Source organism: Primulina tabacum, chromosome 4 (genome assembly GCF_025594145.1).
Source record: "Primulina tabacum isolate GXHZ01 chromosome 4, ASM2559414v2, whole genome shotgun sequence".
NCBI lineage: Eukaryota > Viridiplantae > Streptophyta > Magnoliopsida > Lamiales > Gesneriaceae > Primulina > Primulina tabacum.
In genome coordinates this window covers 211,768-327,461 of record NC_134553.1, presented here as the reverse complement: position 1 = coordinate 327,461, position 115,694 = coordinate 211,768, and the positions used below count along the sequence as shown (strand labels likewise).

General features: G+C 37.9%; 8 protein-coding genes, 3 long non-coding RNA genes and 1 pseudogene across 13 annotated transcripts; 5 read left to right on the top strand and 7 right to left on the bottom strand.

Annotated features, from left to right (window-relative positions):
- Positions 1 to 17,361: 17,361 nt before the first annotated feature.
- LOC142542109 (ethylene-responsive transcription factor ERF113-like) lies at positions 17,362 to 19,532 on the bottom strand. Its single transcript, XM_075648549.1, has 2 exons — positions 19,015 to 19,532; positions 17,362 to 18,195 (listed from the first exon to the last, which is right to left on the bottom strand). Exons 1-2 carry the CDS (start codon positions 19,100 to 19,102, stop codon positions 17,582 to 17,584), a joined length of 702 nt encoding a protein of 233 aa, XP_075504664.1. The 5' UTR covers positions 19,103 to 19,532; the 3' UTR covers positions 17,362 to 17,581.
- LOC142542110 (uncharacterized) lies at positions 19,156 to 22,248 on the top strand. Its single transcript, XR_012819471.1, has 3 exons — positions 19,156 to 19,289; positions 19,874 to 19,917; positions 21,895 to 22,248. It is a non-coding gene; the product is annotated as an uncharacterized LOC142542110 (long non-coding RNA).
- Positions 22,249 to 37,684: 15,436 nt separating this feature from the next.
- On the top strand, positions 37,685 to 40,738 carry LOC142542107 (uncharacterized). The gene is given in 8 exon segments (XM_075648547.1): positions 37,685 to 37,999; positions 38,295 to 38,466; positions 38,574 to 38,623; positions 39,012 to 39,312; positions 39,693 to 39,755; positions 39,758 to 39,895; positions 39,967 to 40,149; positions 40,237 to 40,738. Coding segments are annotated over 8 exon segments (1,332 nt in total). The 5' UTR covers positions 37,685 to 37,820; the 3' UTR covers positions 40,483 to 40,738.
- Positions 40,228 to 41,908, bottom strand: LOC142542108 (uncharacterized protein At4g14100-like). Its single transcript, XM_075648548.1, has 3 exons — positions 41,389 to 41,908; positions 41,141 to 41,305; positions 40,228 to 40,440 (listed from the first exon to the last, which is right to left on the bottom strand). The coding sequence occupies exons 1-3, from the start codon at positions 41,837 to 41,839 to the stop codon at positions 40,409 to 40,411; spliced, it is 648 nt and encodes a 215-aa protein (XP_075504663.1). The 5' UTR covers positions 41,840 to 41,908; the 3' UTR covers positions 40,228 to 40,408.
- A 644-nt stretch (positions 41,909 to 42,552) lies between these two features.
- On the bottom strand, positions 42,553 to 47,972 carry LOC142542106 (uncharacterized). 2 transcript variants are annotated; one of them, XM_075648546.1, is made up of 4 exons: positions 46,586 to 47,972; positions 44,841 to 45,412; positions 44,625 to 44,764; positions 42,553 to 43,993 (listed from the first exon to the last, which is right to left on the bottom strand). In XM_075648546.1, exons 1-4 carry the CDS (start codon positions 47,828 to 47,830, stop codon positions 42,672 to 42,674), a joined length of 3,279 nt encoding a protein of 1,092 aa, XP_075504661.1. In that variant the 5' UTR covers positions 47,831 to 47,972; the 3' UTR covers positions 42,553 to 42,671. The 2 variants fall into 2 exon arrangements, with proteins under 2 accessions (XP_075504661.1, XP_075504660.1); XM_075648545.1 differs by having other exon boundaries at positions 42,553 to 44,024; positions 44,545 to 44,764; positions 46,586 to 47,971.
- Positions 47,973 to 48,108: 136 nt separating this feature from the next.
- On the bottom strand, positions 48,109 to 51,507 carry LOC142541293 (putative glycosyltransferase At3g07620; annotated as a pseudogene).
- Positions 51,508 to 66,581: 15,074 nt separating this feature from the next.
- On the top strand, positions 66,582 to 68,776 carry LOC142542105 (uncharacterized). Its single transcript, XM_075648544.1, has 2 exons — positions 66,582 to 66,944; positions 67,877 to 68,776. The coding sequence occupies exons 1-2, from the start codon at positions 66,640 to 66,642 to the stop codon at positions 68,319 to 68,321; spliced, it is 750 nt and encodes a 249-aa protein (XP_075504659.1). The 5' UTR covers positions 66,582 to 66,639; the 3' UTR covers positions 68,322 to 68,776.
- A 13,852-nt stretch (positions 68,777 to 82,628) lies between these two features.
- Positions 82,629 to 85,110, top strand: LOC142542104 (xyloglucan endotransglucosylase protein 2). Its single transcript, XM_075648542.1, has 4 exons — positions 82,629 to 83,188; positions 83,264 to 83,364; positions 83,500 to 83,693; positions 84,533 to 85,110. Exons 1-4 carry the CDS (start codon positions 82,996 to 82,998, stop codon positions 84,930 to 84,932), a joined length of 888 nt encoding a protein of 295 aa, XP_075504657.1. The 5' UTR covers positions 82,629 to 82,995; the 3' UTR covers positions 84,933 to 85,110.
- Positions 85,111 to 88,437: 3,327 nt separating this feature from the next.
- LOC142541365 (uncharacterized) lies at positions 88,438 to 90,139 on the top strand. Of its 2 annotated transcripts, none has more exons than XR_012819317.1 (5): positions 88,438 to 88,641; positions 88,720 to 88,846; positions 89,677 to 89,753; positions 89,868 to 89,916; positions 89,998 to 90,139. It is a non-coding gene; the product is annotated as an uncharacterized LOC142541365 (long non-coding RNA). The 2 variants fall into 2 exon arrangements; XR_012819318.1 differs by having other exon boundaries at positions 88,720 to 88,915.
- Positions 90,140 to 96,008: 5,869 nt separating this feature from the next.
- LOC142541364 (uncharacterized) lies at positions 96,009 to 97,092 on the bottom strand. The gene is made up of 2 exons (XR_012819316.1): positions 96,866 to 97,092; positions 96,009 to 96,386 (listed from the first exon to the last, which is right to left on the bottom strand). It is a non-coding gene; the product is annotated as an uncharacterized LOC142541364 (long non-coding RNA).
- Positions 97,093 to 104,562: 7,470 nt separating this feature from the next.
- Positions 104,563 to 105,928, bottom strand: LOC142541292 (uncharacterized). The gene is made up of 2 exons (XM_075647851.1): positions 105,748 to 105,928; positions 104,563 to 105,647 (listed from the first exon to the last, which is right to left on the bottom strand). The coding sequence occupies exons 1-2, from the start codon at positions 105,926 to 105,928 to the stop codon at positions 104,563 to 104,565; spliced, it is 1,266 nt and encodes a 421-aa protein (XP_075503966.1).
- Positions 105,929 to 108,757: 2,829 nt separating this feature from the next.
- LOC142541291 (uncharacterized) lies at positions 108,758 to 112,283 on the bottom strand. The gene is made up of 2 exons (XM_075647850.1): positions 109,269 to 112,283; positions 108,758 to 109,081 (listed from the first exon to the last, which is right to left on the bottom strand). The coding sequence occupies exons 1-2, from the start codon at positions 112,281 to 112,283 to the stop codon at positions 108,758 to 108,760; spliced, it is 3,339 nt and encodes a 1,112-aa protein (XP_075503965.1).
- Between the last annotated feature and the right edge of the window lie 3,411 nt (positions 112,284 to 115,694).

The window sequence follows — 115,694 nt, the reverse complement described above, 5'->3', positions numbered from 1 at the left end:
TCTTAGCGACGACAACTTCAACTGGACGTAAGTTTTGTTACGTTTAGATACGATTTGAAATTATGATGTTGTCAGAATTGAATAGAAATCATATATGGTGTTTCTGATACAGTAGACATCGTATATTTGAAGTCAGATTAAATAACAGACTGGTTATGTAATTGTTATGATTTTTTGGAATTGATTAATTGAGATTCGATATCAGATTTATATCTCGTTGAGATTCTGATTTCCACCGATATTAATTATGAGTTCTGGTATTATATCTGTGATGTTGAAATTGACGGGGTTATCGAGATTGTATTATTATGCCGTCGAAACATTAGTTGATTGATATTGAGCAGATTCGGTATTGATTTAGATGGTATTGTCGTATCGTATGTCGATTGGCATTGATCCTATTATGTTTTGATTTGAGTATTGATCAGAACAGGTTTTGAACTGAGTTATGTACTGATATTGTATCTATTCGATTGTCATTATCAGATTTGATATGGACAGACTTGACTTCGATACTTCGTCTTCGTCGGACCGAGAAGATAAAGGTATAAATTAATGTTGAGTTGGGATTGCACAACTCGAGTGAGGTTTGGCTTGAGTTTCTCTAAATCACATATTTTACCTTATGGCATTGATTTGATTGATGTACTTGTTCTCTTGATTTATAGATAACAGGTATTAGACGAGTAATCTTGTGACAGAAGTGCCTGATAGTGGCGGGATCGCCACGGGCACATTGCACGATGTCACAAGATAGTGTATTGGCGATAGTGCCAAAGTCTGTCACCGGATGATGGCTATCGATGTGGATAGAATTGTAGCTTCTTCTATTACTGGTGATCGGTACCGTATCGATGTGGATAGAATCATAACTTCTTCTATTACTGATGATCGATATCATATTGATGTGGATAGAATTGGAGTTCCTTCTATTACTGGTGATCGATACTATACCGATGTGGATAGAATCCGAGCTTCTTCTATTACTGGTGATCGATATCATATCGACGTGGATAGAACTGGAGTCTTTTCTATTACTGTTGGTCGATATGTGAATAACCACATCTGAAACCGGGATCCCTAGACTAGGATTGAGTCTAGTCTTAAATGTGGAGTCATGAGTTTAATTGACAGTTTATATTGAGTTATGTTGATTATGTTCCTGAATATGGTACATGATGAATTATGTTCCTGATGATGGTACATGTTTAGAATAGGATTTATTCTTGATATGGATTTATATTCTGATTTGAATACATGTTAGACATATCTGTTATATGCTTTTATATTGTTTTTATGATTGCATGTATACATGATTTATACTGAGAATGTAATTCTCACCGGAGTTATCCGGCTGTTGTCTTGTTTGTATGTGTGCATGACAACAGGTGAGATAAGATCAGGGTCAAGGAAAGAACGAGGCTGGAATAGATAGCGTGGAGATCCGGGCTCTGAGGCAACTTAGGATTCAGCACTGTCATATAGTTGAACCTAGTTGAATTCTTGTAGACAATACAAGATTTGTATGTTTATGTTTAATATGTAATTTGAATTGAATTACAGTACGTTTCCGCTTTGTATTTTTAAAAAAAATTTAGACCCTGTTTATTATAATTGTTTGAATTATTCTTAAAGACGATTAAAGAATGAATTAGCGTCCGGGTCCCCACAACAGGTGGTATCACTGAGTTTTCTTGAGATTGAGATAGAAGAGAGTGAGCGGGGTAAACTGAGTTTTCTTTCCTGCATGTGATTGCTAGCATGTGATTTACTTATAATGTGGAATTACATTGTGTATGCTAGCATGCTATTATGTTTACTGCTTTTAAATACATGTTACCTGAATACCTGAGTTGATTTGGTATTGTGTTTGATTTGAAAATAAATCAGAACCAATTCTCGATCAGAGGTAAGCTGATCAGAAAAGGACTGAGATTGATTTATCTCATGTGATGGCTAACTCTTGTGGTAAGCAGACATACCTCCTCGAAGAATTCCTGAAAGGGGTAGTACTTCGATTGATCAGATGGATGTGACAGAAACTTTGATGGAAACACAGATGAAGATGTTTCAATCGTTTCAACCGCCGATTCTGAAGGGTAATGAGACGTCAGTGGAGTGTGAGAATTGGTTAGATGATATAGAGATACTGTTTGATTTACTTGATTATCCAAATGAACGGAGAATTAAACTGGTGCCCAATCAGTTACACGAGGTCGCTAGGAGTTGGTGGATTACAACCAAAAGAGTATTAGAACAGCGGGGTACGGTGATTACGTGGGAAGTCTTTAAAGCTGAATTTTATCGAAAATTCTTCTCAGGATCGTACCGAGAGGACAAGAGAGCAGAGTTTGAGAATTTGAAACATGGCCAACTGAATATTGAAGAATATGTTGCTAAATTCTCTACTTTACTGCGTTTTGTTCCTCAGATAGCTAGGAATGATGAAGCTGTAGCTGATCAGTTCATCAATGGATTGAATTCTGAGATAATTGCCTTGATAAAGGTAGAACGACCCCATCAGTTTGTTGATGCTTTGAATAAAGCAAAAAGAGCTGAGGCGAGTCTGATTAGACAACAAGAAAGGTTGTGTGCAATGCAACCCCAGACACAACAATTTCCTCTCCGATTGGATTGTGGCAGTACGAGTGGGAAGCAAGATTTGTTGAAAGCTCGAAAGAAACAGTTCAAGAAGTTAGGGAGCGGTTCATCTAGCTCCAGTGGTTCTAGCCCGAATTATACTGGAGTTTATTGCAGGACTTGCGGAGGGAGACATCCCATGGAGCAGTGCCAGGGAGTGACTGGTAGGTGCAATATCTGTAAACAGCAGGGACACTTTGCTAGAGTCTGTCCACAGAGAGGTTCCCGAAGATTTCAGGGAGCAAAATCATCTGGTGGTAGTGATCGAGGAACAGACCCAGGACACACGTGATGATATAGTGGCAGGTAATAATCTTTTATGATTATGTTGCATATGTATTGATATATACTAATGCATTCCCTACGATTATCTTTGACTGAGTTGTATTGATATATGTTGTACCTGCTGGGTCTGTATTACTGTAGTATTGATCTTTGTACCTTTTGGGGAGATGAATTGATATCAGTGAATTCTGTGATATATTGTGTACTGCAGTAAAAAGAGAATGAGATTGAATTAGATTGTATTATACTTGTGTTATCTGATTCTGACTACATTATTGATATTAATATGCTAACAAGTACAGAACTATTATAGATTCTTGCCAGGAGATGGTAAGATTCAGACCTGAAATGGTCGATGAACGAATGATATACGGTAAAGATTCTCGATTTTGAATTCCTTGATATCCGTATTATGTATGATTCGATGATTATCGAAAAGAAGGGAGTAATTCCTTATGTATTCAGTTGATTACTGAAGTTGAGCCTATCTGGAAATGATTTGTCAGTAGAAGGAGAGTTGCTATAGTCGTTCCAGATGAAATTCCGGGTTTGTCTTATATCAGGGAGAGCGACTTCAGCCTTGATTTGATATCAGGTATGGATTTCATTTTAGACTTCTGTACAGAATGATATTGATTGAATTGAAATGTCAGTTAGAAGATTTACTGCCTGAGAGTTAGAGTTACATCTGGTTATGTGTTCCTCTGGGAAATACTTCAGTTCTGTGTATGGGTTGATAAATCCTGTGTTCCGAAGTGTTCTGATGACCTTATGCTCGTTTTATCTATGATATTTTGATATATTCGCAGCGTATGATTGATTGAATCGAACAGTTGAAATTTGTATTGAATATTCTGGGAACTGAGATTGTTGTATACAGAATTGTTCGGCTATGAATCCAGATTGCAACAGATTGTATTCAGAGTCTGTGATATCTGAAAATAGTATACTGATTGATTGTAGCACAGTTGAGACAGTGATCAGTGGCTGAAAACGACATAAATAATGGCAGAACTTCAGAACGTTCAAGCCGGCTCAGAGCTGATGTTGAAAATTACAGCAGTTCCAAAATTTGATCAGATTGTTCAGAACTTGATTTTGATAGTCAGAACAGTGTGTCAATCATAATACAAGGTAGGTAATGCTTTATTTTATATAATTAACTGATTTGTTTGTGCCAGATATTTCGAATTTGAAATGACAGGTAGTGTCAGATGCGCACAGTAGTAGATTCAGTATTATTCTGGTAACAGGAAATGTGTGATAATTCGAACGGACAGTTTTGATGTAAATAAACGAAATCAGTTATGTCAGAATTTGTATTGAAATGTCTAAATCGCTGACAGATGAGGACAGGAAGATAGAAACCAGGAGATTGAATATACAAATTATCGATTCCTGAATAGAAATAGGAGTATAATTCTATGGATCTGGTGATACTTACCGAAATCGTGCCAAGAATGTACCAGGATGTGGTCATAATGGAACGATTGTTCAAATCTACATATGTATATTGTACAGGATGACGTACGGATATGACAAGACGACTGAGAGGTATGTCAGAAAAGGGGTCAGATGGTATTGAATGCCAGAGTTAATTATATCATACCGTGATTCTGGTTGATTTTGTACTTTTGGCAGAATGTATAGCATGATTTTTTATCTATGGTTTATAGATTGACGGATAGTCGGAGCGAACTATCTAGATACTGGAGGATATCCAGGAACTGTAGTGCTGGATTTTAGCACTAGTGACCTGAGGTCTTGTCACTTTATGAATTATTGTACAATAATAGCTATTAGATGAATATCGAAATAGTTTTAGTCGAGGTATTGTACAGTAAGAACTGCGGATTTCCTTCGTATGGGGATGATACTGCGGTGATGCCTGAGATTGGATTTAACGGGATCAAAGATCTGATAAAGAAAATGAAACTAATTCAGAAGCAAAGGAAGGTAGCTCGGAAGTTGATATGAACTATGCCAACGTCGGGGCGATGACTGTTGGTGTTTGAGGCCGGGATTGAGTTGTTAGGAGCTATTGATTGGTATATACGGATGTTGTACAGCCAGTATTTGCAATTAATTTTATCAGAATGGTTTGGTAGAATGAGTTTTCTGAAGTAACCTCTATTATACATTCCTTCTTTATCTGAATGAATTGTATGTGATTTCGAGGACGAAATCATATCTTAGAGGGGGAGAAATGTAAGGCCCGAGATTTTAATTACGGTAATATGAGATTAATCTGAAATGATTTATTGATTACTTGATGGGAGTTAGATGGGACACGTTGGAATTGGATTTTGTATTGTGAAGTGCGGGTTGTGCGTGACCAGAAGGTCTCGCGCGACCAGAAGGTCTCGCGCATATGCGCGGAAAGTGTGGGCGCATATGCGCGAGCCATGCGAGGAGCCGAGGGAGAAATCCAAAGAGTTCGGCGCATATGCGCGACATGGATGGACGCACATGAGCGAGGTAGGCAGAACATTGCGCGCACATGCGCGACTTGAAGGCGCGCACATGCGCAAGGAAGACAGAACCATGCGCGCACATGCGCGGCTTGAATGCGCGCACATGCACGGAACGTCCAGAGAGTGAAGGGATGTGCGAGACAGAGCATCTCGCGCATATGCGCGAGATATGTCGCGCATATGCGCGAGAAGATAAATGCGGAAGGTGCCGGGCCGAACCTCCGGCGCATATGCGCGGCTTTGTGCGCGCATATGCGCGCGACATGCAGAAGGAAAACAAGCCACTTGCCTCTTTTATGGGCGACGTGTATATATATCCAAGAAATATCCTTAGAATTAAGAAGGGAAGCACCGAGGAAGCTTTGCGTGAGATTTGAGATTTACGAGTGATCCGTCCTTCTGATTTTGAATCTAAGTACATCAACGAGTTCTTAGCGACGACAGCTTCAACTGGACGTAAGTTTTGTTACGTTTAGATACGATTTGAAATTATGATGTTGTCAGAATTGAATAGAAATCATATATGGTGTTTCTGATACAGTAGACATCGTATATTTGAAGTCAGATTAAATAACAGACTGGTTATGTAATTGTTATGATTTTTTGGAATTGATTAATTGAGATTCGATATCAGATTTATATCTCGTTGAGATTCTGATTTCCACCGATATTAATTATGAGTTCTGGTATTATATCTGTGATGTTGAAATTGACGGGGTTATCGAGATTGTATTATTATGCCGTCGAAACATTAGTTGATTGATATTGAGCAGATTCGGTATTGATTTAGATGGTATTGTCGTATCGTATGTCGATTGGCATTGATCCTATTATGTTTTGATTTGAGTATTGATCAGAACAGGTTTTGAACTGAGTTATGTACTGATATTGTATCTATTCGATTGTCATTATCAGATTTGATATGGACAGACTTGACTTCGATACTTCGTCTTCGTCGGACCGAGAAGATAAAGGTATAAATTAATGTTGAGTTGGGATTGCACAACTCGAGTGAGGTTTGGCTTGAGTTTCTCTAAATCACATATTTTACCTTATGGCATTGATTTGATTGATGTACTTGTTCTCTTGATTTATAGATAACAGGTATTAGACGAGTAATCTTGTGACAGAAGTGCCTGATAGTGGCGGGATCGCCACGGGCACATTGCACGATGTCACAAGATAGTGTATTGGCGATAGTGCCAAAGTCTGTCACCGGATGATGGCTATCGATGTGGATAGAATTGTAGCTTCTTCTATTACTGGTGATCGGTACCGTATCGATGTGGATAGAATCATAACTTCTTCTATTACTGATGATCGATATCATATTGATGTGGATAGAATTGGAGTTCCTTCTATTACTGGTGATCGATACTATACCGATGTGGATAGAATCCGAGCTTCTTCTATTACTGGTGATCGATATCATATCGACGTGGATAGAACTGGAGTCTTTTCTATTACTGTTGGTCGATATGTGAATAACCACATCTGAAACCGGGATTCCTAGACTAGGATTGAGTCTAGTCTTAAATGTGGAGTCATGAGTTTAATTGACAGGATTCAGCACTGTCATATAGTTGAACCTAGTTGAATTCTTGTAGACAATACAAGATTTGTATGTTTATGTTTAATATGTAATTTGAATTGAATTACAGTACATTTTCGCTTTGTATTTTAAAAAAAAAAATTTAGACCCTGTTTATTATAATTGTTTGAATTATTCCTAAAGACGATTAAGGAATGAATTAGCGTCCGGGTCCCACACATTGGCTACGAGAATCCAACAAGAACACTTAATCTCAACCAAAAAAAGTTCATTAAACTTTCAGAATGAGTCTGATGAGATCAGGCAAAATCATATGAGACATGCTTTCAGCAGAAAATAAAGAGTCGGTCATAGCAGGATAATCTCTTAATGAGATAGCTAGAAGAATGATTACCCTATTTGAAGCACAATTTATAGGTGTATACTTTTTTAACAGTCAAGACACATAGAAGAAAAAGAAATATACTCAAGCTCTGTATAGTCTTGAATTACATGAAATATATTTAGTAGATGGATATATTATGACATTCATTAAATATAGATGGAATTCAGAGGTCGAAAAAAATATAGTAATGCAACTCTTCTTCGCCAAAATACCAAGTCCTTGGAAAGAAATGTTAATTAGAGAATATGTCCTTAACAATCCATATACTTTGGCCCAAAGGACCTCTTTCCACAAAAGAAAATTGACATAATGTTGTCATATGACATCATTACAAAATAATTACAAACGATTAAACTGTATCAATAAATGTATTCATTTATGATGTTATGAAAACTATTTTTCAACAATAATCGGAAGTAAGTCACAAAAGCAAATTAGGAAGCGTTTTAGATCTCATCCTTATGCTATAAGTGGAAGAATTATAAGTACTTCTTGGGAACCAAGAACAATATGGTCTAAAAAAAGCCAAATCTTACAAATCTTGGCAAAGAAGATGATCATCAAATAGTAGGATGTTATCTCAAGCATCGAACTCATCTCGAAGTACGAGACAAACATCGACAAAGAAAACTTCCAGAAGAGCTCAAACTCGAGCATGTGAAAGTTTTAAAGATTCTAATTGCTGAACATGTGGAGCAAAAAGTCATATTTCGACCAACTGTCCAGAAAATATCAAAAAATGAATAAAACGCTTTGAACCAACTCCAGATATTGAAAAAGCTGTTTATTACCAAGATATAGTTCAAAAATAATAAAAAACACTCTATTAATATTTTATCTTTGGAAAAAATATTAAATTATAAGTGATATTCTGACGCAACAGACAAACACTGATAGTAATTAACAAGTCAAATAACAATATTTATTTAGGCTAATTTATTATTCACATGAAAAACTGAGTAACTGTAATATGTTTACCACCACAAGTGCATGTGTAATTATATTAAATATTGAAATTCCTTTGATCCGATCTATCACATATACAGAACATTTTATATTTCAAATAAACTAACCTATATAAAATATGTCACTTTGATGATATTTTATTTCAATCAATCAATTTTAAAATCTTATAAACTGAATTAAACATGATCCGTAAAAAATTATTGTTTGAGAGTTGGGGCGCCCTGTGCGCTTGTGTCTATATGGAAAGTCCGAGGTGCGTGGGTGCTCTCAAACTGGGCACCCCCGCATGCTCGTGGCTTCCTAGGTAGCCTATGGTGCGAGAGTACAACCAAAACGGGCGCCCCAACCCGATCACCTCTGTCCCAATCCAAAAAAATCTGATGACCAATGTAGGTGGCCGCCTTTTTAGTACGGGGGTGTTATAGAACCTATGCAGCGACTCTAACTGCATTTTCAAATTTCTGAACTTTTTTGAAAAACTGAAGCTATTTATTTTTCAAATCCGAAATACGAACAACATGCATAAACTTTAACAAAAGCTGTCAATGATTTAACATTAGTAGCTTTAATACCAATTGTTGGAGAATAACCATATGAAAACTCAGAATTCGTCATGTTATATCATCGAGAATTTAACCAATAAACCGTAGCGAAAACGTAACTAAATTCATAATCCTTACACATTTAAAACGAGTGCTTGATCTTCCAGAACTACACGTTTTTTCTTATAGAGAGTCATTTAGTTTCTCCTCGTTTTTAAATATGATAATGAGGTTCAAAGATAAGGAATGTGATAATATGTGATTTGATGACCATAATCATTATATAAATAATTTTTTTATCATTATTTTCTAATATTTCTGTTTTAGCTCATCATAAAAATAGAAATTATACTTTATTCTCTACATATTAAACGCTAAAAACCTATCGGATACATTAACGCTCATTAACAAAAACTTTAGTCAATTACTTTAATTAAGGTTTAACCTTAGTAGACAATCTACAACACATAATTATTCATACATAAGCTTATACAACATAAAATTGATTTAACATGTTCCACACTAATTTGCACTCAATTTTATCGAGAAACAGTAGAGGTATGTGATTTCCTTTTTCATGCTACAATTTTTTTCATACTAATAATCACTTATTATTCATCATGTGGTTAGAAACACGCATTAACAAACCTAGCTATTATGAAGCATATTTTGCGAGACAATGTGTGTAATAATTTTTAAGGAAAAAATAGTTTCAAGTCCAGTAACTTTATCATTTTCGAATTTCAATCCACTAACTTTTCTCCAATTTCTTTGCCCGCATATCATAGAGCCCTAGAAATCATGATTTGATCAAATGAAGCCACAAAATAAGTGAAATCAATGTAAGCCACAACAATAAAATTGAAACCCTACATTTGAAATACAGCCCTCTTTGCTCTGTCAAAAATTGGAACAAATTAAACGAGCGCAAACTAAAAAAAAAAATGGCAGCATTCACAATGTTTAAAAACAAATCTGTTTGAGACATTTAATGAAGAAAAATTAACTTCCAGCTCTAGCATCCATGAAACCTTCTTCTGGGGTTGTCATTTGTCCAAGAAGTACGAAAATGAGATCGTTCGAGTTACAATGCAACGAACCAAGACCAGAAATATAAGACATTTTCTTTGAGGTAAATGACACTTTCTTTTTCTATCTTTCGTCTATATATCTCCTCCATCCATCTGGTGTCTCCTTCTTCAGATTTGTGGGCCAAATAATAGGTGTTGATATTTAGAGGTTTGGTGGGGTAAGATTATTTTCCCCCTTTTTATTTTATTATTTGGAAATGTAAATGCAAATAAATATATAGTTAAATAATGACCCGAATTTTTGGTGGCATCTAGTGTGAAATAAATCAACCACAATCTAGTCAGACTTTTCCGAGAATAATTAACCACTCCGAGAACAAATGGACCAAAATAGTCAGAAATAAAAAGATAATGCACCGAGACTGATAAGTCCAAGTTTTGAACTTAAATTACTCAAGGAATTGACAAAAAGTATGCCATTATAGCGTATTTACGTGTTTTTAGATGTTGTTTATGTCGTTGCAGGAATCACGGGAGCATAACTTGTGACCAACAAGGAATAATTTAAATTTCAAAATGGAAGAATGAAGTGAACATGAAAGCAGAGGAAGCACGAGCAGAAAAAACAAATTTGGATGAACAGTAGCGCGCGCAGGCACAGAAAGAAGAAGCTCGAGCGTGGCTGCGTGAAATCCTACGCAACCGCGTGCACGAATTAATTCTTTGTTTATTTATATTTTTTGGATCTTATTGCTTTCACTTACTTGATCACTAATTAAATTGTCATATTTATTTGAGATCTATCACTCGAGTGATGGGATTTTAATTTAAATAGGACCGTAGGAAAATAAATTGTTGGTATTTATAGAGTTCAGAAAGCCTATAACTTCAAAGAATCCATTAAAATAATTATTTTAATGTTGAAATTATTTATGGTTTGATTGTTGATAGGGACAATGAAATCGATCTTAGATAATTGATTCATACGCACCACTTGAGAAACGGAGTAGGAATAGTTGATAATTATTGGGTCGTAAATGAGTTGAAATTATAAATATAAATATCACTAATAATTTAATATAGTGAACACCAAGTGAAATCGTACCTCTAAATTCTTATTCTCACTGATTTTAAATTGTTTATGTGCTTTCATTAAATTTATTTTATAATTAACAACAAACGTTTTACTAAATTTTCTAAATAAATTTTGATTATTATAATTGTGATAATTAATTTATAATTAAATTGCACTCTTTGTGGGATCAATATTTGTGCTATACCGAGTACTAAAACTTGATATCATACACTTCGGGTAGCAAATATTGCAACAGAGACCAAAATGAAAAGTTGACAGACTGAAACCAAAAATGATAAAGTTACTCACCCAAAAACAAGTACACGTATACCCCATGAGTGATTGAAATAATTATTTATTTTATTAATAATTCAGATGATACATGCTATGTATTAAATTATTTTAAAGGTAATTATATTTATTTTATTATGCAAATTAAAATAGTTTCTCAAGTTTTAGTTTTTAGGCGAATACTCGATGTCGAAACCGGAAAGTAGACCAGAGATGACTGAGGTGTTAAAATTTAAAGTTATATTTTTATTTTAAGCCAAGAGATTAGATATTTTAAAGGATTCATTAATTTTAGTGTTTAAGGGCTAAATTTAATTTTTCGAGGGAAATAAAGACATCAAGCCTTTTAATTAATAAATTTCTATTAGTAGGGGATTTAAAACCTTTCACTCGAAATAAAATATTTTAATAATTATTTTATGACTTAATTAATTAAATTAGTTAGTATCTAATTATGGGTAGAATTTAGGATTCGTAGGACTCTTGAATTTGTCAAATTTTAAAAAGTTTGAGGGCTTAATTAGTAATAAAAAACTTGAGTAATTAACCTAAACACCTAATAAATATTCTAAGCATTATATAGAAGAGTCCTAGTCCTAAATCTATACATCTCACGCCACACACACATAAACACAAAGAACACACACTATATCTCACACACTTCGGCCGAACTCAAGCTAGGGTTGGAGGATTTTTTTCAATCCTTCTTCCAACAACAACCTTAGTTGATCATCACACTACGTTTCCTGAATATTTTAGCAACTTTTAAAGCAATAAAACGTAGCAAACCATCTCTATTCGGCCTCCATTCTTCCTCGCGTTTGTTTTTGATATTTCGTGTGTTTTTAACGCAAAGGCATGCCTAAACCTTTCTTTTATACATGATCATATTATATACTGTATTTTGATACAAATTATGAATGAAAATTTGTTGGTTCAATTATATTAATGCTAGAATGTTATTAAAAATCGTTTCGATATATATTATGCATGAACTTCTACGTTTTCCTCGAGTTTTTGATCGTAGTATTCATTGGACAGAACCTAGGGCTTTCTGCTATGTATGGTTACATTATGGGATGTGTTTAGATGTTGTTAGGTGGTCCGAGATGGGGCAAGAGGCTGCTGGTGTAGCAGAAAGTGAAAAGTGAGCAGCTGCATGCATAAGGGGTGATCGCGGGTGTGTGCGGGTTTGGTGGTGTAGGCTGGACCTAGGCTCGTGGCTAGTGTCTAGTGTCTAGGTCGGTTCTTAGGGTCCTTGGTAGGCCTGGTGTGGGTTGTTTAGGGTCTGGTTGGCAATCATAAGGGCTGGACTCGTGATGGCCGTGAGTGCACCTGAGGGGCTCTCCAGTTAGGGCTTACGGGTTTGTGTAGTTTAAGGGATGTTCTTGCGTCATGGGTTGGAAAGGGTCAAACCAGGAGCTTAAGTGATGTCTAAGGATAGAGTATAGGGCTTGGTTTGGGTTGGTACGAGTTGGAATCAATAGGAAGTCGTACGGAACGCAAAAGTGCCATAATGTCGTTTTTTGGGCAGCTTGGGTCTTCATGGTTCGTGGTGCATGGTTCGGGGTTCAGACATGGTTCGGGGCTAGTTCAGGGCCTTGGGCAATATGTTTGGATGTGTTTTACATGTGGGTCGAGTCCCGAGTTGATAGGTACGTGCTAAGTGGTTTTATTTAATTCGAGAGTCATACGTGTTTGAATGCACTTTAGGATTGTTTTGGGTATGAATTTTAGGATGTTATGACAGCATGTCCGAGGACAATCCAACAGATTCATGATGTTCTTAAGTATGTATGACGTGCAAAATAATTATTTTTGAGGTATGCTGTTTGTCTTGTGACCAAATTATGCTACGGGTTTGAAAGCCAGAGAACGTGTCTAGGGACCTCTCCAACCTTTTCGGAGGAAATAGGTTATGTTAGAGAGTGGATATCCAGTCCAAAGGCTGTGGTGATCCTTGTCGGACCAATAATGTGGTTAGTTTTATCAAACTATTCATGTTATGGGCCACTTGTATTGAACATAACTCAAAGCAAAATGATTTACGATTACGATTAATATGATGAGCATGAAAATATGATTTTATAAAAATGTTTATGCAAGAAAGTCGCGTTATATATATTTATTCTTATATTATGCTATGTACTAGCTACATAAATTACATGAATTTTTATTACGCATTATTTTTTATTCAAGATTTATGCATGCTGAGTCGTTAGACTCACTAGACTTGATTGATGCAGGTGATGTTGTTGGGAAGACGGGTGGTGGTGATCAGTGAGCAGGCTCGAACCAGTGGCAGTGCAAACCCAAGGACATTTTAGTTCACAAGTTTTTATTATGAACGTTTAAAACTATTTACTTTAATTTTATTGCACTGGTTTTTGTGACTAGTAAGTGGAGAATTTTTATATTATGTTTGATTTTTCAAATTATTGTGGATGTTACTTGAGATTTTTATGGTTGTGATATTTAAAAATGATGGAATTTTAAATTTAACTTTATTTTAGTATTAGTAGTGATCGTTGATTTATTTTATGAGCTACGTTTATAATAAATTATTTAATAAAAAATTAAATTTTTCCACCAATATAAATATTACTATTTTAAGTTTCAGTTCGTCACATAATGATTGCAAACAATATATAGTTGTGATTGATTTCATTGAAGAGATAACATGCATTCTCCTGGAACTTACTATATAAATCTAAATTCATGACTTTATATGTAACGTAAATTGATTATCTTGGAAACGAATGCTACGAAATTATATAAATATTTAATATTTTTGTTTCAAAAAAAATGTTCAAGCTAATTAATAAATACATAATTGCAAGCTAGTTTGATTTTATAAAGCCACAAGGACAATGAGATATATATATTCATAGCTTTGTGCAATCTATGAAGCAAATGATGTTGGAATTTTTGAGGTCATAATTGTAATTATAAATGTTTTAATGTCTTCAGTTAAATAAATCATAAATTGATGTGGTTTAATTTAGAATGTAAGATTTTGTTTAAGGGCTTAATTGTCATTCCATTATTGTGTGAATATCACATATGCACTTTTCTGATTTGTCGAAGGGTAAAATTAGAAATAATCAATATTATGCAATTATAGAACACTGGTTATGGTCCCATTTTGCATAACGTTGTTTTTCAGTTTTGAATCTTGTTGGGACACCGTTTTCTCGCACCAAAGGCAAATAGTAAGTTTAAACTTTTATTTTGACGCTCGAAACTTTTCTTGGGCGTCGTATGTATTTAAACATCCATAGGAAGCTTAGAATCGTTTATTACCTATGCGTATATTACGCTGGACACCAAACCAGTACGAGATTAGCAGAGATAGTCCTTCTTGTATCTCCATTCGAACTGATCTCCTGCTTTTGATCCTCAAATCAAGTCCACAATCGAAGACTATTTTTTATGTTTGGATTGCACTAGAAATCGTAAACAATTTTGCATTGAGACTAGGACACGCAAATTTCAGAAATTCGGAGCCTGTGCGGCAACAACGGGCAGCGGAAGAGGAAGTTGTCTCAGGACTCTTAATTTTTATTAACTAAAATTCTCATATTAATATTATATCATGTATTAATCAGCTTTTGATAATGCATTACATTTCTATATGTATATATATTTTATATATACACCTTTATATATCCATATGAAATATATAAAAATATTAATATATCTACACATGCACATTTAATATATACGTAGACATATTATTTAACATTAATAACTATTATTTAATTTTCTTTAATTATCTTATCAGTTAATTAATTCTAGACCTCTCCATAATATTTTATGAGAATTATGTATATATTAGTAGTCAGTACTACTAGTACTACTATTTAATTAGTAAATTATAAATTTATTAAATAAATAATTGTGAACTCATTATAACAACGATCGATGATCCAACATCATCGATGTACCAAGAATACAAATCTTGTTCACATAATGAAAATTGAAAATTTCGAAGATCAAAATTTTAACTGTCCATATTTGATTGCTACTAGTTTTGTGAACTTCTTCACCCAAAACAGATAGTTTCACTCTCCTTCTTCAATTAACAATTAAGGTAACTTGCATTTCTTCCATCTTATGAAATTAACTTATAAACTCCTTTATAAGAAATCAGCTTGATCACCATCAAACTATAGTCGCAAAATTCAACTCCTTGAACTTTTAATAGCTCAACGGGAACACAAAATCTAATACTTGTGTGATCCTCAATGATTCAAGGATACAACTAGTTGTGTATTTTCATCTCCATGTGATTCATAATAATGTTTATTCTTATTCGGGCTTACCCTAATTAGTCACATTCTTTTCATCAACACTTTGATCAAGAATATCAGAACTCAATTTTGATTGCATTAATCGGATAATGATAAGAGCGTCTAGTAGCATCGTCCAATGATCCCCTAGGTATCGCTGATAGTGCCTGCAAAAATTTAAGTTATTGTTATCATACAGTATGGTCCCTTCAACTCATATATCCTGATCGAATCTACAATCATTGGCATATCGAAAGTTGCATATGAATTCGTTAACGATGTGATATATCTTTGAATAATAATAGTGACATCGTATGTGCAACTAGGAAAACATATTTCCCTAAAACATATTTCTTGCTCTGGCAAGATACTCCTTGTACTATTAACTCATTAGATCCAATATAATATCTTCACCCGTAGGCAAACGGTGAATCCCTGACTACAATGTATTTGATCCTATGTGTTCCAAAACTACATCCAACCTCACTACCTGAGACCCTCAATAGAGTCGGTAAACTGATCAAAGTGCATTCTAGTACATAGAGTCTCTACATTGTCTCGGCTCCTAGGTCAAAGGACTAATGTTGTACAACCATAATCGCAGACTATTCCTCTCGACAAATGATAGCCACTTGGACAATCTGAGGGAGGGTTGTTCAGTGCATCATCATATGATCATCCATTTGTATGAATAGACATCTTCATGCCTTTATCAATCAAACATGACGTTTTCATCACAGATGCTAGTCTTGACCTCAAGCGATCTTTATCCTTATTTTAGGAGGCTGATTCGACTAGGAACCTGTTTAGAATATATGATACACTTTTTAATGAGTTTAATGATATTATATTGAGAGACAGACCTCATGATACTTATTATATATTTAATGACTTTATCTATGCAGCTTCCATAAGTATACATATGAAGTCAAATGTCATAATGGATAAAAACGTAAAAATTATTAAAATAATATCGTTTTAAATTAGAGTCAATAAAGCTCAAGTCACAAGTTGGCTCGCTGAACATCTATTCTAACAAACTCAATACCCAAACTCTATGATTTATCTGCAAATTGAAGATTACTACCTAAAATTGAATACAAACTATATATTGATTAGCTTTCACAATTATTATTATTATTATTATTATGTGCGTTATAATTTTAATTTTATTTCTGACATGCTTTATTTCACATCTCAATGATATATTCTCCAAGCCCCACCAATATCCCTCTCCTTTTCTTTTCTATACACGCGTGAATTTATACAATGGTAAAATTTATAGTATAATTTTTGTCCATGTCTAATTCTTGCGTGGAGGGGCCAAGCCAATGGTTCGTTTTCTATGTTTGAATTAAATGATTCCCGAAAGTTGGAGTGTCCTTTGGATGGATGCAAATCTTTGTTATAGGATCTCACATGCTTCGACAATAGTAATGTTTCATTATATATCATTTGTAGGCCCGTTCGCCGTAACAATAACTAAAGCACATGTACCGCGCTCGCTCTCATCTCTTCCACAATTTGGCCAATCTTCTCGTATGATCCTGCTTTGGCTACGTCTGTCACTACTTGCATGCATTTTTTTTACGTAACACTTGCATGCATTTTAGAAGTAGCAAAGTTTGTGTTTATATCAAATACAAAAATGTATTTTTTTTTTTGGGTGTTTTTCGCTTCCAATATCAAAACCACTCTTGAAAATCATGGTTGCATACGTTGTACAACAGTATTTTTTTTTTTTTGGAAATATATACACTCATGCATTTATAATCTAGTGGAGAGAAAATGTCAATTATATACATGCGTTTATAATCTAGCGGAGAGAAAAATGTCAAAGACAAGGAGCTTCTACTTTCATTCACTTAACATAAAATTCACTGATGCGGGGTACGTCGTATAAGATACAAAGCTAGGCCACAGGATCGCTTTAAAGTTTTGATCAACCAACATACAAGTTGACCTTCCAAACGAATTCACAACATGCATATCCATTCATATAAAAATATGTGCATATATATATATATATATATATCGTGATCGATATATCATGTGTTGGGGCCACTAGAGTCGAAATCATCCTTGCCATAATTATGGCCCCCAAACTGACCGGAATAAATGTTATAAGCAAAATCTTGATCATCATACTGCTGTTGTAGTGGCGTTACCGAACTGCTCGACGTTGGGTGCTGTGAAGTGGAATAGTAATCATAAAATGACGACGACCCAACTTGATCACTCTTATTGTAAAGATCTGAAGCAAAGTAAGGGAACTGGGCATCATTGCTGGATAACAATTGTGCATATTGTTGAAGCCCTGGAAAAGTGTTGTGCGACAACGGATCAGAATAACTAGGTTCAGATTGAATATTAGTTGAATCATGATGACTTGATGACGACTGAGTAGCAGTAGTGGAGTTTGGATAGTACTGTTGAGCAGGAGGAGGAGCAGGTGCTTTGAGCTGAACACGCTCGGGGAAATTGAGTTTGGCTTTGGTTCCTTTGAACTTGAGGGCAGCATCATCGTATGCAAGAGCAGCATCTTCGGCTGTGTCAAATGTGCCTAACCATACACGGGCTGCCTTTTGTGGATCCCGTATTTCTGCAGCCCATTTGCCCCATGGCCTTTGCCTAACTCCTCTGTAGTGTTTCTTCAAATTTCCTTTCATTGACATAACATATATAAAATATTTTAGGACTTCGAATGATCGATCAAAAAGAAATTCAAAATGTATCAAGCTATTTGTGAGAGACTCGGCCGCATATATATGGATGCATGCCTTGACGTGGCAACTGGCACAATTTCAACAAATCAATCTCTTGTGAACGATATATTATGATCACATCAAAGGAAATAATCTATATATATGCATATGTACATTAAACATGGCAAATGAAATCAATTAGCCACGCAACTAGTTAGGCAGCTACACACACACACACATTCCATTATCATAGTCAATATGATCAAGTCAGATGTGATCCGTTAGTTGTATTATATTACAAGGACTTGATATTATGTAGTTAGTCATGCGTGTCTTATATTGTCCAAAACTTGGATCTAGAAATTAAAGAGTCGTGAGTGAGATGGTACTTTACGGAAAGAAACTCTATCCGCATACAATGAACTTGGCTTTAATTTCTTTCTTCAGTTCACACTACATGTATATACACACACACACACACACACAAATACACATGTGTATATATCTATATATCATTTAATTTTCCAGTCTATCGATCGATCGATCGATCTACGATACAAAGTATATGTATAAACTATGATCAAGAAGCTAGGTATTGAAAATGAAAGGAGCGAGAAATCATTTAATTTCCTGGGTTAGCACGTAATTAAATATTTCCCACAGATGTAATATATATATATATATATATATATATATATATCTTGAAAAGGCCAAAACGTACACTCCCCCGATTAAGTAGTTAGAAGCTAACGAGCCATATATATGTATATGTATACCTTGATGATCTTGGTTAGTTTGAGGAGTAGTGGTAGCTGCAGTTTTTTCAGCCGGTGCTTCCGTGTATAGGAAGTGGTCTCTTTCCATGTACAGATATCTAATTAATTCAACTCCGATCCTCCTTGTGCTCAAGCGTGGTTGATTGGGAGACAGAGAGAGAGTTGCGATGGGGATCGAGACATGGAATTTTATAAATGATGAAAAGCAGAAGCGCTAACCAGGTCTGGTGTGAAAATTAAAAGCAAAATGAAGAGATTTTTCGTTTCAGAAGCAGGTGCGTGGCTTTTCAATAGATTATATATATATATATATAGTTTCAGAAGCAGGTGCGTGGCTTTTCAATAGTTTTTATATATATATATATATATAATATATATATATATAGACACACACACTTGCTGATTGATTTACAATTAGAATTAGCTATCTAGAAACCGCAAACTAAATTGAGAAAAAAAAAAGAGAAATCAAGGAGGAGAGCTAATTCGCAGTTTTAGTTGAAAGTTTGGAAGATTGATGATATGGTAATTGAGCAATTATTTTCGTAATGTAACATATATAATAAGCAAGCAAGTCAATCCGTTTGAAGCGGGCCATAAATTATTAGATAACCATATTATTAATTGGACAAAAATAACATTCGAGATTATTTCTTTTAAGCCACATCCGTATGTTTTATGCGTGGTCACCATCTAGATTATTTAACCACCAACCCCTCTATATTTTCAATAAATTTTTTATGTTTAATTATTATTGTTTATAATAATAAAAATACAATACAAATTCTAAACCAATTTTCCTACCTCTATTTCTCATCTGTTTTTTCTCATTTTAATTTTATGTTTTCATCTTTTTAAGGTGACTTTTTTGCGATTGAAAAATGTTCCGTTGCATGTTGTCAGGTAATCAGTTTCTGGCATGCTATTTTATCCTGCTGCTAATTACTAGCTCGAAATACTTGATATCGCTGCATATGGTTGATTACGTAATCTTATAATTAATATCAATCACCATAAATAAATTTAAAAAGGCCTCTTCATCCACGTGCAATTAATTATATAAAAATGAACATTTTGGCTTTTCTCCGATATGTGTTCAATCAATCAATTATCGTCTAATAATAATATAATTGTGTGCTAGATAAACAAATATAATTTTGGACAGTATATATAAAGTAAATGATTGGATCGGAGAATTAAGGGAGGTGATCATATTGTCAAACATTCCAGCTCCTGCAGTGGCAATAATTGAAACGAACATGCCTTGACTTTGATGACCAGTTAATTGGGGAATCATATCCACTTTTCACATTCACTGAACTTACGTACAGTTGATCAAACTGACGAATCCAGCTGCATCATTACTCCAATCTCCATCCTCTGCTCGGCCTGCACCTACAATTTAACTACATATATCATATTTTATATATTAAAATTTGGACAAATTTCAAATAAATTCACAAATCTTATTTTCATTTATATTTTACACATCATCAGCTAATCACGTAGTCGCATCAGAAAGATCTTGACATGTATATCTTTCACAACACTTAACATAATTTTGTATCGTTTTCTATCTCAAGTGTATCGTAAAGAAATTTAATTTTGAAAATAATACATGAGATATACTGTAAGACTTAGTTCTTTTATTCAAACATACAACATATTATTACATAGTAACTTCCTGTAGCTATTTATCGTAGCTTGAATTACAACACATAAATTGAAGATATTACAAAGTTTATTTTGAAACAAAAATGAAAAAGTTGAATGATTTCTCCATCTTCTTTTTATCCTGATATATATAGAAGTCTTTGTGAATTTGAAATCCGAACTTCAGACTAGTAAATTGCTTTCCCAGTTGTGGCGATATCATCTTTTAGTTGGTGTACCACTATTTAGTGGTCTCTCATGTTGTGATAGTTGAGTGGTCCATCCTCAATTAATGAAGTGGTTGGATCATATGTTTTTTTTACCTTTGTAGGTGAATCTTTTACTTTTGTATAATCCCTGAGAAAATCGTGACTTGTGTGGTTCCTCACCACTTAGAATAATTGTCTCCGCACTATTTTTTCGGTCATATCTGAGCTGAAAATCCTTTCTGAATTCTGAATCTTTCTGGTTCGGACATTTTGTATAGATTTTCTGACCAATTTGTTACATGAGCCATGTTGCAGAATTTCCAGCAAGTTTTTTTACTCCCCGGTAGCTTGCTGTTCAATAGAAGATTTCTTTCCTTTTCAAATATCTTATGCAAAACTTTTAGTTTTTTCTATTATTATATTTAACAGAAAATATCCGTTTACATAATTTTGGTAAAACTTAAATGGAAACTTGACTTTTCCCATCTCTATGAGCATACACATAATCCACATGCTCTTCAAGTTGAGATTTCGTCTTTAGTAAATGATGAAACAAGATGTGTTTCATTCTCTCGAGGCTCCTTGATGAACTTGTGCATGTTAATGTTTGGTATCCTAAGTTTGAAAAATTAAAATTTTCGTGTGAGCCTTTCCCGGCTGGTTCTAAAGCTGCACTAAAAAGTAGAGCTCCATAATATCTCATATGTACAAATAATCATTGTTTGCCCAATTTCATGAACAACATCCTGAATCCATTTTGGTAGTTCTGATATCTTTGGGAAGCTGGCTGATGTAATATAAACTGAGGCAAGAGTCCCAAATTCATACTATGTCTTTACCTCATTGGGATAGTAATTTGGTTTCATCCATATCCTAGTATACTTTCTTGCTATATCAACTAGGATTATGGTTGTTTTGATACATATTATTTTTTTCAATTTCTTCCAATTATGTTGGTATACTTGAAATGGAGAAACTATAAGTTCGTTAGTACTAACCATAGATTTTATCTTGCTAGTTTGAGGTCTAAGATCGATCTCTGCCTTTTCGATCCCCGAGGTGAAAGGTTGACTTGAAGGAATTGAGATAAAGATCTAGAGCTTCAATTTTTGCTTTGACGATTCATCTAAGGATGATCCAGACTTAACACTTGTGCTAGAGGTACTTGAATCTACTGCTTCAAATATCGAGCCATGTACACAAAAATCTCCATCTGGGTAACCAATGGCTTCTCAGTAGCTTGGAGGATCGGTTTTTGCAATACGACTCATAGCTGAGTATAAATCTATAAAGAACCTATTATTCAATAAGAGACAATGCTCTTGTCAAATTGTTGCAGCCAGCCGCAACATCTGTATGTAAGACAAGCCTATTAAACTTAGTTTGAAGCATTTCAAGGTGTTCTTTCAAATATATCTGCATGTTCATGATGACATCCACATTAGAGTTGTCCATCTTTTGTTAAGAAATCTGTGATGAAATTGTTGGAATATGGCCCAAGAATATCTCTCATTTTATAGAGTTATGACACCATTTCATCTAGAGTGTTACGTTAGAGGAATCTAATGGGTTAAGTGGCATAATTAAGTTTAACATACAATTAAATAATTGTAAAATTTATTGAACAATAGATGTGGTGAATTGGCCACATACGGAACGGATGAAATCTCGGAACCGTTCATTCTCTCACTTGGTCAATATATCAAATCCAAATGACATTCAAAGAATATCAAACTTTATTTAAGAAACAATGACATGAATCATGGTGATATGTCTTTTTTACGTGAGTATTACTTACAAATATTATAGTGTTTTTGCCTCTTAACACCCGTCTTAAGTGAATTTTCTCAAAAAAAAAAAAAAAATGCTAAATGTATACTCTATATATGAGAAAATCAAAGATGATAAAGAATTTCATTAATATCAAATTATGGAACCAAGTCTTATTTGAACTACAAGATCCTTAAAACCCTTATGATGCATCACTTTAATTAAATGATCATCTATCATCAATTCAGTGTTAATGCGTTCATTGACCACTTTTTTCTTTAACACGTTCTCTTATGTCTAAAATTCTTAATGTCGATATGTTTATTTCAACTATCTCTTTTATTGTTTTTAGTCTAAATACATAAGTTGAATTGTCACCTAACATTTTTAGTGGCCTAGAAATTGAATCTACAATTTTAAGCCCGAAATAAAACTCTTCAACCATACACCATATGAAGTAACCTCAAAACAAAAGACAAACTCGGCCTCTAAAGAGGAAATAGCAACCAATGTTTGTTTTCCACTCCTCCAAGATACAAACCCACCAGCAAGCATAAATACGTAACCAGATGTCGATTTACGTGATTCAATGCAGCCATAAAATTCTTAATATGAGTACCCAATTACCTCTGAGTTATCTGTTCATTTGTATATAAGTATGTAATCTTTAGTCCCTTGAAAATATCTCATCATTTTTTTGCAGCTCTCCAGTTACCAATGCCTAGGTTACTCTGATATCTACCTAACATTCCCACAATAAACTATATGTCAGGTCTTGTACAAATTTGAGCATACATTAAGCCTCCATCTGTTGAATCATATGAGATGTTGTTCATTTGTTCCCGCTAAAAATCATTTTTTGGGAACTGGTTTGAATACATCACCCTACTATAGATGCTAAATTCAGTGAACAATTTTTCATGTTAAACCTATCCAAAACTTTGTGCATATAAGCTTCTTGAGACAATCCTAAGATGCCCTTGGCTATATCCCTTTGGATCTTAATGCCAATTACATAAGATGCCTCACTCATATCCTTCATATCAAAGTTTTTATTAAAAAAAACGTTTCACCTTATGTAGCAATCCTATGTCATTAGTTGCAAGTAGAATATCATCCATATATAACACAAGAAAACAAATTTTGCTCTCATTAATCTTCTGATATATATGTTAATCAATGATGTTTTCTACAAAGCAAAAAGAAGAGATGACATCATGGAACTTTAAATACAGCTGATGGGAGGCTTGTTTCAGTCCGTTATGGATTTATTTATCTTGCAAACAAAATGCTTACTATCCTCAGAGAATAATCATTTTGGTTGTTTCATATAAACAATCTCATCTAAATCACCATTTAAGAATGTCATTTTCACACATATTTGATGTAATTCTAAATCAAAATGAGCGAATAATGTCATAATAACATGAATATAATCTTTTTTTAGATACATGAGAAAATGTTTGTGTTTAATCAATTCTATCCTTATGAGTGAAGCTTTTAGCAACAAGTCGTGCCTTGTATCTCTCAATGTTGCCTAATGAATCTTTCTTTATCTTAAAAATTCACTTACATCCAATGAATTTTACACCATTAGGCAACTCAACAAGATCCCAAAATCTATTATATGTCATATAATTAATCTATTCTTTCATATTATTATACCATAAGTATAATGTATGGTTACTGAAAACGTTTCATAATCATTTTCAGCTCCAATATTATAGTCAGAATCTTGCATATATACAACATAATCACTAAGAATTGATGATCTATTTATTATAGTGGATCTTCTTAATGTTGAATCAACATTCTTGTAAGTTAGGATTGTATTGCTTAGCTTGATGTTGCATAGTTTCAAGTATCTGTTTACCATTAAGATCTACATGATAATGTTCAACTTCTAGTGGAATCTTAACATTAATTTGTACAACATTTGTTTGAATTGTAGGAATATTATGTACAATAGTCAATATATCATTTGATATATATAAAATGTCTGAAGGATCTTTTTTCATGATAATATTCCAAGATCTATTTTTCTCACTAATCAAGTCATTTGCAAGAAAATTTTCATTTCTTGATTCCAAAAAATATTCGACAATCATGTTTCATGTGTCATTTCTTTTTATAGAAAAACATTTAGACACTTTCTTGATGCAGATTGAATGGGCATTTTTTATTTTCTCTTATGTTTGGCTCGACTCTTAGTTTTTTCTTGAGTTTACACATGCACATTCTCTCCTTCTATTGTCATTCTACTTTCCTCTTGTACATACATGGTGATAAGTTCATTATAGACCATTTTTATTTATGTGTGTTGTAACATATTTTAAAATTCAGATACTGATGTGAGTGCGTAGTCAAAATTTAGTGCACAAGAAAAACTCATACATTTCAATCTTGAGATTACTTAAAAGGGAATGCAATAACCCTCATTTGCATAATGTGCTCACGCACACCTCGAATACTGGTAAGCTTCATGGATGAAAACTTCATAATTAGGGTGCTAGACGATGCATTATTTGAGGATTCAAACGGATCATAAGTGGCCTTCAATAGAGCTCTAACATTGTTATGATGCTCAACAGAACCACAAATACCACCAACAAAGATATTTTTCTTTATGAACATCAGACTGAGGCGATTATTTCACTCCCATTTTTCATAAAGATCGTTCTCATCAAGAATGTTGATTTCAGTAATGGCAGATAATTCGTCTTTTTGTATGGTATAATCAATATTCATCGACCCAAATGAAGAAGAATTATCTCCCTCCAAACCTTGTAGTTATCACCCTTCAATTCAAGAATATTAAATTTGAAATAATAATAATTTACAGGTTGTATAACTACATGAAGTAAAACATACATGCTTATTAAATTTGAGAGTATTAATCAAAATTCATGTTCACCAATGTAAAGCATGCTATAATATATGAATCAATTACATAAAAGCTGCATGTGTGCTAAATTTTTAATTCAAATAGGTTCATAACTTGATGATAACATTATCAAATTATATTTCATTTCTTGATTAATTTGGGTAAACTAAGAAAAATAATTTGATATATCTTCCTAATTAACCTTATAAGTATAGTAAAAATTCATGTGGGATAAAAATTCATCATATTAAAGTTTTGTAAAAAAAAGGAACTAGATTAAAAAAGATCGAATTATTAAAAAAAGAGCGTCGGAAAAAAATAGAAAGATTTGCGAAAAACAAGAGAGATATTGTGTTTCAAATTTTTAGTGCTACTATTTTAGCATTGAAAGTTGTCTCTCATTGTGTGTCGAGTGTATTTAAGTTTGTGGGAGAAATCTTCAAAGTCATTGGTTTTGTGCAGTCCAAGTGAGTTAATCGCAAGTGTCTACAAAATTGAACTTGAAAGTTTGACACACTGCCACAAAATCTTAAGTGTTCCCCTCGAAGAATTAAGATACCTGAGTGAAATACTTGAGCGCAGTGTTCTTCCTTGGAATGACATGTGAGGTATTTGTAGTAAAGACAAAAAGAAAAAAAAGAACGAATGATTTTTTTTTGAGTTGCTGTGAGTATTTGGGTGAGATACATATTATTGTTATTAGATTTTTTTACTAACTTTATTGCACGTACAACTGTACGACAGAAAGGAAAATTGAGAAGGAAGTAGGGGATGACTTGAACCAAGGACTTCCAAAGTTCAAATGGTGGCGTTGCAAATTGGAGCTATTACACGAGAGGATGAGTAGACTTGAGGTTAGTACTAGTGAGAGTAAGTATAAATCTTAAAATTCGGGTAGAGACGAAGACAAGGAAGAGTATTATTTGGGAGGCGACGATAGAGCCAAAATGAGAATTGGAGAAGGAACATATGTGATAGAGGATTCAGTAGAGGTAAAAGAGAGACCATACAGGGAAGGTGCAACGATGAGGGTAGAGAAGATGGTAATATGAGTAGCATTAAGATGAAGATCCCGTCGTTCCATGGTAAATCAGACTCATATGCATATTTAGAATGTGAAAAGAGGGTATAATTTGTATTCGATTGTAACTACTACTCCGAATTTAAAAGTTAGGTTGACGGTGGTTGAATTTCTAGATTACAGCTTTATTTGGTGGGATCAACTTGTGACCACCAGGAGAAATTACAATAACTGATACCAATTCTTGGATCGAGATAATCCTCTAAAAACGTTGATGAGCTGCAATAGCTCGTGTTCTAAGAATGTATACATCGATGAATTAGATCAACTTTGGTATTAAACCAGACGGAAAACACTCGAAATAATTCTTCGTTAAGAAACACTGATATATTTATATCTTGTGTAACTGAATGACTGGAAATAACTAGGGATCAGTTCTGGCTTATATCGGTTCAGTTATGGACAGAACTGAACTAATCAAATCAGTTAAGAACAAAGACAAGCAGTTAAACAGAAAAAACACAAGATATGTTTATGGATGTTCGGAGACTTCAACTGCTCCTACGTCACCCCTTCTACCACCTCGGGTAGGATTCACTAGAAGACTTTGATTGATTACATCAACTGTAATAACCCACCCAGCTTAGGACTTACCCACTGCCTAACTGAACTCCTAGACTAGACTGAAGACAGCACCTTCCAGTCAATACTTCTTTAATGTCTATGTGAGAAAGACTACATACACATGTTTTACGTCATTGTGCAAGGCGGAATTTGAGTGGTGGTGTGTGTGTGTGAGAACTGATCTCTGTGAACTACCCAAAAGTGTTCTCACACACTGAGGGAAATATGCTTCTAATATAAGCTGATAACACGTTGAAGTGTTCCGTCAGAAACTGGGCTGATTGCTTCTTCAAAGCTGATATGCAACAAGCGTGCCCACTCTGTATTTTCCATCAACTCTCATCATCGTCTTCACTGAACTTCGGCTTCTATTTATAGGCGCTTGGCTGAACGTACAGTGAGACTCATTGAATGAATCCGTTGCAGTTTGAATTTGTTCCCCCAAATAGATATCTGGAACATTTGGCTTTAAGTGCTGCTGCAACGTCTCTTATTGTACTATGATCGTACAATAGCTTTTGTACCTTTGTGCACAGCTGGATTAACCTTGTCGTATCTGCAAACTGGTTCGTTCCTAACTGATGTTCTGAACTTGTCTTGAATTGGTGAGGTGAAATCAGTTGACTTGTCAGCTGAACTGATTTCACTGATTCAGTTGAACTGGTCAGTTGGACTCTTCATCAGTTGATCACTTCATCAGCTGTCCGGGCTTTAGAAGGTCTTCTTCTGAACCACCTATCAACTGGAAAATCAATTGAACTGCTCTTGATACTTCAGTTGTAGTGGTTCAGTTCGATTAATCAGTTGTCACTTTTCAGTTTACGCCTTTGATAGCTTCAGTTTAGGCTCGGTAACTGATCAGTTCGATCAGTTACAACATCTGCACACTCGGTAAATTATTAGAAACAAAATAACAAGTTTTATTAACATCAAAACAAGATTGCGAACATGAAATTTTCCAACTACTCACATCTTTGATTTCATCATGGATCCCAAAAATTTCACGGAGTTCGTCATATGAAATAGAAGGTTCAAAGGTAGAAACCAAAAGAGCACCTAGATTTATATCTTGTTATGATGGATTATCCTGACAAAAATATAAAGCAAAACAATAGTCCAGACAATAAAATTTGTAGGTAAGATGAATAACAGAAAAACTCAAAAAGCGGAAAAACCTGAAACAAGTGTTAGGTGGTGAAACATAGCAATATATCACCTTTGGATATGAGAAATGTATATCAAGTTTCCTACGCTGCAATGATTTATCCTGCAGAGCTTCAAATGCATTGAGAGCTGCTCTTATATCAAAATATGAGACCATGACAAAACCTCATGACAAATCCCCGATCCTTGCATGCTGTATACAGAGAGCGGATGTCTCCATATTGCTAGAAATACCACATTTGACAATATAAATTTTTGCTTCAGTAAGAATGCTATCAAAATAAATGCTTGAACTGGTACTTTAAGTCTTGCACTTTGAAAGAATGAACGGTTCTGACCTCAAAAATCATTCGTAATTCAGAGTCTTCAGCATTCCTGCTTATATTTCTCACAAGAAGTGTTCTAGAATGGTGCTCCTCAAAAGGGTGTTCCTTGCAAGTGGGTACCCCCGAAATCCTGGTCTTGTTTTTAGAACTTACGTAGATGAAGTATTCTGTGATGTTGTGCCAATGCATGTTTGCTATATCTTGTTGGGAATGCCATGGTAATACGATAATAAAGTGACACATGATGGTTTCAAAAATAGGTACTCTTTTGTTCTAAAAAAATAACATATTGTATTTTTTTTTCCCAAAACAAATATTGGAAGACCAATTAAAGTAAAATAAAAAGAGAGAAGGCCGGAAAAAATAGCGAAAAAATGTGAGATGACCTTAGAGAAAAAAAAAGAGATGTCCGGAAAAAAAAAGAATGATCAAAAGAGTGAGATGACCATAGAAAAGAAAAAAAATGAAAAAAAAGAGAGGAAAGTGGCCAAGAAAAATACATATATGACTCAAAAGAATGAGTTGAAATAAATTTTGTACACCCACGAACCACTTGTGTTAATTTTGTATAAGAAGGTTCGTGACGTCCTTTAGAGACGAGTTATAGAAATAACTATCTCGATTGTTTTCAAAACCACAGCCGCAACCACGACCACTTACACGTCCACGTCCACGCCCGCGACTACAACCACGACTCGATTTTGACCTCGACCAAAACCTTGTCTTTGAATTTGATTTTGGTTTCGGTTTAAATTCATTTTTACTTACATCATTTACTTCTGGAAATGTTGTTGATCCTGTAAGTCGGGACTGATGATTTCTCATTAGGAGCTCGTTTTTCTTTTCCACCACAAGAGACATGCGATAAGTTCAGAATATCTCGCAAATCCACGCTTTTTATATTATTGTTGTAGAGTTATATTTGATGCGTGAAAAGTGGAAAATATTTTTTTAAGCATTTTCGATTCCGTAATCTCATGTTCACAAAATTTTAATTGCGAGATTATTCGATGCATCGCCGAGTTGTAATCACTAACTTTCTTAAAATATTGGAATCTTAACGTATTCCATTCATCACGGGCGATCGGAAGTATAACTTCCCTTATATGTTCAAATTTTTCCTTTAATAATTTCCATAAAGCCATGAGATCTTTTTCAATGAGATATTCACATTTTAATCCTTCATCAAGATGTCGACACAAAAATATCATAACTTTTGCTTTTTCTTGTGATGATGAGATATCATTTTCTTTAATGGTCTTATTTAGACCAAGTGACTCAATATGCATTTTTACATCGGAAGTCCATGACATATAATTGTTTCTCGTAATGTCGAGTGCAACAAATTTGAGAAAGCTCAAATTTGACATTGTGGTACTATAAAAATAACAATGCATTTTATTAGTTAAGTTCTAAATCTATTAATATGATAATACAAAGTAACAGATAAATTATAAGTACAAGTATTCTTAAAAATAAAGAAAAAACGCGAGAAGATATTCTTTTATAAATACAAGACTAGTGAAGATAATAACCAAAATAATTATACAAAATAACCTTGAAAGAACCATCTTCTTCTTCTTTGAAAATTTTGATGAAGAAAATTTTTAGGGAGAAAGAGTAAGTTTGGAGTGATTGAATGTGTTTGTAAAATAATATTTATAGGGTAAAAACTAGTCGTTTATGACCATTTATGACCATTACAAAATCTTAAAAAATTAAATGTTAAATGTATGTATATGTAAATTTTATTGTAATAATATGATGTATATATTGTTAATCATGTTTAAATAATTATGTATATCACATCACATTATCATAATGAGGTGTCAGAGATTTCTTTTATATAATACTGTAACATTATACAATACAAATTAGTAAAATATGCACACGCGTTGCATGCGTTATTATTATTTTAAATTTGATCAAATAATATTAAACAATTAACGCGAAACTTGAGAAGGTTTTTAGTAGAGTAAGAAGGGTAATTATTGAATTAAATATTTTGGTGTCTTCTAAGGTAGTTACTCTAAGGGTCTTACACTTAATAATATAGTATATAAGTATAGATATATATATATATATAATTAATTAATTAATTAATATATAGCACAATAAAAATATATAAACAGTTAAATAATCACATCACATTATTATAATGAGTTGTCATATAATCCTTTTATATAATAACATTATATTATTCAAATATATATATACAATAAATAAACAGTAACACAATAAAAATATATAAGTATAATAATATAATCACATCACGTTATTATAATGAGGTGTCATAGACTTCTTTTATATAATAACATGATATTATATATTAAATATATATACAAAAAAATAAATAAACAGTAAAATAAATATTATTACTTTTGAATATTGTTATCTTTTTATTGTGTTTTGGAGCTTAAAAAATATGGAGAACCGAACCTTCGAGTATCGTGCTGATAACGTGTTAAAAGTAAACATTTACAGTAAAAAATAAAAATCTAAAAAACTCACAAATATATTAAACTACACACTTTATAAAATTTTCCTCAATCAATTGTTTTTCTTCACAAATTGAAAGACTTATTAATAGAATTTCTTTGAAAATAACCAAAAAATTAATATATCATTGTATATATCATCACACGTTAATTTTCAATATTCACAATTTTTATTTTAAAATTAATACTGTTGAAAAATATATTTAAAATGTGAGTATTGAATATTTGAATGTTGAATATTTGAATGTTGAAAATAAGAGTTGTAAATATTGAAAATTAGTGTGTGATGATGTAGGTAATGATGTATTTTATTTTTGGATTATTTGTAAAGATTTCCTATAAATAGATCTCTCATTTGTGAAGAAAATCACAATTGAGTAGAGAGAAAAATATTATAAAGTGTGTAGTTTGGTAAATTTTGAGAGTTTGAGATTTTTACTTTTTACCATAAATTTTTACTTTTTCACAACACGTTATCAGCACGAAGCTCTAAAAGTCCTACATACTTTTTCAAGCTCCAAACAGAAGAAAAAGGTAACAAAAATAATTATATTTATTTTACTGTTATTTATTTATTGTGTATTTATTTAATATACAATATAATGTTATTATTAGAAATAATAAAAATAAATTTTTCATAAACTTGTTATAAATCCTGGGAGGATGTTAAGACGACATCCCACACTCCCGGTAAGGGATACGACAAGTATAAAAGCCTATAAGGTTTTTAAACAAAATAAATTATGACACTCATTATAATATTATGATATGATATACATAATTATTTAAACATGTCTAATATTATATATATCATATTATTACCATAAAATTATACAAATACATACCTTTATTTTTTTTGTACCCCAACGGTCATAAATGGTAAAAAACGGCTAGTTTTTGCCCTATAAATATGATCTCACAAACACATTCCATCACTCCAACTTTCTCTTCTTCTCTAAAAATTATTCATCATCAAATTTTTCGAAGAAAAAAGAAGATGGCTTTCTCAAGGTTATTTTAATTATTTTGGTTATCATACTCACGAGTCTTTTATTTATCGGAGAATATCCTCCTCGTGTGTTTTCTTTATTTTTACAAATGCTTTTACTTGTTGTTTATCCTTTACTTTGTATTGCAATATTCATTAACTAATAAAATGCATCGTAATTTTTTTTTAGTACCACCATGTCAAATTTAACAAAGCTCGAATTTGTTGCGCTCGACATCACGGGAAAGAATTATATGCCATGGACTCTAGATGTAGAAATGCATCTTGAGTCATTGGGTCTAAGCGAGACCATTAAAGAAAATGGCATATGCACGTCACAAGAAAAGGCAAGAGCCATGATATTTTTGCGTCGACATCTCGACGATGGATTGAAATGTGAATATCTGACTGAAAAAAATCCCATGGCTTTGTGGAAGGGATTAAAAGAAAGATTCGAACATATAAGAGAAGTTATACTTCCGACCGCCCGGGATGAATGGAATACATTGAGATTCCAAGACTTTAAAAAAGTCAGTGATTACAATTCGGCGATGTATAGAATAATCTCGCAATTAAAATTTTGTGGACATGAGGTCACAGAATCTGAGATGCTTGAAAAAACATTTTCCACGTTTCATGCATCAAATATTACTCTACAGCAACAATATAGAGTACGTGGATTCGCGAGATATTCTGAACTCATCGCCTGTCTTCTTGTGGCGGAAAAAAACAACGAGCTATTAATGAGAAATCATCAGTCCCGACCCACTGGATCAACAGCATTTCCAGAAGTAAATGCTGTAAATAAAAATGAATTTAAACCTGGAAACCAAAATCAAATTCAAAGACAAGGTTTTGGTCGAGGTCGAGGTCGTGGACGCGGACGTGGACGTGGACGTGGAATTGGCCGTGGTCGTGGTCAAGGCCGTGGTTTTGAAAATAATCGAGATAGTTATTTTTATAACTCATCTCAAAAGAACGTCCCAAACCATCCACAGAAAAGGCATCATGAGAATACAAGTGTTAATGAGAAGCACTCAAAAAGATATGAAAGTTCTTGTTACAGATGTGGTACTCCAGGACATTGGTCCAAAGTTTGTCGAGCCCCTGAGCACCTTTGTAAACTTTATAAAGAATCATTAAAGGGGAAAGAAAAGGAGACCAACTTCACTGAACGCAGTGACCGTTTGAGTGATTCAACTCATTTTGATGCTGGTGATTTTATGAATGATTTCTCTGGAAATGATCAATATGTTGGTGGGATAGAAATGAACAATATTGATGCTGCGGATTTTCTCAACGATTTCTCTGAAAATGAACAATATAATGGTAGAATATAAATGTACAAAAATCTATTTTTCATGTATTCATAGAATAATGTTTTATTGTATAATTATGATTTGTGTTATATTTAAATATATATTGCAAGTAATTTATTTCATTGCATATTTTTTTGAAGTTCAAATATGGAAAATGCTATGAGCAAAGCTGAAGTTTGCATACCCGATAGTGGTACAACGCACACTATCCTCCGAGATAAAAGATATTTCTTGGAACTAAAACCAACAAAAACAACGGTGAATACAATATCAGGTCCTGTAGACTTGATTAAAGGATGTGGTAAAGCACAATTTTTGTTACCTAATGGTACAAAATTTTTGATCAATGATGCTTTATATTCACCACAATCGAAAAGAAATTTGTTGAGTTTTAATGATATATATTCCCATGGGTATGATACTCAAACAATGAATGAAGGGAATGAGAAATATATGTGTCTTATCACATATAAATCAGGAAAGAAATATGTGATTGAAAAACTACCAATGCTCCCTACTGGATTGCATTATACACATATAAGTTCCATTGAATCAAACATGGTAGTTGATAATTCTTCGATATTAACCAATTGGCATGATCGATTGGGACATCCTGGTTCAACAATGATGCGAAGAATTATAGAAAATACACATGGTCATCCACTGAAAGACCAGAAGATCTTTCAGAATAATAAGTTTCAATGTAAAGCATGTTCTCTTGGAAAACTTATTATAAGACCATCACCAGTCAAAATCCAAACTGAATCACCAATGTTTCTTGAACGTATTCAGGGTGATATTTGTGGACCAATCCATCCACCATGTGGACCATTCAGATACTTTATGGTATTGATTGATGCCTCCAGCAGATGGTCACATGTATGTTTATTATCAACTCGAAATGTTGCATTTGCAAGATTACTTGCTCAAATAATAAAATTGAGGAATCAATTTCCCGATTATACAATCAAGAAAATTAGACTTGATAATGCTGGTGAATTTACTTCCCAAACTTTCAATGATTATTGTATGTCTATGGGAATCATTGTTGAGCATCCTGTTGCTCATGTACATACACAGAATGGATTGGCTGAATCATTGATTAAACGTCTGCAAATGATTGCTAGACCAATGATTATGAAAACAAAGCTCCCTATTTCTATATGGGGACATGCAATTTTACACGCTGCTTCATTAATTCGCATCAGACCAAGTGCATATCATAAATACTCCCCATTGCAGCTTGCATTTGGTAAAGAACCAGACATTTCTCATATGAGAATTTTTGGATGTATGGTGTATGTGCCTATTGCACCACCGCAACGAAAGAAAATGGGACCTCAAAGAAAGGTTGGAATTTATATCGGTTATGATAGTCCATCAATCATTCGATATCTTGAACCTCAGACAGGCGACGTGTTCACAGCACGTTTTGCTGATTGTCATTTTAATGAGGAAATCTTCCCAATGTTAGGGGGAGAACAGAAACATACCGAAAAGGAAATTACATGGTATGTATCATCATTGTTACATCTGGATCCAAGAACAAAACAATGTGAAAAAGATGTACAACAAATTGTACACTTGCAAAGAATAGCAAATCAAATACCAGATGCATTTGCAGACACAAAAGGGGTAACTAAATCATATATACATGCTGCAAATGCCCCTGCTCGAATTGAAATTCCAAAGAAACAAATGGAAGATACTCATGATGTCATTAAACGCCTGAAGCGTGGAAGGCCAGTCGGTTCCAAGGATAAAAATCCTCGAAAAAGAAAATTCATAGAGAAACACGATGATCACAAAATAAAGAATGACGTTTCTGAAGAAACACATGAGGATCACAAAATAGAGAATGGTGTTCCTGAAGAAACACATGATGATGAAAATGTTCTGTCAGAACCACAAACTGACGAGAATCATGAAATCTCTATCAATTATATTAATACTGGAAAAATATGGAACCGAAAAGATATAGATGAAATTGATGATATATTTTCTTATAATGTGGCAATCGACATCATAAATGATAACGAAGATCATGAACCAAAATCTTTTGGTGAATGTAAAAATCGGCAGGATTGGATAAAATGGAAAGATGCCATCCAGGTTGAATTAAATTCGCTAAATAAACGTAATGTTTTTGGACCTATAGTCCTTACACCTGAAGGTGTAAAACCTGTTGGATACAAATGGGTTTTTATTCGAAAGCGAAATGAGAAAAATGAAATAGTAAGATATAAAGCTCGACTTGTTGCACAAGGTTTTTCTCAAAGGCCTGGAATTGATTATGAAGAAACGTATTCTCCTGTGATGGATGCAATTACGTTTCGGTATTTGATTAGCTTGGCGGTATCTGAAAATTTAGAAATGCGTCTTATGGATGTTGTTACAGCTTATTTATATGGATCACTTGATAGTAATATATATATGAAAATCCCTGAAGGATTTAAGATGCCTGAAGCACAAAGTTCAAAACCCAGGGAATGTTATTCTGTGAAATTACAAAGATCATTATATGGGTTAAAGCAATCAGGTCGAATGTGGTATAATCGACTAAGTGATCACTTGATGAAAAAGGGATATGTAAATAATTCAATATGCCCTTGTGTTTTCATTAAGAAAACAACATCCGGATGCGTAATTATTGCTGTATATGTTGATGATTTAAACATCATTGGAACGAATAAAGAAATTCAAGAAGTTGTGTCATACTTGAAGGAAGAATTTGAAATGAAGGATCTTGGAAAAACCAAGTATTGTCTGGGTTTACAAATTGAACAAAAAGAATGTGGAATGTTTGTTCACCAGACAAATTATACAGAAAAGATCCTTAAACGTTTTAATATGGATAAAGCAAATCTTTTAAGTACTCCAATGGTTGTTAGATCATTAAACATAGAAAAGGATCCATTCCGTCCATGTGAAGATGATGAAGATATTCTTGGTCCAGAAGTACCATATCTAAGTGCCATCGGTGCCCTTATGTACCTTACAAATTGTACAAGGCCTGATATATCTTTTGCCGTGAATCTGTTGGCAAGATTTAGCACATATCCAACAAAGAGACACTGGAACGGAATTAAACATATATTCCGTTATCTACGAGGAACGACAGACTTGGGACTTTTGTATTCAAAAGATGCTAATCCAAGTATAATTGGTTATGCTGATGCTGGATACTTATCTGATCCACACAAGGCACGTTCCCAAACTGGATATGTATTTACTCGTGGAGGCACTGCAATATCTTGGCGTTCTCAGAAACAAACGCTCGTAACAACTTCATCAAATCATGCCGAGATTATTGCACTACATGAAGCAAGTCGTGAATGTGTGTGGTTAAAATCAATGACCCAACATATTCAAATTTCATGCGGATTATCATCTGATGAGAAGCCTGTGATACTATATGAAGATAATGCTGCATGTGTTGCTCAAATGAAAGAAGGATACATAAAAAGCGACAGAACTAAACATATTCCTGCTAAGTTCTTCGCATTCACTAAGGAGCTAGAGAAGAATAAATATATTGATGTTCGTCACATTCAATCAAGTGAAAACTCATCAGATCTCTTCACAAAGGCACTTCCTACGTCAATATTCAGAAAGCACATATATAATATTGGGATGCGCAATCTACGAAATTTGTGAAGAATTGTTCGTGTCAACATGAGGGGGAGTTTACGTGACTGCACTCTTTTTCCCTTACTATGGTTTTTATCCCAATGGGTTTTTCCTAGTAAGGTTTTTAACGAGGCAGTATAAAAACACGTAATGAAGACAATCATTATGATCATCATCACAAGGGGGAGTGTTGAAAAATATATTTAAAATGTGAGTATTGAATATTTGAATGTTGAATATTTGAATGTTGAAAATAAGAGTTGTAAATATTGAAAATTAGTGTGTGATGATGTAGGTAATGATGTATTTTATTTTTGGATTATTTGTAAAGATTTCCTATAAATAGATCTCTCATTTGTGAAGAAAATCACAATTGAGTAGAGAGAAAAATATTATAAAGTGTGTAGTTTGGTAAATTTTAAGAGTTTGAGATTTTTACTTTTTACCATAAATTTTTACTTTTTCACAACAAATACTACATATATAAAGTTGTTATTGTTATTTTATAAGTACCAGGAGTAGTTATTATTATTTTACAAGTACCAGGACTCCGAACTGTTGCAATCTACCAACGGACAAAAGTAAAAATCATCCCCACCCAGAGCCAGAGTCAAATATTCAACAACCCCTCGTCTCTTGGTTAATTATTAAGAAAGATTTTAGGTTAGGTTAAATAAAGGAAGAAAACATTTGATCACTGTTCACTACAATCCATCGGCAATGGCTTCCATTTCCAACCTCAAATCGACCGCAGCTTCCCCAGCCCATGATTTTATTCGCAACAGCAGATCTTCACAGCACCCCATCATTTGCTCTGTGCATTTCCGCAACCGAACTTCTGATATCGTGTTTTCATCTTCGAACTTCAGTATGCGGCCCCTTCAAGGCCCCTCTTCGATGTAAGCTTTTTATTGTCGTGATTCATTTTTATTAATGGTTCCGAGGAGCTTTGTTTTTTGTATGCGCCTAAATGCCTGATCTTTAATATGTTGATTCAACGAATTAGCTGTTTTTTCATTTTACTTGATATAATTATTTTTGGTAAATCTGTATCTAGTTATGGACTTTGAAGGAATGTGTTAACTTTTACGATGATATCGATGTATGCTCTCTGGGATTGAACTCCATAAAATAGGTCTTTGTCTGCAGTTGCATATCAATTTGTTCGTTTCTGATTTACTACTTATGAGTCAGCGTCAAATGCTCAAGAATTTGTGGGAATGGAAGCAGTGCCGAGAAAACCAGTCTTCATGCTCTTTATGAGAAGGAAGGGCAGAGCCCATGGTATGATAATCTATGCCGTCCTGTTACCGATCTTATCCCATTGATCCAAAGTGGTGTCAGGGGCGTAACAAGCAATCCGGCGGTAAATTACACCCCTTCCCCTTTCAGTGCTGCCTTCTTCTTCTTCTCGTTTTTTTTCATCTTCTTGCTTTTTATTAACAGAACAATTTTTATAATGTATAATGGCAGATTTTCCAGAAAGCAATATCAACTTCAAGTGCATATAACGATCAATTCAGGTAATTTTGGCCATTTAATTTTTGCCTTTTCAAGTACTGCAAAATTGGCTGAGTACCTAGAATGTTTGTTTTGGCTTGTTATTCAGTTTTGTTGTCTTGACATGGTGCCTACTCTGAATAGTGGTAGTTGTATTGTGGAATAAAACTTCAGGTTCTAATAGTTATTTTCAAATTTAAACTCTAGCTTAAAAGCATAAACGTAATGACATTTAGTGGGAGTTACTGGGAAACACCTAATCAAACTTCAATAAGTAACCCAACACAGTTAACTGTAATTATTGGAGCTTTTTGATAATTCCATGATGATTCTCCTATGTTGAAGTTACCTGGGAGTTTTTTATTATGATTGAGAGACTAAGCTCACATAATTAATGAGTTTGATTTTCAGGGAGCTTGTTCAGTCTGGAAAATACATTGAAAGTGCATACTGGGAACTTGTAGTGAAAGATATCCAAGATGCATGCAAACTGTTTGAGTCAATTTATGATCAAACAGATGGGGGTGATGGATATGTCTCTGTTGAAGTTTCACCCAGACTTGCTGACGATTCTGAGAACACTATAGATGCTGCTAAATGGCTTCATCAATGGGTTGATCGTCCTAATGTCTACATAAAAATTCCTGCTACAGCTGCGTGTATCCCTTCCATCAAGGAAGTCATTGCACAAGGAATAAGTGTTAATGTGACGGTAAGATCATTCTTTGCATCCCTTTATTGGACTAAATTATTGATAAAATTTGAGGTGGTCATGTTTTTAAGGTGTCTACAAACCTTTGCGAGTAGTAACCCCGAGCAAATATTTAATTGGTCTATGCAATCTATGGGTCGTGAATCAGTTATAGAAAGTCAGAATTACGGGGCCTTTTGGGGGACTTTTTGCATGATAAATGAAGGTTTTGGGAAACTAACATGCTGCGAGATGATGTAGCATTCATATGTTGTGCTGCTGCTGCACATGCAGACACATTTAGTTGGTCTCATTCCTTTCATGAAGCTAATTTTTTTGCCTTCATATGAAAAAATGAAACAAATGTTAGATACTGATATTGCTCATGTCGACGTGTGCAGCTGATATTCTCGCTTGCTAGATATGAAGCAGTGATTGATGCTTACCTGGACGGTCTTGAGGCAACGGTCTTGAGGCATCTGGGCTTAGCGATCTCTCCCGAGTCACAGGTGTCGCTTCTTTCTTTGTTAGTCGAGTCGATACCCTGGTTGACAAGATACTGGAGAAAACTGGAACACCGGAAGCACTTGATCTTAGGGGGAAGGTAATGCATAATAATAAAAGTACGGAATCACTTGGAACCTGTTTCATGGAGTACAGTATTTTATCTGACAGGCTGCGAATGCTCAAGCAACTCTTGCTTACCAGCTGTACCAAAAAAAATTCTCTGGTCCAAGATGGGACTCTCTGGTAAAGAAAGGAGCCAAAAAACAGAGGCTTCTGTGGGCCTCAACTAGTGTTAAGAATCCAGCTTACTCAGACACACTATATGTGGCTCCTCTCATTGGGCCAGACACAGTTAGCCATCTTATCCTTATATTCTGTTTGCTAGAAAGAGGGTATATTTTTTGTCTTCATTCAATATTGAGTACTTATTGGTTATAGGTGTCCACCATGCCTGATCAAGCACTCGAAGCATTTATTGATCATGGTTCTGTGGCAAGAACAATTGACACTAACGTGTCGGAAGCTGAAGGTATATACAGTGCCCTCGAGAAGTTGGGAATGAACTGGGGTTATGTTGGTTCGCAGCTTGAGCTGGAAGGAGTGGACGCCTTTAAGAAGAGCTTCGATAGCTTGCTCGACAGCCTGCAAGAGAAAGCAAATTCACTAAAACTAGTCAGTCTCTGAACCCGTTTGGTTTCTGAATAGTTATGTACTGAATAAATGAGGCTTCCAGCCTTGGTTGGAATTATTGTTAGTGTTTTGTGTAAACGACTGTTCCGGAGTGTGATTGGTGCAGCTTATTTTGATATTAGGTAATTATTTTACCAAATGTCAAAAATATTTGTAGAATGGTATGTATCTCTGGATTGATAATAAAATTAATGATCAGTTTTTGAAGTTTCTGATTATAATTGTAATGAAAAAATCCTCCCTTCTGATATTTCCATGCACGAAATTACTTAATATCATCAGTTTCTCTCGTACATGAAAAAAAAAATCAACTCCAACTCTTTGTTATTTATATCATTAAAAAGTAATAAAAATTAAACTCCTCTTTGGGTCAAAATACAAGCGCACGGATCTCTATAAAGCTTTGGATCCGCAGTTGGGAAACATGTAATTTCACCATAGACTCGACCTTTCGTAATATCATCAAAGATAAAGCACTAAACTAAAATGGGCACGGCAATGATATTCATCACAGCCAACTTCAATATTATTGTAAACGAATCATTACTCCATTGAATGAGTATCATCAAACAAACATCCTAAAAAATCCAACACAACGATTGCTCAATTAAAACCTGCTTATTCACAATCATACGCTATGGATGCTAATAACCTTGGCTCAGCCCTTGTGGTTGAGGATTCCAAAACCGGCGACCAACATCTTGTTTGAGATGAGAATGAGATCCACCCATATCCTCAAAACAGTAAACAGGGGCCTGCCATTCACTGTCTTCGAGCACAGCTCCAACTTCAAACGTCATCACATGGATCGACCTCCCTGCAACAATCCAAGGCAACAAAATTCATGTATGAATATAAATTTTTACTGAGTCGGGTTTTTATACTACAGAGACAGAGTACCCGTGTAAAAGACCCAATGGACGGGCCTCTTAGTGACGACATCCTCATAGTACCATATAAAAGAAATCTTTTGCCACACATTGCAGAGGAAGCCGTCCACCTGCTGCTGGCCGAGATACACGGCTCCATCGAGCCAATTGGGGCGGAGAATTCCGACTTCAAGCTGAGCCGAGCGGCACTCTTTGGTGGAATTCCTAGTGTAGAGGAATGAGGTGCCGTTATTCCACTCTAGGTCGTATAAGAGCTGGCCTAACTGATCCTGAATAATGTTGAAGTTGCGGCCGTTGGGCCAGTCGTACCAGAGGTCGATGATGCTGAGTGAGCCGCTGTAATTGACGAAGAGAATGGAGTGGAATTGGAGTGGCCATGGAGTGGGCTTTGGAGATTCCGCTGCTAAAACTGAATTGGTGACCAGCAGGAGGAGATGATAGATGAGAAAGGAAGAACCCATTGGTGATGGTAACACGAACGCGATGCTATCTATATCCACAGTTGATGTCAAAGTGTTGTTTGGTTGACAAAAGTTTAACTTTATTTATTTTAATTAAATAGTATTCACTGCATTCTATTGAATAATCCAAAAAATTCACCGCATAATTTGAATACAAAGTGTTGTTTGGAAATGTGTTGGCCGACGTCCCGAACCGAGTTTTCAAGAGACCAAGGTTATAGACGGGCTTATGCCTATGAGAGCTCTTACTTAAACATTAACGGGTAACACACATAAATCAAACCCAAAAAGATAAAACGCATTAAAATTTAACCTAATTTTGTACAAGATACTGAGAATCTAAATTTACCAAATCAATATTCTATTCTCCTCCTATAAATATCAAGTTTCATTCATTTTTTATTTATTTATATACTCACTCTACACACAATACTCTCTGTGTTTTCTATTCTCGGACCTGAGCGTCGAATAGACTACGTCGGAACAACCTTCCGACCTCTTTCTAACGTTCTTATTTGTGCTTCCAGATTTCGAAAATCCAATCCAGAGTTTCCTAAGTGAAAATCCGACCTCCCAACTACCATTCCGGATTTTAACATCAAATACCATAAAAAATTCTTAAAATCATACTCGACAATGGCTTCGCATCTAAAAGGTTTTCAGAAAGAAAGAAGCATTGTTTGTGGTCGGACAAGAAAGACGGTCAGTCAGCATTCACGAATTCGCGTCTAATAAATTGAACATAACAGAAGTATAGTCTCAAACTTGCAAATCTCACACTTCAATTTTTTTGTACCATATTGTACACAAAGGAAAATTATGTATAGGCACTCTATATATATTTCAACCCCGAGACACACTGTCGTTTGGATATTAGATATTGGGATACGGAATATATCACTCCCAGAAGCCCCAAAATTTTAATCTTCATAACATCCGTTATTATGACCGATGGAAGGTTGAGTGGTATCGTAAGCAGTGGCTTTGCATCAGCCTGCTTTGTGTAGCTCCAAACAAAACGATTGAAAAGGATGTGACTAGGGAATGTTAAAATAAGTAGAGCCATATTCTTGACTGCAAAAATCCAATCCGGTCCCCCGATATTAACACCCCATTCTGCATTTCCATGCCACACATCTTCCCATATGCTGTACAGTGAAGTCAAGACCAAGTATGCCGAGATGACCACTGTAACAGGGAAGTACCTCTGCTTGTCCCCAAATCCCGCAAAAAAATCCGAATCCTGGTTAAGCAGCAGCAAGATCGGTGCCAAGAAGAATATAGCCCGATTTGAGCCACCTGAGAGTTGTACGTTCAAGATCAGGCATATAGCAAAGCACATTATAGTAGCAACATTACCGACTGCAGGCATCCAGGCCCCTTCTGCAGCCATCCTGTTAATGGTAAAGATTGGCACAGTAGAAGCTCTTCGTTGCTGCATAAATCTCAATTTTGGAGGAACATTAGCAGAACTACTTTGGCCAGACTGGCTATGCCCAAGTCCACCCTTTTTGGTGATCTTCTCCCGCATAAGAAAAGCAAGCTCAAACTTTATTTCAAGTGCTATAAGCATGAAGATGGTTGCATATAGACCAAGTAGAGAGGTCCTTGCACCCTCAACAGCCAGCAACATAGCAACATTGTTGTCTTCCTCTGTCATGTCTACAATTTCATTCTCTCCGAGGATGATCTTGCTGATTCTAACCTGGCCCTCCAACAGATATGTCACTGGAAAAAGGGCAACAATAAATGCAAATACCCAAGGCAGAAGATTTGTGCTTGAGGCAGAAGGTAAATGAGTGAAGACCACAAATACAGAAGTGCATATCATCGTAATGATTATAAGGGCATGTAACATAGCCGCTTGCAGGAAGTACTCAGCAGATATGTATATTCCGAGAGCAATTCCCACAGCTATGGAGTAAAATGTCCTAAACTCAACAATGTACTTGATGGGAATAATGGAGGTGATGGCTGCAAGAGTCAGGACAATTGCAGCAATTAGCAACCATGATGGCCAGGTACGCTTCAAGGCCATGAAACCATATATAGAGATATCATCACCAGACTGACGAGCAGCTCCAATTAAGTCTGAGTGATAAGTCCAGGACACCGGGATCGGAGGTTGCATCAGTATAAACAAGAGACCAGTCGCTACAATCAACACCAAGCATCTCTTAGCCGACTTCAAGAAAAGGGAGAAAAATATACAGTTAACATCTAGTAATGATAAAAGTCAATGTGAACTCGCATAAATAAGCAGTGAATGCCACGATTAGATGTAACAAGAGCAATATAATCTAATATTCAATTTATAACAAAGCCATTACTTAGGGCAACCACTGAGAGGCAATGTGATGCTAAGCATTGATAGCGAAATAAAATGTATCTGAGCACATAATTCAAAGGAGAAAAATAAAAAATTAAATCTTCCCATGCAATATCAGTCAAGTCAAGTGACCTGTTCGCAAAACCACCACATAAAATTAAAGTCACCAAAGTTCAAATCATTTTCAGAGGGTTGTCCTGATATTGATACTTATTTCTGTTGTTAAATCTCACGGTGATATCCCCTTTATGGGCATAAATGAAGAGATAAAACGATATTTAAGAAAACACCTCAACAATTAAGTAAATAATAAGTGTAAATGATTATCAATGTCGAGCAATACAGCACAAGAGGAATTACAAGTAACGAATGATACCATGACATGGGAAAAGTGCAGAGCAACAATCGGCACACAAGTTAATCCAGTCAAAAGAATGCAAGAGCCTATAAGCAAACCATCAGTTGGAGGCCTCCCGTTCCAACACTGAAGGGCTTCAAAGATTGTTTCACGACAGAACCAGACAGATAAAGAAACAACGCCTGCATGAGCATAACCCTGCCAAGGTTTCATCTTTGATATAGCTTTCGATTTCTCCCTGAAAAATAATGAGACAAATGAAGTTGAAGACACTAAAAGGCAACATCTAAATTTAAAATATGAATGGCCTTTACTTATAAAGCAGCAGTGGAGGAGTGATTGCTAATAAAAGAACAGCTGAGACCCAAATAACATTCCTTGAGGCCATAAAAAGCATAGATAGCTTGGAGGAATATAAGCAAATAAGAATCCAAACTGCCTTCGATCTGACTCTGCCATCCATAAAAAGTCTCCTCACAATTGCTAAACCCACACAAGTAGTCATGGCAACCATATAACTTGGATACATAACATCGTCATCCATCCCATAGTAGTACACATTTGAGTAGTTAAAAAATTTATTTTCAATATGACACAGTAAAACTGCGTGGCTGATCAGTCCAGCTTCAGTCAGGAAATGAAGTTTTGATGGAAGCACGGCTAAACCAGGAACAACCATTGCCAGGATTACACTGCCAACAATAAGCTTACAGAAGGATTTCAATGACATGCCTGCTATCCAAATATTGAGGTCCCAATAGTTATGAATAACAAACCACATCACCATCAAGCTCCCCAGAACAACAAAAGCAGTGTAGGATGACAATCTTTTCTTTGTGAAAAAGTGAGCCAGATAAAATCCAGCGACCGATGGAAGTGGGATGAACTGCAAGAGAGAGGGTATTAAAATTCACACTATTATTTCTCTTCAGTTTACAATAAACTTTCACTATGCATATAAAAGTCTTACCCACGGAAATTAAAACTTCAAGTAGACAAAGCAAGAAATAGATGGATTATACACCGGGTGGATTGACAACAATTCAGTATCAGAATAAGATTATCTTCTTCAGGAAATATTGTAGCCTAAACAGTCAATCAGTATAAGTCAAAATATTGTTTTGGTCAAGTTTGAAATTTTTTCGAATTGGATTGTTGTATCATAAAGCTGAAACAGAAATGGATCATGCAAAAATTAACACCAGCCAGTATTAATCGTGAGGATCAAGTTCTGGATATTACAAACAGTAGAACTGTGTTGGATAACAGATGGAATTACACAATCTTCGCGAACCCAAAGAAAAAGAATTTTGGAAGATATTGTGTACAGAAACTAAAAGTAATATAAAATAAACCAAAATATGTTCTCTTGCTTGAGTAACACGACACATGATCACCAACTACAGTACAGCCTAGTGTAAATTAAAATGCAAACATTTGCAGGTAAAATCGTATGAACAATCCCAACCTAATCCACACTTTTGAAAACACAGATTATCAAGACCTCTGCTTCACCTTGTAATTCTAAAACAGCACAAGCTGTATCTTCAAATGCTAACACTAGAAATCTCAGAAATGAAAACTCAGAACACTAAAAAAGTAAGCTTACCAGTTCTTAGAGGATTGGCTAATAGTAACTAGAACAGATATTCGTTTTGAAGGTAATCAATCTAAAACACCTTATCACCATATTTAAAAGAAACTAACAGTCCCAAAACATTGTCAACGTTACCACGAGGCATGAATGCAAAGAACCTGTTACGCTAACATTCAAACACGTTGACATAGTCTGTTGAATGCAGATACTCATTCCAATTTCCAAAAACATCAAAATTAAAATTGCACAACATGGTTTTTCAATAGTTGGAAATAAATTAGTATAGATTCAAGGAACAAGACTTTTCTTAAAGGATTGAGAAGTGGGATATACTTGCAGCATATGATTACACAGAACTAAATGAAAACAAAATACATAAAAGCACCGCATCAAGGGAAAATTTCATATTCCTAAAAAATAAAGGAGGTCCGTTGGAAGCAAGTGAATATGGATAGGGCGTACCAGAATAGGAAATCCCACAACTACAGCCCCCGAAGCACTGACAATTATGGCCAAAGCAGTAAAAAGCAGTGAGCTGAAAGCATCTGAAATCATACCAACAGCATATGCAGCAGCAGCACCTGCTCCCCCAAGCGTTGTAATGGTTACCAAGAGATAATTCAGTGGTGGTGGGACATTAATATAACGCCCAAATGAAGGGAAAACAACCCTAACCTCCAAACAAACAACCACAATGACCAACGCCAACGCACCATTGACAAACCTAATACTGTGCAATTGGCTCTCTTTCTTAGTAACCCACCAAAGCGCCCCTCTTGTGGAGGCGTAAAGCTGAAACAGAAAAGGAATGAAGAAAAGAAGAAAAGCATCGCAAACAGCTGCACTGGAAGAAAAAATTACAGAATAGTGGGATGCTAGTTGAAACAGTGACGGGAAGAACAAAAGATTCAAAGTGTGCACGCAACTCTCTAGCTGCCCAAGAATAAAAATGTCATCGGGCACCTCACCGCCATGGTAACTGACTTGTTCCTTAAATTTGAAGGAAGATACCCGAGGAATTGAGTAAAGCCAATAGAAAATGCAATTAAAAACCATAAGATAATACGCGGCATTAATAACACCCACGGCGGAAACGGTTGCCCACGTGAACAGGACGGAGGCAATGAGTGGAGCACAGGCAAATAACAGGCGTTCAAGAGCGAGCACAATGGTGGGATATTCAATTTGAATCCACTTGAACTGAAGTGAAACCCAAACACCGATTAAGAAATTAGCCAACGCACAAGTAATGGCAGCGAGGAGAGCGAGAGGAACGTGGCTGAAGGAGTAATAGAGAGCTGAGCTGAAGAAGAAAGCTATCTGAGCTGCGATGAGGGAGAACCAGACGGTAAAGAAGGAACCTGATTTGAAGTTTAGAGAATCAAGAATGTAGGCAATCATTAACCCCAGCAAGAGGATAGCAACCACTGGTGCGCCACCAAGGTCGAGGAGAAAGGTGGCTGAGGGAACCAGGGAAACGGCGATCCTAGCGTTGTGGAAAAAGGAAGAGGAGAATCTGGACATGCTGGAGGAGGAACTGGCGCGGCGGCTGCTGGAACTACCGGCATAGTAGGAGTTGGAACCAGGACTAGAGTTAGGGTTTAGATCGGAGTTGTAGGACGATGAAGAAGTGGGGAAAGAGGGAGCGCTGGCGGAGGAGTATATATAAGGGCGAAGGGACCGCGGCTGGAGCTCAGGCGGCAGCATATCCGCAGGTGCGGTGTTTGATTTCCGAGATTGGAATCGATGTGAGCAATGAGTCAAAGGAGAGCTGGTGCTTCCAATAGAGGCGTGCAAGTGCGTAGGGATTTGGAGCGAGCTTGAACTTATTTTTATTTATATTTTTTCATGTACAGCGCTAGGATTTTTCGTTTTTTCCCTTATTTTATTAAGAAGAAAATAAAAATGTTATCTACTGATGCCTACAAATGAGATCTGAATCCAAACAAATCCCAAGATCATTCACTCTTGTTGTAAAAAATTATAATAATTAATGTCTTTAACTATTTGCTAACTATAATTGAAAAGTTACTTCAATCCAAGGCATTCGCAAAAGGAGATCATAATGATAAGATATAGAACTGGGATACAACCGTATGTACAGAAAAACTAACAATTGTCGTATTTACCTTGTAACCCTTAACATGCAGGTTGTATTTGCTTTTCCTGAACCTTTTCTCATACAGAAAAGATGGATGCCCTGAGAATATAGTAAAAGAAGTATCATTTGCCCAAAAACTTAATATCTCTCTTCGTATGCGAGAGTTCTGCACTGGACCGGCGAAAAACACAAGTTTGTTTCTGCAATTACACCCCCATAACTATGTTACCTTTTCATGCATTCGATTTTTCACTCCATTAGTGCATGAGCCTTTAATAAATCACATTAACATAGCTCCTAAGATTTTGAGCCATCTAGTTTGCTTGATATATATACATTTTTTTCTTTGAAACATATATATCCATTTTCTTTTACAAAATTGTATGAGAAACAGTTATACTCGGATGCACAACTTATCATTAAAATCTGGTAGACCCCAAATTTTTGTGAGGCAAATTAAGAAAAACGCAAAAAGGTAAGGTGAAACTCAGAACTGTTAGTATCATTCTTAATTTATGCCATAACATGCTATGCTAGTACCGTATATAATGCTGGGAAACAAAGGATAATTTGCATACTAGAATTCCCAATTCCCTCAATGCAACCAGGATTTGCTATAGAAAATGATTTTCCACCTTTAACTTTAGATCTCTCCGAACAATCTTGTTAAGGTTTAACAGCCACAAACACACACAATAACGCAAATAACCGGCAGCATTTTTAGGCGGAATTATGAATCTATTACTTGAGTCGGTATTTGTAAATAAGGATCTTTTCTATGTAAATAATTTCTAAGAACCCAACCAGGCAATGCGATGATGAATCAGATTTTTCTACGAATCTAAAGAAAGAATACCTAGCATTTAGAGGATTCAAGAATTGATGGTGAACAGGTGGCCAAACTTGAGGCAATGCATTATCTTTGTGAGCAGAGTAGAGCCTTTGAAAATAGCTGGATGAGCAAGTAATTTGGATGGCATTATTAAGCAAAGCAAAATTGTTGAATGTTGCCTCCCGCCCAACTGAATGACAGCAGATAAAGAAGTGATTGGAACCTTCAGAAGCATTCCAAAACTCAAACTCGGAGTTAATCCTCAATATATATTGTTGATGACTCTAAATGCAGAATGGGGTGATTACGCATGGCATTGAAGGAAAAGGGCATGAAGAAGAAGTGAGCTTCCTCATAACGTTGAGTAATGAGTGAACTCTTGAGAAGAGCCAGCTCAAAAGCTTGTTCATTGAAATAATTCCCAAGTTTTGGATTCATGGGGTTTGGATGGGGAAGTAAAACACGGGCAGAAATGGATGAATCCTTGTTTATGAATGCATATGGATACACAAAAATCTTGAGCGTTCGTAACATCTCCTGATAATCTGCATTGAAAAGTGGCCAATTGTGATAAGGGTTGGCCTTGCTCTCTATATAAATTGGATGTGGAGTTAAAATAGGGCATCGACACGTGCTGTTGCTATGACAAATCAGATTCAAGAGAAGAACATGGTAGACGGCATTGGTTACACTCGAGGTTGTCCTTATGTGGATTTTGAAGCTGAAAAACAATGGATGAGTTTGCTACATTGCGTGCGAACCATAAAACTTATGGTAGCAAGGATAAAATTTCAAGGTGGTAAACAAGAGGACAACAAATGTTGGGAGTAACAGGAAATATAGGTTCCAACTGGTTCGATAGATAGCTCCTCCTCGCTGCTTTACTCTGCCTAAGAATTTCCGGCAGAGGAGCCTCTGTTGTACTTTTTTATATTTTATTTTTGAAGCATTTGGCAGTGATGTTAAAAATAAGAAGTGACAAAGAAATCTATTTTACTATTTTTCATATGAAAGCTAAACATATTTGGGTATACGCATGTGCTTCCACCATACCAGATGATATAATCCGGGTGAATCGGATACGATATAAGTGGGCAATCTACCGGATAATGAAGATAATTTAATTTTAGGAGATTTGAGTAAGGATAATGGCTTCAATAACACCTGCAAACAAAAGAGAAACTCGTGAATGGGTGCCGGAGAAGTATTCGACATAGTCACTCCGATGCTAAAGTCAGCATGTTGAAAAATGAAGAACACAAGCAATATATGTGAGAATATATGTGTATGCTTGAGAGTTCAAAAATTCAGGATCTGTAAATGAGAAATGTACCTGCTATTTATAGTAGTAAATCTCATCATTAACTTGTTTTCAGTGTCACCTGCTAAGTATGCTAAGACGGATGTCATACTTTCTGATGACTTATATAACACGTCAAATACATATTGTTCTGATAGATAAGATCGTCCATATCCATATACTCGAGTGTGGTGCAATTCTCGAGGTAGCCCGGGTGGTAAGGTACCCGAGCGGTTGTATGAGAGCCCGGGCTCTTGATTGCCCAGGAAGAGGATAAACGCCCGGTTGATGAAGATAGTACCCAGCACATTGGCTCTTATTTGGGCTATCCACTTAATACTCTGGGTCGTCCATGACCCGGATGCTTATGGGGGTCTCACCACCCATCCCTAAAATAGTCAGGCTAGACTCTTACTCGCTGTCCCGATCAGTCATACTTGTGCTTCCATAAAAAAGTAATTTAGAATTTGTAAAAGCATCGGGGATTTCAAATATCTCATAGATGGGATGAGACGCCGGGGCCTAATATCTCCCGGGCTCTGAATAAGATGTCGGGGCCTCATGTCTCCCGGACTTTAAATAAGATACCGGGGCCTAATATCTCCCGAATTTTGAATATTCTTGTCCTTTAATATTCTCGGATAATAGGGCTGATGTCATGATGACGTATGCCCTAGCATCTATACCGCCGAAAAACGTTCCGTATTCCAAGATAATAATGAGCCTGACGCCTCGATAACTGTGCACGTCCTTTCATATGCCTGCACAATTTCCAAAATACTCCTAGCCGTACAACTTTTTTTAGATCAACGGTGGATATTAACTCACACCCCTTATACATAGTAGCTCACTAGTTTTTTCAAATTACTTTGCAAATTCAAAATTTGGCCAAACTCTTTCAAATTTTCTGTCAACTCTCTAACGTGCAAACTCCTCTAACTCCGGCGATCTTCCACCACCGCAGCCTCTTCAGTCGCAAAGTCTGCACGCACAGCCACCACTTTCTTTCCCGAAACTCGTAAGTTTTCTCATTTACTCCTTAAATCATGTCTGATTCCACCACCTCTACTTCAGGGGCCAATGCGCGAGGCTCGCCTAGTGACGAGTCCATCGCGCTGCGCTCCGATTTACCCCCCTCTCCTCCTCGCCATCGCATTTCTACCCAAGCTTCCAAAAACCCACAGCCCATTAGTCAAAACCCTCTTCTTCAAAACCTTCTTCCTCTGGCCCGAGCTCTAAAAAAGAGCAAGGGTAAAGGTAAAGCCCGTGCCTCTGACCCTCTTTCCACCAAGACCCCGAGAGTTCCTTGGTTCTCCTAAATGAGCAGCACTCTGCGCTCGGGGGCAGACGAGGAACTCCGAGTTCTGGGCTCGATTCCTTCCACTTTTTCCATTTTGATCCCCGGTCCTTCCGATAGGGCTGATCAGCCTCCTCTTGGTTTCACCACTTTCTTCTGGGACCAAGTTAGAAATGGTCTCTGGTTTCCTATCCCTCCTTTCTATATCGAGGTCGCCAAGTTTTTTGGTGTACCTATTAACAAAATTCACCCTAATTCCTTCCGTATCATGGCCTCGGCCTATGTCTTATTTAAAATGCACAATCTTGTTATCAACCCCCTCGTTCTCCACTATTTTTTTGTTTGTAGACTGGAAGATAATGCCTTCTCCCTGTCTTCCCGCCTGAATGTCAGGTTCCTTGATGACATCCTTTCTTCCCAGAAGGGATGGAAAGGACGATTTTTCTATATCCAACTCTCGGCCCCTCTCTCTTGTCTGACCGGGTTTCTCCCTTCTCTCCCCTCAACTTGCCCTTCCCAGGGCTTACAAATTTGAGGAATTTTACACCCGAAACCAAGACTTGGTGGAGGGTCAAAAATTCTCCTCCTCCACCCTTATCTCCCAGAAGAATCTAGTTTCCTACAGGTTGAGTGCTCGATCTGAAGATCCACTTGACCGGGTGATTGATGAGGTTGCTGGCTCGGGTGCTCAACCCGGTAATTTTCCTCTTCCTCCCGATTTCTTACTTTTACTTTGCACACTAACTTTTAATAACTTTGTATCTTCTCCTATTTTGCAGATAATACTGAAATGCAAGAGGCATTTGCTAGAAAGAGGGCGGCCGAGAAGGCAGCCAAGGAGAAAAAAATGGCAGCTCGGCGAGCAGCTGTCGAGGAAAAGCAAAGACTGGCCGAGGACGAGGTGGCCCGGAGAGAGGAGGTGGCTCGGCTGGAGGAGGCGGCTCGACGGGAGGAATCAACTCGGCTGGAATCCCTACCAGAGCAGCGGGCCTTCCAGGAGGAATCCCAGGACTCTGAAGATCATATTCCTCTCCGCCAGAGGAAGCGAAAGGCTGTTACAAGCCCCGAGCTAATTCTGGTTGGAAGTAACCAGGAGGGAGATCAGGGCACTTCCCAGGTGAATCAATCGGCCACTCCTCCCCGCCAACAACCTACCCAAGAACCCCTTCTTCCCGAACAGCCTACCCGTGCTAATATTTTTATGAAGGGAGCTACTCCAACCGAGCTAAGGCTCTTTAAACAGATGTTAATTCCGTATGAGGAGTCACATCTGAAGAGCTCCCGTCCTTCTCCAAAACTTTTTGAAGGCTGCAACCGAGTTTTCTTCGTAAGCTCCTTACCCCTCTACATTTCTCTCTCCTTTTTTTTTACTGACTCCTCTTATACAGGGTGTTCAATTGCTGATTTCGGCCTTTGAAGAGGTGGCCACTGCAGACACTATTGCGAACAACCGAGCCCGGTCCTTCCAAGATATGCAAGAGTGATTATAAGCAGAAGTATCTCGGGTTCGATCTGTTTATGAGGACGAAATGGCCAGCCTTCGCGCTATCCTAGAGAAGGCCAATCAGCAGGCGGACACAGCTAATCAACAACTGGTCCAGGCCAAGGAAAATCTGGAAAAGGCCCAAGATGAAGTCAATGAGGGCCTCATTCGCGAGGAGACTTTGCAGGGTACTATATCTGGCTTGGAGTCGAGGAATCGTTCTCTATCCGAGCAGGTAGATGTACAAAAATTTTGAGCGGAGCGAGCTGAAAATGCCTTGGCCCTGGCTGAGTACAATAAAGATAAGTGGCATGCTTCCTTCCTCCAGTCTCCCGAATTCAAAGCTGCTGTTGAAGACAAGTCTTATAATTATTTCAAGGTCGGCTTTGCAAAATTCCGGGAGCAGTTTGAGGAAGAGGGCCTTCTTCCTGCTGATAAGGAATATTTCCCGGATATTGATAAAGCCATCGACTCCCTTCCTAAGGACGATGTAGCGAATGTGGAGACCGGGACTCCAGATGGAGAGGCCGGGGAGCAGCCTCCTTTAATAGATATAGTGTTGGGTTGTAATTTTTCTTCTTTTTTATCATTGTAATCTCTAACCTTCGGGCTTCTTGTTAATGAAAATTTTTAAGGCTTTCTATATACCGGACTTTTCGCAATAATCTCACCCCTTGTAAATAAGAAATAAAAAAACTTCTGTTGTAAACGAAACGGGAATCTTTAGCAAGTATCCAGGATGTTAAACCTTGAACCTGAATAAACACCCTTGCTCTTTAATAAACATTTAAGGTGTAGACCTAATAAGTCTGGGTACAGAGCCCGAATTGTTTAAATAGTCAAAGTACGGAACCCTGGGCTTATTAAATAACCAAGGTACGGAGCCTTGGGCCGGAGATCATGTCCCGAGACTTGGGAATGGTCGAGGTGTGGTTCTCCGAGCCAGGGTGTAGTGCCCTGGGTTTATTAAATAACCAAGGTAAGGAGCCTTGGGCCGGGGATCATGTCCTGGGACTTGTGAATGGTCGAGGTGTGGTTTCCCGAGCCAGGGTGTAATGCACTGGGCTTATTAAATAACCAATGTACGGAGGCTTGGGCCGGGGATCATGTCACGGGATTTGGGAGTGGTCGAGGTGTGGTTCCCCGAGCCAGGGTGTAATGCTCTGGGTTTATTCATTAATCGGGGCCTTGTACCTCCCGGGTTTAGATATAAATTTCATACTCATACATTTTTTGAGAAGAACAGATCTCTCATTATATCTTCAAACAAATAATTACATCTTTCAAGCAAAATACTTCTTTAAATTAAATAAATTCCGGGGTATTTTGAGAGAATGTCCTTGAGCATCTTCCAGATAAAAAGCTCCCGAATTACTTTGAAAGGTCCTTCCCAACGAGCTTCCAACTTTCTCACATCTCCAGCTGGGTTAACATTTTTCATGACCAAATCTCCTACTTGAAAGTCCCGGATTCAGTGTGGGGCCCTTAGCTCCTAATCGTTATTACAATGCAATTTGATTAGGGTTTAATTAATCACAGCGGAAAACGGGTTTAAAATTTCTTTTACGACGAGCCCAAAACATCTCTTCTAGATTTATAATACTAAAAATAGTATTTAATCTTAAATCATAAAACACGCCCACACGTAATCACAACCAATCACATACAAACATCTCATATCCTTGGGACATGCCCCGGTATATAGATACATATACATATATAATGGGAACAAGACATAACCAAAAACCTCAGCCCAAGCTGTGGCTCCCTCCAGAAGTACCCTCTCTGGTCTCCTGAAATCCTGGAGTAACTGTCATTGTCCACACACAAAGACAACAACAGCCCCCCTTGGGGGTGAGCAAAGCTCCGTTTGGAACAACCAATCATATATACCACAGATATCTAAACAATGATATATGGTATGCCATGCATGTATGTCGTGGAGGTATCGGGTCAAATGCCCATCCACTGAGCACATGTCAGAACCAATCGAATCGCTATCAAATCAATGCTCGAGCTGGCACACCGGCCAATATGGGATACTCGTATGATAGCGTCGGCAAAGCGCCATCAAATCCCAAATCTCATATCCAATCATATGGGGCCACAATTGTCTATACTTTACGGGTCATATAATACCGACATAGCGATTGTGTTCACAAACCCCGGAATCCAATCCAATCATATCAGGGTATCCAAGGATCATAGCTCAACGTGCATGTCATGTATCGATGTATGCATAAAATGATGTGTGTTAAAAAAAATTTATTTTATACATCGATATCTCAATCTCAATGTCATGTATGCCACGTCAATCAACAAATAAGGCATATAGACACATAATCTTATTCCAATCAATCAAATCAATCCGACATATATCATATAATACAGATACCTGTCGTATGTTACCCGGTCGCAACATACCTCAATTCTTCGTTCCAGTTGATGTAGCTTGAAGATATCAGTATAATACTTTATCTACATCAATAACATACTCATTCCAATCTGATACCATACTGTGTGGGGCCCTTAGCTCCTAATCGTTATTACAATGCACTTTGATTAGGGTTAACTAATTACAGCGGAAAACAAGCTTAAAATTTCTTTACAATGAGCCCAGAATATCCCTTCTATAATTTGAATACTGAAAATAGTATTTAATCTCAAATCATAAAACATGCCCACACGTAATCAAAACCAATCATACATAAACAACTCATATCCTCGGGACATGTCCCCGGTATATAGATACATATACATATATACTGGGAACAAGACATAACATAAAACCTCAGCCCAAACTGTGGCTCCCTCCAGAAGTACCCTCTCCGGTCTCCTGATATCCTGGAGTACTTGCCATTGTCCACTCACAAAGACAACAACAGCCCCCCTTGGGGGTGAGCAAAGCTCCGTATGGAACAACCAATCATATATACCACAGATATCTAAACAATGATATATGGTATGAAATGCATGTATGTCGTGGAGGTATCGGGTCAAATGCCCATCCACTGAGCACATGTCAGAATCAATCGAATCGCTATCAAATCAATGCTCGAGCTGGCACACCGGCCAATATGGGATACACGTATGATAGCGTCGGCAAAGCGCCATCAAGTCCCAAATCTCATATCCAATCATATGGGGCCACAATTGTCTATGTTTTACGGGTCATATAATACCGACATAGCGATTGTGTTCACAAACCCCAGAATCCAATCAAATCATATCAGGGTATCCAAGGATCATAGCTCAACGTGCATGTCATGTATCGATGTATGCATAAAATGATGTGTGTTAAAAAAACATTTATTTTATACATCGATATCTCAATCTCAATGTCATGTATGCCACATCAATCAACAAATAAGGCATATAGACACATAATCTCGTTCCAATCAATCCAATCAATCCGACATATATCATATAATACAGATACCTGTCGTATGTTACCCGGTCGCAACATACCTCAATTCTTCGTTCCAGTTGATGTAGATTGAAGATATTGATATTACACTTTATCTACATCAATAACATACTCATTCCAATCAATAACATAATCCAAAATCATTAATATGAGTTTCAAATATCATTTGAAACTTCAAAAATTCATATCAAATCAAATTCATATCATAATTCAATTCCGACTTCAAATACAAGTTTCTTGTCGGTTATTCTACTACATATCAGAAATTCAACTTCAAATACATGCTATTCCAGCACTTTGATATTTCGAGCTGCTGGAACTAGAAGAAAATTACCTCAGTCAGAAGCTCTCGACGCGACGATCACAAATATATAATTTGTTTCGCGTTTAGACAGCGTTTTGAAATCGATTTGGACGAAAGAATTTGAAATCTCGAACTTAACTCTCGAATTTACTGAAATCGACTGACGGAGGAAAGAAAAGAAGAATGTATGCTTATCCCACCGCCTCTCGCGCTCGGGCGGTAGAATTCTCGCGCCCGAGCGCGAGGCATTCTGCCCCCGACTCAAATATGTACCGCGCTCGGGCGGTCACAAACTACCGCTCGAGCGCGGCATGTTCTGTCCAAATGCCACTTGCTCCGCGCTCGGGCGGTCACAAACTACCGCTCGGACGCGAAGTGTTCTGCCTGAACACTCAAAATTTCTACCTTGGCGCTCGGGCGGTCATTTTCTAGCCCCCGGGCGCCACTCGTTCTGTACAATTATTTATGTTTGTACTATTGGCGTCCGGATTCTCCAATCGAGCTCTTACAACGTCAATTCATATTCAATATTCATTTCTCAATTCCATTGTCATAATAACATCAAATGTATAATCACATATCAAATTCATGAATTATCGATAATCATATAGGATTTACGATAATACGGTACACGGTACTTACATTCAGACTCTCTTGTTATATGATTTCATGACCCGGCCTCGGTAAGCTTCCATTCGATCAGAGCCCGCTCTCTCTTCTCTTCCACTAAATCCAATTCCATTGCCCGACATTGATCATTATCACCCAGGTAAGATTCTACCTGGGCAGAAGTTTGTCCAATCTCGACTGGAAAAACTGCTTCAGACCCATATACCATATTAAAAGGAGTCTCTTTAAGTGCCCGGAGAGTAGTTCTATATGCCCAGAGAACACTAGGCAATTCCTTCACCCAGTCTTTTCCCTTACCTTGTAGCCTGGTTTTCAAGGCTTGCATAATAATTCTATTCACCACCTCTGTCTGACAATTGGCCTGAGGATAAGCAACCGGGTGAAAGACTAGGTGATTTGCATTTCTTGGCACCAAGCCGTGATCTTCTTTCCCCGAAACTGTCTCCCATTGTCTGAGATTAGTCTCCTGGGGACTTCGAATCGGCATACAATATTCTTCCATAGAAACTTTAAAACTTCATGCTCAGTGATCTTGGCCAAGGGCTCGGCTTCTACCCACTTAGAAAAATAATTCACAGCCACCAAAAGAAACTTCTTCTGAGCTCGGGCAACTGGAAAGGGATCCACAATGTCCATACCCCATTGATCAAAAGGGCAAGAGGTGATAGTGGTCCTTGGGGAAAGCTTTATTGAGGTCTCAAAAGTCCACGCACATTCTCCACTTCCCGGTGGACTTTGGCACCGGTACAACATTCGAGAGCCATGTAGGAAATTGTATTTCCCGAATGTGGCCGGCTTGCAGCAGATATTTCACCTGTACATCAATAAATTTGTGCTTTTCAGGACCAAAGTGTCTCTTCTTTTGCTTCACCGGGTGGGATCTCGGGAGGATATTCAAGTGATGCTCAGCTATCAGGGGTGAGATCCCTGTTAATTCCTGCTGAGACGAGGCAAAAACATGAACATTAGTTTTTAAACAATTGATTAAACTGACCCGGGTGGATGAATTGAGGTCCCGAGCCACCCGGATCTGCTGGCCTTGTCCGATCTCTATAATCTCTTGCTCCTCCTCAGCTACAAAATGCACCTCCCCCTTCTCTACTATTCTCCCTCCTTCCTCATCAAGTCTCGCCTTTTTCCCCTCTTTCCTGGCTTTACTCTGGTCCACCCAGACTGCCTCCACATAACATTTCTGGGAAGAAGGTTGATCTCCCCAGACTTAACGGTAAGTTGATGCTACGGCCCTCAGCTCATTCATGGCAGACCGTCCCAAAATGATGTTATATGATGATGGAGAATCCACCACAGTGAAAGTGGTCATCACTGTTTTCTTAAGATCTTGGGAGTCTAAAGTCAAAGGCAGGACAATCTCTCCTTTCGGATAAACAACATGGCCAGCAAAGCCAAAAAGCACAGTCTCCACAGTTTCCAACTGAAAACCTTGCAAAACCATTTGCACCAGGGCATCCTTAAAAATAAAATTAACAGAACTACCCGAATCAACGAAAACCCTCAGAATATCATAATTTGCCACCCGGGCTTGAATGACCAGGACATTATTATGGGGTAGATTGACACCTTTCAATCTTTCGTGCCAAAGCTAATCACTGCATCCTCTTTACCCCTTCCACCTCCATGCAATCTCGCCTACTTCTCGTCTTCCTAGCCCGATTAGAATCTTCATCAGTGAAGTCTCCTGATATCATCTTGATTACCCCCATGACAGGGGGTGAGGTCCTTTTCTTCTCGGGCTCCGGATCTCTTCTTCTACTCAGATCACTTCTCGGGGCATTCCTGGAATCTCCCCTGGCACTGGGTCCTGAGTGAATGCAGTTGTCTTTGTTTCGGTGGCACAAGTGGGAACATCCAGAGCAACTCTATTAAATCTACTGATGTAAGCCCTCAAACTCTCCTCTGGGCTTTGCTTGACTTCAAAAAGACTAAATGTAGTCTTTTTTTATTTTTTGATGCTGCTGAAATGGTGTAAAAACACCTTCTGAAATTCCTTGAAAGAATGAATATTCTGAGGGGCCAACCCCTCAAACCACCTCTGGGCAGAATCTACCAAAGTTGTCAAGAACACCTTGCACTTAATTTGATCAGTGTAAAAGTGCAACATGGCCATATTCTCGAATCTGGCCAGATGTTGCTCAGGGTCTGCATTGCCATCGTAATCTTTAACTTTTGGCAGATTTGAAGTTCTCGGGAAGAGGTTCCCGGACAATAATTTCAGCAAATGTGCATCCTCTGACAATTGCCCGAGAAAGACTACGACCTTCCAACTGTCCCTCCAAGACCTTCATCTTTTGCCGCAACTCCAACAACTCCTCCGCCACAGTAGGGGATTTAGACCCGGCACTAAACTCCACATCTTCTCTTCTCACTTCCTCCTCCTCTCCCCCTTCCTGCTCCATCTTCATCTCCCGCTCCCTTCCGGGTGGGGTAACATGATGAGAAGACTTTCTCATGGTTACTACCTTATCCACTTCTTTAGCTACAATCCTAGCCAAATCATCCGGGGACATAGTAATAAGATTTGGTCCAGTGGGAGGAACACCCCCTTGTCCCGAAGTATGCGCACCATCTCCAGGAGCCCAGGAAGTGTCCTAGTTAGTTCTTCTTGTTGGAGCCATATCAACGTCTCAGACTCAATTTCCCAAAGACGGCGTCAATGATATAATCCGGGTGAATCAGATACGATATAAGTGGGCAATCCACCGGATAATGAAGATAATTTAATTTTTAGGAGATTTGAGTAAGGATAATGGCTTCAATAACACCTGCAAACAAGAGAGGAACTCGTGAATTGGCGTCGAAGGAGTATCCTGCGTAGCCACTCCGATGCTAAAGTCAGCAGGTTGAAAAATGAAGAATGCAAGCAATATACGTGAGAATATATGTGTATGCTTGAGAGTTCAAAAATTCAGGATCTATAAATGAGAAATGTACCTGCTATTAGTAGTAGATCTCATTATTATCTTGTTTTTAGTGCCACCTGCTAAGTATGGTAAGGCGGATGCCTATACTTTCTAATGACTTATATAACACGCCAAATACATGTTGTTCTGATAGATAAGATTGCTCATATCCATATACTCGAGTGTGGTGCAATTCTCGAGGTAGTCCGGGTGGTAAGGTACCCGAGCGCTTGTATGATAGCCCGGGCTCTTGATTGCCTTGGAAGAGGATAAACGCTCGGTTGATGAAGATAGTACCCGACACATTGGCTCTGATTTGGGCTATCCACTTAATACTCCGGGTCGTCCATGACCCGGATCCTTATGGGGATATCACCAGACCAATCAACTACACTACACAACCCCTGTACCGTAAAACCTGGATAACAATTTTTTTAAAAAAAAGAATAGATCTCACTCAACTGCAAAATATTCTAGAAAATGGACCGGTAATCTGACAGAGGGAGATATTAAAATTCCATGAGTTGAACATGGACTGAAAAATCAAATAAATTTCCATAGCAATGAACACAATAATTCAATCAATTCTGGGTGGCTCTTCACTTACATGAGTATGGAAAAACCAGCAGTGGTGGAGAAGGTGCAGCGGGAGCCGGTGGAGGCCACTACAGACGGATATTCCCAAAACCAAAGTTCCTATTCGGTACTTTTTAACTTTCATTTAAATTTTAAAATTGTTGTGAAAAAGTAAAAATTTATGGTAAAAATTAAAAATCTCAAATTCTCAAAATTTACCAAACTACACACTTTATAAAATTTTTCTCTCTACTCACTTGTGAATTTCTTCACAAATGGTGAGCCTATTTATAGAATTTCTTTACAAATAATCCAAAAATAAAATACATCATTACCTACATCATCACACACTAATTTTCAATATTTACAACTCTTATTTTCAACATTCAAATATTCAATACACACATTTTAAATATTAATTTTCAACACTCCCCCTTGTGATGATGATCATAATGATTGTCTTCATTACGTGTTTTTATACTGCCTCGTTAAAAACCTTACTAGGAAAAACCCATTGGGATAAAATCCATAGTAAGGAAAAAAGAGTGCAGTCACGTAAACTCCCCCTCATGTTGACACGAACAATTCTTCACAAATTTCGTAGATTGCACATCCCAATATTATATATATGCTTTCCGAATATTGTCGTAGGAAGTGCCTTTGTGAAGAGATCTGATGAGTTTTCACTTGATTGAATGTGACGAACATCAATACATTTATTCTTCTCAAGCCCCTTGGTGAATGCGAAGAACTTAGGAGGAATATGTTTAGTTCTGTGTCTCTTTGTTGGAAATGTGCTAAATCTTGCCAACAAATTTACGGCAAAAGATATATCAGGCCTTGTACAATTTGTAAGATATATAAGGGCACCGATAGCACTTAGATATGATACTTCTGGACCAAGAATATCTTCATCATCTTCACATGGACGGAATGGATCCTTTTCTATGTTTAATGATCTAACAACCATTGGAGTACTTAAAGGATTTGATTTATCCATATTAAAACGTTTAAGGATCTTTTCTGTATAATTTGTCTGGTGAACAAACATTCCACATTCTTTTTGTTCAATTTGTAAACCCAGACAATACTTGGTTTTTCCAAGATCCTTCATTTCAAATTCTTCCTTCAAGTATGACACAACTTCTTGAATTTCCTTATTCGTACCAATGATGTTTAAATCATCAACATATACAGCAATAATTACGCATCCGGATGTTGTTTTCTTAATGAAAACACAAGGGCATATTGAATTATTTACATATCCCTTTTTCATCAAGTGATCACTTAGTCGATTATACCACATTCGACCGGATTGCTTTAACCCATATAATGATCTTTGTAATTTCACAAAATAACATTCTCTGGGTTTTGAACTTCGTGCTTCAGGCATCTTAAATCCTTCAGGGATTTTCATATATATATTACTATCAAGTGATCCATATAAGTAAGCTGTAACAACATCCATAAGACGCATTTCTAAATTTTCAGATACCGCCAAGCTAATCAAATACCGAAACGTAATTGCATCCATCACGGGAGAATACGTTTCTTCATAATCAATTTCAGGCCTTTGAGAAAAAGCTTGTGCAACAAGTCGAGCTTTATATCTTACTATTTCATTTTTCTCATTTCGCTTTCGAATAAAAACCCATTTGTATCCAACAGGTTTTACACCTTCAGGTGTAAGGACTATAGGTCCAAAAATATTACGTTTATTTAGCGAATCAAATTCAACCTGGATGACTTCTTTCCATTTTATCCAATCCTGCCGATTTTTACATTCACCAAAAGATTTTGGTTCATGATCTTCATTATCATTTATGATGTCGATTGCCACATTATAAGAAAATATATCATCAATTTCTTCTATATCTTTTCGGTTCCATATTTTTCCAGTATTAATGTAATTGATAGAGATTTCATGATTCTCGTCAGTTTGTGGTTCTAACAAAACATTTTCATCATCATGTGTTTCTTCAGGAACACCATTCTCTATTTTGTGATCATCAAGTGTTTCTTCAGGAACATCATTCTTTATTTTGTGATCATCGTGTTTCTCTATGAATTTTCTTTTTCGATGATTTTTATCCTTGGAAGCGACTGGCCTTCCACGCTTCAGGCGTTTAATGACATCATGAGTATTTTCAATTTGTTTCTTCGGAATTTCAATTCGAGCAGGAGCATTTGCAGCATGTATATATGATTTAGTTACCCCTTTTGTGTCTGCAAATACATCTGGTATTTGATTTGCTATTCTTTGCAAGTGCACAATTTGCTGTACATCTTTTTCACATTGTTTTGTTCTTGGATTCAGATGTAACAATGATGATACATACCATGTAATTTCCTTTTCGGTATGTTTTTGTTCTCCCCCTAACATTGGGAAGATTTCCTCATTAAAATGGCAATCAGCAAAACGTGTTGTGAACACGTCGCCTGTCTGAGGTTCAACATATCGAATGATTGATGGACTAATATAACCGATATAAATTCCAACCTTTCTTTGAGGTCCCATTTTCTTTCGTTGCGGTGGTGCAATAGGCACATACACCATACATCCAAAAATTCTCAGATGAGAAATGTCTGGTTCTTTACCAAATGCAAGCTGCAATGGGGAGTATTTATGATATGCACTTGGTCTGATGCGAATTAATGAAGCAGCGTGTAAAATTGCATGTCCCCATATAGAAATAGGGAGCTTTGTTTTCATAATCATTGGTCTAGCAATCATTTGCAGACGTTTAATCAATGATTCAGCCAATCCATTCTGTGTATGTACATGAGCCAGGATGTCCCAATCGATCATGCCAATTGGTTAATATTGAAGAATTATCAACTACCATGTTTGATTCAATCGGACTTATATGTGTATAATGCAATCCAGTAGGGAGCATTGGTAGTTTTTCAATCACATATTTATTTCCTGATTTATATGTGATAAGACACATATATTTCTTATTCCCTTCATTCATTGTTTGAGTATCATACCCATGGGAATATATATCATTAAAACTCAACAAATTTTTTTCGATTGTGGTGAATATAAAGCATCATTGATCAAAAATTTTGTACCATTAGGTAACAAAAATTGTGCTTTACCACATCCTTTAATCAAGTCTACATGACCTGATATTGTATTCACCGTTGTTTTTGTTGGTTTTAGTTCCAAGAAATATCTTTTATCTCGGAGGATAGTGTGCATTGTACCACTATCGGGTATGCAAACTTCAGCTTTGCTCATAGCATTTTCTATTTTTGAACTTCAAAAAAATATGCAATGAAATAAGATTACTGACAATACATATGTAAATATAACACATATCATAATAAAACATTATTATATGAATACATGAAAAATAAATTATTGTACATTTATATTCTACCATTATATTGTTCATTCTCAGAGAAATCATTGAGAAAATCTGCAGCATCAATATTGTTCATTTGTATCCCACCAACATATTGATCATTTCCAGAAAAATCATTCATAAAATCACCAGCATCAAAATGAGTTGAATCACTCAAACGGTCACTGCGTTCAGTGAAGTTGGTCTCCTTTTCTTTCCCCTTTAATGATTATTTATAAAGTTTACAAAGGTGTTCAGGAGCTCGAAAAATTTTGGACCAGTGTCCTGGAGTACCACATCTGAAACAAGAACTTTCATATCTTTTTGAGTGATTCTCATTAACACTTGTATTCTCATGATGCCTTTTCTGTGGATGGTTTGGGACGCTCTTTTGAGATGAGTTATAAAAATAACTATCTCTATTGTTTTCAAAATCACGGCCTCTACCACGACCACGGCCAATTCCACGTCCACGTCCACGACCTCGACCTCGTCCTCGACCAAAACCTTGTATTTGAATTTGATTTTGGTTTCCAGGTTTAAATTCATTTTTACTTACAACATTTACTTCTGGAAATGCTGTTGATCCAGTGGGTCGGGACTGATGATTTCTCATTAATAGCTCGTTGTTTTTTTCCGCCACAAGAAGACAGGCGATGAGTTCAGAATATCTCGCAAATCCATGTACTTTATATTGTTGATGTAGAGTAATATTTGATGCATGAAACGTGGAAAATGTTTTTTCAAGCATTTCCGATTCTGTGACCTCATGTCCACAAAATTTTAGCTGCGAGATTATTCGATACATCGCTGAATTATAATCGCTGACTTTCTTAAAATCTTGGAATCTTAACATATTCCATTCATCACGGGCGGTCGGAAGTATAACTTCCCTTATATGTTCAAATCTTTCTTTCAATCCTTTCCACAAAACCATGAGATCTTTTTCAATTAAATATTCACATTTCAATCCCTCGTCGAGATGTCGACGCAAAAATATAATGGCTTTTGCCTTTTCTTGTGATGTCGATATGCCATTTTCTTTTATTGTCTCACTTAGACCCAATGACTCAAGATGCATTTCTACATCGAGAGTCCATGGCATATAATTTTTTCCCGTGATGTCGAGCGCAACAAATTCGAGCTTTGTCAAATTTGACATGGTGGTACTAAAAAATTACGATGCATTTTATTAGTTTATGAATATTGCAATACAAAGTAATGGATAAACAACAATTACAAGCATTTGTAAAAATAAAGAAAACACACGAGGAGGATATTCTCCGATAAATAAAAGACTCGTGAGTATGATAACCAAAATAATTAAAAATAACCTTGAGAAAGCCATCTTCTTTTTTCTTCGAAAATTTAGTGAAGAATAACTTTTAGAGAAGAAGAGAAAGTTGGAGTGATTGAATGTGTTTATGAGATCATATTTATAAGACAAAAACTAGCCGTTTTGTTACCGTTTATGACCGTTGGTGTATAAAAAATAAAGGTATGTATTTGTATAATTTTATGGTAATAATATGGTGTATATAATATTAGACATATTTAAATAATTATGTATATCATATCATATTATTATAATGATGTGTCATAATTTATTTTGTTTAAAAACCTTATAGGCTTTTATACTTGTCGTATCCCTTACCAGGAGTGTGGGATGTCGTCTTAACATCCTCACAGGATTTATAACAAGTTTTCGAAAAATTTATTTTTATTATTACTAATAATAACATTATATTATATATTAAATATATACACAATAAATAAATAACAGTAAAATAAATATTATTACTTTTGTTACATTTTTCTTCTGTTTGGAGCTTGGAAAAGTATGGAGGACTTTTAGAGCTTCGTGCTGATAACGTGTTGTGAAAAAGTAAAAATTTATGGTTAAAATTAAAAATCTCAAATTCTCAAAATTTACCAAACTACACACTTTATAAAATTTTTCTCTCTATTCACTTGTGAATTTCTTCACAAATGGTGAGCCTATTTATAGAATTTCTTTACAAATAATCCAAAATAAAATACATCATTACCTACATCATCACACACTAATTTTCAATATTTACAACTCTTATTTTCAACATTCAAATATTCAACATTCAAATATTCAATACACACATTTTAAATATTAATTTTCAACAAAAATATTGAATTATTTGCATATTAGTTAAGGATAATAAAACGGGTTTCCGATGCGAAGCGGGGTTTAAAACCCGACCCATCGTCTGTTACACCAAAGAGGATACCATCCGAGACAAGGTTGTTGAACTGAAGAAAAAAGAGATGGGGCGATGGGGGACTATGGCAGTAGCGATAGCGGTGGTTGGATTTGTCATCACGAAGAGTCCGACTCAGCTGTTGGGTGATCGAGGGAAGGTAATGCAGTGGTTGATGGACACGTCCGATCGATTGGGGTATTGGGCCATCCCTGCCTATGTCGGACTCCACACCCTAAGTTTGGCTCTTTGCCTGCCCTGCGCCGTCTTTTTCGAGGCAGGGGCATCTATGCTCTTTCGGTTCTTGCCTGCCTTGTTTTGTGTCTTCTCCGCAAAGGTCCTCGGAGCCTCTCTCTCCTTCTGGATCGGCAGGTTTTGCTTCTTTGTAACCCGTTTCTCTGCTTCCTTTTAATTTTGCTGTCTTTCGGCGAAATCATCTTTCGAATCTGGAAGTAATTTTACGAGAGTTGGTGATGTTTATGAGATGTTGAAACAATGTTTAACTGATTCGTAACGAGAATTCACCAATTTGGAGCCCAACTCGTACGGTAAATGGAAAAAATTACATGGCGTCATAATTATTAGGTTTTATAGAGCGTTCAACTTTTTATGTGGACGCAGCTTCTCCTTTCTGTCAGCTAGTTTTCATGAAATGCATTCGGTTGTGCTAAGAAGTTTTCTTTTTTCTATTTTTGCCTTTCCCTAGAAATGTTATTGTATACTTGAAAATGGGGCAAGAATTCTGATGCTACCAAAAAAAATAGCATCCAATAAAATAAATCGATAATCACGAACCAATTTCTTCGATAAAACCGAATGGAACCTCCCGGAAAAAAATTGTATATAAAAAAAGGGGTGAGATGACTCATGGACGTGTTAGCTTTAACATAGATATACCACTCTATAATACTTCTAATTTCCCCCCTGTTCTGCAATGGATGATATTCTTCGTTCGCAGCATCACTGTTTTTTGTTTATCTTGAAGTGATAAACAAGGTTTATTTTTCAACTGCTCTTTGTGCATGGCGAATTCGGGAGCTGAATGTTTACCAATTTGTGACAATTTTATTTTATCTTCATGTCACTAGATCTAAGAAATATCTTGGAGGTGAATTAATGAATGGAAGGGATTTTTTGTGAAATATGTTACCTTCTATATATTGCCAATCTCATTGCTATTTTTGTCTGATACATGAAATACAACTGGCTATCCATAAACTGTCCGATTTGATTTAGTTGCTGTGTGGTAGGCATGAAAACTTAATTTACCTGTGATTTAAAATTAATTCGTGTTTATATGGAAGGCTTGTCTTCAAAAATTCTGGCTCTGCAGTTCAGTGGGTACAGCGAAACAAGTACTTTCACCTGCTTTCAAGGGGAGTTGAGCAAGATGGGTGGAGATTTGTTCTTCTTGCCCGCTTCTCACCTGTACCATCCTATGTCATAAATTATGCACTGGCTGCTACAAAAGTCGGGTTTCTTGTGGACTTCTTGCTTCCAACAGTAATTGGCTGCCTGCCCATGATCTTGCAGAACACTTCCATTGGCAGCCTTGCAAGTGCTGCTGTAGCTTCAGCATCTGGGTCTCAGAGATCTCAGGTTTGGTCATATATCTTTCCTCTTCTCGGAATCTTATCAAGCATTCTTATATCCCTGAGAATCAAAAAATATTCTTCTGCCTTTGCAATTTCTGATCTTCAACCTGCTGAGATCTCTCATGTCACTCCTGATGCGGTTAAAGCAAGGTAAGGTCTCATGAAAAAATAATTTCAAATATGTTAACTGGAATTCCTATTTACTTAAATCACCAAAAGACAAGATTCTGTTTACTGGAGTTATCTGTGGTATGACATTGTTTTCCCTTGGTCAATCTCTTAATAGCTTACGTCACTATTAACGAAACCTTAGACACAGTCCGAAGACAGTGAACTAGTAGTAGACATGAAGATTCAGAGTGCAGTGAACTGAGTTAACAGACATGAAGTGCTTCATTATATCTCCTTTGTTTTTCCCATCAAGCACTGAATGTCTCCTGGGGCACACAGTGATAAATTTGTTACTTGTCCTTGCTGATGTTTTTTCTTCAAAAACTGTGGGATCGGGTGTCATGTTTAGTTCCATGGAGAGTTATTTCAAATCCATCAATTTGTTACTTTATGCAAATCTGATGGTATTTGTGATGAATATGATTGTCATATCAAGTCTCTCCTGAAATCAAATCTCTTTCATTCAAGCTCAACATCATGTATTAAACTAGCTGCATGTGACTCATTGTGTACAAGCTAGGTTCAATTCACTCGCATCTAGTGATGATCCACCCACGTAAAACATAAATGAGGAGTGAAGGAGAAGATTTTGATTAGTCAATATTAGCCTTTTGAACAATTTATTAATTTTTTAATAAGTTAATATTTAAGAAATAATAAAAATATTATATTTAATAAAAATATTATTTTAATTTGTATCCGTCGTTTGTGCCGTGGGATAGATGGATTCATTTTCTTATGAATAAAAATAATAAATCTGCATGACTGACAGTTGAAAATTATTATTTTAATGCAAATAATACATAACTTTTTAAAAAATCTCGTGTGTCTGAAAATGAAGTGTAAAAATTCCGGCTAATGGTTAAATGTTCATATGATTAAAAATAAAAAGGTTATGGAGTTTAATTTTTTACCTCCACATACGTTCACATGAGCGCGGCATCCTAGAGCGGATGATGTCGCTGCAGATTTAAAATTTAATAGAACATTATTGAAGACCCTTGGATTATGGCCGATATTAACTCAGTCTAATAAATGACCTTTCCTTCCCAGCAATAAATTGGTAAATTGGCGGCCGCAGTGGTTGCCTTTATTCTTTTGTCATCACGGTACGTATTATTAAATAATTTATATCATCGTCAACCACAAAATTTATTTTAATACCAATTGTACGTTAAAATAATACGATTTTTACACCAAATACAACATCTATCTTCAATCTATTTACTTCAATTATTAAACCAAAAAAAATATTCTCGAAATATTTTTTTTATTTTACATATATTAATTATTATATTTTATTTAATATATTTTTAATTATAACTAATGTTTATATTATATAATTAATGTTATATTATTAATAAATTTAAATAATAATATTTAACTTTATAATTAAATTATATAATATAAATTAAATTATACATAATATGAATTAATATACGAAAATTATTTAAATTGAAAATTGCTAATATAAATTCAAACATGATACAGATACAACTTCAAATATATTAAGAATACAACTTCAAACATTTGAATGACTATATTAATTTTTTGCATTTGTATTAAATTATATTATTTATAAATCATTAAAGCACCCCTTTTGGGGGTGAGAAATGCTACGCTAAAATGGTAGCACAGCATTGGAGATGACCTCAGTATGCATGCTTTTATTACTGATGAAATTAACAAGGATAATGTAGGATATTTAACGATTTTTAATTATTTTTATAGATTTTAAAAGTCTTTTGACTTTTGTATATTTTATAGAAGTCTATTGATATTTAAAATAAACTCTCATAGAGTTTTAAAAATTCAAGTTATATTCAATATTGATTTTTAAAAATTCTATAAAAGTCTAGATGTATTCAAATTTTCAATAGATTTTTAAATGTTCCGTGAAATTCATTAGCATACAAACATTAAAGCATGATATACAACTATAAATTGTCAAAAAAATTCTTTGATTCAACCCAAAGATTTCAATGAATTTTTAAAAATTCTAACTCATACGCAAGTTATTTCTTGTGATATGGTTTCTTTGATTTTTATCCGTGATACGAGTCAACTTGCCCGTATTTCAATAATAAGTAATTTTTTGACATAAAAAATATCAAATTTTCATAGGTGATCCAAATCAGAGCTGTTCTTGTGTTGAATGAGGCCTGAAATGAAAATTGAAAAACGGACTCTCTTGTTGAGATAATAGATATAAAATTCAATTTTGCAAATAACAGATATGCTAATAAATACATAAATATACCAAAATCAATATATTGCATTAATAAGAACTCAATAAATATTTAAAATAAATAGAGTGTTTTAGAGGAGAAAATATTTATCAAATCTGTGTAATCCAATTGTCAGGCCATTTCTTTCTCAATCGACAATATAGCTAACATATTTAATATATCTTGCGACATTGTTGATTGAAGATAATTTTGTAGAAACTACAATTTTAGTGTCTATAACTGTAGAAACTACAAAATCAAAGAATTCCTTGAATCGAAATGACAAACTACAAAATCGAAGAACAAAGAAATCCCAAAAACAATTAATTTCATCTTTCAACGGTCGACAAATTCAAGCTCTATTCACAATTTATTTTACTTCCTTATATTATCGGATTATTAATTACACAAGTCGCGCATAAAAACTATATAAAACTCATAATTCAATTATAACTCATTAAAAAATTAAAATCATGTGCTGCATGCTTTAGATATATATATAAATAACACGATCTCTAAGCACATTACAATGTGTTAGAGTAGGTGTCCGTCGAGCCAAATGTTGGCCGAGTGTTCACAATGAAACTCTATGTATGAACAGTCTTTATTTTAATAATATTTGAAATTATTATTTTGTCACATCTTTATCTGTATACTCATGCTAGTTGCATAGATAAAGCCCTTGAATATACAAATAGTAGAAAGAATATGAGATGCTCATATGATGAGTATCATGAAACTCATATTTGGAATACTGTATATTCTAAACAGTTCCTAGTCGATTCAGCCGCCACTAAGAAGGATATAGGCCGCTCGAGTTCGAGACTAGTATCTGCGATGTGAGTACCATGTTTCATTGGTAGGGGACATTGTGATGTCCGAGCATGCAGATAGGTGCTCCTGGTAGAGTGCACCGAACAACCCTCCATAAAGGACTTTCCAAGTGGTTCTCACTTATCGAGTGGAAAAGTCCTAGTTTATGGTTGTACACCATTAGTCCTCATGACCCGGGACAACATTGAGACTCTATGTGCTAGAATTACACTTTGACTTGTTTACCAACTCTCATGGGGTCATCAGGTGGCAAGGTTGGGTGTTCTGTCGAAACATATATGAGTCGATGCATTGTAGTCGGGGATTCACCGCTTACCTTCGGGTATGGATATCCTATGTGTTCTCATGTGTATGTAGGTTGAAATCTCTGATCAGAGTATGGTGGTAATTATGAAAGGGGTTTCATAGATTACACCATCGATGCAACTACGACATGACACATAGTATCGATTCATTGACAACTCTTGATAAACCAATGGTTGTCGAATCGGTCGGGATATATGAGTTGAAGGGACCGTACTGTACGCTAACCATAATTGAATGGTTCTTGCAGGCACTATCATTTGATACCTAGGGAATCATGTAAGCGATGCTGCTAGGCGTTTAACATGGTTGGTTGGGTACTATCAGACTTGAGTTCTGACGTTCTTGTTATCAAGGAGATGATAAGTAAGAATGTAGCAATTAGGATATGCTCATATAAGGACATGTTTAGTCCGAATCACATGGAGATGTGAACCCAGGCCTAGTTGTATCAATGAACCATTGAGGGCCACACAAGTACTAGCTTTCTAGATCCCGTTGAGCAGTAAAATAGTTCAATGTGTTGAACGGCTTATAAATGAGTTTATAAGCGTAAGGAAAAAATTAGAAGTATGACTTCTATGAGAGAAATATAACTTTTAATTTGTGGAAGTATTCCTAGGCCAAGTGAATAATGTATTTGAAAATTGTGATTTTCATAAACATTATTATGGACTAAATTAAATTAATTCAAGTGTTGAATTAATTAAACACTAGTGGGCCTAGTAGAGTCCAAATAATTAAATTAGTTCAAGTGTTGAATTAATTAAATAACATTAGGCCTTGTAGAGCCCAATTGAAAATAATTATTTAACTAGTGGACTTGAGTAAAATCAAGTAAAGTTTAATTGGGCTCAAATATGTTTGAGACAATTTAATTAAAGTCCACGGGTCTTGTAATTGTTACAAGCCCACTCAAAAATGCATGCATGAGAGGTGAAGAGTTGGGAGACAACTTTTTGAATAACCAAGGCATGACATGCACATGCTCAACTCAACTTTTTCAAGGACTAAGAAAAGTCTTCCAACCTCTTTCCCTCCCTCACATTGGCCGAAAATTCCTCTCCTAATTCTCTCCATTTTTCTCTTCATTTTGGTTGAGAAATTCTTACACTTCTCTTTGAAAAATCCTCTTATTTTTCTAGTGCAAAATAAGAGGGGTTCTAGCTAGTTGGTGGTGGGCCTAATTTTGGAGCAAGGAGAGCTTGAAGATTGTCTTGCCTTCAAGAGTTTAGTTGTATATCAACTAAGTTGGATCCAACATCAATTTATTGTGATTGATAGGTATAATTTCTTAACACCCTATGTATGACAAAGGTGTTTAGTATATGTTACACACTAGTACTAAGGTGCTCGATTTTTCTCTTGCAAAAACCGAAAATTTTGTACCTTCCATTGCGCATTCGGGCACCTAAAATCGATCTCTTTCAAGTGGTATCATGAGCTAAGGGTACTAGTTTTTGTAGCATATACATAATATTATATTGAGGTCGATTTCTAATCGCATGAGATGAAATTTTTGCAACAAAATCAAGGCAAATTTGTGGCATATTTCGGGCCGCAAGTTGCTGCCCATTTCGGGCAGCTTGGGCTGCCCTAGGGGCTGCCCGAAACGGGCAGCAAGGGCAGCCCGAGGGGCTGCCCGAACAGCCCCATCTTTTAAAATAATTTTTTTTTGGCATGTTGGCCTGAATCCGGCGATGGAGCTCCGGCGACGGCGATGACGGCTAGGGTTTTCAAAAGGTGTTTTGAAATATCAAAGTGTCATGGGCCTTGAGTTGTTGGACCATTGGATGACTAACATATTTGTGAATTTTAAATGGGGAAAAAATGTTTGAAAAATGAATTTTTTGGGCCCTTAAGTTTAAAATTACAAAAGTTGTAAATATTTTCTCATAAAATAAATAATTGAAGTTGGACTTTAATTATTTATAGTAAATTGTGATTTACAAGAAATTCGGTTATAAATAAATTAATTGGAAAGTAGACAAATGTGTTTGTATACTTTGTTAATTTAGTTTATAATCGTGGCGATTAGTGATTGGTTCAAGATATATAATATTGGATCAATTAATTATTGTGATAATTAATTGATGGTGTATGATATGTGATATTATGCATGAAGGATGATCAAAAGCCCAAGCCCAATTTGCTAGGTGTATGCTAGGATATTTTGTGTTGAATGATTGTAATAATTATCAAATTTAAAGTGGGCTTGGTTTATGTCCCGTTCCCACCCCTATGAGAAGTATCCCTATTTGCCATGGATATTTATTTGTAAATATTAGTATAGTGGATGATCAAGATTGGAAGATGGTGGCCATGATGATTATGAAGATCGAAGACATGTAAATATTGGAAGCTAATGTAATAGTTGCATTTGCATCCCTTACATTACCCTAGGATTGGACCTAGGCCCGTGTTTAGCTCACACGGGCCATTAGTATTGGGGCGATTGATCATCCTTGTTTTGTTTACTGTTTATAATATATGCATGATATGTTATAAATTATGAGTATGTGCGTTATTATTATGATAATAACAAAGTTGCATGAATCCGGTAAACATACGATCAAACATGGCAAGCTTTTAAATAAAATTAATGATGAGACCTTTCAAAATTAAAAACCCTCATTTTGAATAAGATTCAAAATTGATATCAAGCCCGAAAAGGGGAATTATAAATTTGTTTATAATTTCCATGTCTTCCATCGACAATGGGTGCATGATGAACGCTAGCCATGCTTGGGGCTCGGCTCATATTATTGGGGGGCCCTGGGTGCCAGAAAGCTGTGACATCCATTGACATGGTGATGTGAACTACGTGGAACTCCCATGATTTCGGCTCATATTATTGGGGGAACTCATGGCGACTGTCCATTAAGGTTCAACATCGGTGGGTAAGGCTTGACACGTAAAGATGAACGACGTCATATTATTGGGTCCTAATCAAACGTGAGACAAAAGTTTACGTAGAGGGTTGCATTGAGATGCAATTGGAAACTACCTTTTAGGAATTGTGGTTGGCTGATATTATTCGGGATCATGATTCGCTAATTGGACCTTGCGTACCTACTGAGGAAAGGAGTTTCCCATTTTCACTAGAGGGTAGTGAAAGATGTCAAAACAGTGGGAGTAAACATTTATAAAGTAAAAGTCCATATTTTATATCTTACTAAATATTTTAAAATAGTCATTAACATTTATCTGTTATACTTTTCAGTACAAAATTTGACAATGTCTTCGATTCGCAATCCGCTATCTACAATACTCGACAAACACGTATTAACCGGACCTAATTACCTCACTTGGCTAAGAAACCTAAAAATTCTCTTGAATTCGGAAAGGATAGCATATACACTGACTGAGTCGCCCCCTGTTGAGGCTCCGACTGACTGCACTCCTGAGGAATTGCAGACTTACAAGGAATGGTGTGACCATGACTTGAAAACCAGGTGTTATATGCAGCCTTCTATGAATGATGAGCTGCAGAGGCATTTTGAGGATGCAAAGAGTGCTGCTGACATTCATTTGCATCTCAAGGAGCTCTTTGGTGAGCAAACACGGCCTCTTAGGCATGCTACCATCAAGGAGCTGATCACTTTGCGCATGCGAGATGGGGCCTCGGTCCATGAGCATGGCCTGAAGTTGATTGGGCTCGTGGACAAGCTCGTTGGCATGGATCTGATGTTGCCTTCGGAGTTGACCACCGATGTGTTGCTGTTATCGCTGCCTAGATCATTTGATCCTTTGTGGTGAACTTCAACATGAACAAGATGGAGCCGACCCTTGAGGAGTTGGTGAACATGCTTGTGACCTTTGAGTCCACCATCAAGAAAGAGAAGCCGGTTCTTTTTGTGGGCTCTTCATCTGGTACGAAGACCGGTCCACTTGGGAAAGGAAAGAAGCGTTCTTTCCAACGTCCCAAGAAGAACGTGCCCTTGAAGAAGCAGACTCTAGGTCCCGTTGTGGCAGCCACACCAGTGAAGGCTGACAAGACTGTTGACATCTGTCATCACTGCAAGAAGCCTGGACATTGGAGACGTAATTGCAGGGAATATCTGGCCCAGAAGAGTTCTGGAAACGGTATGTTCTATATTGAAGTAAACATTTCAATTAACTCTACTTCTTGGGTATTGGATACCGGATGTGGCTTACATCTCTAACTTAAAATTGAAAGATATTCCACTGAACAATGTACAAGCAATAACAACAACAAATAAGCGAAAACAAGATACTCTAAATTCGGCGCAATTATGGCATGCTCGATTAGGACATATTTCCCTAAGAAGGATGAACAAGTTAGTGGGAGTGGGCATGTTTGATATGTCTGATATTAATGCTCTCACGACTTGTGAATCCTGTCTGAAAGGAAAGATGACCAAAATTCCCTTTAAGAGCCATGTGGAGCGAGCCAAAGGGTTATTGGATTTGATCCATACCGATGTGTGCGGTCCGCTTAGCATCACCACTAAGCATGGACATGCCTACTTCATCACCTTTACCGATGACTTTTCGAGGTATGGGTACGTGTATTTGATGAAATACAAGTCTGAAGCCTTTGAAAGGTTCAAAGAATTCAGAAGTGAAGTAGAGAAACAATTGGGACGAAGTATCAAGACACTTCGATCGGATCGAGGTGGTGAGTACTTGATTGCCTAGTTCCAAGAGTATCTTAGGGAGAATGAGATTCTCTCGCAATGGACTCCACCCGCTACACCACAGTTGAATGGTGTTTCGGAGCGTCGTAACCGGACTTTGATGGACATGGTTCGGTCTATGATGGGGTTCACGGAGTTGCCGCCATCCTTTTGGGGATATGCGATTGAGACAGCGGCACTGTTGTTGAACAATGTCCATTCAAAGGCAGTTGATAAGACTCCATATGAGATATTGATGGGTAAGCAACCCAAATATTCTTATCTTAGAATATGGGGGTGCCCTGCTTATGTGAAGCAGGTAGTGGGAGACAAATTGGATAGTCGATCCATTTTATGTTACTTTGTGGGATATCCAAAGAATTCTGTTGGATATTACTTCTATCATCCCCAAGAAACAAAGGTGTTTGTTTCTAGGAATGCAACCTTTTTGGAAAAGAAATTTCTATTGGATAGAAAAGGGGAGATGATAGAACTCGAAGAGGTTCGAGAGACACCCACAATTATAGAACCCACACCCGAAGAGCCAAGAGAGGAGATACAAGCTCCTAGAAGATCCGAGAGAGTCTCGAGACCACCTATGAGGTATGGTCTGCTTTTTGAGGGCCATGATGAGCCTATCCATAGATGTGATCCAAGGACCTTCAAGGAAGCGTTATCTGATGCCGATTCATCCAAGTGGCTTGAAGCGATGGAATCTGAGATGAATTCCATGCATTCGAACCAAGTGTGGAATCTCGTGGATCCACCTGAGGGAATTGTTCCCATAGGATGTAAATGGATTTACAAAAGGAAACTTGGGGTGGATGGGAAGGTATTGACCTTCAAGGCGCGATTGGTGGCAAAAGGATATACTCAAAGACAAGGAGTTGACTTTGAGGAAACCTTTTCTCCAGTTGCAATGTTCAAGTCCATAAGGATTTTGCTAGCCATAGCTGCATGGTATGACTATGAGATATGTCAGATGGATGTTAAGATAGCCTTTCTTAATGGGGATATTAAGGAAAAGATTTACATGTCTCAACCCGAAGGGTTTACATCTATCGGAAGTGAACATATGGTATGCAAACTTCAAAGATCTATTTATGGTCTAAAGCAGACATCTAGGAGTTGGAACCTCAGATTCGATAGTACAATCGAAGAGTTTGGTTTTGCTAAGAATCCTGAGGAACCCTGTGTGTATAAGAAGGTCAGTGGGAGTGCTGTGACATTCTTTGTGCTTTATGTTGATGACATTCTACTCATTGGGAATGATGTAGGGATGTTGCAATCAACTAAGATATGGTTAGCGAGTAAGTTCTCGATGCAGGACTTGGGTGAAGCATCTTTTGTATTGGGAATACAGATCTATAGAGATAGATAAAAAAGATTGCTTGTTCTCATCCAATCCACATACATTGATACCATCAGGAAGCGGTTCTCGATGGATGAGTCCAAGAGAGGACATCTACCAATGTGTCATGGCGTGTCCCTATCCAAGTCTATGTCTCCCAAGACTGATGCAGAGATAGCGGCGATGACAAGCATTCCTTATGCATCTGCGATTGGTAGCATCATGTATGGGATGATATCTACACGTCCTGACGTGGCTTTTGCACTAAGTGTAGTGAGTAGATATCAATCCAACCCTGGTTTTCCACACTGGAAAGCTGTGAAAGACATCCTCAAGTATTTGAGAAGGACCAATAAGTTGTTCTTGGTCTATGGGGGTCGAGAACTGAAATTGGAGGGCCATACCGACTCTAGCTTCCAAAGCGATATCGATGACTCGAAGTCAACCTCTGGGTTCATATTCATGCTGAATGGTGCCGCTGTCTCTTGGAAGAGTTTCAAGCAAGACAGTACTATGGATTCCACCACTGAGGCAGAATATATTGCTGCATCAGCTGCAACAAAGGAGGTTGTTTGGATAAGGAATTTCGTCCAAGAGTTGGGCATCATTCCTAATGGAGTTGCTCCTGTCCCGGTGTTTTGTGACAACACGGGAGCCATTGCTCAAGCAAAGGATCCGAGGTCTCATCAGAAGTCCAAACACGTATTGAGAAAGTACCACATCCTCAGAGAGATCGTGGAAAGAGGAGATGTCACGATTGACAAAGTCGGCTCCGCAGATAATGTTGCTGATCCATTAACTAAGCCTTTACCTGGACCATTATTCGAAAAGCATTGCGAATCAATGGGTTTGAAGCATATGGGTAGTTGGCTCTAGTGCAAGTGGGAGATTGTTAGAGTAGGTGCCCGTCGAGCCAAGTGTTGGCCGAGTGTTCACAATGAAACTCTATGTATGAACAGTCTTTAGTTTAATAATATTTGAAATTATTATTTTGGCACATCTTTATCTGTATACCCATGTTAGTTGCATAGATAAAGCCATTGAATATACAAATAGTAGAAAGAATATGAGATGCTCATATGATGAGTATCATGAAACTCATATTTGGAATACTGTATATTCTAAACAGTTCCTAGTCGATTCAGCCGCCACTAAGAAGGATATAGGCCGCTCGAGTTCGAGACTAGTATCTGCGATGTGAGTACCATGTTTCATTGGTAGGGGACATTGTGATGTCCGAACATGCAGATAGGTGCTCCTGGTAGAGTGCACTGAACAACCCTCCATAAAGGACTTTCCAAGTGGTTCTCACTTATCGACTGGAAAAGTCCTAGTTTATGGTTGTACACCATTAGTCCTTATGACCCGGGACAACATTGAGACTCTATGTGCTAGAATTACACTTTGACTTGTTTACCGACTCTCATGGGGTCATCAGGTGGCAAGGTTGGGTGTTATGTCGAAACATATAGGAGTCGATGCATTGTAGTCGGGGATTCACCGCTTACCTTCGGGTATGGATATCCTATGTGTTCTCATGTGTATGTAGGTTGAAATCTCTGATCAGAGTATGGTGGTAATTATGAAAGGGGTTTCATAGATTACACCATCGATGCAACTACGACATGACACATAGTATCGATTCATTGACAACTCTCGATAAACCAATGGTTGTCGAATCGGTCGGGATATATGAGTTGAAGGGACCGTACTGTACGCTAACCATAATTGAATGGTTCTTGCAGGCACTATCATTTGATACCTAGGGAATCATGTAAGCGATGCTGCTAGGCGTTTAACATGGTTCGTTGGGTACTATCAGACTTGAGTTCTGACGTTCTTGTTATCAGGGAGTTGATAAGTAAGAATGGAGCAATTAGGGTATGCTCATATAAAGACATGTTTAGTCCGAATCACATGGAGATGTGAACCCACGGCTAGTTGTACCAATGAACCATTGAAGGCCACACAAGTACTATCTTTCTAGATCCCGTTGAGAAGTAAAATAGTTCAATGTGTTGAACGGCTTATAAATGAGTTTATAAGTGTAAGGAAAAAATTAGAAGTATGACTTCTTTGAGAGAAATATAACTTTTAATTTGTGCAAGTGTTCCTAGATTAAAAGTAGGCCAAGTGGATAATGTATTTGAAAATTTTGATTTTCATAAACATTATTATGGACTAAATTAAATTAATTCAAGTGTTGAATTAATTAAACACTAGTGGGCCTAGTAGAGTCCAAATAATTAAATTAGTTCAAGTGTTGAATTAATTAAATAACATTGGGCCTTGTAGAGCCCAATTGAAAATAATTATTTAACTAGTGGACTTGAGTAAAATCAAGTAAAGTTTAATTGGGCTCAAATATGTTTGAGACAATTAAATTAAAGTCCATGGGCCTTGTAATTGTTACAAGCCCACTCAAAAATGCATGCATGAGAGGTGAAGAGTTGGGAGACAACTTTTTGAATAACCAAGGCATGGCATGCACATGCTTAACTCAACTTTTTCAATGACCAAGAAAAGTCTTCCAACCTCTTTCCCTCCCTCACTTTGGCCGAAAGTTCCTCTCCTAATTCTCTCCATTTTTCTCTTCATTTTGGTTGGGGAATTCTTACACTTCTCTTTGAAAAATCCTCTTATTTTTCTAGTGCAAAATAAGAGGGGTTCTAGCTAGTTGGTGGTGAGCCTAATTTTAGAGCAAGCAGAGCTTGAAGATTGTCTTGCCATCAAAAGCTTAGTTGTATATCAACTAAGTTGGAGCCAACATCAATCCATTGTGATTGATATGTATAATTTCTCAACACCCTATGTATGACAAAGGTGTTTAGTATATGTTACACACTAGTACTAAGGTGCTCGATTTTTCTCTTGCAAAAACCGAAAATTTTGTACTTTCCGTTGCGCATTCGGGCACCTAAAATCGACCCCTTTCACAATGCCCATATTGCAAGTAAATTTCATTTTCAGTAAGGATCCATTGATAAATTAATCTACAAATATAAATATAAATGTGTGTGTGTGTGTGTGTATATATATATATATAAATTTGGGCCCCTTATTGGGTCGGGCCATGAGGCAACCGCTTGGTTGGCCTCGTAGGAAGTCCGACTCTGATCAAAATAGGAGATCCGTCTCACAAAATTGACATGTGAGACCGTCTCATAAAATTTTGTTTTAAAAAATTTAAAAACATACATACAATCCCACATATATACACATATACATGTATGGATTAATAATTTAACTTTTAAATAATTAAATTTATATACCAATATAAATTTTTAAAAACTATTTTAAACTTAATATGATCTATATCAATTAATTATTAGTTCAAATATATTAATAAATAATATATTATAATTAGGTACAAAATTATCGAATTCTGTACAAAAAATTTACATAAGTTCTATAAAAATTTTGCAAAAAAGCCTACAGTAATCCAAAGAAATCTTTTTGTAAATATGTAAGATTCTGAAAAAATCAATAAAAATATATCAAATCAACAAAAGTCTATTATTTAAAAAAGTTATCAAAACTCTAGATTGAATACACCTTACTAAATATAGTTAAACACACGTGTATATATATACATACTTAAAAATTAGATATGAAAAATAGTAATTTAATATTATTTTAAAAGGAAATTTATCATAACTTCATATATTCATGAAGAGATTAGGATACTTGAGTTTAACATAAGATCACATTTGAGCAACCCGAAGCCAAATTCATGTTTGATGATAAGATAAAGACTTGTGGCAACTTGATATACTTGGCTAGGATTCAAGTTTGCAGAAATTAAGGTTGTGTTCCATTGCTTTATGAAGACATTATTTTGAAGATGTCATTGAAACTAGAGCCAATGTAAGTAATGTAGGGGATACCTCATGCCAAAAAAAACTCGCAGAATAAAACAATCCACAAGAACACAAAGATTTACATTATTCATCAAATATAGACTACGTTCATGGAGCTACTACAAATCTTTTTAACATGAAGAAATATTACATGTGTTTACAACAAAATGTTCAAACTTTCACACTCCCGACCCCGAGTATTATTGAGAAAACAATTTCTCTAGCTTACCAATAAAACACTCAATACTCAATTGTCAATTTTTGGTATAAGCTTTCAACTTACCTTCGCCCACCCTCCATACTAACAAGTAATGGTAGTGAAAGTTTTAAACTGAATTAAGTTTAAAGTAACAACCCAATTTGGTTTTAACTAGGTTGAATATTTTGAAATATGCTGCGCTACATAACTTTATTTATTTAAATGGCTTGTCGGATTAAATAAACAGTTTATAGATTAATATTTAGAAAATGACTTGGTTAAAAGAAGAACATGGATAGATGGACAAGATATTTAGTTACACGTGATTAGTGTTTGTTTGTGTAGAAAAGAGCAGCCAATTTACGTCGAATTGTGTGAATGAATGCTGAACTAGATAAAGAAAATAAATGAAAACGGTGAAGCAAGCAGGCCATGTGCTAGAGACTCAGATTTGCAGCACGCGCATGCCATGAGGCGCCACTTATTTATCAATATTCTCAGTATCCGCATCGTGCACCACATATTTTATATGTACCAGTAAGATGCACATGCATTGTATGTGCTATTATTATTTTTAATTTAATTAAATAATACTAAATAATTAACACGAAATTATTTTCGATTTAGAAAATTGTTCGATTTAAAACGGAAATTTTGTTTTGATTTTTTTATATTTAAAATATGGAGTGATTTGAAAAGGTTTTTAGTAGAGTAAGAAGGGTAATTATGAAATTAAATATTTTGGTGTCTAATTATTCTAAGAGCCTGACACTTAATATAATAGTATAGAAGTATAGATGTACAAGAGGAAAACTCTCTTCTTTCCTTCGGCGGTGGCAGCTTAGAGTAATTGGAAAACCAACTACCCGATTTGTTAGTATAGGTTGTAACGTGATTTGCGCAAGAATTTGTCATGACAGCACAAGACCCAATCTTCTTTTCCTCATAAAAAAGAAAAAAAAAACTTTTGCAGTCAATGATGGTGGGGCCGCAGGAAGAACGTGGTGGTTGAGGGCATAACTTTTGTTGCATAGGCCATTAATTGATAGTGTGCATTTTTAATTTCACTCTTGTATTTACGAAGAGAGAAGCAAAAAATTGCACATCGTGCCCCGTCTATATACGTAAGTAGCTAGACAGATTCAGCCTCTACAAGTATCTGCGTCTTCTTCATTTTGCCATATTGATTGCCTTGGTTTAAATTAAATCGGTCACGTTTCTCTCTCCTATTTTTCTCCAACGATGGCTTGCCATCAATACTTGTGTTGCATGTCATATGGTTTGTTTATGTTGATATCAGTGGCATTCGGGGCTTCACCGAGAAAACCAGTTGATGTGCCCTTTGGCAGGAACTACATTCCCACATGGGCTTTAGATCACATCAAGTACTTTAATGGTGGTTCGCAGATTCAGCTCCATCTTGACAAGTACACCGGTATGTTCATTAACCTGACGATGGCCAGCAATATATTTTCATTAGAAATGATCTTATCCGAGTTTTTTGGTGCAGGCACTGGATTCCAGTCAAAGGGTTCTTACCTTTTTGGGCACTTCAGTATGCACATTAAGATGGTACCTGGGGATTCTGCTGGCACAGTCACTGCCTTTTACGTAAGTAACGATCAACCGTTAAAGTTTTAGTTGAAACCATTTTCAGGCCGCCCTTTTATACCCATTGTAGCAGGATTGTCATTTTTCTCGTATCTGCCAATCAATGTTCTGTTTCTTCTTAATTGTACTGGGCAGCTATCTTCTCAAAGTTCCGAGCATGATGAAATAGACTTTGAGTTCTTGGGGAACAGAACTGGTCAACCATATATATTACAGACCAATGTCTACACAGGGGGTAAGGGAGACAGAGAACAAAGAATATTTCTTTGGTTTGATCCTACACAAAATTACCACGCCTACTCTATCTTATGGAATCTCTACCAGATTGTGTAAGAAATCTATTTTATATATTTCGATTGCAAACACAATTATGATTTTGAATTTTACAAGTAAAGGAAAATTATTAAAAACTAAAAAAATATAGACTCGTACTTATTTTTAAACACTGAGCCACACCACAATATATATATATATATATATATATATATATATATATATAGACACACACACAAAACACATACATACAGAGTTATTTGTTAAATTTAATGTAATGCATTAAATGTTTAATAATAAATATATAATGCATATATTATTATATCAATTTTCGATTGATATTGATGGCAATACATGAAATTCATTCTTGAAAATATAAATTACATTCACATTTTGTATCGTTTATGTATTTTATTTAATTGCAGTTAGGATTTTGTGCCATATTTATATGTGTAATAATGCATTACTGATTAAATTAATATTTTTGTTTTGTAATTCTACAATTTATAAAATACCTCATTTTTAATCGATGATCTTTTACCTAGTGACAAATGTGAGTCTCCAACACCCAGCGGTCGTATGTTGAATTCACATTAATTATATGTGATAGTTAATGATGTTGGATTGATAGATAAATCATTACCCAAGTACGTACCATATTATTATTGGTTAAATAAACTCATTATTTTTAAACTTTTAAAGAAATACAAATTAATATTATTTTTTCAATTTAAAAATAAAATTTAAAAATTAAAAAATAAATAATTTATTCACGCGAAATTTCGCTTGGAATAGTAGTTTAATATATGATAGGCTTATGAGATTTAAAAATAAATTTTTATTTTTATAAATTATTATTATATGTCATATTTATTGAAAATATTTTCCAAAGCAGATTCCTAGTAGACGACGTTCCAATCAGGGTGTTCAAGAACAGCAGAGATTTGGGAGTGAAGTTTCCATTCGATCAGCCCATGAAATTATACTCAAGCTTGTGGAACGCAGATGACTGGGCGACAAGGGGAGGACTCGAGAAAACTGACTGGTCCAAGGCACCATTTGTTGCCTCATACAAGGGCTTCCACATCGATGGTTGTGAGGCTTCTGTGCAAGCCAAATTTTGTGACACGCAGGGCAAGCGTTGGTGGGATCAAAAGGAATTCCAAGACCTCGATTCCTACCAATGGCGGCGCCTTCGTTGGGTTCAGAATAAGTACACAATTTATAACTACTGTAACGATCGGACCAGATACCCCGTTACTCCTCTGGAATGCAAGCGAGACAGAGACATATAGTGTGTGTGTACTTGTGTTTTCTATTTGTTTTCCAAACCACCCTCTCCCCCTTCCCCAGAAAGGAATAGTTGTTATGTGAAATACGTCTCTTACATTACAATGGAGGGCTTCGGTCTGTTCGATATGCTTTATTTTTCTGTATGTTGCAAAATCATGTTAAGTTGACTTGTTCTCACTTATTTCAGAAACCAGTGAATACCACGTGTATTATGTACAAATTCGAGTGCATATATACAAGGAGAAAGTACGCATAGACACCAATTACATGTAATAAAAACTTAAAATTTCGAAGATAAACACATAATTCTACACTATAATCGTATCATGGTTAATCATAAATACTTGTTTGTGATAATAAAAATTGGAAGTTATTGTAGTCCAATGAGCTGGATAAAAAATTTGAAGTCATAGGATTTGAATAGACACGTAACACTTATCTGATATCAAAAAATCCTCATCGGAAAAATTGGAGAACATCGATAATTTTGCCTCCTGCTCTATCGTATCTACTCTTTTACCCTTGTTTTCTCCTCTGTTTAACATCTATTGTCTGCTCTATCAAGGAAATCGCACATCCAAAAAAATTTATATTTGCACTGGTTTCACTTCAATTTGTCTCACTTTTTGCTGAGGTTTTTCTTCAACTTATCACTAGTTTTGTTCAATGTTTGAATGGTTTTGTTCTATTTGTCTGGGGTTTTGATTCAATTTTTTGGTTGTTGCCATAAGAAGCGTGTGATGATCGATTTGCCGCCAAAAGTTATAATTCATAGTAACAGTACAATTCAAATATGGTATTATTATTATTATTTTATGAATAAATGTGAAAATATCATAATTAAATTTTTATTTTTTAAAAGATGAATTATTTTGGAAAAAAAATTGAAAAATATATAGCTCCGTCCCCAGAAGTAGACGTTGCCCCTGTGTTCTTTAATGGATACAACAAGTCATGCAGGTTTATTGCAGCACGGATGCCCACAATTGTAGAATAGCTAGGGACTTTTATATATATATTTTTTGAAATTTTAACCTTTGAATTATCAACAAATAATATTCACTTCCATAGTTAATTAAGATCAAACTAACCCTTCATATTTTTAATGAATCTACAAGGACATGCACACTGGTTGCGCTTATGGCGATGATTTGCATATGTTGGGATAGGGAAAATCCACTAGGATTGAACCATTAATTATAGGGTTTTTTAAAACTCTCTAATTATATATCAAAACTTAAAGTTCAGTCTCTATATATATTAATAAAGTTTATTCTACACTCTCGGGTACCCAAAATTTTTTATTTCAACTCCCTAATTTACTTGTTGTATAATAATATCGGATGGAAAAAGAGTCCATATCATACCGCTACAGTTATAGTAATACTAATGATATCATTGGCAGGAATCGTATCAATTTAAATAATAATAATAGCAAATCCGCGAGGGGAACGAGGAGGATCAGCTGGGTCTGCAAGTCCAACTGTAAACACAGACGTGACCCCTTCAAATCTGTGGGGACTCGGACGCTAATCATCTTCTTAATCATCTTTGGGATTTAATTATCAATTAGGATAAACAGGGTCTAAAAATTTTTCTTTTTAAAAATGTAAGTGCGGAACGTAATGGAATTTAACTAATATACATTTCAGTATAAAAGTACAATAATGTACAACAATTATTCAAACTAGTCTAAGGTTCAACAACTAAATTTCAAGTATTAAATCAAGTCTACAATAAGTCCGAAATCACCACTCTAACTCATCTTCTCTCATCATCTTCTTGACCCCGATCCTGTCCCACCTGTTGTCATGCACACATACAAAACAAGACAACAGCCGGATACTCCGGTAAGAATAAATCCCAGTATAAAACATGTATACATGCATATACACAGTATAAATCATAAAGCATATTATCATGCATAAAATCCATAACAATAGGTTTCATAGTCTATGAAACTAAATCAAAATAAGCATGCAGTAACAATGAGTTCCATAATCTCTGAAACCAAAATAAAATAAGCACGCGACTCAATTCAAGTCATATCTTGACTCAACTCAACTCTAACTCTAGGGATCCCGGTGTGAATAAGACGTCACTGTCTGTCACCTACCCTCCCAATCGGGGTGACTGTACGTCTTATTTCTAGACTTCGGCCCTGTCTGTATCGAATATCTACAATCGGAGTGACTCTGATCCGAAGCGTCGATACCACCGAACATCTAGTAATTTGGCGAATCTACCAAATGATTTTCCTATCTCAAATGCTTGAATATAAATCTATAAACAAAGCATAATCATATAAAAAGATAAACAACAATTCCAGTATGTGATTTTGTTGGGAAACTCAAATTGAATCTCATTTGAGTTGTGTTTTCTCCAAACAAAACATGAATTATACCTTTGTCTTCCCGGTCTGACGAAGAAGAAGTCTTGTATCCCAATCTGTCCATACCCAGTCTGGCAATGACAATCACATAAATACAATATCAGTATATAATTCGATTCAAAACCTGTTCTGATCAATACTCAAATCAGTATATAATCTGATCCATCTCTGAACAAGGTACAATCTAATTCATATCAACGATATCATCGAAATCATTACTGAATCTGATCACTCTAAATCAACTGATGTTTCGACGGCATAACAATACAGTTTCGATATCCCCGTCAATCTCAACATCGCAAATATAATATAAGAATTCATAATCAGTATCAGTACAATTCATAATCTCAATATCTGTACACTTAAGATCAGTAACAACACAACTCTGATATCAAGTCTCAATCAATTCAACTCTGAAAATCATAACAATTGTATAACCAGTCTATTCTTTAATCTGACTTCAATTATACAATGCCTACTGTAGCAGAAACATCATATCTGATTCATATTCAATTCTGACAATATCATAATTTCAAATCATGTCTAAACGTAACAAAACTTACGTCCAGTTGTAGCCTGCGTTGATAGGAACACAGTACTGAAGTCGGATTTAAAATCGAACGGACGGATTCTTTGCAAATTGAATTCTAAAATCACGAAGTAACACTTCTCCCCAAACTCTCGATTTTCTTCTGAATAATCTGAAGGATAAACGAGTTTTATATATATATATACACATACCATGCATGCAGCAAGGCAAGTGGCGTCGTGCATGTTCTGCATGTCGCGCATATGCGCCGGTAGTTCGAACCAGCATTCTGTCAGCTCGCGCATATGCGCCATCTACGTCGCGCATATGCGCCGAACATTCTGCCCATCCCGCACATGTGCGCCATCTACGTCGCGCAAAGGTTCTGCCTTCCTCGCGCATGTGCGCCCAACACGTCGCGCATGTGCGCGAGGACTTTTCCTTACATCTCATGTCAAATCTTCTTTCGGCTCTCCCGGTCTGATCCGTTCCGTTTATAATCATCTCGATTAATAAATAAATCATTTCAGATTAATCTCAGATTACAGTAATAAAATCTCGGGCCTTAGCAAAATCTATATTGAACTTTCCCACGCACCACCTACCACCGTCTCTCTTTCAATCGGCCATGGATTCCACGTTGAGTCTATTACCACTCCCCTCTAAAGTTGGCAAGATCTCCCAATTGAATACTCTCATCCTCGGCGAGGCGCTTGCTTCCGAAGAGGATAATCTAATCATCCCCAGCCACGATTTCTCTTCTCAAGCTCATGTCTCTTCCCCCGGCCAGGTTTTTTTTAAGTCGTTTTGATCTTTGCTTCATGCCTCCCTCCTTTTTTTTTTAAATCGTGGTGAGGTGTTGCTGCAGTATTTGGAGATGTATAGCAAGTCTATTGAGGACCCTGCTGGATTCTGGTCCGACTTTGCATCCCATTTTTACTGGAAACAAAAATGGGAACAACCTGTCTACTTTGAGAATGCCGGCATTCGAAAGGGTCTAATCAACATTGATTTTTTTGTTCTAGTGGTATTTTTTTCAATGTGGAGATAATTTGTCTTTGAAGGTTCATGTCAACTATTGTTCTCATCAGCTTGCTTTTTAGATTGAGCTCTTCATTTCAGTTATTTTTCTGCTCTAATTTTACTCTTCTTTTTTTCAAAAAAAGATTGCTCGCGTTTTTAGCATCCAACAGTAGCTAACATGATAATATTGCAATTATTGCTTGATGAGTTAGATTACATTAGACAATTTGTTTGTTCTCCTAATAGTGTGGCAGAATCTCATCGAATTGTATTGCTCGAATGGTTTTTTATTTTTTTACTTTTGACCATAGAAGCTGCATTTCACGGTAGTGTTCTTTATGATGCTTCCTTTAAACCTCAGTAAATAAGTTGTATGATACTATTGTCTGTTTGACTGTATATCAAAAATATATATAATGGACTGTGGAATGCATTAGTTGTCAAGGGATAACTTTTGGATCATGACTTGCGCTTTGTAGGTCAACAGAAGGTTTTTAATGCCTGTGTTCGTATGCCTCCATCTAGTTTAAGAGTAAATTATTAATTATCATTTTCAGATATATTTTTAACTATTGAATAAGATCTGTATTTTCCAGACAAACCTGGTTTATGTATTTCATTTCATGCACTATATTTTGGAATATTCATGGAATTTTGATAATTGATAAAGTTCTAATCATGCCGTCTTGCCAAACAAATATACTAAGATGTGGATATGTGTGTGCGTTGGGGGGTGGAATAAAGAGAGAGAGAGAAGAGGAACAAGTTGTTCAGTTCTGATTCTGTTAAGTTTATTGCGCAGCACGTCACTCGATATTCACGCAAATCCTTATGAGTTCTTGGCAGTGTGGGCGAGCCCATCAATCCTAGCACATGGAGGTATATCATTTGTCCTCAACGATTTGGCTTTCTTTGTATATAACAAATATAAACTGTGTTTTTATTTTCTTTTGATGTTAACTGGTGGTTTTTCAACTTGGTTGAAAACTCAAGATGCCCCATTTCTGACACTTGGTGGCAAACAGAAACTGGGGGCTTTATGGTATAATTTTTATCGTTACTCTGTTCTGACTGAAGCATCTACCATGATACATGCAATGGAATTTACCACTTTGCTTCGCAGATCACTCCATTGCCTTGTGCATGGCCACAAAAACCTGGTTCTTCTACTTTTCCTTTTTTTGGTATCCAGGTAATCAAATTCAAATTGTTTATATTCCCACATACACATAATACATGCATTTGTATATTAGTATGTACATTGTCACTTGTATATTTCCAAGATTTGTCCATACAACTGTTTAATGATTAATATAGTTTTATTTTTATTAGGTTAATAAGTTTTTCTTTTTTTCTTTTTTTTATTTGCCTTTCTTGTATATGGAGAAGTAACAAGATGTAAATTCCCCTTTCTTTATGGTTCTCTCGTCCAACTTTTTGATAGCTAGTTATGTTCTAGAGTTGGTGTATGAGGCCATATCTAATGTTTGAGTGATTTTTATTTCGATGCCGAACCAGCAAAAACAAATATCTCGAGGTAAACAATGCCCTAGACCTTTCGTAAATGACTTTGCTACTAATATTTCTATTTGATTTATCCCAGGTAAATTTTCTCTTGTTTTACTGAAAGTCTGAAACCTGATATAAGCTTGTCAAATCTGAACTCCAATAAATGATTGATGGTTTTATTTAGTGTACGTAGATTTTTTTTCTTTGAAACATTTACCGGTGTAGTGACCATCCATAAAATCCTCGGTCTCTTGCCTAACATCAAATCCTTCTTTAGCAACATTCAAAATAAAAATAAAAAATAACTAATTAATAAATTAAAATAAAGAGCTAAATAAGTTTAAAAAAAAAAAAACCAAATACAAGCAGCATATCATATCCCTATGCTGAACATTTGTTCCAAGAGTACCTTCAATTTCGACCTCAACCTCTCCAACTTCATTCAAGTGCCAACAAAAACAAAATGTTAGTAAAAAATTAATTTTAGAAATTCTAATAATAAAACATGAAAATTCAACATTTAAATTCGCGTCAAACGGACCTTGTTGAGTACTTTCATAACGAACAATCATCTCGCACCCCTCAACGTCCATGACTTCCAAAATTTCAAAAAATATCATAATCATACATGATAAACTCATAAAATAACATTAAATAAACAGAAAAACCTAAAAATATAGATGATGACTTACAAATTTGATACAAAAATTACACACAAAAGAAATTATTAATTTGCCACAGGTTGAAAAAGTTAAAAATTTTAAGTTAAACAAAAGCTATTCTTATCCAACTTTTTTTTTGGATAAAATATTATAAATAGCAATAATGCCAAGAATACCTAATAGTGTGAAGCAAAATATTAAAGTAAAAACATCCATTTCCAAAACGAAATCTGGAATTGAACTTGGGAAAACGAAATTTGGACTGAAATTTGGAAACAAATAAGAGCAAAAGCTGTTAGTATTTATAGATGAAGATGCTCAACTGAGCATCGTACGATGTGACAACATTTAACAAACGCACTCATTAAAACATTAAATGCATTTCAGATGCCCAATCGAGCATCTTATGATTTGACAACATTTTACACGCGCATACCAACATTTTAAGAATGTAGGTATTTATGTCTAGAGGTCTTGAGTTCAAGTATTGAGGGATGCGAAAAAAAACACTTTCCAGGAGTGAGAAAAAAAGTAGAGTACAGAAAAAAACCAACGAGGAGGGTGACTAGATCAAGGCCTCTTCAAAAGACTAAAGCAGTGAAAACATACAAACAAAGCAAACAAGGGTACCAAATACAATAACAGACCAAGCCCTAGCAAGCTAAAAGAGTAGGCAAAAATCTAAAAACAGAAGAACAATTCTAAGAACAACAAGTTGAGCAAATCAGATTGTGATAGCTGCAACGAAAAGCGCGAAAGCCAAGGAGAAGCGCCTGTCTCTGAACCATCACCCTGTGTAACCCAACCAGTCAAATAAAACAAGTCTGAGATCTGGCATCTGTACGAGAACCACCAGTCAAAGGTAAATCACGCTGGAAAGTCATTGTACAAAGGCGATCAAAGGGCAAAATGTAGATCGCTATATAGTCGAAGTCAAAAAGGCTCAAAGCCCAAAGTAAGAGAAGAACCAAACCAAGCCTAAGGAAGTAGAAGGACTTACTAGAAAGTACCGCTGATGAAAAAGGCCACTGGTAAACAACACCTGAAGCCACCAATGCATCTGGCAAAACATAAGGAAGAGAAGAGACGACAGGCGAGGAGAAGCCTGCAGAAGACGCCCGCCAAGAGTAGAACCAATGGAGAAGGAGCTAAAACCTTCCCTAAACTAGACATAGCCGAACAAAAGTGTGCAAGTGTCACACCCTTACTTTATACTTGACATGATTACCATAATCAAAATAGGATTTGACTGATATATCTGTATTAATGAAGCAATTCCAAACAAGGGGCATCAATTTAACGGTTTATAAAAATTTTGACATGATGTCCCTACATTTTGTTTAAACCAAAAACTTAAGCAATACCATATATACAACAACATCAACTATATTTTCATACACAACCATGCACCATATTGTTATACAAATACATATTCTCATATACATGCATACTTTGTATCATTATAAACAACGTAACACTTGTTCAAACCGTGACATATTTTAGTACAATACATATGCGGAAGCTATTCAATAATAAATCCCGGTTCTTGTTGAGGTGAGGCACGTCACAAGCATCCATTGGCGAACTCACATCCTATGTCTCTTCACTACCTGATTCTGTAATGCATGAGCTACGTGAGTTTATAAAACTCAATAAGTTGGCACATGTACGTATCAATATGCGTCGAAGGAATATACATATCAACTGGTGACAACAATGAATCTTTAAACAATGCCATATCATACTACTGTGTTGGACGTCAAGGAGCAACCTTTGGCAAACCCACGCCCCATGAACATATATTGGCTAATAGGTTTGGTGGACTTAAAACCACCCATGATTTCAACAAGCTCTATATCATGTAAAAATCAGTACTTTTCCTTTCATGTTCATGTTCATGTTCATAACATAGCACCCATAATCAATATTCATGAGTTTCTTACATATTTAATACATAACAATGGAATATGGTGCTATGTTTTCATCAATAAGATACTAACAATGTACATATAGCAATAATCAATGGGAAGTATTTCAAATCATAATATTACTCATGTATTACTTCAAGAACATGCCAACTTACTGTCAAAGCGTAAGAACACTGGTTTGAGACGATGTTTATCAGTCCTATGCTGTCAATAAATCAATAGTTTAGTCACTATGTCTCTAGTAGGCGAAAGCTACTCCTTTACATGTAGAACAACTAAAAGAGAAGAAAACTTACACCCTTGTAAGGTTCTTGTGATGGAGAATTAACTTTTAACTTCAAACTATTGAAAGGAAATGAAGAAAGGAGCTTTTGGAAGAAGTTTCCTAGGTTTCTCTCGAGTTTTGCTGAGAAAGGAATTAAGGAATGGTGAAAATGGCTCAAGGAAGTCAAAACTTATCTTTTTGTATGGAAGACAGCGCTCGGGCGGTCATTTTCTACCGCTCGAGCGCGGAACATTCTGTCCACAACCAAAAATCCAGAACCAGTGGCGCTCGGGCGGTCATTTCTTACCGCTCGGGCGCCGCTCTGCACACAGCCACATCAAAGATTGCTCCAAAAACGTCTATTCCCTTCATAATTTGAAAAAGCGGCAAACATGACAGTTGTAGCCCTATGTCTTGGCTTGAATCTCCAACTAATTTCATGTCATTTGGAGGTCTGAGTAAAAAGTTATGCTTATTCTCCCAACATGTGTCAGTGAAGGAATGACGATACACACGACACACTTCGGGGCACTTTTGGCTTATCTTCCACAATGATTTGGACAAAACCCAAAACATGAAAGTTGTAGCATTATATCTTAACTTTCTAATGGTGGAGGACTCACAAAATTTGGATCAATATTCAAACCATTATACTAAAACCCGTAAAAACTGCCACATTTTCATCTCATTTCCTTCCAACTTCATTATACTATTTCTACCTACACATCTTACTATCACTATTTAGACATATTTTCATTCTCAATACACCATGAACAATATAAAAATCATGTTCAATCTCAATATTGATATCTCAATCATCACGTGAAATCTAATGAGCTAAATAACTACATAATAAACGACATAAACACATTATTATCATTTGTACGAGTAACCGAGCATTACAACAAGCGTCTGGACCCGCTTGAACAAAGCACAAAAATGGAGGAGAATACAACCCTCATAGGGCAGAGTACCTACGAAGAAAATAAGGTATATATATCCTAACACTAAGGTATACTGCCAAAGGGCCGCCAAAGCATCCGCCACCAAATTACCCTCTCGGTATATATGCGAGATGTGAACCATACACCTCCTGAAAAGAACCAAAATCCGAGACACAATGTGATCCAAATCCCAACAACACTGACGAGAGCGGAGAATGTTAATAGAAATCTGGGAATCAACCTCGATCCAAAGAGGGAAAAGAGAAAGATCAGAACAAAGAAAGAGACCCCTCCAGACTGCCCAAAGTTCTGCCCGGATAGTGGACCCAGCTCCAATGAACTCATTGAATGAAAGCAAAACCCGCCCAGAGTCATCACGAACGACACCCCCAATCGTAAAGTCTCCAGGGTTGCCTCTCGGGCTCCCATCTACATTAAGCATAAAATAGCCCAACGGCGGCCGAAGCCGACGGACAATCGTCGTTGATATCCCAGCGATCCTGTCACATGAAAGAAGCCAACCCAATGTTTGGGCTTGACAATACGTGCAGAATGGGCAAGACGCATATAAGATAGGATCTGGAACTTCATCGTCTCCCCAGAAATGGAGAGCTGGCAGTGCTTCGCATCATTCCGCACAGTCCAGAGAAACCACAGAACACAATAAGGGAGAAACTCCCTCACGTGCCCCCTGGAGCCCAGACCAGATTCCTCTTCCACACACTAAGGAACAACCTAAATCCTCAGTGTCAGGGATACAGACCCCAAAGACGGCACCAAAAAAATGCCAGATAGTACGAGCTACCAGACTGCGAATAAAAATATAAGTGAATGCCTCAGACATACCACAACACTAACAACGAGACACTAATGCAAATCCACGGTGCTGGAGCACCTCATCAACTGGGAGCTACTGATTCCAGAATCACCCAAGAAAGAATGACATCGTAGGCCTCAACCAGCTACCCCAACAGGGGCGGATAATATCAAAGGACGGGGCGCGCAGACAGATAAACACCCAAGCTGATTTGACAGAAAAAGTGCCATCGGAACTATGGAACCATCGGGCCAAATCAGGCTACCCCGAAATAATCGGGACCAAAATAATCTCCTCGGCAAGAACTGTGGGGGCCCGTGCTCCTGATTAACGTTTAATGACCAAACAAACATGATTCATTAATGTAAACAGCGAAATCGATTAAAAATTTTCCTTTTGGGCCAATAGAAATTTCGGCATGACCTTTCTGTAAGTAGGACATCCCAAAAATTTCCAAACAACACAAACAACATTTATATACTCGAAATAAAGTCATAACATCAATTTCACAAACCTATAGCCACACTAGCCATGACTAACACATACAGAGCCGACAAGGCTCAATCACACAACTATCAATCCAAAACATAATAAAAATAAGAGTGCATCTACACATGGTATTCCTTGGCAAAAGTATGACTCAATGATAATATCTGGGAACTCTCACTCAACAACCCAACTACTGGGCACCGCTACCTGACGCTTCACTAGACGTGTCAAAGCCTCCTGGATAACCTGCTATGGCATCAAAACAACCACAACATAAAAGAAAAGAAGGGTCAGGCCCCAGTATGACGAACCGGTAAAATTATGACAATTATAACTGACATGAAATAAAATCAAGTAAAATGCAATGCAATGCAATGCGTGTCGGTAACAACGAAATAACGGATACCAAAATAGAGTCCAAATGAAACACATCAGCAACAAGAGCATTGGCCACCCGTGTCAGGAATGCAGCAACGAAATATCATGTCGCTGCTCATCCATGCACGTAGCATCGAGGGTCCGGTAGCGACCCGGTCAGTCCTCGTGCAGTCATCAGGAGTGTGCTAATCCTATCACTCGTTCCATCGAAGAGATGTCAAGAGTGATCTAATCCTATCACTCGCTCCATAGATGACTCAATAGCTCAACATATCAGTAATGATAACAATCAACGGAGTCAAGGCTCGAAATGCTATGCACTAATAGTATCAACTCAAATAAATGGATGCATGCAATCACGTTATTCACAGAAGCATATAAAGCACACCACAACTCATTACAAATTACTAATGTCATTCCATGTCACTATAGACGTCATAATAATACAGTTCATGCGTACTTCAACTGAACACTTAATTTACCACTGAAAAAGCTTATGAATTTCTCGAAGAATCCGATCCTATGGCAAATAATGCATTTCATATCAAGTTCCATTTATTTTTCCGATATTCACTAATTTAGCCTAAAATTCCAAAAATCATAATTTAGGTTTTAATATTTCTAAAACTCATCGCAAAGTCAAATATAGCGATTTATTTAACTTAAATCTCTCAATACCGGACAACTTGAAATTTCTAAAATTCAATCATATCGAATCTGAAATTTTTGATATTTACTAGGAATTTGAAAAATTTTCATTTTCTATTTCTAATGTTATTAACACATCTCAATAACAATTTAACATTCTAAAATCATAAATTCCCAAATAATTAAATCCAAATTTTTGAATTTAATCCAAATAAATTGCGAAAATCTGTTAGATACCTTTAATTAGCTCTGATATAGCACATACAATCAATAATACAATATATATTAATTTTTGGAACTCAAATGAATTAAAATACCCAAAAGTCGAAACCCTAAAATCTGAATTTGTACCTCAAACACTTCAAATTTTGAGTACAACTATACAATCAGTTGTTCTAGCTCGAAAGAACACGAAATCGAGGCGAAGAGCAAAGTTCGAACGAGCCACGACCGAAGGGTTCGAACAGGATTGCTGAAAAACCTTGCAAAATGGGTATCAATAGGTAGCCCTTGTCGAGAGCTTTCCAAATATGTATTTACGTAAATTTTTTGATCACCGATGTGACCACAATCGACGGTCAAAGCTTCGAATTTGAATAAGAAAAATAAGAAGGACTTCGGCAGATACAGACGGTGACGCCCCAAATCTCGCCATGCAATCATACAACATGTGACGTCGTATGCATAAAAATTTTCTTTTCAACGACGTAATAATATAATGCATATACGACAAAATAGTGTAATCATCACACTATCTACATCAGTACAGCATAAACAATATAATAAATACATACACACAACTCAAATAAGACAATAAACTATACTGTCTCTATCTACTATCAACTACATGACTGTTTGACTAGACATACCTAGTCATTCACTTCTATCATGTCTCACAGCATAGTCCTGTAACATGTCCAATAGAAACAGCCTCCAAAGAGTGAGCATACACAACAATCATCATCGTAATACATAACAGTTATATTAACAACATAAAATATAACTGAAATCATAACAGAAATATCCCATTTGCCGACAACAATATCGTTGAACGAACAACGACATCAACGATACGTCACACCCCAACTCTGGCGACAGCAATATCGTTGAACGAACAATATCAACATGACGTTTCCCAACAACGACAGCCAACAACATCAACAATAATAAACAACAACATATATAATATCAAATCACCCAATTCTAGTGATTTATCATCCTTCAACGAATAATATTCATCAATACTAAACAATAACAACATATGCTCGTACACGTACCTGATAATTGAGTATATATAAAATCTCGCTATTTCTTTTATCCCGAGGTTTGTGATGTATCTAAATAATTCAACAACAATTATCACACCATTGTCACCGTATCAACACAATCATAACAGCCTCAATATATAACATCAAATAGCCCAACAACAATTAATTCAACAAAATATAAAACTCGATTATAAATTCTTATCGTTCAACAATTTTATATTTTGATGTATTTAATTCACAATACTACCATTAAATATACTCTAATTAATTAACTTTAAATAATAGGCTATTTTACAACATCCGTTAAATTACGAAAACTTTATATCAACAAGTTGCTTATTCTTCGTAGACTCCGAATATATAATCAGAATTAATAACAACTGACAAACAACTCTCCAGTTTCAATTCAAAGATTAAAAATCCCTAATTATAAAAAATTAGGAATAATTCAAAATAACACCACTATAATCTTCTTTACTTAGTTAAAATCATACATTATTCAACAATCTTCTATATATGTATGATTTAACAATTTATCAGATTTATTCAAGAAATCGACGAATTTCAAACATCACCAAAACTATAAAATTTATACCTCAAATCGAAGACCTCGTGTCAACGATCACAGAACTGAAGTTGGTTCGTCGATTGGATAAACAAATAAGTCGCACAGTCAAAAATAAAATTCAAAAACCCTATTTTCATTTCTTTTCTCTTCTCTTTGTTACGTTCTGAAAACTGATGATGGAATTGAATTTAACTTTAAATTCCACCGACTAACTTTAGATTTTTTTTAAAAATACTATATTATATTCAGGGTTATGGGTTCAGGGTTGTGGGTTTTGGCTTTTGGGCTAGGGTTTCGGGTTTTCGGGTTTAAGGTTTAGGTTTTAGGGTTTTTTTTCCATAAACACCGCCGGAAGCGGGGGGGTCAGACAAACCCCTACCAGTATATACAACAAGAGAGCAGTACAAATAAAATCTAATGGGAGGGGGACTAGGCCAAGTCCTCCACAAAACGCTATACAATCACAACATCAAAACATAAATAAAGACATACTACAACGGGGCAGCCCGAAAGACAGCAGAACAAAAAGCAAACAAACCAGAGGGTGCCCCGGAATACATCAAGCAAAATAAAACAAAACGATGAGCAAGGAGAACTATGCAGTAAACGCCCACCACAAATCGCCCAAAAGGCGAAAAACAATATCATCCTGGATCAGGAGGTCGCCCGTAGTGTTTAGGGTTTTTTTTTCCTCGGAAAACACCACCGGAAGCGGGGAGGTTAGGCGGACCCCTACCTGTATATACCGAAAAAAAAATACAAGATGAAACCTAAAGAGAGGGGGACTATACCAAGACATCTCGAAAGGCTAGCCTGCAACACATAAAACATAAAACATAAAAACCTAGGGTGGCAAATACATGTGCCAAAATCTAATCCCTAGGAAAAGCGCATAATAAAAATGAACATCTAAGAGCAGCGCTAAGTACATCAAAACAAATCGAAGCCTGTCTAAATAGTAAAGATCCATTTCATATGTGGGTGCAAAAAACCACCGATGGTACCCATCTCTATGCCGTCTGTCACTGTAAGTCCAAACTGAAAAGGACATCCTAGTCCGAGATCGGTCTGCAGTAAATGATCCCGCAATCAAAATAGTATCCGGCTGGAGAAGCACTGTGCCAAAACGGTCGAAGCATAGATGGAGGACCGCAATCCATCTCAAGTCAGAGAAACTCCAAATCCCCAGAAGAAGGTGAAAACGTATGGAGCTCATAAAGTCATAAACCCAAGCGTGACTGGAACTCTGATATAAGAGGTAGCCAAGAGAGAACATCGAGAGCCACCAATGCACGCAGCAAAAGCAGAGAACATATAAATCCCAACATTAACGGAGCTCCGGGCCAGAGAAACCACTGAGAGAGATCATCCAAAGCCACCATAACACTCGACAAGAGAACATAAAAATATAGAAAGCGATGGGCAAGGATAAGCCTGCAGAGAGAGCCTGCCAGAGAACAGGGTTGGTCCAAAGAAAAGCACCAATGGAGAAGGTGCGCGAGCCCACCCAGATCCAAAGAAACAAAGCACTGAGGGAGCAAGTGTCTGGACCCACTCACACACACTTAGCAAAAGGGGAAAAAGGTCGATCCATCGAGGAGACAGTGCCTGCAAAGGAAAAAATACATATATATAGATATAAATAGAAATATATCCAAATAAAAAAAGGGGCTGCAAATAGCTAAGAACATCTGTATCTAAGGTAGGGAAGCCCAGAGATATCCGAGCGGGTCAGGATGGATATATGGCTAGGTAGGGAAGGACCTAACTCTAAGGTATAAACCCGAAACGTATGAGCCCTCGTCGCCAACGCATCCGCCACCGAATTTCCTTCCCGAAAAATATGTGATAAATGAACAGCCCGCCCCCTCAAAAGAACCAGAATCCGAGTGACTGTATGATGAAGGTCCCAATGGCACTAACGAGATCGAAGGATCTGAAGAGAAATCTGAGAATCAATCTCAACCCAAAGGGGAAAAAGACCGAGATCGAAACAGATAAGAAGGCCCCTCCAAACCGCCCAAAGCTCCGCCCGAACATTGGTCCCTACTCCGATAAATTCGCTGAAGGAAAGCACCACCCTGCCAGAAGAGTCACGAACTACACCACCAACAGACGACTCCCCAGGATTGCCCCTCGAACTCCCATCGATATTCAGCTTAAAGCACCCAGGAGGTGGACAGAGCCGCCAAAAAATCGCTAGCCTGTGGGTCCGCTGAAAGCCAACAAAGATACCGGCCGATCTCGCCGCCTCAAAGACGCCAAGCCAGTGCTTGGGCTTAACAATGAAAGCAGCATGGGCAAGATGCATGTAAGACAGAATCTGGGACTTCACAGTCTCCCTTGAAATACGCAACTGACGGTGTTTCGCATCATTACGAGCCGTCCAGAGAAACCACAACACAATGAAGGGCAAAAACTCCTTGACGTGGTCCTCAGGTGCCCAATGAAGATTTCTTTTCCAAGCACTGAGGAACAGCCTGAGATCCCCGGTGCGGGGAATCCGGACATGAAAGATGCCCCCAAAGAAATGCCAGATAGAACGAGCAATCGGGCCATCAATGAAGATGTGTATGAATGTCTCCGACATATCACAACACTGGCATCGAGAAGCCAACTCAAAGCCACGACGTTGGAGAATATCATCCACTGGGAGCCACTGATGTCAAAACCTCCAAAGGAAGAAAGACATAGTCGGCCTCAACCAACGTCGCCAGCAAGGACTCAAGATATCAGAAACAGGGCCTCTCAATCGAACAAGCTCCCAAGCATATCTAAGCGAGAAACACCGTCAGAACTATGAATCCAAAGAGCGAGGTCAGGCTCGCCCAAGGCGATCGGGGTAAGAGTAATCGCCACAGCAACGGAGGGGGCCACCACAGAGCAAAGAAGATCAAAGTCCCAGGCCCCCTCAGACAAAAAGTGAAAGATCCAAAAATCACGACCCCCACGGACGTCACCCTGACTGGACAAAGGGGTGTCTCCAAACCATATGTCATCCCAAAAGTACACGTCTCCAAGGCCAACTCTTTAGCGGATGCCAGGCTCCGCGCGAGGTCGGATCCGTAGGAGACGACGTGTAAGGACCGTGTATCGTATTATCGTAAATCCTATATGATTATCGATAATTCATGAATTTGATATGTGATTATACATTTGATGTATATTATGACAATGAAATTGAGAAATGAATATTGAATATGAATTGACATTGTAAGAGCTTGAGTGGAGAAGCCGGACGCCAATATAGTACAAAAGTTAACATTTGTACAGAATGTGTGGCGCCCGGGCGGTAGAAAATGACCGCCCGAGCGCCAGGATATGTAAAATGAGTATGTGGGCAGAACACTTCGCGCCCGAGCGGTAGTTTGTGACCGCCCGAGCGCGATGTAAATAATGTTCTCGGACAGAACATGCCGCGCCCGAGCGGTAGTTTGTGACCGCCCGAGCGCGGTACAAGTGGAGGCCGGGGGCAGAATGTCTCGCGCTCGGGCGCGAGAATTCTACCGCCCGAGCGCGAGAGCGGTTGTGATAAGAATGAGATTTCTTCTCTTTCTTTCTTCATTTCTTATACGATAGTTCGAGAAGAAAGTTCGAGAATTCGATTTCTTCCGTCCAAATCGACTTCGAAACGCTGTCTAAACGCGAAACAAATTATATATTTGTGATCGTCGCGTTGAGGGCTTCTGACTGAGGTAATTTTCTTCTAGTTCCAGCAGTTCGAAATATCAAAGTGCTGGAATAGCATGTATTTGAAATTGAATTTCTGATATGTAGTAGAATAACCGACAAGAAACTCATATTCGAAGTCGGAATTAAATTATGATATGATTTGAATTTGATATGAATTTTTGAAGTTTCAAATGATATTTGAAACTCATATTAATAATTTTGGAATATGTTATTGATTGGAATGAGTATGTTATTGATGTAGATAAAGTGTAATATCAATATCTTCAGACTACATCAACTGGAAACGAAGAATTGAGGTATGTTGCGACCGGGTAACATACGACAGATATCTGTATTATATGATATATGTCGGATTGATTTGATTGATTGGAATGAGATTATGTGTCTATATGCCTTATTTGTTGATTGACGTGGCATAAATGACATTGAGATTGAGATATCGATGTATAAAATAAATGTTTTGTTAACACACATCATTTTATGCATACATCGATACATGACATGCACGTTGAGCTATGATCCTTGGATACCCTGATATGATTGGATTGGATTCCGGGGTTTGTGAACACAATCGCTATGCCGGTATTATATGACCCGTAAAGCATAGACAATTGTGGCCCCATATGATTGGATATGAGATTTGGGATTTGATGGCGCTTTGCCGACGCTATCATACGAGTATCCCATATTGGCCGGTGTGCCAGCTCGAGCATTGATTTGATAGCGATTCGATTGATTCTGACATGTGCTCAGTGGATGGGCATTTGACCCGATACCTCCACGACATACATGCATTGCATACCATATATCATTGTTTAGATATCTGCGGTATATATGATTGGTTGTTCCATACGGAGCTTTGCTCACCCCCAAGGGGGGCTGTTGTTGTCTTTGTGTGTGGACAATGGCAGGTACTCCAGGATTTCAGGAGGCCAGAGAGGGTACTTCTGGAGGGAGCCACAGCTTGGGCTGAGGTTTTTGGTTATGTCTTGTTCCCAGTATATATGTATATGTATCTATATACCGGGGCATGTCCCGAGGATATGAGATGTTTGTATGTGATTGGTTGTGATTACGTGTGGGCGTGTTTTATGATTTAAGATTAAATACTATTTTTAGTATTATAAATCTAGAAGAGATGTTTTGGGCTCGTCGTAAAAGAAATTTTAAACCCGTTTTTTGCTGTGATTAATTAAACCCTAATCAAATTGCATTGTAATAACGATTAGGAGCTAAGGGCCCCACCCGACGCCAGGTGGGGGATATAGAACCACGAGGGGGAACACAGGCAGGAGCATCCATTTGACAATACTTCCGTAAAAGGAATCTCGCCCAGAGAGAGGAGCCCTGTCGAAATCGAAACCACAGTTTAATGGAGAAGCTTTCCACAAGAGCTTTCAATCTGCGGAAGCCAAGACCACCCTCAAGCACAGGAATACAAGCTCGGGACCATTGGGCCCAATGCCATTTCTTCTCCAAAGGTCTCGACCCCCATAGAAAGGCATTAAATGTAAGCTCAAGCTTCTCCATAACAGCCAGCGGTGGCTGCCCGGAGAGACAGTCCGGGTCTCCCAACCCTCTAACTTCCGACAAATCGACTGTAGGAGGGGCTCAAACATAGAACATACTCGATTACCTCTGAACAAGGGAACGCCGAGGTGCGTGAGAGGCAAGTGACCCTTCGCAAAACCAGTGAGACGCAAAAGCCGAGAACGAATGCGCTCAGAACACCTCGGTGACAAAATTAGAGAGCTCTTCGCAGCATTAACAAGCTGCCCTGAACAGTTCTCATAGTGATGCAGTAAATCCATAAGGCGCTGCATCCCACGAGACCCACCATTGGAAAAAATAATGAGGTCATCAGCATAAGCCAGGTGGGAAATCAAAACATCATAACCGGAGCGGTACCTGATCGCAGGATACTGTAGATAAAGGCGATCAAGGCCGCAAGAAAGATACTCCGCCCCCAAGATGAAAAGCAGGGGGGACAATGGATCGCCCTGCCTGAGTCCTCCAGTGGAACCAAACAACCTCGATAGAGATCCATTGATATTCACGGAGAAATGACAATGCGAAATGCAAGCCGAGACCATCGTCACAACCCGCTCCGAAAACCCAAAATGTCTCAAAACCTCAAAGAGGAAAGGCCATTGGACCTTGTCATAGGCCTTAGCCATATCCAACTTCAAAATAACATTACCACCACGTGTGGGGAGAGTGAGACTAGGAGTAAGCTCCTGAGCAAGGAGGATATTATTAGAAATCATCCTTCCCGGAACAAAGCCACTCTGATTCGATGAAATAAGTCTCTTCACCACATTTCTCAAGCGAGAGTATAACATCTTAGAAATGATCTTATTCGTGACATTACATAGACTGATCGGACGGAAGTCCGACCAAGCATGTGCACCCTCGACTTTGGGGATCAGAGTGATTGTGGTGGCGGTAAAACTCTGAGGCAGGGGAGAACCCTGAAAGAAGTCCAAAACAGCACCCAAAACATCATGATGAACAATCCTTCAGCAATGCTGGAAAAACGTCGAGGAGAAGCCATCAGGCCCTGCCACAATATCAGGGTGAATGGAGAAGACAGTCGCGCGAACCTCCTCCAAAGAGGGGGTCACAGCAATACCATCGTTCTCCACATCAGAGATCACAGAAGAGAATCCCGAAAAATCAGGACGAGCAAGCACAAAGGGATCCCCAGTGAGCAACTTCTGGAAAAAAGAAGCTCCCGACTGCTGAATCTGCTCCGAAGACGTCAGACAAATACCATTATCCCAGACGCGAAAAATCTTGTTCGCCACACGCTTCTTCCGCACCATGTTATGAAAGAGTTTGGTGTTCCTCTCACCATCCTCTAACCAATTGCATGCGGCTTTCTGTTTCCGAAAATCAGCCTCCATGGCAGTGACACGGGCTAGATCCGTAATGCGATCAGACAGGGAAGTCCAATTCAAATCAGAGGGATTAGCCTCACAGGCAGCCTCAGCAGAAGAAACAGCCCACTCAGCGTCGGTGATTTTATCAAAAATATTACCAAAAACATCTTGATTCCACCACTTGAAGTAAAGCTTGAGGCGCTTCAATTTATCAAAAAGGCGAGGCATGCCAGACAAACTACAAGGCAAATTCCAATTAAGTCTGACAGTTTGTAAGAAACCATGATGCCGAAACCACATACGCTGAAAGCGAAACGAGGTCGGACCACGAGCAAAAACCGGAGCGGTGACCAAAAGAGGACAGTGGTCAGATATTGTACGACTAAGATGTTCAACTTGAATGGAGCTGAAATGATCACCCCAGTCGACAGAGACCATAACCCTGTCCAATCGCTTCCAAATGGACTTATTTGTCCAAGTGAACGAAGACCCCTCAAAACCAGCATCTACTAGGCCATAGTCCATAATGAAAGTGTTGAATTCGTCCATGGGTAGTAGCCTACCACCATGGGTGCCCAAACACTCAGAAGCATCCCGAACGACATTAAAATCCGCACCAACAAGCCAAGGCCCTTGAGAAGGCCTAACATGAAGCAAGGAATGCCATAGATCCCGACGCTGAATGTAATCACAGCTGGCATAAACAAAAGAACAAAAAACAACTGTGGGCAAAAAAGAAACAGACACCTTGATGTGAAGAAACTGAGCATGATCAAAGACACTCAGTTGTCACATCCGGAGAGGAAAAAACCCAAATATTACCAGAAAGATTCGAAATGACTCCAGAAAAACCAAAACGACGAGTCATGAATCTCTGATCCAACATGACCATCGGCTCAAAAATAGCCAAAATCTTAATCTGATGCGCCTTCACATAAGCATGAAGCCGCTGTTGGGACTCCGAACTCCGAAGTCCCCGAACATTCCAAATGAGGGAATTCATGGAGAACGGTGAGCAGAAGCACCCGATCTCCGCTTAAACGAATCCTTCAATTCATCACTTTTCCGTTTCTTTGCTTCAGACATGTCAATGTCCGGAGCACCAGAATCATAATGTCGATCAAACCCTGTGTCAGGGTCATCAGCTGAAACCTGTATGGGGCGCATCTCACAAACAGGAGAGCCCTGTTGAGCAACCATCTGCTCAAACATAGAAGTCGCGTCATCAAGAGACGCAGGGACAGAATGGATCGAGTAACAACTATGATTCTCAAGACAAAGCATGGGTTCAGCAATCCCCGTGTCAGAACCACCATGCGGAGAACCCAAGTCATCCGCACAATCAAGAAAATGGGGAACTTCCTCCACCTCCTCCATCTTCTTAGCCCAAGACTGGGCTGGCACAACAACTGGACCTAATCGAGAAACCACAACAATGGGGGGCCCCTCACAGACAGGAGCCACACCCACAGAGGGGACATGCTCCGACAGAGCAACAGGAAGGACACCAGTACCACCATCTCCCAAGTGAGGCCCAAGAGAAGAAACGGGACCCATCAACTCACTAGCATCAAAATGTTGTGCCTCGGTTTGCCAAGGTGAGAGAACATCAAATGCATTCGAAGTATCTACCAACTGCGGAGGTGCGGGTCCTGCCTGGGAAACTCTCGCAGGAGGAGTCCGACGCACTGGCCGCCTCCTCCGTCGGCGCTTAGGACCAACAAAAGAATCAGTAGTAGGGTACTCAGGACCCTGGGCAGTACCAAACGGGACACCCTCGTGAGGTGTCTGACCAGATGTATCCGCTCGAGGCGTCGAAACATAGCTAAAAGGCTTGGCCCGGGTCGGCGGGGATTCTTACCATGTGAATAGCAAACACTCGTCGCATGCCCCAGCATTTTGCAATTAGTACAATATGCTGGAATCCTCTCATACACAACTTCAATCTCCTGAGTGTGCTCACCCCAGCCCACCCAAATGTGCTTGACATGAGGCTCTAACACATTGATTTCCACACAGATACGGGCAAAAGCCCCACGAGAAAGCTCAGCAGTGTGGTCATCAACCTTGATAGGATTACCCAAAAGTTTTCCAATCGCACAAAGACTCTTCTTATCATATAAATGCAGGGGTAATTCCGGAATCCGGACCCAAACAGGAGCAAGTGGAGACTCCGCTTGAAACTTGAACTCCGGAGTCCACTTAAAAAACCAGATACCAAGTGGTCCGACATACAAATACTCTTCATCCAAAGACGAGCATAATCTTCCTCACAAGAGAGGATAATCACCATAAACCCCCGAGGTAAAAATTTCAAATTGAACGGTCGCCCAAAACCAAAGTTGGCAAAAGCCGCAGAAATAGAAGAATTTGGAACAATGGACCGATTACCAGAAATTTTACCTACCAAAGCATATTTTAAAGGTTCAGATAATGAAGAAATGACCTCGGGCGAGAATCGAAGACCCGGCTTACCATCCAAAAAGGACTGTGCGGGCATATCATCCATTGCATCCAACACATCCTCAAAGCTATTTTTCGCCAAACGAGGCGAGGGAGGAACCAAAACGTCTCTAAATGAAATAGTAGGTGAAATACCAGCAGAAATTCCAGAAAACCCCACAGAAATACCTGGATTAACCGAGTTTACACGTTGAGTGCACAGGGTTGACTGGTCGGTGTTGACCTTTGACTTTCCCATTGACTTTCCGATTGAAGTACCACCATGGAACGGCGACGGCGGGATGAACATGGAACCGAAACCCAAGGGAGCAGAACCGGGCGGTTGGAGGGTAAAATCAATCGAACCAGTGGCCAGAATTGAAGAAAAAAACCGGAAATTGGGGGTTTCCGATCACCGGCGAATTTCCAGAAATTGATTGAGTTAAAACGTTGCCCAAAAATGGACGATCATTTCCGGAAGAGGAATTGAAGAAAGAAGCTGGAATCGAGCTTGAAATCGACTGAGATATGGTTTCGGGTTTAGGGTTTTAGGGGTTTTCGGGTTTCGGGGGCTTAGGGTTTAGGGTTTTTTATTTTATTTTATTTTTTTAAATAAAATTTTATTTAGGGTTTAGGGTTTTAGGGGTTTGGGTTTTAGGGTTTAGGGTTTCGGGTTTTGGTTTTGGGGTTTAGGGGTTTCGGGGTTAGGGTTTCGGGGTTTCGGGTTTTGGGGTTTGGGTTTTGGGGATGAGGGTTTAGGGTTTTAGGGTTTAGGGTTTGGGGTTTGGGGTTTGGGGTTTCGGGGTCGGGGTCGGGGTCGGGGTCGGGGTTTAGGGTTTAGGGTTTTTTTTTTTTTTTTAATAAAACACCGCTGAAAGCGGGGGGGTTAGGCGGTCCCCTACCTGTATATATAAACACAAAAGAAATACAAGATAAGGCCTAAAGAGAGGGGAGGTATACCAAGACCTCTCTAAAAGCGAGTCTGACAACACATAAAACATAAAGACATAAAACCTAGGGTGGCAAATACACGTGCCAAAATCTAATCCCTAGGAAAAGCGCATAATAAAAATGAACATATAAGAGCAGCGCTAAATACATCAAAACAAATCGAAACATGTCTAAACTGTAAAGATCCGACTCAGATGTAGGTGCAAAAGACAACCAATTGTACCCATCTCTGAGTCGTCTGTCGCTGTAAGTCCAACATGAAAATGGCGTCCTAGTCCGAGATCGGTCTGCAGTAAATGATCCCGCAATCAAAATAATATCCGGCTGGAGAAGCATTGTGCCAAAACAGTAGAAGCACAGATGGAGTACCGCAATCCAGCTGAAGTAAGAGAAACTTCAAATCCCCAGAAGAAGGTGAAAACGTATGGAGCTCATAACGTCATAAATCCAAGCGTGACTGGAACGTTGATATAAGAGGTAGCCAAGAGATAACATGGAGAGCCACCAATGCACGTAGCAAAAGCAGAGAACATATAAATCCCGACATGAATGGAGCTCTGGGCCAGAGAAACCACTGAGAGAGATCATCCAAAGCCACCATAAAACCCGGCAAGAGAACACAAAATATAGAGAGCGGCGGCCAAGGAGAAGCCTGCAGAGAGCGACCGCCAGAGAACAGGGTGGTCCAAATAAAAGCAGCAATGGAGAAGGTGCGAGAGTCCACCCAGATCCAAAGAAACAAAGCACTCCAAAGAGACAGTACCTGCAAAGGAAAAAATACATATAGATATATATAAATATATATATATATAGAAATAGATCCAAATAAAGGAAGGGGCTGCAAATAGCTAAGAACATCTGTATCTAAGGTAGGGAAGCCCGGAGATATCCGAGCGGGTCAGTATGGATATGTGTCTGGGTAGTGAAGGACCTAACTCTAAGGTATAAACCCTAATGGTATGAGCCCTCGCCGCCAACGCATCCGCCACCGAATTTCCCTCCCGAAAAATATGTGAAAAATGAACCGCCCGCCCCCTCAAAAGAAACAGAATCCGAGTGACTGTATGATGAAGGTCCCAATGACACCGACGAGAACGCAGGATCTGAAGAGAAATCTGAGAATCGGTCTCAACCCAAAGGGGAAAAAGACCGAGATCGGAACAGATAAGAAGGCCCCTCCAAACCGCCCAAAGCTCCGCCCGGACATTGGTCCCGACTCCGATAAACTCGCTGAAGGAGAGCACCACCCTGCCAGAAGAATCACGCACAACACCACCGACAGACGACTCCCCAGGATTGCCCCTCGAACTCCCATCAACATTCAGCTTAAAGCACCCAGGTGGTGGACAGAGCCACCGGACAATCGCTAACCTATGGGTCCGCTGAAAGGCAACAAAAATTCCCAGCGATCTCGCCGCCTCAAAGGCACCAAGCCAGTGCTTGGGCTTAACAATGAAAGCAGCATGGGCAAGACGCAGATAAGACAAAATCTGAGACTTCACAGTCTCCCCAGAAATACGCAACTGACGGTGCTTCGCATCATTACGAGCCATCCAGAGAAACCACAAAACAATGAAGGGCAGAAACTCCTTGACGTGGCCCCCAGGTGCCCAATGAAGATTTCTCTTCCAAGCGCTAAGGAACAACCTGAGATCCCCTGTGCAGGGGATCCGGACACGAAATATGGCACCAAAGAAATGCCAGACATAACGGGCTATCGGGCCATCAATGAAGACATGTGTAAATGTCTCCGACATATCACAACACTGGCATCGAGAAGCCAACTCAAAGCCACGACGTTGGAGCATATCATCCAACGGGAGCCACTGATGCCAAAATCTCCAAAGAAAAAAAGACATCGTGGGCCTCAACCAACGGCCCCAACAAGGAGTCAAGATATCAGAAACAGGGTCTCTCAATCGGACAAGCTCCCAAGCAGACCTAATCGAAAAAGCACCGTCAGAACTGTGAATCCAAAGCGCCAAATCAGGCTGGCCAAAGGCAATCGGGGTCAAAGTAATCGCCTCAGCAACAGAAGGGGCAACCACAGCGCAAAGAAGATCGAAATCCCAAGCCCCCTCAGACAAAAAGTGAAAAACCCGAACATCACGGCCCCCACGGACCTCACACTGGCTGGACAGAGCAGTATCCCCAAACCATATGTCATCCCAAAAGGACACGTCTCCAAGGCCAACGCGCCAGCGAATGCCGGGCTCGGCGCGAGGTCTGATCCGTAGGAGACGACGCCAGGTGGGGGATATTAAACCACGAGGGAGAACAGAGGCAGGAGCATCCATCTGGCAATACTTCCGTAAAAGGAATCTCGCCCAGAGAGAGGAGCCCTGCCGAAACCGGAACCACAACTTAATAGAAAAGCTATCCACCAGATCTTTCAATCTGCGGAAGCCAAGACCACCCTCCATCACTGGGAGACAGGCTCGAGACCACTTGGCCCAGTGCCATTTCTTCTCCAGTGTCCGCGACCCCCAGAGAAAAGCGTTGAAAACCAGCTCAAGCTTCTCCATGACAGCAAGCGGTGGCTGTACCACCTGAAACAGATAAATCGGCATGGAGAGGAGCACACTGCGGATAAGGGTTATGCGGCTACTCGGAGAGAGCGTCCGGATCTCCCAACCCTCTAACTTCCTACGAACAGATTGTAGGAGGTGCTCAAAAAGGGAACATACTCGGTTACCCCTAAACAAGGGGACTCCGAGGTACTTGAGGGGCAAATGACCCTCCGCAAACCTGGTGATGCGCAAAATCCGAGAGCGAAGTCGCTCAGAGCACCTCGGAGGCAAGATAACAGAACTTTTGACAGCGTTCACCAGCTGACCCGAACAATTCTCATAATGATGCAGTAAACCCATAAGGCGCCGCAAACTACGAGACCCACCATTGGCAAAAATAATGACATCATCAGCATAAGCCAGATGGGAAATCAGGATATCACAACCAGAGCGGTACCTGAGCTCAGGATGCTGCAGGTAGAGGCGGTCAAGGCCGCGCGATAGGTACTCCGCCCCCAAAATGAAAAGCATGGGGGACAAGGGATCGCCCTGTCTGAGGCCTCTAGTGGAACCAAAGAACCCCGAGAGAGAGCCATTGATGTTCACGGAGAAATGACAATGAGATATGCAAGCCGAGACCATCTCCACAACCCGCTCCGAGAAACCAAAGTGTCTCAAAACCTCGAAGAGGAAAGGCCACTGGACCCTGTCATAGGCCTTGGCCATATCCAACTTCAGGATAACATTACCGCCACGAGTGGGGAGAGTGAGACTGTGAGTGAGCTCCTGGGCTAGGAGAATATTATCGGAGATCATCCGACCCGGAACGAAGCCACTCTGATTCGGTGAAATAAGTCTCTCCGCCACAACCCTCAGCCGAGAGTACAACAGCTTAGAGATGATCTTATTAGTGACATTGCACAGACTAATCGGACGGAAGTCCGACCAAGCATGAGCACCCGCGACTTTGGGGATCAGAGTGATTGTGGTGGCGGTAAAACCCTGGGGGAGGGGAGAACCCCTGAAAAAATCCAGGACAGCATCAAAAACATCCTGATGAACAATCTCCCAACAATGCTGAAAGAACGCCGAGGAGAAGCCATCAGGCCCAGCCACACTATCAGGATGTATGGAGAAGACGGTCGCACGAACCTCCTCCAAAGAAGGGGTCACAACAATACCCTCATTCTCCACAGCAGAGATAACGGAGGGGAAGCCCGAAAAATCAGGACTCGCAAGCGCAGAGGGGTCACCAGTAAGCAAATGCTGGAAAAACGAGGCTCCCGACTGCTGAATCAACTCAGGAGACGTCAGGCATACCCCATTATCCCAGATGCGGAAAATCTTATTCGCCACCCTTTTCTTCTTCACCATGTTGTGAAAGAGTTTGGTGTTCCTCTCACCATCCTCTAACCAGTGGCAAGCAGCTTTCCGTCTCCAAAAATCCGCCTCCATGGCGGTGACACGGGCCAGATCCTCATTGCGATCAGACAGAGAAGTCCAATTCAACTCAGAAGGATCAGCCTCACAGACAACCTCAACGGACCGAACAGCCCTCTCAGCCTCAATGATTTTATCGAAAAGGTTCCCAAAAACATCCTGATTCCACCACTTGAGGTGATGTTTGAGGCGCTTAATCTTAGCAAAAAGGCGAGGCATACCACTCAAACTACAAGGCAGAAACCAATTAAGCCGAACAGTCTGCAAAAAACCATGATGCCGAAGCCACATACGCTGGAAGCGAAACGAGCTCGGCCCACGGGCAAAAACCGGAGCGGTGACCAAAAGCGGACAGTGGTCAGAGAAAGTACGGGGAAGATGTTCAACACGAATGGAGCTGAAATGATCACCCCAATCAACGGAGACCATAACCCTGTCCAACCGCTTCCAAATGGTCTTATTCGTCCAGGTGAACGAAGAGCCCTCAAAACCGGCATCAACCAGACCAGAATCCAAAATGAAAGTATTGAACTCCTCCATGGGTAGAAGCCTACCACCACGGGTGCCCAAACACTCAGATGCATCTCTGACTACATTAAAATCACCCCCAACAAGCCAAGGACCCAGAGCAGGCTTGACCTGAAGAAGGGAAGACCAAAGATCTCTGCGCTCAACGTAGCCGCAGCTGGCATAAACAAATGAACAAAACACCTCAGTCGGTAAAAAAGAGGCGGACACCTTGATGTGCAGGAACTGAGCATGATCAAAAACACACTCAGTCTGCACATCCGCGGATGAAAAAACCCAAATATTACCAGAAAGATTCGAAATGACTCTAGAAAAACCAAAACGGCGAGTCATGAATCTCTGGTCCAACATGATCATCGGCTCCAAAATGGCCAAAATCTTAATCTGATGCGCCTTCACATAAGCATGAAGCCGCTGTTGGGACTCCGAACTCCGAAGTCCCCGAACATTCCAAATGAGGGAATTCATGGAGATCGATGAGCAGAAGCACCCGGCCGCCGCTTAAACGAAACTCCCAACGCTTCTTTTTTCCTTTTATTCACGTTCGACATATCAGTATCCTGAGCACCAGAATCAGAATGTCGATCAAACCCCGTGTCGAGGTCATCAGCAGACATACGCTCGACAATCCGCTCACAAACAGGAGACCCCTGTTGAGCAACAAGTTCCTCAAGATGAGAGGAAACATCTGGAGAAGAAGGAATGGAAGGAATCGAATGGCAGCTGTGATTCTCCATGCACTGAACAGAAGTGCCAAAACCCCCCTCCTCAAACTGATGAACCAAAGACTGAACAGACACACAAGCCGTACCCGAAGGTAAGGCGTCAACAATGGGCAGACCCAAACTAATCGGGTCAACATCAACAACAGGAGCCTGATCCAAAGGAGCATCTCCAAGTAAACCATCACCCACAACCTCCAAGTGGGATCCAAGATCAGGATTAAGACCAACCAACTCAGTAGCGTCGCAACGCTGAGCCTCATCATGCCAGGGTGACAAAACCTCAAAGGCATTTGAGGAAGTAACTTGATGCGGAACATCAGGAACTGTAGGGGGGGCTCCAGCAGGAGGACCCCTGTGCACAGGCCGCCTCCTCCGTCTACGTCTAGGGCCATCGCTATTTAAATGAAGCCGAGGCTGTGGTCCAGGATTAAAGACAGGAACAGCACCCTCCTGGGGTGTTTGTGCTTTGGGAGGAACTGGATCTTGAGATTTTTGAAAAACGGGTTTAGGGCTCGACGGCCTAGGATTCTTCCCGTGAGAATAACACACGGTAACTGAATGTCCCAGCATCTTGCAGTCAATGCAATATGCGGGGATCTTCTCATAAATGACATCAATAGCCTGTGTGTGATCACCCCAACCAACCCAAACCTGCTGAATGGGAGGCTGTAAAACATCAATTTCCACACATACTCGGGCGAAAGCGCCTCGAGAGACATCAGCGGTGTGGTCGTCCATCTTAACAGGCTTACCCACAAGACTCGCAAGAGCAAAAAGAGTACGCTTGTTGAACAAATGCAAGGGTAAGCCCGGAAAACGGATCCAGACTGGCGCAATGGGGGATTCCTCATGTAGATTAAATTCGGGGGTCCACTTAGAAAAACGGATCCCAAGTGGTCCCACAAAAATGTTCCCCCTCGACCAAACGCGCGCGTAATCTTCTTCACATGAGAGAGAAATGACCAAAAAACCTCTGGGTAAGAATTTCAAGTCAAACGATCGCACTAGTCCCATTTTTTCGAAAGCCACAGAAATCGAAGAATTAGGGACTAAGGACCTGTTCCCCGAAATTTTACCGACTAAAGCATATTTAAAAGGTTCGATCAGTGAAGAAATTACCTCAACCGGGAATCGGATACCCGGCTTGCCATCCAGAATAGACGGCTCAGGCAGCTCCTCCATCGAATTACGCACATCCTCGAAACTTTTCTGCACGGTACGAGGAGACGGAGGTGCAAGAGCGTCACGAAAAGAAACAGTAGCCCGAACCTCAGCACGAAGGACGGGTTTGACCGCAGATGCAGAACCATTGACTGCCGAGTCAACTCGGTCAACACGACGGTTTGACTCGCCTGAGTTGACCCGCAAGTTACCGGCCGGAGTTGCAGCGATCGCCGGCGACGTCATGGGGAGTACAAAACCGGTATCCAAAGCACGAGAACCGGACGTCGGAGGGGCCGATTGGACACTAGAATTGGATGAAATCGATTGAAAATCGCCAATTTGGGCGTTTTTGATCGGAGATGAATTACCTGAAATTGAAGATAAAATTGGATTACCCATCGAAAGTGGAGTACACGGTTGAAAGGAATTCACCAACGGAGCGGCGATGACGCCGGAATTGAAGAAAAACCCCGTCGGCGTTAGGGTTTCAGTGGTGCGAGGTGTAGATCTGAAATTCCCGTCGGAATTGAACACCGATGATGACGGGCCTTGTAGAGTTGGAATCGACTGATCATGGGGATTCCAGATCGGGGTCCCAATTGAACAGAGGTGACCGGAATCGGCCGGCATGGACAGAAACGTGGCTGGAGGCGTGATGAACAGTGCAGGCGGAAGTTCGGAGCTTAAATCGGCGGTGAAAATGGACACCGATTTACCTAATTTTTGGACACAAGGGTCGCTTGGAAGAGGCGAATCTAAGGGTACATAAACGGCGCCAATCGGAACGGTAGATGAAGTCGACGCGTTTATGGCCGGAATTTGCGGGATTTGTGTCGGCGATTTGGTGGGGCAAACGTGCTCTGATGACGATGATTTTTGGATATTATGTTCGTTGGGGTGTGGCGCTTCGGGTGGTGTGGTGAACCGGCCGGGAACCGGCGGCGGCGGCATGGCGGCGGTGAGAGCAAGTTTGGGCGATTTTTAGGGGTTTTTTTGGGTTTTTGGGGTT

What these genes read in the sequence shown, in the direction of transcription:
- LOC142542109 (XM_075648549.1), bottom strand. Translation starts at nt 19,102, where the DNA reads ATGGAAAGAGACCACTTCCTATACACGGAAGCACCGGCTGAAAAAACT. An exon ending in AACTAACCAAGATCATCAAG is followed by an intron (nt 18,196 to 19,014) that starts GTATACATATAC and finishes TGTCAATGAAAG; the next exon opens with GAAATTTGAAGAAACACTAC.
- LOC142542108 (XM_075648548.1), bottom strand. Translation starts at nt 41,839, where the DNA reads ATGGGTTCTTCCTTTCTCATCTATCATCTCCTCCTGCTGGTCACCAAT. An exon ending in CCATTGGGTCTTTTACACGG is followed by an intron (nt 41,306 to 41,388) that starts GTACTCTGTCTC and finishes GGATTGTTGCAG; the next exon opens with GGAGGTCGATCCATGTGATG. An exon ending in ACCACAAGGGCTGAGCCAAG is followed by an intron (nt 40,441 to 41,140) that starts GTTATTAGCATC and finishes TTTCTCTTGCAG; the next exon opens with GCTGTCGAGCAAGCTATCGA.
- LOC142542106 (XM_075648545.1), bottom strand. Translation starts at nt 47,830, where the DNA reads ATGCTGCCGCCTGAGCTCCAGCCGCGGTCCCTTCGCCCTTATATATAC. An exon ending in CCTCCACTGCTGCTTTATAA is followed by an intron (nt 44,765 to 44,840) that starts GTAAAGGCCATT and finishes ATTATTTTTCAG; the next exon opens with GGAGAAATCGAAAGCTATAT. An exon ending in TGCACTTTTCCCATGTCATG is followed by an intron (nt 44,025 to 44,544) that starts GTATCATTCGTT and finishes CTTTTCTTGAAG; the next exon opens with TCGGCTAAGAGATGCTTGGT.
- LOC142542105 (XM_075648544.1), top strand. Translation starts at nt 66,640, where the DNA reads ATGGGGCGATGGGGGACTATGGCAGTAGCGATAGCGGTGGTTGGATTT. An exon ending in CTCTCCTTCTGGATCGGCAG is followed by an intron (nt 66,945 to 67,876) that starts GTTTTGCTTCTT and finishes TTTATATGGAAG; the next exon opens with GCTTGTCTTCAAAAATTCTG.
- LOC142542104 (XM_075648542.1), top strand. Translation starts at nt 82,996, where the DNA reads ATGGCTTGCCATCAATACTTGTGTTGCATGTCATATGGTTTGTTTATG. An exon ending in CCATCTTGACAAGTACACCG is followed by an intron (nt 83,189 to 83,263) that starts GTATGTTCATTA and finishes TTTTTGGTGCAG; the next exon opens with GCACTGGATTCCAGTCAAAG. An exon ending in GCACAGTCACTGCCTTTTAC is followed by an intron (nt 83,365 to 83,499) that starts GTAAGTAACGAT and finishes TGTACTGGGCAG; the next exon opens with CTATCTTCTCAAAGTTCCGA.
- LOC142541292 (XM_075647851.1), bottom strand. Translation starts at nt 105,928, where the DNA reads ATGAATTCCCTCATTTGGAATGTTCGGGGACTTCGGAGTTCGGAGTCC. An exon ending in AGTCATTTCGAATCTTTCTG is followed by an intron (nt 105,648 to 105,747) that starts GTAATATTTGGG and finishes TTTTGCCCACAG; the next exon opens with TTGTTTTTTGTTCTTTTGTT.
- LOC142541291 (XM_075647850.1), bottom strand. Translation starts at nt 112,283, where the DNA reads ATGGAGGCGGATTTTTGGAGACGGAAAGCTGCTTGCCACTGGTTAGAG. An exon ending in CGAGGGCTCATACCATTAGG is followed by an intron (nt 109,082 to 109,268) that starts GTTTATACCTTA and finishes TTTCCTTTGCAG; the next exon opens with GTACTGTCTCTTTGGAGTGC.